We start from the raw sequence: 144,179 nt of genomic DNA on the forward strand, positions 1-144,179 counted from the left end.
TAAATGCAGCTCATGCGACCTTCAGGAGCAACTGAATTCAATGCACTTAATGTGAGTTACATACAAAGTGATTATAGTTTACTGATGAATTGTTGCACAAATCAATAGTTGCATTGTCTGTTTATTTATTTATTTATCTTACAGTTGGGACATCCCTCTTTTGGGTTCTTTACAAGTAATTAGATGGGCCAGCCTTAGAAAGCTTACAGCACAACTTTACTTAAAGTTACTTGAAAAGGTCACATTGCTGTGTTATGTGAAAATAATGATTTTTTTAAATGGCTTTCAAACATTTTAAAATGTTTTTAATTACTTTAACTTTCAAAATTTAAAATCTTTGCAGTTCTGTTTTCCTTTATTCTCAAGAAGTTCACTATTTTTTTCCTTTTAAATTTCACTTTGAAAAATGACTGTGTTTGGAATAGAGACTGCCAAGTGAGAATGAAAAAAAAAATATGGGGAGTGTGTGATTTGGTTTAATTTTCCCATTTAACCACTTATAATTCTTTTGTCTCTCAGGAAAAAAGGTTGCATTCAGCAGCTTCCATCTTCCCCCAAACCTGGGATTATTTTAATAGGAAAAGGTAATTTTTCTTGTACAAAGCTCTTCGTTCCTTTTTGGGTCTGTGAAAATGATATTATGATTGAAAAACTTTTCAGTTCAAATAACTTGGCAGAACAGTTGAAATGTATGAATGAGGAAGACATATTTTGTTGTTTTAGTAAGAAAAGACTTTTAAAGGAGCACATTTTGGAAAGTGTATAGTCTCAGTTCATTACTTCCTTTCTGCAATATTTTGTGGCTGGATTTTAGTACAAAAGTACACAAATACAGAAGCTCTCCTAAACTTATATTTTTATTCATCCATTTACTCCTACTCATTGAAAAGACATGCAACTTTCTACTCCTGAGAAGACCTTTAATGTCTTCACTACAGGTTTGCAGATGATGGCTCTCTGTGTTCATAACACTCTGCTAGTCAGAGATGCATTTGGCTCTAACTGGCAATCACAGGACCACAACATCACTCTGGCAGGAAGGGAGGTCTCAGTCCAACCTCCTGCTCAAAGCAGGGCCAGCTGTGAGCTCAGACCAGGTTACTCAGGGCTTTGTCCACTTGGGTCTTGAAAACCTCCAAGGACGGAGACTGCGCCACTTCTCTGGGCGACCTGATCCACTGCCTGACTGTCCTCAGGGTGAGAAAGCTCTCCCTTAAACCCAGCCTGACCCTCTCTTGTTCCAGCTTCTGCCCTGTGCCTCTCACCCTCCTGTGACGCACCACTGTGTGGAGCTCAGTCCCGATTTCTTGCCGAGCTCCCCACAGCGCTGGGGCTGTGGTGAGCTCCCCCCACAGCTGTCTCTGTCCCGGGCTGGACCAGCCCCACTCCCTCAGCCTCTCCTCATGGGGTGAGGGCTCTAGCCCCAACCATCTTGCTGACCCTCTGCAGAGCTCAGTCCAGTCTGTCGGTATCTTTCCTGTAGTGGGAGGCCCAAGACAGGACATGGTATTCAAGATGTGGTGCAAACCAAGAGGGTAATCACTTTCCTCAGTCTCTCGGCTATGCCTCTGTTAATACAACCCCGGATGCTGTTGGCCTTCTCACAAGCACACCAAGCTCCCAGTGTAACTGGAAAACTCAGTTTCTGTCACATGGTTAGTGGGATTTACACTGATTAAATTGTCTACATGAATACTTGTATGATGGGCAATCCATTGCAGGCTGTCTAGTAGGACAATGCATTTTGTATGTACACAGCCGCTACAGAGAGCAGTAATGTTAATACATACAGCTGGAACTGCTGAAGGCTTTTTAGGGGTGATAAAAGGAAAGCAATAGCATAAAGTTGTGCAAGCAAATGGGGATTTAGGGTTCTGTACATACGTTAAACTACTTGATTAGTATAGTACTGCAATAAAATCCACGTCTAATGTTTAACTTCATTTGGCAACCATTTGGTTTCCAGACACATAACCAACTGTTTGGTCACTTTAAAGATGTTCTGTTTTCCTTGTCTGCTAATGTATATATATATAAAGATATATATATTTATAAAGATAGCTAATACACTGCCCTCATGTGAAACACTTAATCTGGGGAACTCCAAACACTTTAGGGGTATTAATTAACAAACTTTCGTAACATTCCTCTGATGTGGATAATTACTGTGTACCTTCTTTGCAAGTGTGGAAGTAAAGCTGTAGGAAGTGGTCAGTTCAAAGTCAAGTGATGAGTCAGTGCTGGAGTCAGGACTAGAACCTCATTCCCTGCTCTGACCAAAGGAAGCCAGTCCTGTCACGTCCTTGAGGATTTTATCTTCAAAGTCTCATACAGGGATTTAGCCAAGAATCAGTGGTAAGTACACACAGCCAATTTCCCCTCCTTTGATTTTGGAAATAATACTCCTATGAGTTTGACTTCTCTCCAGGAAAAGGAAAATATAAAATTGAAGTAATATATATAAAATCCCACCATTCTCTCAGTTTTACTAGAGTATTCAAGCCCTGTTTTGTTTTCTTAGTTACAAATTTACTTCATTATGTGAAACAAAATATAAAACAAACCTCACTGAGGAACTTGAAATATCTTTGCTGCTTAATAAGAAAAACTTTATGGTAGTGGGAGTTGGTAGCTTTCAATCATAAATGTTAAGTGCCAGCAACAACTGGTTTTCATGTAACAGATGGGTATGGCAAATATGAATCATACTGGTTGACAAAGACTCATCTCATCCCACTTGCGGTCTATGCAAGCTGTGGCAAATATCACATGACCAATAGAATTTGTTGATAAGTGGTATGTAATCTGTTTTCAGTGGCTTTCCCATACCTTTTGGTTACTTAGTTGGTTGAATAATCAAATGAAAGCTAGAATGATACCTTACTTTCCTGTCTGGTTAAGAAAGAGGCTTACAGAGTATTTCTGAATAAAAAAATACACAATATCTAATGAGATTCCATTGCAAAGAATTTGTGACCTGGGTCGCTTTTTTCCGATCCCCATAGCAACCACTGTTCTGCTGAAATGCAACATCTAGAATCTTCAGACAGACAGATGTTTTCCCCAGCATAATGTCTTGATCCAATGGACTTGATACCTGCTACCTATGCACACAAACTTAAAATGGAGAAGTAGGTTTTCCACCTGCCTGCTTTCCCCAAACCTACTCTCGTGATCTCTGTGAGTTGCCTTCAGATTTCAGGTGTATAGGATTTTGATTATTCTCTTTCCAGAATCCTTTGCTTCCTGACGGGGAGCTTGCCATCTGAATAGGAATTGGGAATCCCTAAATTTTTGGTTCTTCAAATTTTCCTATCTCCTTGTAGCCAGCTTGGCAAGCTGTCAAGGACTTGGGAGTCCTGTGGTTCCCCAGATTTTCAGAAATCAGACTTTTCTCCCCACCTTGGGATGGATGTCTAGTGATTTTTATAACCTGTATTTGCACAACTGTCTGTATAATTTTTTTCAACTCTGCATCACTCATCCAACTGAAATTTTCATACATATGATGTGCAGCATCAAAAGTTAGTGAAGATCTCTTACTCTTTGTCACTACTATGGCCATGAGAGGAAGCTAGTAATAACGAGAGAATTGATTGTTTATCATGAAATTTGTCATGTATACTTCATCCTAATGTTCCTGGAAATTTATTTACTGGTCTCGCTACACAGTCAATCACCATTTGCTCTGCTTCATAGGGTAATAATTTCAATTTTGCACCAGTTTCCACACTCCTGACTTCAAGTTACTGCAGCAGTGAGCTCAAAGTATTGTGCAAAACCCAAGTTCCTTCTGCCCATTTTGTTCATCACCTTTATTTGTCCTTGTCCCCTGCCCTGAATTCTCCCCCCCCCCTTTTTTTGTATGACTGGAGAAGAGAGCTGTATTTTCCCTATATCAATCATAATTTTAAATATTTATATTGAATGCCCTATCAGTTAAGCCAATCTACAAAGCATAGCTTAAGTTTTTAAATTTATCTCCATGTAAGAACTTTTCTTCCCCTGCTAATTCTTGATCTTTCTTTTCACTCTTCACTATTTAGTTTTTCAATATGCTTTCCATTGTTTGGTGGTGACGGTTATTTTACATAATATTCAACATAAGGCTGTGACATTGATTTATATAAATGCATTCTTAAACCCATTATATTCTTTACCATTCCCTTCCTCATTCATCTGAACATTCTGTTCTGTTTCAGACCACAGCTGCATATTAAGCAGAAACTGTCACTGAACATGTCATACACCTCCTCCTTTAAGTTGATGTTTGTGTCAACGGAGCCATTAAGTTAATCAGTTGAATATTTTCCATTTCAAATGTTATTAATGGAAATTTAACACCAAAGGTACATATACTTATCCATCTTATTGTGGATCTTCAAGTGATACTTTGGAGAGAAGTCTCTTACAGACATTTCACCTTTTCCAATCCGAAGCCAAGGTAAAGTAGTTAGCAAAGAATAATTTTAAAAAAGACAAACAGAGAAAGTAGTGTACAATACATTTCATTAAAAATCAATCATATGGTTTGTTGCCCTTCTGAAGGCTATATTAGTGCTTCACAAAGTTGATGCATACTACTATATGCACACAGTGCAAATGTCCATCACTGATGTGCGACACTTAAAGAAGTGCATAGCCAATCATGTTTTATGTGCTAAAAAGTAAATTAAAAGTAAATAAGTTTTTAAAAAAAGATGTGCTGCCATAATGGAAACTTTGCTCAGATTAACCTGTTCTAGAGTGATCTCCTTTTTTTGCTTAACGTTGGTTAAGGACGTGACAGTTCTGCCCTGGCTACATTGGCACAAGCTCTAAGCTGCATGGTGTATGACTGCATTATACTGGTACATCCCCATCCCATGAAAGAGTCATCTTCATAGCAATATACCTGCCTCTGGGTGCACTGATGTACTTTAAATGATATAACTTGCTCAGTATCAACAAGGCTGTCAAGTTACTCCCTATAGACTGACATGAGTCATCCATTTTCTATGCTCTTTACTTAAGCTTCTGCCAAGACTGCTAGAAAGCTTTATAATTATAACAACTGGCATTCATGGCATCGAGGCCCAAATTAAATTTCTCCTGGATGTCCTACAGGTGGCACTATAATTTCAGGAGCATGAATAGTAAAAAATTCAAATCTCTGGAAAGTTCCTTCACCTCCTTGAGGACCCTAGAATTTACCTACCTCAAGTGGAGAGACATCTGAGGAAATAAATGAGTTCCTCGACAGCAGTATAACTCCATGCTGCTTTGAAAAAATATGTCTACAATATTCCAGTGAGTCTAAAAGGAAAAATATGCTTCAAAGCATGCAATGATAAACCTTATTTTAAGCAGTGTCTGTCACTTTGAAGAAGGATTAGATTTAACTGAGTGCATGTTCTATTTTCTCTAGACTAATGCGGTATGTGAAATAGGTAAAGAATTATATAAAGAGAGCAATGAAAAATATTTTGATGTTTGTGCTTTCTATAGTTTGATCTTGATGTGTTCTTGAAGTCCATATACCTATGACTGAAACTGTTAAATATATACAGGCCCGGAAAGTATCCAAAAATACAAGGTCTTCACTTTTTATTTCTCTTTGTCCCCTAGACTCAGTAAAAGATGTGACTTATGGAAACGTGGGTGCCATATTTTGAATACGGCTATTAATTTTGGCTTGCCATTGCATTGGGTGATCAAAAAGTAAAAGTCGTAAATGAACATTGTTGATTTGAAACTTTTAGACCCTTGTGCTTTTCCCCAGATCTTGCTGTCAACTCCAGCTCTGCTTGGATTGTGTTTCCTGGGTCATACCTTGTGGGCGATCAGGGGAAACCCAACCAGTAGTGCTTCATGCCTCCCCCCCCCCCCACCCCCCAAGGGCTTCCTGGCCTCAGTGTGGCTGAACTCTAGTATCCCAGACCTCTCCAGCACCCTTCAGTGCAGGGTGGCCTCGGAGGGCCTCTGGGAGACTGAGGCTGAAGGGGCACTCGGGGGAATGGGTTAGCAGCAAGGACACAGAACCGTGAGTTGAGGTAGGGATAATGTGCTTCATTACAGCTCACTCTCTCTACCTGTAATATGCTTTCTTCTCTCTCCCACAGTGCATTCAGAACCTTTTCTGAGAAATATTCGATAGCATAATTTTTAAACACATTTTCATTTGTGAAACAAAAATTCAAAAAATAGCTATCTATGAATATTTCTAATTTTTAGCTATTCGACCCATTTCTAGCTATCTTGGTTCTAGTGTTAACAGTTCTGTCAGGCATAGTTTTTAGCACTTGCTTTGATGCCTGGCTTGTGGTTTACATAGTCATGACTTGTAAGAGACGCACCAATTTCCTCTTGGGCAATTTCAGCTTTGCAACCAATTTCTGTAAGAGTTTCCTTTCTGTTTTGAGAGATGGGAGTTGACAGGACGAGTGTGGCTGTTCGTCAGAATTCCTAGCAGGTATGGATTTCTTTCTTTCCTCTTAAGTGACAGAGGTAGTTGTTTCTGTGTAATGACAGCTTCTTTCTCTTTTTTCTTAAAAAAACCAACCTTTTTAGCTGATGAGAAATGACACTTGCTTGGTACAATAAAGGAAGTTCACAATGGCTGTGTAAAAGACCTAATGTTTCCCTTTTTCCCCTTTTTGTTAAAAAATGCAAATATATTACTTAGAAATAATGATTTTTGTGTTTGTGGGGTGTGCACAGGTGACAGAACATATGCATGCTATTTTTTATTTTGAACAAGTTCCTGTCAGTTATCTTTAAGATCCAGCAAAGGGCAGTCTAGCCCTGACTATTTCACTTGAGTCAGATGTCTGTGAGGACAAATGCATAATACGTAAATGAGAAGCAATTCCTTTATCAATTTCAGGTTCTTAGAGAAAAATGTGCAAGTGTAGCATCGTATAAAGAGTATTTAAGGTGCAATATGAGGGGTAGAATTTAATGTGCTGTGGTGACAGTTGATTTCTGATGTTAATGTGAAAAGAATCTTGGAACATATTAATTTTAATGTTTTTCTCGTAGACATGGAATTGTGTGAGTAAAGAAGAGACAGGAAAGCACTATGTGAATGGGCTCACCCACATAAGCCATGAACAATAGGACAGCTGGAATTAAAATCATCTTTCTTTTTCCCCTAAAATGCAACACCCAAAATGCTGACTACATCTCTGGACGCAAGTTTTGCTAAACAGTATAAGCTTGTGGAAAAAGCTGAGATTAACAGCTTGTTTAATCATTCACTTACCCACTTGCTCCCAAGAAGTTCTTTCTGGTAATATCTATCTTTACTGGTATCAATTCTGTTAATTGGAGTTCTTGGAAGGTTTACTATCTGTGCTTAGGACTTGCAGTTCAGTTTAATAGGGTTTTCTAATCTGCCAGTTATACCAGTATTTAATCACTTGTGGCATTTCCTAAAGGTGAGAGAAACTGTTTGGTAACTTCCCATGAAATGTTGTCCTTTCTATACTTTCCCCAGCAGGGTAATCTTTACACTTTTTAGAGGCAAATGGTGCCTCCTTTCTCTCTGGGAAGGAAAGACTTCCACCATGCCCCTCTCTTGGTGCTGACTCTGGTGGCACAGCTGCACACAACTTAATCAAGTGGAAGTCCTGTGGTATGGCTGAGGCTGTGTGCCTCAGTTCATGGATTTGGGGCCTTCTGCTTTTAGATGCTGTCATCATTTTGACCTTGTCCAGCTTGCTACCTCACCTCTGCCTCTGAGAGAAGAGTATCCTACTCAAAGCGGAAAGACTGAGCACCTGCATGCTGCCTTCCAAAATCTACTTTCTATTTGAAAGCCATACTGGTTTCGTAGGAGGGAAAGATGAAAAGATACAGGGAAATGTATACTGTCAGCTAACTGCATGCTCCAGAACTGCATCTGCACTGGGGCTGGGAAAAGTTGGGTGAACAGAAAGCTGTTTCACTCCCTGTAGCAGGGCCCATGCCATTTATGCCAGGCTGCTAATGTTCATATGGACTTCTTGTCCAAGTGACTTGCTACTTGCCCCCATACATACTGGGAGATCTGATTTCTTGTGGGGCTGTCTGGAGGCTAGCAAGCAGCATTTGCAGCTGGTTAAGGGCTGTTTTTGAGTGTTTTGCTGAAGGCGTGCAGCAATAGGGAACTGCAGGGTCAGTGTGGCGTGCTCTCTGCCAGCTTCTGTGCAGTCACTGCTGAGGGTATATGGGAGGCTGCTGGGGGAGGTGTTGAGATGACATGGGCTGAAGGGCTTCCATGGTGGGGAAGATGCTCTGCTCTATTTTGGAATTTTACTTCCAGATGGTGAAGTATTCTACCCTTATCCCTTCCATTCCCATCATATCTAGCTAAAATAGTAGCGGCTGGTCTGGTCTGGATAAACAAGAAGTAGTAGCATGCCAAGAAACTATACAGAGAAAGGTATTGCATGCTGACCGTTAAATGGTGGGGATATGCAGTCTGTTGCTGATCACACATGCAGTGTGGAGGTCCTACTAGATTCTCAGTTGTCGGATCCCAAGGTAGGAACAGTAACAGAGAGTACTTTGCAGAGAGGGCTGTCCCCCTAAATGACAGGCTGAATAGTTTCATTATTTTGTGCATGGAACTATCTTGAAGGGATCACTCAAACATCTGCTAATGTAGCTAGTACTATTTATGAGCCTGAAGAAAGAGTCCTGCCTGCTGCATCACTTACTGCTGATGAAATCATGCTGAGTGTGGTTACACAATTGCTGAGCAGGGAGATGAGCACTGAGGTAATGTTACATGTAAAACTTTACCTATTACCCCTTTCTGCATCTCAATTTCTCTCTCTGCTGAAGCAGAACGACATTTCAGAAAAATCCTTAAAAGACAGAAAAGCAATACATTGAAAGACAGAGCTCATCTAGCTGTCACTCTTAAAGTACGTATATATGTGTACTGCGTTTATGCCTTAGTGATATGCACTTCTAAAACATTTCCCTTCTGCACCCTCCTCCGCCATCTAATTGCTCATTTCTCTTTCCTGTCATCAAGTTACAGGCTGGCTGCCCTCCAGTGTTTGCTTCTTTTGCTTTTCCTATGGGGCATCTCTGGTGTAAGTCCTATGAATAGACTGAATTCCTCTGCTACGAATGTGTCTGTCCTCCTTCAGTTCCATCCCTCACCTCCGGCTTAGCCGAGTCATCCTTGCTCTGTGCATACACTTTTGGTTTGTCCCCATGGTCTCTAACTTGCTGATTGCTTCCAAGGGGAAAAAAATCAACAAAAAGGTGGATGATGGCCTTGCCCATCTAATAGTGTCTCTTTTTTACCTGCTTCTCCTCTTGCAGATTCCTTCCTCATCTGAGTGGAGCGCATCTTCCTTCGTAGTCCTTACCTCGCTTTTCTCCAGAGCCTTCTCTGCTTTTTCTCCCTTTTACTCAACTAGTATGTTTTTGTTTCTTCCATTAAAAACAAACAAGCATCAAAAAACTCTGCTCTCCATCATTTTTATCTTGGCTTCTGTTTGATTTGGTAGATAACTTTGATCTGACAATCTCTTCTAAAAATCTTACCACATGTGATTCTGCCTGCTAATGGTTCTCCACCTACTCTTTGAGACACTTGTACAGATTGCCTTTCAGAAGTTCCTGGAAAACCCCAAAATACTCTCTATGGTCTACTAGGAGATCCTGTCCTCTGAGTCTTTTTTCCTCTACATCCTATGCCTGAGTAATCTTATTCAAAAACATCAGCTTGGCTTTTCGTTCTGAAGATCTTGTGGCAGATCTACTCCTATAACCCAATGTTGCCTCTTTCAGACCAAAAGTAGAGTTTGGCCTGTCTCTCTAATATATTGTGGCTCAGCCTTTAGCTGAACTCAGCAGGATCAACTTCTGCCTTTCCTAAATGATCCTTGCTCACTATTGACAATACAAATTATGATTTCAGTGCCTTTTTCAATTCTCTGTGCCTCATTTCCAGGCTATCTCTAAATCTTGCACAGTCTTTCAAACTTCAAGATACTCTCTTTACTACCCATACACACAATTAAACTCTCATCTGAGTTGTCAGTATTTCACGTTCTCGTCACTGGACTCTCCTATTCTCTGGCCTTGATAAAAGCAATTTCACCTCCTCATGTCAGTTCAGAAACTGACTGCAAAGATAATTTTCTCGCTCTACTTCTTTGCTAAAATCTCTCTATCTATTTACACTTCTGGGTGGCATCAAACATAAACTGAATTTTGACTCTCATTTTGCATGCCTTGGCAACCTCCCTCCCTCTCTTATAATGCTTTCAAATGTTGGTAAAACTATCTTATCATTTTTCTAAGCCACTTGTTCTGGTGCTGACACAGACTTTGACAATGTCCCATCTTGGGCATGCTGAGATCTGACATATGATGCTGAGGAATGTTGTCTCACTGTTACCTTGGACTCCTTTCTATTCCTGTCTACATTCCCCTGTTGTCTGCAGTCTTAAACTGGAAATTGTTCTTTTGTTCTGTATTCCTACAATACCTGACACATGGTCTATTATAATGAAAATAAGCCTATTGCAATCCACGTCACTAATACTTCGAAAAAGTTTCTTTAAAAATTTTTGAGATGGAAAAGCTATAAATCATTTTACATAGTTCTCCGCTTTGTTACATTGCATAGCTGCTTTGTTATTCTTTCTCAGAAGGTTTCAACAGAACTGGTGCTGTAACTCTTTGGTGCATCCAGGTCTAACTCTGAGCTTAGGCTCCAGGAATAGCTTCTTAGCTCCAGGAATAGCTTCTGGGTATGAGCACCATCAAAATACCATACCAGCTGAGTCATATTGATTATGTATTAATTATTAATCTCTATCTTAATCTCTTAACTATACTCTTAATCTATATCAAATGCAAGTCCTAGGCAATTCAGATTATCTTAAATCTCTTTCTGTGTGGCTAGAATAAGCTGAATTACCAAGCATTTGCCAAGCCCAAGAACTTCTTGCATGGCTAGTTAGTATGTCTCAGTTGACACATAGTAAGTTGCTTATGTGTCTGAGCTTTCTGTCTATCACAGTTTTAAATTATTTGTGTGGATCTCGCAAAGCTCAAGGAGAACAGACATGATGTCAAATATTCAGATTTTCTCAGAAAGCAATAGTGTGAAGATGCTTGCAGGAAATAGGAGGCTGCACTTCCCAAATTTATTGTTGAAATATCTTCCATTATTAGCAAAATGGGGAATTTGAGGCAGGGCGTGGAGAACCAGAAAGCATGTCTACATTAGCAATTTAGTGCACTGGAAGTGTTCTCTTCAGGTGTGATTTTTGTCTCACAGCGATTGAACCTGGGTCCATGGATTCCTGCAATCACGGAAGACATACCTTAGTCTTGTATGAACTGATTGCTGAGTCCACAGGGCTCTCTCCTACTTCCATGATTTTTTCTGAGACTAACTTTCTGAAAGTGGTCGAGTGCTAGCCTGTTTGTCCTCTAGTCGGGGGGACAGCTTTAGAGACGGCTACTCAGCATGTTTAACTACTTTGCTCCCACTTTGGGTCATTCATAAATGGCCCTGTATTGCTGTCTGCAGATGAGCAGGGACATGGAGTGCTCAGTTAAAATGCTTATCTTTTCCCCACTGCTTCTTTCCCTTTCTTTCACTTTTAATGAAGTGATGTAGAATGATCATATTAGTTGTGCATGCAACACTAACAAGTATGCTAAAAACTTGACTGACATCCAGTTTTAACAGCTGTTCAACCTACTGACCTGACTTACAAAGCCCTGTGGAGTTTCAGTCTTGGCTACGTTGAATTCAACCTTTCAGCATTTCTTTATATTTCTCTATATCTGTGGTCAGCTGGCTCTCTGCTGCTAAGAATTGGGGCTGAAACTTTGCAGTGGCAAATATAAAAAGTTTTGAGAGTAAGCCCTTTTTCATTTGAAGCAGTTTGTTTTTCTCGTTTGGAGTAGCTTGGGTTTTTTCTTCCTCACTGATTTCAACAAATCATGGACTGATGGTCAAAAGTACTTTTACAGTCTGTCTACTACATGGGAAGTGGGTTTCTTGTGACAAGCTTCTTATGTATTTGGCTGTATTTTAATTATTGTTCAAATATATAAAAATTATTATAATTTTAAATTAAAGACCATCATAGAATTTGAAGTAGAAATAATATTAAATCAGGACACAATGAACTTCAGCCATGATATTATGACTTGACACCACTTAATGTTTTTGTCACCCAATGTTGGGATGCAGATTTCAGCAAAGTGAAAGATTAATGCAGTGAAAAAGGAAATTATATTGTTAAACAATACGACCGAGAAACTTTATTTTTGTCTAATTTGTCTGTGTTTTTAGATAAAACAGTTCCCTGAATTTTTTTTTTCATGGTAAGAAAAGAAAACTTTTAATTCCTTCAAAGCTAAGAATTTTTAAACTAAATTTTGTTATTTTTTACATGTTTTAGGATTTCTAGGATTTGGAGGGGATTTTCTTTGAATGAAAACATTGTGTTCTCTGAAAGTCTCTGTGGAAGTGAAAAATACAAAGCACAAGTAATTATGGCTTGAAGATAAGAAGTATTTGTTGTGGGCATGATTTTGGTGCTAACTTCTTACTGTAATAAAACTCCCACTAGTATTAGTTGATGAGATTTAAGGTTGTAATTTTTGCATGTAAAAGTCACTTCAGTGTGATGCTTATCTTTTTCATGTTTATATTTTCTTCAAGGTTTCACTTCTATATTTTCTTCAAGATAAGTGTTCATAACTGAAAAAATGAGTACTTTTAGATTTTAGGGAATGTATAGTAACAGCTCACCTCCAGAAAGAGCAGTTTGCTGGTATTGGGCAGGATTTTTGCTTTCAGATGCTCCCCCAGAGCTTTGTTGTCATTTAGGTGTTTCTAGTCATGTCCATGTGCCTGAAAAGCATCATTACTCATCATGAGGTAGTAATTCAGTTGTGTTTAGTCACTGATGTGCTTAGATGAGTTGTATCCGGATCTTTCAATGACCCTGCAATTTAACAAGACATGACTACTATAACCTTGTTGTGCTCTCAATAATGCTTGCAAAACTATAATGCAAAACTATAATAGCTGGTCAGAAGATGCGAGAAGCTGTATAAATGTCAACAGAAACAGGATGCGTTGCGCCACTTATCTGAGGAAAGCAGGAGAGATCAGCTACAAGGACAAATACGTTTCGCACATTAGAAAAAGTGTGTGTTGAAAGTTGTATCATCAAGTGACTTGACTTAAATTGAGACAATTCAAATTATGGTTATTTCAAGCCCTTATATTAATTAGCCTTAGACTCTTTAATTGGTATAAATTTCAGCTGCAATGAGAAATACTGAGTATGGGGTAGCTTTTCTCCAGGCGTTTCCTGTTCATTAGTTACTTGTACCATCATATAGTTTCTGTTGTGAGAATGGCACACAACATGAGAAGGAAGATTGAAGAAACAATTAAAATGGATTCATGCTATTATATTTTAAAGATTATCAAAATAGGACTAATTATTCCAGTTGTGATTCCTATGAGCTATGCACTGCCATTAAGTAGTTGATAATATTGATTTTATTGTGTATTTGTTGATATTTGTTATCACTGGGAAATCTAAACAGTATTGAGGTTATTTATTTTTCTTACATAAAACTCAAAGATATTTGTATAAGAATCGGTTTAAAAAAAGTTGAGGTGCTCTGTATCAGAACACACTGAACTAAGAATAAAAGCACATAAACACCTGAGATCAGAGGAGAAAAAGGGGTGGGGGGGGGGGAGAAAGCGAGAAGTATGTGCTGTATTAACTGTGGTGAGTGCCATAGTATGGTGGAATTTAAGGGAAAGTTTGCTGAGGTATGGCTCATGACTTCAGAAAAGACAGGTCTTCTCAGAAAAGCTAGAAATTGTTCTTGTGAAAGAACAATTTTAGTTTGTTTACTGCAAATAGTTTCCATACGTTACCTTCTTATTTAGAAAGATGCTGCTTTACTTTCTGATTTTACTACAGTGAGGGCAACCCCACAGAAAAGGATTAAAGGAAAATGTTCATTTGCATAATAAGATTCAAGAAGCAAGTGTTTAATGTAGTTAGATCTGTATTTGCAGTCATTTTAATGATTTTTTTTTTGTGCAGATGTTCTGGCAAAGGCTATAGTGGTTTAAGGAGCAAGAATCATAGTAAATTCTGAATGTTCTGAGGTGCTTATGGCTGCAGAGATGTATTACAGTAATTTTTTTGCAATCAGTAATAATTTTTTCTAAGTTTTATTTCTGCTCCCAGGGTCTACCATCTTGTTACCCTACCCATCTTGGACATGACCCCTTTTTCATACTGATGGGAGGTTAAGGAACTTCTAACATATTTCTTACAAAACTCTTTTTGTGATTAAGAGGTGTAGATGACTTTCTTCTTCTCACTCATTGCAAACAAGTAAAAATGAAAAAGGCTAGTTGCAATTTGGACAGAGAATAGGAATTAATGACCACCTGGTAATACGGAACTGAATTTTGATTGTAAATCTCCTACTTATATGAGCACTCCTTACCATAACCATGTACCACCTGTAAGCTGTGTGCTCCCAAAATCTAAGAGTCTAAGGGAAGCACAAGCCAGCTCCTGGCCTTAAAAATTTTTAGAGCTTGTCTTCAGACTTCTTCTGGATTATAATTTTTTTTGGCAAATATGGGGCTTTGAGTCTTTTAATTTCCAGTGAAAACTGAAATCTTCATGCAAAGATGACATCAAGAAATGAGAATTTAAAAATTTCACTATAAGCACTGGTGAAAAAAATTATGACAATTTGCAATTTCAGGAGGAGGAAAAGGAAAAATTCCCTTTCTTCTTCTATTCATCCATTAACTTTACAGTTGGAAAGCTACCAACCAAAATTGTACAAGTGGCTGGTGATTTTTAGATGCTGCCTTGGAAAGGGACATGTCTCAAAAGAACCAAATTTTTAAAGGCTGTGCAGCACTTCAGATAATCTTTGACATTTTTCTCATGTTGCAACCCAATGATTCCATCTTCAGGAGCTGCACTCACTCAGTGCTCTATCAATAATAAAAACTGCTGAACAAATAGGACAAACCCTCTGATTTACTCTTCCTGGATGACACCGAAGAGATGAGGAAGCGATATGGGTTTTTTTTGCTTGTCTTTCTCTGTACCTTTCTATCAAGATTGTCATGGTCCAAGTTTCTCCCCAACTCTGTGAAACTGCAAGTTAATGTTATAAACAGACTATGTTATTTACATAGCACTCAGTGAGCACTGTGGTAGGGGAAAATATCTTTGCCACTAATGTGAAGTTGCTTAAAGCTGCTTGTGTACCAAATACTTGCCATATCTCTTTCTTCTAGTAAATCACACATACTGAAAATAAAGTGAAATTTTATTATCTCAATTATATGTGATTAAAAGAAAATGAAATCTAGCACTGAAATCAATAGTCTAGAAGTGAGGAATTAACTGCTGATTAAACTGGAATCTCAGGGCAAACCCAGGGCTTTCTAAGAGCACTTTCTCATCATATCTTAGAGGGTTTTTTTTTTTCCTCTCAGCAGTTCACATCTGATCTGATTTGTAAGTATTCAGAACAGCACTTGCCTCCCAATCTCCCAAGCAGCTTCCTTGGCTGCCTCTCATGGACCTTGGAGAAACTTTGTATGATATGCTAGCATGTGGACTTGGATATTAAACTGTGGAATGGTACCAGTTAAATTGCTCTGCAAAAGCTCTGATTTGGGGAGTCCAGTTTTCTCCACTCTCTTTTTGCTGGATAAATGCCTTTCGCCATGAAGAAAAGACGACAGCATGCAAATCTTTGTGGCTGAATGGACTTCATCGTAGCGTTGGAGTAGTTTCACTGTCCTCAACTGCAACCTGTCAAGACAGTTTGACGTTACTGTACCTCTCCTAAAAATGTTCTATTACAGACACAACATTTGAGTACTATGTATGCACTTCATGTACTGTGAAGGAAGGAAGATAATTTTTTTAATGCTTCTAGTTGTTTAATGAGGAATCAAACAACTCTCAAGCCTTCTGTTTCTCGTGAACTTTTTGAACATGGAGTGGAAGTCTTTGATGGAAGAAGAGGCAAGTCTACCAGATATTTCTTCCTTGTTTCATCCTCATAATCAGCATAATGATTTTGCTTTACTTTTTAAAAGATGTTCTCTGGACACTTCTCTGCAAGTCTGAATGCTAGCCTCCTTTGTAGAGCTGCCAGTATAATGAATATTGCCTGGGTGGAAGAAAGGAGAGTAAGATTCATATCTAAGCTACAGAGAGAAAATCATAGAGCACAAACAGTACCGAGTTTTTTGTTGCCTTTTGTTCACAAATTATGCGCCAAAAGGATGCTCCTATTAGCCTGATGTATTGCACTGACAGTTGTGACCTGCCTAATATCATGACTTAATGGAATTGAACATCCTTATGGCATCTCTTATCAGGGCAGCAGCTGAAAATACTGCTCAAGTAACGCTAGTTTTTTTGACATAGGCAAAAACTCTACCCATAGTGCTCTGGAGGGCAACTGTCAACGTAGGAGGCATTGATTGGCTTCTGCTGTGGTCTTAGCTCTTAGCTCGGCTTCCTTAAAGCAAAATCTTTCTGACCACTAGATGGCTCTGCCAATATGTAGTTACAGGTTCAGCCTCTCCTTAGGGTCCTGGCTTGAGCAAAACAGCAGTGAGCAAGAGTATATGGGAAATTGCAGTTCCATCTCACAGGGGATTTTGAGCCTCTGAAGCTGTTTTTCATTCCAAAGTGGATAGAAAAAGTGTAAAAATTCTCCAAAAGGAAAATATCAATGTGCAGGGAGGAGGAAACTGCAAAGCTGGTTTGTCCTTCAAATCCCAAGGGACAGAGCTGGAAGCCTGGGGTGTGCCAGGCCAGGTGGAGGTCCTGTGCTCGGGCGTGAAAGTGTTCATGCTTCTTTCCAGGCAGCTTCCTCAGCTGTCCCGCTTCATGCGGACACGTGAAGTTTTCAGCCTCTTGGCCTTGCAAGTGGCCTCTTGTGGAAGGATCTTGAGGGATGCCAGGTGTCTGAAGGAGCCCTGTCAGCTGGGGAGGCTCCATCTTGAGCTCCATCTCCACCTAGTAAATCAGGTTCATTCTGATGAAAATATCTCCCCGTCCCCTTCAGGCTGGTTTTCCTCTGAATGCCATCCTCCAAATGTACAAAATGTTTCATAACAGCCTATTGCTGTGATTCCTTTGATTTTTATTTTGCCTTAGGTGCCTAAACATTATGCAGTGCTTTAACAACAAATGTTGGTCAGAACTGAATTCCAGTGAGCAGGCTTCAGGTTCCTATCACTGCAATGATCCACATTTGCAGTGTTTCCAAAACAATGCCTGATTTCTGACACTGCAAAAAGCTATGAACCGTCTTCTCATATGACACTGCTAATATTTTAGTTCGAATTAGCGGAGCAGTTCTGCTACTTCCTGCTGGGGAGGAAACATTCCTCTTTTTATCTCTCCCAGTGATGGAGCTTGCAGGGTTCCCTCAAAGGTGTGTTTGCTAAAAGGCTGATCTGAAAAAATAGAAGAGGAATGCTCCCCTGCCCACACCTCTCTATCATTTTTTCAAGGGACTTGCTTTGAGAGAAACCCCTCAGACCATGGTCTCAGGAGGGGCTATGGATCCGGGCCTTCTCCTCCCTCCCTGCCTCACCTCTGTGTTTCATCTTCTGGGCTAGCAAGAACTTTGCATCTCTGGAATAGAGCAAGGCTCCTGGGTGTGCTCCCTCAGACCTGGAGCATTTCCTTACTGATTAATTTTGTTAACTGTTCATCCACTTCAGCAGCCGTTTTCTTAACACTGCCTGCTTTTGCTGTGCAGTAGTTTCAGCCACAGCCAAAGAGCCAGCTAGGAGGCGGTAGTAACTTCAGTATTACACTTACCTTTTCCACCAACTCCTGGCTTGCTGGGCTTCAGCTTTGGACTTCCAAGGGCCTCTAACAGCAGAGCAGCACTGGGAGTCACCTCAACACCATAGGAGTCTGCAAGCAAATTCACATTTGGAGCAGAAGCTCTGCAATAAGCATACCATTTTGATGTCTTTTCTTTGGTCTGGGAGACCAGAGAGGGAGCTGTCTCTCTTCTATTGAACTTACTCCTCCTTTCCAGCCTTCCTCCCCTGGAAGGCAGGATAATCTGGGCGCTTGTAACTACTTTCTCAGAGCTGTCAATGACTGTAACCTGCCACTCTCTGGGCTTCCTGGCTGGATCAACAGGACCTGGCTGTAATCCAGCCAGGGCGATGTCGCCAGGCCCTTTCTGTCTTGGAGACAGGAGCAGCGAACTTTGTTCCAGTCGTTCCTGGCCTTTTCCCAGACAGAGTCAAAAGTCTTCTTTTTGAATTGCTTGCAGGTGAGGGGATTGAATTGTTTTAAATTCATTTGAAAATAAGGTCATAGCCAATGGTATTATAATGTGACAAATACATTTTCATACTGGTAGGCCTGCTAAAAGAGTTCTTAGGGTTTTTCAAATGATATTTTGGAGGTGGGGGGGCAGTGTTCTTTTTTGGTGTTTTTGTTTTTTAATGTTCTCAAATGTATCCATTGTGGCCCCGGCTGAAGATATATGCTGACAATCATGACTTACAATTACACTTTAAGGTACTTGTTGTTTGTAAAATTAATGGTGAATCCGTAGTTTCATCTGCATTTTGGAACACAAAGTCATAGGGACCAAGATTGGTGGCATGCAACTTCATCAAGGTGGGACAGTCTTAGGTAAATGTGAATAAAAACTGGTAAATAAAAGGTAAATACTAGGTAAATAAAAACTGTCTTTGTGTCTATGTTTGTCGCTGCCTTGTGGAACAGCTGTAGCTTAATATCTGACTTTCCTGGCAAGACAGTATGTGAGAGAGAATCTGCAGATCAAGAATCTCCTTGTACAAGTAAGATAGTTGATTTGCATAGTTAATTGACCAGTTAACTAACTGACTAGATCATTAATTAGTAGCTAGTAGTAAGATTGTCAGATTAAGCTGATGTCTAGTAACCAGAAGTACAATTATGAGCTTACAATTACTGTGATTATTTTTTCCCCTCTGTTGTTACAAGAACCTCGGTTAGTGGTAATGGGATGATTTAGGACTATTACATAAGCCTCTCTCCTTGACACAGGATAGTGCTTCAGGCACTGCTATAATTTGGGGCAATGCTGTTCCTAGTGTTTGGCAAGTGAGATCTGTGATTAAGTAATCATTGATTTTTTAGGGAAATTTTTGTAGCGCTATTGCTAATTTCCTATCACCTGTCAATTCATTGCTCATTGAAGTGCAGATTGTTGCAGGCAGCCAAATAAACAGAAAGCAAACAGAAGTTAAAGCTGGTGACTGATGTAAAAGAAGTGGAAACAGGAGAAAGGTAAAAAGCTTCTTTTTCAGGTTGTTTTACAGCCCTGACTTAGTGCTTGGTAAAATGGAATTTTTTTTGCCTCGTCTATGTCAATGCCATCTGAACAGGAACTGAGCTACGCGCATTTTGGGTGCTTCGGCAATACAAATAATTTGAGTCATGTTACGTTTCTCAAATATTTTGCTCAGAAGCAGGAAGGCATATGCCTACTCTGGATGTTATCTGGGGGATGCTTGCAAGGCATGTTTGGCAGGCTTGTACCAAAAGCATTGCAGATCAACAGGCTCACTGTAGTTTGTAACTGGTAAGACACAGTGTCAGGCCTTGTAGATTTTAACTTTCACAGGAAGAATACTATTAACAAATTAGGACTGTTTTTTAAAATCAGAGTCATTAGAATTTATGTGGGTTTTTTCCTCCCCCCCCCCCCCCACTTGACACGGTCTTTGATCTTTAACAGAGATATTTCTATTTATTTCAGAAGAGATGCTGTAGTCAAATGGAAATGATTGCAAATTATTTCTGATAAGTCACTTGCTGTGTTTCCACATTTGTTGCATCAGCTATTACTCACGTACCTACTTCTTTATTGCTGTTCTTGAAAGAGGAGTGAAGTGGTACTAATAAATACAGCTATGCAAACTGGTATTTATAGTTCAGTTGTTGAAATGAAAAAACCCTTTGAAAACTTGAATTAGAAGTCTTTTAGCTGAAACCACTTTTCATGTATTCAGTCTGAAACTGAGTTTTGTTCTGATGAAAATTAAATGAGTGATGAAAATTAAATGAAATTAAATGAGTTGTCTGTCTGTTGTGAGTTCCTGTTTCAAGAAAGGCCAAAGAAATATAGGTATAGTTTACAAACCAAAACCATCCCTCTCGCTTTCATCTAATAGCTCAAGAGCTGAGAAAAGATTTTCCAGGATGTGGGAGATACAGGTTTGTTTTTCTCCTTAAACTGAAGAAATCTGAGACTGTATTGACTTTCCCGTAAGAAGGTGCTTTGGACAGTATATTTTAAAGCCATCTGAAATGGGAGAGGATTCACTTTGTCATGGTTTGTTTTCTTCCTCTCTTTGGTTTGTTCCACTTTCCAGTTTAAGTGAACTGAACACCCTTTGTACAGGCTGTGATCCTGGTGTCCTTGCCCATGTGGGTGCCTTAATCGTAGGCTGGAGGCTCATCCTCCCCTCCATTTCCCATATCCCAAACTATTGCAAACCAAGACGCTTAAGGAGAGGGCTGGAAGCCCATATTCTGGCCTCGGTGCCTATTGTACCCCTTTGGAGGTGAGACCCAGCTTCAAATTCAATGTCAACCTGAGTCAGAGCAAGGATTCACAAATGGGTGTGTATCTTTAGTATAGCTGCCTGAGTGCTATGCTCTCGGATGGTCTGGGCCAAGTCTTCTCCTGCCGCAGCTACTTTAGTTAGGAATTATAGCGAGTGTTTCCTTTTAGGATGCTCACCTTGAGGCGTGAACTGAAGTGTTCTCTTTCACTAACCTCTTGCTGACTTGCAAAACTCCCAAGTTCAGGTGTAGTTGTTGTAGCCTGGGAAGCTATCCCAGGGAAGCTATCCCAGGAGCACAACCACCAGCACTGGATGCGCACCAGCATTGCGGTGGAGTCTGTGCAGCGGTGTGACCACGTAATGTCACACACACACAAAGCGTGGGGCTTACACAGCTCAGCAGGGGATACTCACTGCAGTGTGTGGGAGAGCAATACTGGGGAGGAGGAGGACTACAGTTCCCAGAGTCAATCCCTGTATATTTGTGCTGGACCAGCTGACAGGATGGACATAACGAGCTCTACTTGAGTCGTCATGTTATTCCAGTTCCTTCTCATAATTCCCATGTCTGTTCAGAAAGGATAGATAGTTGTCCCACAGTGCACCTGCAAAGAATTGAAAGGAATCACTTCTTTCACTGTGCTGCAAAGAACAAAAGGCTATGACCTTCTGAAATGTTAACTTTGCAACAGCTGAGTACACCTGAGTAGACACAAAAACCCTAGCACTATTTCACAATGCAACTATTCTCACTGAGGTTAGATTTGCTTAGGAAAAATAAACTCGGGTTATCTATGTTAGGGTTATTACAGCAGTGAACATATAATTTCTGTGCCTTTCTTTACACAGGGAATAATACTCTTAACTGGAATGAGTCAGAAGTCGTTGCTGCTTTTGAAAATTGAGTCAGAGAGAGCCATCAAATCCTTCAAAAATACTACGAAATAAGTTTATGCTTTCCTTAAAAGCTGGCTAGTTAGGTAGAGAAAACACGTTAGGAATGTTCGTAATGTAGCTCTGCAGTGGATCAGGTAGCTACCGGCTTTGCATAGCAACACTGTGGCCAACCACATTAAATTATAAGTCCTCTGTATCCAGCATTTGTCATCCAGAGGTCTCAAAATCTTCCTAAAAATAAAAAGGTAAATGATATTGTTCCCATGCTAGAGATGGAAAGGCTGAGGTAAGGAGAGGTGAAGTATTTGGTCCACAATCACACAACCAGCCAGCCTGTCTAAGGAGAGTTTAGTCTAAAACCCAGACTTTAAATACTGGTTAGCCAGTTTTTGGAAGCTAAACAAAAGTTGGAGTTAAAGCGACTGAGAAGATTCTGCTGAAGTCCATTGCAACTACGCTGGCACAAATTACACAGGCAGAAACATTTTTTTGCCAGTTAACTAACTCTACTCCTCTCATTCCTGCTATCATGCTGATTCAAATCTGTGCAGTTCTTATGGTTACACCCCCCCACACCGCCTCCCAAACCCAAAGTGCACACAGAATGAAGAAATGACAGGGAAAAGGCCACATGTGACAATAATTACTATAATTTGGTCTGTTATTCCATGCCTTTCTGGCTCAGCATTTGAGGCTCCTGTGTTATTTGGCTGTATAACTACAGGTGTTTCCTCTGCTTGTTTACACTAGCTATGATTTCTAAACATCCTTGAAATTACTTGCTACAACATCTCTCCTCATCTTTTTATTACTTCAGTTCAAGCCACTTTTAGAAAGTGCTTCTTTCTATTTTTGAATAGAAACAGTTGGGAGCCAGAAAAATGTGTATTTGTTTGCCTTTCTATTTTTGGTTTGAAATTGTTGGAAGCAAGTAGTGGGTGGTTTTTATTTTCTGTTTCAAGATATTATTTTCAAACTAAAGCAAATATGTATTAAGAATGTTGTATCTCTTAAACTATTGGTTTTAGTAACGGGAAAAATTTCTTGTTAAAAATTCTTCTGAAGTGTGGCTGTATTTCTGGAAGTCCTTTCTTGCTTGCTTAAATAGTCTTATACACTCTCCCATTTCATTGAATGCTTCTTTTATGCACAGGATTCAGTTTTATAGCAACTTTGCTAGCACTGAAATGTTGGCATATTTTCGTTCATCTTCTAAATTGCATTTCTTTTTCTTCACATGTGCATTCTACCAAACAAAAGAAAATCACTTAGGCAGGTGGCTATTGGTTGTGTATACCAAATGAGATTGCCTGCACTTTTGCCTAAACTGATAACTTCAAACTTTGCATATATTTGGGAGGAAAAAAACCCTCCAAATCTAGAGTACGCTGCTGGAGTGTGCAGATTTTGCTCTCTAAAAAGGAAAACTGCAATTCACTGTAGAATAGGTAGTTCAGTATGAGATTCCATCTCATTTAGGAAATCAGGCAGATTAGTGAATTAGAACTAGAAATCACTGGGAGTAGCTCAGCCTAAGTGGAAATCAGTTCTCTATATTTCTTTCAAAATTAAAAAAAAACCCAAAAAACAAAAAACAAACCAGCTTTACGTATTTGTTCTTGTTTCATTGTCTGAAACAAAACATATCCGTGAGTTTTATTATGTTTATTCCATAGAAAAACTCGGTAGCTTCATATTAGAGCTCCTCATCACCAGAGGACTGGTGGTCTTCTACACTAGTATAATCAGTGCACATAATATAGTATTATCTTTGAAAAAGATTTTTTTTTGAGGGGGCGGGTTGGGAGAGCAGAGGGTAAAGTTGACAAGTCAAAGCATTTTAACAGATTTTGCTGTACTGCCAAGACTAATGTTATGAAAGCGTAATACAGATCTTTAGGAAACAAAACTTTCTTCTTTTACAGCTTTCCTACTGAATTTGAAACCATTCATGGAAGCTGATGGCTGTGCTCTCGTAAGTATATCTGAAGTTATAGCAGAAATACTGAGTCACTGGGTAATTTGAAGGGAAGGTATGTTTGGCTTTGTGTCCTTGTAATCACTGAAAACAACGTCAATATCTTAACAAGATCTTGCTTATGGGTTGGACCAAGTGTTGAGACTGTCACAGCCTGCCCCAGTTTTGCTCTCTGAGTGACATGAAATCCATTGTGTGGGCCTGACTTTAGGGGTCCCATCATTTCCAAGTCCTACCCTTCAATGGATGAGACAGCAACAACTTAGGGGACACAAGAGTTTTCTTAGGTACACATTTTTACTCTTGTGAAGCTGTAAAAAATGAACTGATGATCATTGTTGCCTTTGGTGCCTTCTCAGACTCATGAGTTGGGAGTCAAACCTTGTGAAGCATGAAGTCTGGCCTTCACTATTAGTGCAATGCCCCTGCTTTTACTTGTATAAAATATTTTTCTTTCACCTAAAACAATCCTGTACACCTTTTTTACCCCACTTGTTTCACCTGGGGAGTTTGCAGAATGCAGGCCCTTCAGTATCTGGGCAGAGCATCTCCTGCTTCTGGCAGAAGCATTCCCTAGGGGCTAGTCCTTTACTGTTTCCTGACAGCTTCCCAGGGAGACCCTGCCTGCCTGCGGTTGGTTTCCAGCTACAGGAGTACTCCGGGCCACCCACTTGGAAGGGAGGCTGGAAATAGATATCATCCATGCTACATATTTGCAATTCAGAAATGAAAAACCCTATGCTGACAGAAGCCTCTTGCTGAAGATGCCTCTTCTCCAGTATGCTCTTGCTTATCCATGGAGCCAGCCTGACACACCAGTGACTGCTAACAGTGCTAAGCTGTACAGCGCCCTTTGCAACTGGTCTGTGGATATGTTTGCAGAGTGGAGGAGCATTGGACAGCAACTGTGCAGCCTGCATTTGCATGCAGGACAACCATCCCGTCCTGCTCAACTCCCCAGACCTTAGTAAACTGATGTGTAAGCCAAAACCTTCCAAAAGAAAGATAAAAACTACCCTGCATTGCCAGTCCTGCACAAAAACTAGGACCCTAGCATCCTAAAATTGGAAGTAACTTTAATGTTTTGCATTTATTTTAGAGATTTCTGAGCATTGTTGTTCTCAGATTTTCCCTGGTAACAAGAAGAGCTAGAAATAGATCTAACTTTTTCAGTTGAAGCTGTGATAATGAAAAAAATTACTCGCCATCAGGAAATAGAGCTATATAGAAAAACATCTACCATTGTCAGAGGTTTGGTAAAACCACGACACGTGGTTTTGTTTCAGGTCACTCCAGTGATTATGTCTAATAGTTATGGTATATTAACTTATGAAACTTCTGTTACCCCCTGATCGGTACCACTGGTTTTACTGGTGATAGCTCTGCATTCCAGTCAGTATTTTCTTGTTGTTCTACACTGCTTTTAATATTTCCTATTAGGACTGAAATTTAAAAGCATCTCTTAACGAATGATCACCTTGGTTCATGAAATGAAAAATTCCTGACTTGCATAAGACAGCTTTAAGAGGGGGAAACTTTAATTTGATTTTTGAGGAAAGATTTGCCAATGGAAAGTTTCTAAAGTTGTATGTTCTTGTGGACACTTGTGTGTGGAAAGCAGACCCCAAATCCTGCTGGTGAGGCATTATATGAATTCAGTGGTAGATTCATTTAAAAATAGGTTTTCCTTTGGGTTAAGGTGAACAGAGTTTTACTGAAAATTGTTTCTTTATTTTATAAAATATCTATCTGACTACAAACACTGGTGCTTTGGGAGAAGACATTGCTTATGTTTCTTCAAAGACTGCCAAAATTTGGGAAAGCTATTTTGTCAACAGCATCAGATTTCTTGGTATATTCCATTGCTGCAGTCTGGGATTAGAGATTGCTCTTATGAAGAACAAACTGGATATTTTTTGTAAGATGAGGATGTGCTTTTTTTTTTTGATACAACTCTGAACAGCAATAAAATCATTAAAGTTTCTGAATTTCTAGTTTAGAATTATTTTTTTTAAAGAGCTCTCTAACATTAGACCTTTTGTTTTTCCCTTGATAGAGAAGCTCAAAGGTGTGTTTTTTACTTCAGCTTTCTGAAATCCTGGAAATGAAAATCAGAAATGTAGCTTCATTCATGACATCTCACTCAGCAATGAGTTTATCACATATTTGTCACTGATTTTATCCAAGCAAACTAAATGCATTGCTGGCTTGGGGTATTCCCCTATTGCTTTCCCAACTTGTCCAATGAAATATGAAGAGATGGAGATCCATCACCCCTGCCAACCTGCTGCAGGAAACAGTAATTGCTGCCGAATAATAAATTCACATTTATAATTTTCTTTTCTGCTGCTCCAATTTCTAACTGGGTAATCAGTTTCCTCTTCAGCCTATATTTAAAGCAGGCCCAAACTCATGATTTCTGTAATACGGATTTCAATTCTTCCTTAATAGATGGGCCACAGACTATACTACTTTGATCTAGGTCATCAATAAAGTTAGTGGGAAGAACTGCTTCTTCCTCAGTTGTTTAGAGAGCCACATCCTGTCCCAGTATTGCTCTTATCAATTTTGTTATGTTGGGTAAAGGTGATGAAGTGTCCCCACTGCAGTATCATGGCAAAGATGCAACATCATCCCACTATGTAGTTTCTGTGCAAGGAGAGTTGATTCATATTTGTGTTTCTTAATACCACCTTGGCAGCTCTAGAAAAAAAGTGATTAGTGACAGCATGACCCATTGATTCATGAAAGGTGTATTTTCTTTCCATGTGTCCTAAAGGAGGGGTTACTTTCATTTGAATGAAGAGAAAGAGAGGCTCATATAGGATGGGGAAATAGACTCCAGTATAGCTGATCTGTTTTATCATTGCTTTTCTTTGTCTGTTGTCATGGAGAATAGTCTGAGAGAGACAGGCCGTGACAGAATTAAAAAAAAAAAAAAAAAAAAAAAAAAAAAAAAGCGCGCGAATGAAAGAACAAATACATGATGATTAAGCAGGAGTCTGGGATTATTCATTCCTGGTAAAGCCTCCCACAAGTGTGTTGTACAGGTCATCTCAAATAAGCACCAGATAAGCACAAGTCTTTGTGATACGCAGGTCTGCACTCTGTTACATGCTACAAAGATAACTAGATAGAGAATGTTCTAGCTTTTGTAAATATTGATGATAGTGGTTTCTTTTATTATTGTTCACAGATGGCAGCTTTATTCACCTTTAATTCACCTGCAAAAACAGCCATCAAATCCTTCAAAAATACTACGAAATAAGTTTATGCTTTCCTTAAAAGCTGGCTAGTTAGGTAGAGAAAACACGTTAGGAATGTTCGTAATGTAGCTCTGCAGTGGATCAGGTAGCTACCGGCTTTGCATAGCAACACTGTGGCCAACCACATTAAATTATAAGTCCTCTGTATCCAGCATTTGTCATCCAGAGGTCTCAAAATCTTCCTAAAAATAAAAAGGTAAATGATATTGTTCCCATGCTAGAGATGGAAAGGCTGAGGTAAGGAGAGGTGAAGTCTTTGGTCCACAATCACACAACCAGCCAGCCTGTCTAAGGAGAGTTTAGTCTAAAACCCAGACTTCAGATATCTAATGCCCTCTCTTTTGGTTCCTGGTCTTCTGTTTTAGTTTCATTGTCTATGTGTTTATGTGGGATGAAATATTTTCTATGTACACTGCAAATGAATAAATATAATGCAAATATGTTATTTTTAAAGTAATTAAAATTCATATATATTGCATGGCAATCTTCTGGCATATTTATGTATTACTTTTAGGATAATCTGCCAAGTTTGTGGGTTTTTTTGGAGTACTTTTCTTTTACAAATGTTATGAAACTCTTACTCATGTGGGGGAAATACACTCTGTATTAATGTGAAAACAAGTGGAGAATGCAATTTATTTCCTTTTTTTTTTTTTAGGAGTGCTTAGAATGTGCTAAAGGACAATAAAACACCTGATGTGTGCTTTTAATCTCTCCGTGTTCGTAATTCCCCCTCATGGAGTATAATGAAAATTAAAATATTGGAGTCCTAACTTTTATTTCTTAACTTCTAAATGCAGAATACAATTCAGGCAAACATAGCGTAGAAGCTGCTCGTGGGTGTGAAACAGGAAGCACTAGTGGATAGACACATGTACAACAGAGTTCTGTTTGCTCTTGTTCAGCTACATATACATCAATTTTAATTAACACTTTTTATGCTTCAGCTACAAACGTCCTTTCAGCTGTGAGTGGGTTATGCGATTCCATCCTGCATGTACCACCATCACCACCACGTCCTTCTCTAGCTTCCCCCTCCCCTTTCTACACAAATGTTGCAACACAATCTGAAATTTCCTCTTTTCTTTCCTTCCTGCATTTCTTACAGGTTCCTGTGCGTAAGAAGGCAAAACAGAAAAGTCAAGGTAATGAGTGATTTTTTTTTTTCTTTTCTCTTCTCTTCTGGGTTCCTCTTTTGTTTTTTTCTTAGTGTATCTTGTTCTTGGGAGGGTGAGGCTTTTATACTGCTGCTTAGCTGGTGGAAGACTGCTTTTTAACTCCACTGATTTTTGCACCAATTCTGAAAAAAATGACAACGTGCTGTTCCTTTGGACTAAATCCTTGTGGTATGTTAATTGATTCAAAGCTGGAAATCAGTGAAGTAGAATCAGACAGATACATGCACATACACACACACATTAGCGGTTTTCGTGTACTTGGCATAATAGTTTTCTCTAGCTGTGACTTAAATAGATGTATTGTTTTTTTCAGTGCAGCTGTGTGAAGGGCAATGTATGCATGCTTCTCTTAAAAGGATCAGAGGATATATTTTTTAATTTACAAAAAGTCATATCTCTATGCATGGTTACCTTAGCATTAATTAGTATCTGCATTATCTATAGCTTACTTTTGTTTTTATGCATCAGAATGCCTTCTCAAATGAATTTACAGCACTATAAAACTGAATGACTTCTAAGTATATTTTAAGATATGCTTGGATGATTCTTAAGATCACTAGCTAAGGCTGATATCTTTAATTGGCAGTAAAATCTTTTCTAGTAATGTACTTTTAACAAGCAGAACACTGTATTTTAAATGGCACAGGGTTCTTTATAATGAGCCGACGGAGGATATCGTGTAAAGAGCTGGGGCAAGCCGATTGCCAAGGATGGCTCTACAAAAAGAAGGAAAAAGGAGCTTTCATTGGCAACAAATGGAAAAAGTTCTGGTGTGTGCTGAAGGAGTCATCGCTGTATTGGTACAGCAGTCAGCTGGTGAGTACAGTGTCCATCCAGCTCTGGGTGGCTGATTAAACAAGATCTGCTGGCACTGAGAAAAGAGAAGTTGGGGGCACAATTTAAATGTACTCTAGAGAAGTACAAATGTCTGGATTTATTTCTCAGCCCTGACATTTCTTATGATCTGAGAACTGTCTGTGTGAAAGCGAAACATGCAAAAAACTGTATTTTCTAGTTCACTAAGTACTTGTGAAATGTTAACTTGTCCGTTCTGCTGTTTGAAGAGCTGCTCTTTTCAGGCATTCAGAGCATTCAGTTCAGAGCGCTTCAAATGCTCTGCTGGCATTTGAATCCGGGAAAGGTTTTCCTGGGTTGGGCAGTTTACAGACACTTGCTATCAAGATTCAAAATAGGAACACTTATTCACTTCTAATTCAGTTAATTTTCAGAAGTCTCTGTCCTTCCAAGCCTTCTAGCTTCAGCTTCATCTGTTTTCTTTTTTTTTTAATTTTGATTTTAATTTTATTTATTTATTTATTTGTTTGTTGCCATTTGAACTGATAGGGTTGCGGATATGATGCAGTTTTGGCAGTTTGTGATTATTTTACTCTTGGTCTTACTGATATCTCCTCCAGAGCATTGTAATTAAAGGTTCTTGCATTCCACTGATTTTTAACTTCCTCCAGTGATTAATTGGGGCTAAAAATCAAATTTGCAGGAGGACACTGTTTTCAAATCAAGGTCCAGGTTTCTGTTCAGAATATGAACTTTCCCCGGGACAGCTGGTATACATAACCTTTCTCTTGTCAGTCCAGCCCAGATAGCCTCCTCCACTTAAGATGTGAGCGGCAAATAGTCCAAGATAAAGAGCAGCAGTCTCCAAATTTCTGTAATCAGCTGAAGAAACGAGGAATTAAGAAACAAAAAAGGGGAAAAAAACCCCGATGTGGTGAGAAAGCAGAAATGGAATCCAGGGTAACTCTTTAATCCCCTTTCCAGATGACTATTTCTGCAGCTGACAACCCTCACTCAGGCTGTCAAATAGGGCACTGCAGACGTTCTACCTGGATTTTTAGTGAAAGGTTATGGCTGAGTGCAAAGTAATAGTGGGTCCTAGGGAACAGCTGAATGTGTTCCAGGCTGTTTGCTGTGGCTCTGCTCGATGGGGCAGAGATGGTGTCTTGCACGTGCTAGGAGGATTCAGATGTAATTATTCATTTCCCTCACTTACACTGCTACATCCCAATAATCTAGCACAAAAGCTCCTATCATATTTTAATGATGGATTGACAGAGCCCAGAACTGGGGATTTCAGAGGATTAGGGGATGCTAACAACCATCAGCTTCAGTGTGGAATTGTGAATGGTTATCAGGTTTTCTAAATGCAATAGGCTGCTTTGGATATCAAAGTGTCCCAGGCCCAGCTCAGAATGAAAGATTAATGAAACCTTTCAACTCTTCCAACATTTTAACCAGTTAAATGTAATCTGGATTTTTTCCACTGGTTTATTTCTATTGCAATAATCCCCCTAAAATATCTTACTAGCCTTTTCATTCAAGATGCAAATAAAATAGTTAAAACCATAAAAAATATGAAATAAAAATTGTCATGTATGCAGTATCCCCTATCTTCCTTTCAGTTGTGGGTAGGGTTTCTTTTTAACAGGATAAAAACTTTAACTGACTTGTCTTAGATGGCATTTAAAGACAGTACTGTTCTTTTGGGGGAAAAGTGAAAATATTAACTCTGTTGGTCTTGGGCTGTTTTTTTTGTGGTGTTGTGGTAGTCTGATGAAGCTTCCTTTCAAGACCAAGTCAAGTACACACATGAAGAGAAAAAAAAAAAAAAAAGAAAAAAAAAAAAGAGACAGACAGACATATTGCTAATACCTTGCAAACTTGTATTAGCACTGGCTGTTTTAAATCTCTGCTGGCAGTCCTCCATCTGGCCAAGCAGTGTTATGAAGGGTGAGCTGGCTGGCTAATCAGGCCTTTTAGAGGTGAGAAGTGTCAGAAAGAAATTATTCTGAGGAGTAATCAGGCTGGGAAAAAATAAAATCAGGCAAGATTAGGCAAATTTTGCATTATAGGAGGAGAAAGCTGGGACAGGGAGATATGCAAAATCATCTCCTTCCTTCGCTTTTTGTGAGCTGGCTAAATTCCTCTCTTAAGATCCAGAGAAGTCCCGGTCATGGCAGGTCCCAGTGCTCCTAGACAGCATTCACCAGTCAGGTGAACTCCTCCTTTTAGTCCATACCCGCTCTCCTGTTGTCCCTGAGTACCCTAAGATAAACAGGGTTGAAGAATGGGCAGCAGCCTCATTCCAGTTTATTTCATACATTCCGCTCTAAAGAGCTCATCCAACTTCAAGACACTTGACTTGTGTCAGCCCCTGACTTTTCACCTATCGCAGCACTTCTTTTTAAACGAACTAGCTGATAGCACTTTTTTTGCTTTCAACTTCTGCAGACTCTCTCACACAGTTTTATGTAACAAAACTGAGGTTTCTTTGGACAACTTAAAGTGCAGCTTCTGCATAAACCTAGATTCACGCAGTTTGCAGAATCACAGTAACTGCGGGGTGTTGAAAGAAGGGGAGGTGTTCTCTGTTAAGATACACTTACTTAAAATGATTAGACCAGAATCATGTTTAGTACAGTAGCTCGTGGAGTTATATTTGAGATGAATTCGACTCATGTATTTTCACAAATAATTTCACCTCCAGATTTATGAAGCAGAAATAGCAGTGATATATTCACTGGCTTGCTTGATATTTGTTTTTATTTCTATATAAGCCCGGTTTTAATACTGTCTGTTGTTCCATTGCCTTCAGAGGAGGAGTCCTATGACAGGCCCTCTTAGATATTGAAGTGAAGGTTGGTGGTAGAGGACTTGGGCTGAGGTCAAATGAACATATCAAGCCAGGTTACACTCACTACTTGTAGATCTGTCTGACCAGTTTCATTATTGTAAGAAACAAGAATGTTTCGTTAATCACTGTGTAGAAACTGCAGTCAACCAGACACTGGCAACTGTAGCATAGCAACAGCAGGGTTCTGGACCTAACCTTTTTTTTCAAATGGAGCTGGAGGAAAATAAGAAGTGGGTGGAATTTGTAACTGAACATGCATTATTCCAGATTTTGGTAGGTAACCTCAAGTGACATCATGTTCTTGATCAAGTCTGTCTTAAGGCCTCCAAAGCTCTGCAAGTTTCTGTTGCTCTGATTTGCCTTCAGATTGCTCCAGTTCTGGATCTTTCACACCAGGCAGATTGGAGGAAGCAATATAGGACACTTCTGGTGGCACTTCCAGACAATAGTTCCTTCAACTTAAAGTAAAATACATTGTGAAAAAAATAATAAAATGCTGAGAAGGATCAGTAATAGCAGACAACTTGAGAGTCAAGCTTCTCATATACTGAAAGCAAACCAGGGCATGTAAGTAAATCCAGAAGAGCTTTAAACTAGCTAGATGAGATACTGAGAGTGGTGTAGCTAGGGCAGTCTCAGTGGGCTTGGATAGACTACTCTGAAACTTTTTCCATGTACACTTGCTCCTTCTGTAAAATATGGGCATGCTTGCAAATGGGATAGGGCGAGTTTTATTGAAACACAGACATATCCCCAGTCTGGGGAAGGGAAACTGGGCTAAATGGAAACAAAGAAGGGTTGTTTTTGTAATGGAAACACAAAAACTTTTAGGAAATAAATTTGAGCAGTCAGACTTTTTGGGATGCATCAGGAACACTAGACTCCTTGGAGAATTGCTCTTTGTTAGTGTCTGGTTTCCTCTTTTTAGAACTGTTCTATATAGACAGCTGTCTTGAAAACAGGCGTTTAAAGAGGAGACTGATGCTGGAGCACTCATACTGAAACCCTTGAGTGAATCAGTACTTCTGCATGTGAAGACGGGTGGAGGGGGAAGATCAGCATGCATAACATTGGACTCCTCTCTCATTTCATGTTTGTTGCAAATATGTGAATAGTGTTGGTTGGAAAGGGAGAGAGCACTAGTCTGCTGTGACTTGTGGGTCTTTTTTCTTTTGTTGGATAACTTGGCTGTGTTTTCCCAGTACGGTTGGAATCCTATAGTTTTGCAGCATATGTTAATGATGGTTGTAATAAGGATTCAGCTAAAAAGAAATATAAAATTAAAGGAATGCAGGCTGTGATCTACTGTCACTATTTATCTTTGTTTTTTTCCCCTCGTTCACTGCATTTAAACTGTGTTCCTCACTCCATCATCTTTGCCAGAAGTTGTATGATAATTGGGGACCTCTTGTCCAACATGTTACACAAATTATCCACAGTTCTATGGATTGCCTCACTGGTGTACTTGTCAGAGAGAAAAAAGACTAAATAGGTTTGAGGACTGAACTGCTCCAACATTCCTCTGACATTCACAGGGTCTTCTGGGGGCAGTGCTGAAACAATATGATGAAACTATTAGGAATACCTTGAATTGCAGATTGGAGCTGTTCCACAATATCTGGAGATTTTCACTTTGCACACTAATTTTTTTATCTTTCTGCATCATTACAGTCATGTTAAATATTGAAAAAGAATTATTAAATGGTTTAATAAAACTCCAAAAGCCACAAAATCTGTACAATGTATTGAGGCAAGTCAAAAAAAAGTCATTAAACTTTTTCATTGATTTCCTGTAATTTATTTCATAAATATCTTTGATTATTTTTTTATTTGAAAAATCTTTTATGAAAAAGTGCCTGGTTTTCTTTTGCTCCAAGTATTTGCAGAGACAGTTGTGGTTATTGAAATTATTTTCCTGCAGTTGGGTAAAGCAAAAAGTACAGATTTATATGTTAGGTTAACCTGCATAAAACCCACAAGATGTAACAGTTTATTCTTTTAAAAGAGATAGGAAGCAGTTCAAAGTTCTTTTAATCTAAATTTTTAGGGCTCTTTTACGACATTGCAACAAAATCTGAAGGAAGCTTGACCGAAATGTGTGAGTTAAATAATAGCATATTTAACATTGCATTAAAGATAACATTTCAGAGAAAGGAAAATATTTAGGACTCTTATACACTTTCAATGTCTTAAATGCCATTTTTACCTCAAGAATGACTGTGAAGATGACTTCCACATGTTCTGTTTGTAGTGTTTATTTTGGAATTCCATTTTTTGACTACAATGGCATTTGTAAGGTTTTACTGTTATGCTTTTGTTTTCCTTTTTTTCCCTCCTTCCTTTTGTCTGATACTTAGGGAACTACATAGCCATCAAAATCCTGCTTTCTGTTATATAGATAGCACATCTGGGTTGCGTACCAACGACACACTTTTTTAAGTAAAGGAGGTGTGGTTCCTACAATTCACACCACTAACCTCCCTCCTTTCATTCATATATAAAAAGAAACATTAAACTTTACTTATAAATGAACAAATGGGAGGGGGAAATCACTGACAGAATTAATATAAAGCCTGAGAGCGATGCTTTCAGCAACACCTTTTGAACATGCCAGGTACTGCATAAAAAATCTGGAGAGTTCTCCACAGTAAAACATTTTCAAATGGTAAACCTAAATTACTGAAATCAAAGCTTATAGATCTATTTCCATAAGCAAATTAGAGAGTAGTCCTCAAATTTAGATACACTTTGGAGATGTCAGTGATTCAGGTCCAAGTTCCCACCTCTGCATTGGTGGTAGTATCCCAGGTGAGTGTCCCTACACTGGGTTATAGGGTCCTGATGATTCAGGAGCCCAATGAATATTCAGGTAGTTGTATAAAGTAAAACTGCATTGACAGCATAGACAGACTTATGGCATTTCATGGACTTATCTCCTTGTAAATGTCTGTGCAGCATCCTAAACAATGTACAGGGTGCAGTCGAGATCAATGGCTAGCGCACCAATAGATGAAACTGTCTATCTGAGCTGTTACTGTAATTGTAACATGTAAGGTCCCCCCCCACCCATCCAGATTAAAAAAATTGTTATGCACATGATGGCATACATATCTCAAGCCATGTGTTCACTGGTGTGTGGGTGAGAAGGTACCCATATTCATTTTCAAGAGGTCTTCTGAGTCTCCGTTTTTTTTTTTTTTTTTTTTTTTTTTTTTTTTTTTTTAAGTTGGACATATTGATATTGTAGAGAAACAACTGGCATTGTATATGTTTCTCATCCAGTGGTGTGTGTAATAATGGCTTTGATACCACATGAAATGCTTTTTTTAAGGTTGGTCTCTGGTGTTTGTAGACTGGTCTTGGGAACCAAACAATAATTCCAGTGTGCTTACTGCACTTGGTCCAGGACCACCCTTTTTGGGATAGAAATCTACAATAGTACATTCTCTATCTTTAGTACAATAAGCAGTCCATGAACAGAACTTCTTATTTACTTCCCCCTACTCATTTATTCACACCTATATATTTGTTGTACTATGAATCTGGGATGGAAATTTTAGCTTAAGGTCTAATTGATTGAAATATCTTATATATGTAAGAGTTTTTGAAATTTTAGCTTGTCACTTTTCTCTTTTCTTTAGACAATTGGTATGTTGTCTCTGTTTAGTCTTACTAAATTCTAATTTGTAGAATGGAAACAAAAGTGCACTCAAGCCAGTCTCAAAAAATGTTTGACAGGTACAAATATAATCAGAGAATGTTAAAATCCACAATACCAAATAGGCAGTTTTCTGTACAAATGAAGACAGGTTGTAAAATCAAAGTTTTTTCAGCTCAGATGCTGGTGAACATCATTATTTCTTCTGTATTGAAAGAAAAAACAAACAAAAAAAAATTCCGCTGCTTCTTTTGTTCCAGAGCTACCAAAACCATTTGCTGGTGAAGATGCAAAATATAAACCACTCATATGAATATTTAATACATGTAAACTGGAGGAATGATGGTTACACTGTGATTTACTGTATACCAAAGAATAGATATGCAGAGATGCTGGGAAGCCACCCATAGAAATAACCATCCTCTATCCATATTTGAGTTCTCCAAGCTTTAATGTTTGAAAGTATAAATCTCTAAGACTTGACTTGATGAGCATCTTTTTATAGTCTGTTCATATTCATGCATAATGTGACTTGAGATGCTGTCAGTCATCTTCATGTAGCCTCACTCTTTGTAATTGTTTTGTATATTTTACCTGCTTTAACCGAGTGTACGTCTTCAGAATTTTAATGTAGCTAGGGGTAGGGTCTGGGAGCAATAAGGAAGCAATTCAGGAATGAATATTTTCCATATTTTGGAAAGCGCAGTTTTTCATCATATTATATGCTACATTATTGCTCCTCTTAGGAGTCTGTTGTGTCTGAACAGGAGGTCCAGGTGAATGAAAATAGAGATAGTATGGAAAAGGTTTCAGCTACAGACAGCAGGGATTTGAGGCTAACTAGTAACTTTAGTATTTCTGGTACCACTTTCTATCAGAGTCCAGCTAACACGGAATAGTGATATAATGAGTCATAGTAGTGATTTAATGAGTCAATACTCATTAAACTCTCTCTCCTCCAAAAAAGGAGCTAAATCTCCATTTAATCTTACATCTAAACAGTCCACTTGAAATGTCCTGCTAGCTTTTTTTATCTACTGAACCATACCTGCAGATTTTGAGGGGGAATGATAATTTGGGTGGCCAAAGCCGCTGGGGCAGGTTGGTACTGTTTAACAATGGAGCTCAGCTGCCCAGGACTGTCACTTGGCAGTGGCAACTTTTCAAGTAGTGGCATGGAGGCAGCCTTTGCTTCCTCAGCCTCACTTACATATAGACATATATAAGCGAGCCTATGAGGTGTTCCATGTTAGTCGTTATTCAGGGGAGACCCTTCTCCACCTCTGTCTTGGATTTAGTTCACTTTTGAATTCCCTTTGCTGTAGAAGGCACTGAGGGTGTGTATCGCTCACCAGACTCTTGACAAGCAAACTGATAGAGCTTCCTGCCATAAAATCTCATTTTTTTCCTATGTGTCTGGGTTCTGACTACAGAAAGCAAACTCCTTTGCCTTTCTGTTCTCAAATGCTGTATTTGTTAAATGGAATAGCATAGGATAGCTGCTAGTCCAGCGCAGAAGTCTGCTTGCTATTACTCTACCAATTCACTTGTCCAGCCTCTCTCAAAAGATGAATTTATGAATTCCATTTGGGTAACACAGGGCTCTTACACGACCTTTTTCCTTGATCTAATTCTGCCCACAACAGGTACCTACAGTTGTCAGCACTAACAGCTTGGGAAACCAGACGTGTATTTTACAAATATACATAGAACATAATTTTCTGTGTTGTTGTTATTCATTTTTATAAGACGTATGCATGGTATATAATGTCTTAGATCAAATACTTGCTCCTCTGGGCTTGTGTATGAAAGCCAGACCTGAAAGGCCTTATTGTTTCTGATCTTATATCATTTATCTCTTTCAGGAGGCTTCTGTTTTCAGAGAGTTTAATAGTTTCATTTTCCATGGTATGCACACAAAGCCTTGCTGATCTCTTTGTTGAAGTATGTTGTGTGATCAGTGATTGCTACACAGGAACTGGTTTCCTCCACCTCCTTGCTGCTTTTAGTCCTGATTTGACCCAATTTAAATTTTGCCCTTGACAATTTCAGACTCTGGACTAGACTTTTGACTAATCATGAATCCTAGATAAGTGTACTCTGATGCACATGCTTTGGGGTGGGATAGCTACCTCAACACTATATATAAGGTGAGGATCCTTACTCTTCCAAGCTCTTTGATATTTGAAGGTGTACAGCAAATCCTGTCCTTACACTCCACCATTTGCACAGACAGAAGCAGTGGCTTTCTGGCATCCAGTACCTGCACAAATAGTAGCTGGTGTAGGAATATTTCTTGTTCCTCAATATCAGCCAAAAAATTGTCTGTTAATCTGTCTCCATGGTGCTGAGAATATATTTACACAGTATACAAAGCTGTCAAAAACAAACACTTGCATGTTAAACACTGGTAAACTAGAAGACTCCAGTGCTTAACAATTGGTTGATCTGGTGCCTTTTTTTTTTTAATTGCAGGCTGAAAAGGCAGAAGGATTTATCAGACTTCCAGACTTCTGCGTGGACCGAGCAACTGAATGCAAAAAAAAGCAGTAAGTTTGTCACTTGGCCCTAGTTTTGCATGAATAAAGATTTCTACAAGGTTGCGAAGACTTGAGTCTCAGTAGTGCCTGACAATGAGGCTGTGGGGAGCTTTTCTATTGTATGAATAATGAGATATTAATTGAGCTACTGAAGGAAAAACCTATTGCAAAAATATTTTTGAAAATTCTTTGCCAGATTTGTTCTATATATTTGTCCTATAGTCTGCTAAAATGACAATTCAAAAAAAAAATCCTTAAGTCAAACACTTTTTTTCTTTGTTCACTGTTGACAAATAGGAAATAGTCTATCTTCGATGCCTTCTCTTAGTAGGAGGTCAAGTGAGGCAAGTGATGCTGCTTCCCCGTGAGCTGGGATTATTCTTTAGACTGCTGTGGTGCAACTGACTTTGGGCAGTACTTGAAACCTCTGGTTGCGCTGGGAATGACAACTTTGTTTAGCAGCGTAAACATTTCAAAATATTCTCTCCAAACTCCATATGTATCATTGGCTTCCAGCTGCTGCTGAGTACACTTCAAGGGTTTGGAGGGGTATTGCTGCTGTTCCAAGTTATAAAGCTCAGTGTGGTTTTTATTCTGGCCTTAAGAGAAAGCCTTCTTTCTTCTGCTTTGTCCTCATGCTGAGGTTAGCTGTAGGCATTCTTGAGATTAACTGTGGGCTTGAGTTCTCAAAGAAAAGGGCCCAGATGCTTTGAATATGGGGAGGTCTATCTGGTTTTTCTCAGAGCAAAGGCTGTTGAGTCACAAAGCACAAAACCAGGAGCAAATGTTGCCACTGACTTCTGTAGCTGTTGGCTGTCTGTGATTGGGAAGAAAACAAATGCTCATCACTTACTTGGGGTGGAGTAAGTCAGGAGACTTACAAAGACCGATCTGGGCTTCTTTAGCTGGGCCCCAGTCAAATACCGTATGCTTCCACAGGACAAATGTAAATTCATACAAAGAACAAAAAAGAGAAGCCACACAATCTCAGGACTGGAGACTACATTTTAAAGACTCTGAAAAGTCTTACTGATAGATATTCAAGCATAGTGTGATGCCGAGACCAACAGGTTAATGTATGGCTATAAATCACCAGAAATGTGATTATTATCATAATAAAATATTGGGTTTTAGGGTCTGCAGTTCAAGATAGATGTTGATAAACTGGAAAGGGTATTTTTCTGGTTATAATCATTATAGATTGAGGATCATTTTTTACTTTATTTTTAATATGAAGAAAACTCATATCAATGCAGGGAAAACATTTAATTCAAAAGCAGTGTATGCTGTCTTATTATTGAAGTAACACACCTACCATCAGAACTGATCAGGCATCATGGGAAATCTGCCAGTCAGCACAGGAAAACTTGAAAACTTTTCTTTTGTTATGAATTGCCAGAGTGTTTCATTTGGTTAGTTTCAGTTTCCATCATTCATTATTTGTTGCTGATGACTTTTCAAAATGTGGAAACAGTAGGGAGTCAGAGATCAATTAATTTTACATACTCTGATGAATAGTCAATTGATAGTATTAACTTTGCTGCTGCTTACAACAGCCTTCATCTCTGTGGACTCTATTGTCTTTCACTCAAGAGAGCCTCTGCTGTGCTTTGGTAGAAGGCTGGGTATTGTGGCACAAGGATTCAAGGACCAAGGGTGGATCCCTGGGATGTGAGAAGTTTAGTTCCTAAAGGAACTCAACCTGCCTTTTTTTCCTGACATGTCTCCTATGACCGTTCATGTGCGCTTCCAAGCACGATCAGTTGCTGGCAAGCTAGAAAGCAGTTGATATCATTTGGAGAGCATAAGTAAATTTCCCTTTTCTTTTCCCCTTTGCCACTGGAAGGAGCAGCTTAAAAACACTGTTAGTATGGCAGAACTGCTTATAAGAAATGTGGTTTCTTATGTCGGTTGATATTTAAGCTGAAAATGTTCTTTCAAAGTAGGTGCTCCCCTCTCAAGGCAGTGTTAAGAACAAGCACATGGGATCAGACCAGGTCCATCTTGCCCAGTATCCTTCCTTCCAAAGTGGCCAAAAACAGATGTCTAGTGAAGAGTAAAAGAGTAGATAAACAATATTTGGTTGTTTCCTTAAACTACGCCTCTAAGCTCTGAACAATTTACTGATCAGAAGCTTCCTGAGCCATAAGTAGGCCTGTGTATTTATTAACTTTTGGTGGATTTCTTTTCCACCAATTTCAGTTGATTAGGTGTCTTTAACAGCATCCATAATGTCATGAGTTGGAGCTGCAGGACATAACTACTGGTGTGTGAAGCAGTATCTCAGTTCTGTTTTTTTCAAACCTGCCACTTAATTGCCTCTTTGCCTCCTAAAACTTACACTGGAAAAGACACGGAAGAGGCAGTCCCTATTCACCTTCTGCATGCCATTCATGATTTTATATCTCCCTTCCCTCAACAGTCAGTTTTTCATGCTGTAGGGTCTTAATCTGATTAATCACTCATAGAGCTGTTCCATATCTTGGACCATCCCTGTTGCTTTCTCTGAACCTTTTTCAGATTTACTTTATCCTTTCTGAGATGAGGGAGCCAAAGCTGCATGCAGTCTTCAAGATGTAGGTACACAGTAGATCTATATAATGACATAACAAAGGTCTTTGTTTTATTCTTTATTCCTTCCTTTTTTGTTTCTGTACTTTATACCCTTTGTATAATGTTTGCCCTATGAAATGAGTTAAAAATAGACTTGAGTTTTAAGAAAAAAGCTATTTGGATGGATAAGCTGATCCAGATTAATATAGTGGAGTGAATAAATATTTTAAATAATTTATTTAGTTATTTTTTTCTTATGTAAACTAGTTTTCTTCATACGTCTTTCATTTTTCTTTTCTTACAGTGCTATTAAGATCAGCCACCCACAGATCAAGACGTTTTATTTTGCAGCAGAAAATGTTCTGGAAATGAACACGTAAGTAAAAGTGAATGACCATGTTTCATCCTGTCTCACATCTTAGAACACTCACTCTTTGAAAGTTCATTCTCTCACTGTCAAGCAGTTGTTGACAAAGTTATTCTGGGAGTTACTAAATCTTTTTTTGTTTTCTGGTTATTATATAGAGGGTAACTACTTCTAATTCAAGTTGAACGTCTTATTCTAGTGCTGGATATTCTGGTAACTTGAATATTTTTCTGTAAGATATTAGAAATGGAATATCTGTTCACTAACTAAAGTTGAAATCAGAATCTTGTTATTAGCCTAATTTTGATATTAGTCTTCCCCACATTTGCAGATATAAATCTCTTTCCAGTAAAGAGGTGTCAAGACTTGATAGCAAGTTCATCACCTTGGGAGGTGTAAGGGAAGAAAGGAAAGAGGGAAAAGTATAATACACCTTTATTCCAGAAATGACCTAGGACTATGTCAGTTAACAAGGTAGTTAGAGAGATATAAAGAGCTGTTTCTTTAATGTAAATAAGCATATACTTCTCTGCCAAACTGTGTTGCAGTTAAATGATCCTTGTGTCAGAATCATTCTTTTTGCAAATGACCACAGGAACAACAATTTTTTCATGTGGTTGTTAATGAAAGAACGTAAAATTGGGTATGAGTTTTGCCATTTTAGAAACCACTGAGTTATCAGAAACAGATTTTACCTGCTATTTTACTTGTTAGTTTTGGCTGATTTATATGCATCTAATATCTTCTTTGCCTTTACTACTTCAAATTGTAGGCTGTTCACAATGCATTAAATGGCCAAAACTCAAATACAAAGCAGCATAATTTAAAAGGGAAGAGAGCTCCTATGTTAGTACAGTCAGGATTTTAATCATGACTCAACTGGTCACCTCTATGAGATCCTTCATAGACCTTTTACTGTTCTTTCCATCTAAAAATACGAGACTTGACACACATTTACTACAAAGGAAAAGGAGAGAGGTGAGGAGAATGTGTGTGCCCTGCTGAAGTAGCTATGGATATAGAAATATTATAGATATATCTACAATACTGCACAAATATAGGCATATATTTATAAATCTATATTCTATAGATACATATATGTAGCAATATGTTGCCTTTTGCAACTTGAAGAAGTGTAGAGCTTGTTGGTGGGGAAATAACCATCCTTTTCTGTACAGATATGTTTCTTGCCAGGGCTCCTGACTGGAGTGGGAAGTTCTTAAAGCAGATGGGCTGAGGAGCACTTAGAACAATGGGCCACTGGGCAGAAATATTTCTGCAGAGAAAGCAACCATTGTTGAGGCATGAAGGGGAAGGATGTAAGGAGAAGGAAAAGGAAAAAGTAGAGCTAATGGAGGACATGCGAGTGTTAATAGCCAGTTTGGAGGCCAGCTGGAGATCCTCAGAGTCTTAATGACACTTTTGAAATGTTTAGTCTCATGTGAATGAGTGAGTGAAATCTATGCAGGTGTCCCAGCCCTTACACCTTGATAATGATTTTCTTTAAACGCCACTTTTCAAGTAAATTTCATTTTGGCTTAAAGCTAGGGAGCCTAGTGTTAGAGCAGCTTGCATTATACTGCACTAGTACTAATTCCTCAGCATTGTAACCGATGATGTTTTACTTGGCAAAATATAAAATAGGTACATTTAATACATAAAGTACACACATACTCATGCATATGTCAAAACAGACTAAAAGACATCTGTTCTCTTGGCTCCAGTCCTGCAAATACTTATGCCTGTGAGTGGTTCCACTGAACTCACCGGGGCATTCATGTGTGGCAAGTTACTTGTGTGCGTAAATGTTCGATAGATCATGACCTTTTGTAACTCTTCATGCATATATCTATTAAATCAACAGTGGGCCTATTAATACAGTCATTTGCTTCATTAATTTAGTATGTATTTGCCATAGTCATGCATACATGGAAAGCAAATGTGTGCTGGCTGGCTGCATGCATTTACCTGGCCAGTTGCATGCCTTTACTAGTGAGCTGTCTGATCTTGTGCTTAAAGAAGTCCTGGATTTCTTAGCAACCCTTTTCTTTTGTTTAATTATTTTGATTAAAAATATCTTCTGTTAAAATTCTATTTAAAAAAGTCAATAATAAACCCACTCTTACAGGAATGATGCTTTGATTTCTTGAATTATTATGTGCTTCTATTGTTCATATTGCAGACTAAAAATCTAGTTATATTGCCACTGATCTAACTGGCAAATTTCCTATTGCTTCAACAGGAACAAGATCAGAGGCAATAGTTTCTCAGAGCTATGAATCTTAATTCCTGGCTTTTTTCCTATGTTCCCTATTTAGGCCTTGAGTTTTAATTTGAAAGTCTAGAGCTTTTTTAGTTGTTAGTTTCTTAAAACCTGGATAGATCTGAATGACCTATAAACAAACACAATATACAAAAAGTATATCCAGGGATTGTTTCAAGCATTAGAAAAATGTAGCCACCTAGGAAGAGAAATGAAAAACTGTTAATAGCTCAAAAGCAACACAGGAAGTAAGACCTACTAAAAACAAAAGTGCACAGGGATTTGAAGAAAGCTGTGCATAATTGTCAGAAAGTTGGGTTTATATGGCTTTTCTTATATTGTCCTATAATGGCTCTGGCCAAGGACAACTGACATAATCTTTAATGGCTCTTACTGCTTTTGCTTCATCTCATCTGAGAGATGACACCTAAACAGTAGGACTAAGCCAGTGACATTTTGTTATAGCACAAATACTTTTCCTTTAGCTTCCACAAACGGTTCCTTTAGCTTTCACAAATGGCTTCCTTGGTTATCAGTACTGCTTTTCTAAGGATTAGGAAAAGATGACGTCCCAGCCAGCTAGTCCTAGCTTACCACATGGAGTCTGAGAAGAACACAAAGGCTGTATAACTGAGAAGTATGAATAGTTTGCTGTAGTACTTGGTTATGTCACTGGTTCAGAATCAATGTGTAGAACGAGTTTAGAAAAAGAAAATTCTAGGTAGTCTTACAGACTGTCTATCACCTATTACAAGATGGGACATGTGAGCTGCTTAGTGCATTTCTACTTCGAAGGGCAACTGTGCCAACCACAGTTTTTACAAGGAATGGGAATATTAGCATTCAGGTAACTGGTGTCTTTTTAAAAGGTGCCCTAAGAAATACAAAGAAACTCTGACATTTAGACTTCAGGTTAACCAAAACAGATATGGTGATATAGAACACATCCGAAAGGAGCAATACTGTTTCGCGACAGAATGTAAGTATCTCTAACAATATATTCCCTCCGTTTCTAACATAGGTGGCTAAGTAAGCTGGGGATGGCTGTAGACCCTCAGGCATGCAATGGGAAGAATGAAGAAGGTATGTTTCTAACCATGGTTTTAGTATGTATCTACGTAACGTTTTTCGCATGGCGAGGTTTGTTCTGGGCTGATTTTTGTCACCCATTTTCTTTGTTTTAAATAGTAACCTTGGGCCTGTCTACCTGCTGAGCTCAGAAGCACCACACTCACTCAGTACAGGCTAACCATAGTTAAAGAAACACTGCTGAGCTGCTTATAGAGATGCTCAGTGATCCTTCTGATGGATGTTTAACTACCATCTGGCAGTTTGCTGGCTGGCTAAGCCCACAAAGTACAAAGAGAAACAGCTGTGCTACTTGGGTTTTGAGTTTGTAAGTTATATTACAGGAGTTGTGTTATGAGCTGGGAGCTTGCTAGCTTGGGAACATGTGCAATGTAGATGTGTCCCTAATTTCTCCTCTGATTTGGGGGGTTCCAAGAGCAGCAGTGTCTGTCGGGGTACTGAAGTGTACAATTTCCTTTCCAGCCAAGCCCAAGAGTTAATTGTGGAATGACTAATTTTAAAAGCCTAGTCTCCTAAGAGAGATTTCCTAATTTGCACACTGACATAATAGAACTTTTTTGGAGGTTGATACCTGCACCCAAATCACAAATATGGGTTGAGGACAATGAAACAGTCATTTGTCACAGTGGTCAGTATCACCATCAGCTTCAGCTGGTGAAGATGTGTGTGTTTAGAACTAGTTTAGAGCTCAAAGCGTTATGGGCAGTTTTATGAAATGCCCCTTAGCAAACCTGGGATGAACTTTGACCTGAGGAACATGTATTTTTTTATGGGCTTTTGAGTCTCCATTTCTGGAGTATTAGTTCAGTGCCTTTTTTAGAACTGCTCAGATTCTGAAGAAACAAGCGCTATGAAGAAGAAACTGGTGTTTAGACTGATATGAATACTTAAGTGATGCAGCCTGTGTTGTCTAAGCACTGGAAGGCTCTTCTCCATATCTCTTCTGCAACTTTGCAGAGTAAGAATGTGGTTCATGTCCAACTTTGGACATGTGATGTCATTATTGATTTGTCTGATCTGGCTCCAATATATACTCTGCCATTAAAAACAGCTTTCACTGATAAATATAGATATCACTGATTTCTGGAGATTCAGCAGGTCTCACTTTTTCTTTTTTTTGTCTTCATTTCATCATTCCTCTTCATTTCTTGTCAGGAAACCTGTTAATTCCCATTTCCCTAAATTCCTTCAAAATGTCTGTGTCCTCTTGTAACCCAATTGTATCAGAGCAATCTGAGATAATTAGTGTGGAGGGCTTTACAGAATACTAGGCTGTGTGTAGCAAGAACTGCATGATAATTACACTTGGGGAAGAAGTGTCCAAACATGTTTTCTATGTTTACGCAAAGGAGGAGATTGATTGAAGGTAATGATTGTCAAAATACTATACATAGAAACAAATTATTTTTTAAAAAACCTTGGAAAATGTAGCACATTGGTTGGCTCGGCTGAGTCAAGAGCTCAAAAATTTGATTAAAAATAAGAGCCAACTAAGCATCATAAAAAAGAGAGAGAGACAGACAGACAAAGACAGAGAGACAAAATAATCCACTCAAGCAACCTTTGCAGCAGGTTATCTAATTACCCAGGAATAAACATAACACAGCCAAGATTTCTTCAACTTTTGAAGCTGGCTGCCTGTTGCTCTTTTCAGGAAAAAGCCCTCCAATTCTGGTGCCAAACACCTACTCATCTTTCCACTGCTGTTTTGTCACAGGTGCTCCAGCAGCTCTCTTGAGCATGGGTTCAGTACCCTATTAGCATGCCCACACGGACATGCCTTATAGAGGCATCGTTACACTTCAGAGAAATGTCACCATTACCCATAGTCACTTCTGTTTCTAGTGACCCAATTTGCCCCTCTGTATCACACATCGTAACTCTCCAGGAAGGTCTTGGTTCTCGCTGTGGCAATTCTTGTATATTCATTTGCTTTCTCGGCCTTCAGCCCTCCTGTTAGCCTATTTAGAGTATCAAAACAGCTGTTGATTCTTTTGCAGTTCTTTGGTTTGAAAAAAAGGGGAGCTATAGAAACAGTAAGTTCTTTACTCAGAGTTATTCAAGAATGTATTCTTGGAGCCCTAAAATTTGATACAGGCCTTACTGCAGCCAGTGTCGGTCCTTTATGCTAAGATGTGCCAGCACATATTTTCACTAAACCGAATAGCAGTTATGCTATTAAAAGCTATGCAAACAATAGTACTGTGAGGAAACATGTATACATTATTCAAAAAGTAACGAATCTCCTTAAGTTTCACTTTGCTAACATCTTAGAAACCTCTCTCTCTTCTATGAAATTGTTATCTTCTAAAACTTTTTTACCCTCACAGTGTGGTTATTAGAACCCCAGCACAAAAAGAAAGCGTGCAGGTATTAATTTAGCTAAAAGATGTGATAAGCATAAGTGTTTACCCACAGACCATGCTAACATTACTTTCTGCTGATTCAAGCCCATGAAGTCCAGCTCTTACAAAATGCTTTCTTCATATAAACAGCCCTTACTACCTCGGAGAGAGAGGGCTGGGGAAGCATTTCCACCAGAGAGATGCAGTTGCTCTTTAAGAGCACAAACTGACGTCATGCAACTCGCACTGAGGGAGAGGAAGTGAAGAGTGCTGGCTCCCGTGCAAACCGCAGGGCCAGTCTTTGCACGTCTGACACTTAGCACTTGCTGATGTTGTCCTGATTAAACTCTTAACTGCTTGTTACCACACAGGTCCCCAGCTCACCGGGGTAGGTGTGAGCTCTGTCACACTTGACACGTGGTACAGCAAAGCGTGCAAACACCTGCTCCCATAAAGGTTTGAGCCGAAGGGGCGATGCATGTTGGGAGTTTTAGTGGCGGGGAAGTCGTTCTGCTCCGTGGTTAGAGCCAAGCTCTGGAAATAGGAACCATCAGTTTACTGCCTCTCGTTTTTGTCTGTGTCTCATTTTATCAAATGTCTGGTTATCACTTTATTTAATCCTGTGTTTAAAAGCACTTAGGAAGTGCTGGAAAATACCTCCGTGTGCTTCACAGGTAGTTCAATAACAACATGACTGCCTCTCTGCCACGGGTAAAACCACTATTCCACATGGTGTGCCTATGTGAGTTACCGTGTGGTGGCAGAAATTTCTGATGAGGGGGCTTTATTGCTCTCCTAAGTACCATGCAAGCAGTCTGCTTTCCGAACTCTCAGTCAAAATACCAGTGCCTGTTGCCTGTTCAGGACAGTTTACTGGATACAGGTACAGAACCTGCCACTTGCAGCAGGTCTCCCTAAATTATGCAACAAACCGTGCAGCCTTTCTTTTAAAGGCTAAAAAGAAAAAAACCTCCACCGACTCCCCCCAGCAAAATACCTTCCCCAGCAAAACACCCCCTTTAAAGCTATCTATAGCAGTGCTACCTAGTGTTTCCTGCCATAGCAATTATGTGTGCGTAAAAAGGGGGGGGGAAAAAAAGTTGCCATGAAGTAGTGGAGCATTACCACAGGTGGGTTAATTTTCACCATAGGAGACACTGATATGTTAGTGTGGTTCTCAGAGCAGAAAGTGCTATTTAGTAATATTTGGTTACCATAGTGCTGTGGGGAATACATGAGTGTCAGTCTAACTGTTTTTGTTCATTTTTCCATGTCTGCCCCAGAATGTTACAGTGAAAGCGAACACGATGATCCAGAAATAACAGACACACCACCTCCCCCCTACACAGCCCAGCCACCACCTCCGCATTTGGTAAGTCTCACAGTAATTAGCTTGTTTCTAGTTGCTAACCAGTTGGAACAAATCTCTCTTCAGAAGGTATATATATGTTCACCTAATAACCTAAAGCAGGGGCTGTAAATGTTCACTTTTTGCCTGTGAAATGTGGATGCGCTAACTCACCACCCACCTTATGACAGAGCTTGCAGTTATTCTCGCCTCCTCCGCTGAGAGCCTCATACTTGAAAGAACAAGCTCCTTCAAATGGAGACTTACCTGTTTTAGAAAGGAAGGTGTCTCTCTACCTCGCGTACACAGCATGTCTTTCCTTTACAAGGTTTTTAACATGCTACCATAACCTAGTATTTCATACTATTCTTTTCCATTCCAATCCCAAATCTTTTTTTTTTTTCTGGCCATCTCTGACGGCATCATCCAACAGATCTGTATTTATTTGAGTGAGCTACTCTTAAAACTGCTGAATTTGAAGCTGCACTTGCAGCAGGAAAGTAAAGGGAAGTGAAAGGAAAGTGGTCTCTGCTCACAGTGAAAAAAATCTGTACTTTTCCTCTACCTCTGAAAAAGAGACTATAAACAAAGCAAGTAGGCATCCTCCCCAAATCTGTGTTGTTTTTCTCTCTTTCTGTGGAGCATTTGTCCAGAATATTCCTTTCTGCTTAGCTTTATTTCATGAATTAAAATAAGCAGTAGACACCCTCATGTGTCTAATCAAATTGACTTACCTAGTTATTAGCCAGTTACTGACCTATTAATCTTGTTTCTATATTGTTGCTTTCCCCAATGTTCTCATCTTGCTTTATATACCTTTTAATATATGAACTTTACTTATTTTGTGTTTAGAAATGACTAATCCAGCTGGGGACGGTAGTGCACCTGAAATAAGGATCCTTAGTTCAAGCCTTTCCATCCCCTGTTGAAAGTTAACACCGAGGGGTAGACAGTAATATACTTGATACAAAATTGTATATACTTGATATAAAATTGTATTACTGGGAAGGGGAAGTACCCACTACCTCATCGATCTGGTACAGGTTCCTCTACTGGCACACTGAAACAACGGTAGCTGAGGTGCTCACAGAGACAGATCAGCTGTAGAAGCTTGCATGGTCATAGTCGATAATAAAAGGAGATGTGATGGCACAGAGCTGCCTGTCTGCTATTCTTTAATTAGCTCTCATAAAGCTGGGAGTATATGTCACACCGTCACCTATTTGCCCCCTTCTGTTTCAGTCAGATAAGTCAGTGTTCACTTCCCCTCCGAGAACAGTTGTTTAATGTTAATTGCTGTAAAATGATCCACCTGGCACTCGGGGGATGTGTGGTGTTCACTGCTGTATAAAATATGATTCTTTACTGGCTGTATTAACTGAAAGTTAAATGTGGCTGAGTGGCTATAAATATCGGAGAAAATAGGAACCTTGGCAATGTGACTCCAAGAGTTATTTTGGGCCAAAGGCTGATAATGAAGCATCTTGAATTTCATACCTCAGTGGCTTGCCTTTAAGTGTCTGTAGATGTCTTTCCCTTCTGCTCACCCCTAAGCGAATGCCTGCATTTTTCAAGATGATGAGTTTAAACAGGTGCTATTTTGTAGTTTTCTGTTTTTCTGGCTTACTGCTGCGTGTCAGTCTGTTGTTGCAGATACAATCTCCGGTTGTCTCCTTCCCATATGATCTTCTGGGAGGGTATGGTAGGAGACAAGGCTGGCTTCAAGATTTTAGTAGGGGAGGCAGGTGCTGAGGGATCCTGCTTCCTCAGTCTTTCCTCATAAGGCTTATCTTCCCTCCAGCCTTTTCCTTTCTGAGCTGCTTTCCCTTCTCCTCATCCTCATCTTAAAGTCAATTCCGCTATGGACAAAAGTTAGTGTCTGCTAAGCAGATTAGTCTTCTCCTCCTCCCAGAAGAGGCAACTGAGGTAAAGCTCCAGCTGCCAGATGCTCAGATTGCTAATGTGGTGGGTAGGGAACACTTAGGTACCAACAGAGCCACATTTGACTACAAATCAGAGTCCTCTTTTAAATTATGGATATTACCCCCCTTACTCCTGGCAGCTACTGCAGCAAGAAAACCACTGAAAAGATTGGGAAAGCACAGCTTTTACTGGGAAGTCAGTTCTAGGGATGGAGCTCTTGGTTTTGGGAGGGCTGATTAGACCCTGCTTGCTGCCTGTTCATTCACTACAGTATTTTTGTATCAAGCCACAAGCTCCTGAACATTTGATAGATTTGGGATGCCATTATGTGGGTACACATCATTTGGGATGCCTGCTTGTATCTTTTCAGATTGCTACTAGAAGAGACACTTATCCTGGAAACTCAGAACAGCATCAGGAATGTTATAGGCTCTTGACTGGGGCTTATTTCACCTTTTCTTTTTGTGTGTGTGTGTGTGTGTGTGTGTGTGTGTGTGTGTGTGTGTGTGTGTGTGTGTGTGTGTGTGTGTGTGTTGTACTTTTGCCTCCCAAGTGCCAAGGGCATTTTGCAAAACAGGAATTAGAAGCTATGGACACTTTTGAAAATTAACCCCCTGTTGTCTCAATTAGAAAAGCCTCCAAACTTCTTGAGATCAACTCCAGACTGCCAGACTGGAAACTATTAATCTGGAAATTAATAGTCATCCAGGTGCAGGCTCTGCTATCTATTAGAGCAACAAACATTTTGCTGTACTTATACCACGATGTTTTAGTTGCTGTTCTGTTCTCTGCTAATTCAAAACATTCTGACCATTGAAAAACAAATAGCAGTGAGCATGAACCTTTTATGTTTATGAGTGCTTCTGGGTACTGTTGAAGAAAAAAGCAAGTGAAAACTGGATACATGTTAGCATCTGTAGGACAAAAGTTTTACTGACCATTTGCATTAATTTTGCTGTACGTGAATGGATTTAATGGATTTAAAAACCAGCAGCCATGTTGAGCCAATAGATTGCAACAATTCTGAAAGAGTCGTTGACATGTTTCATGGAGATAATTTTTCTCTAAAAAATGCCTAGAGAGTCCTTTATCTCCAGTGGAATCCTTACAGTCTGCTCGCTTGAACATCTGCTTTTTAAAATGTCCCCAAATGGAGATTTATTTTTACATGGATGATTGCAAGTCTTCCGAAGGAACCACTTTAGTAGCTTAGGTAAACATTGGTCATGCCAAGAAAAATAAAATACAGTTATATATATTCACATATGTAGAGAAAGAGAAACATGTTCTGGCAATCTTCTTTACTCTCACCCAAATCTTTTCTTTAACACAAAATGAAAATGAAAACAAAAATACATTCCATTCAGTGAGACGTCATTTTCATTTCAATGGCACTTTCTATTGCATGGAAAAATGCCGGAAAAATGTAGGTGAGATCTAACATATTCCTTTTCTGCCTTTGAACAATTGAAATTAGACCATAAACACCATGTGTGCATGAGCTTTTACTTTTCAGTTGTTCGTCTTGGCTGTACAAACAGTTCAACAGTTTGTCTTCTCAATAGGAGTTCTGAGACAGATGAAATGCTCCAGGTCACCCATGCTCCCAAGGGGACTTTTGTCCCTGGTAGATGTAGTTTATGACAGCACCTCCTTCTCCTTGCCTTTATGGTGCATTTGTAAAGGTTTTCTTTTTAAAAGCAAATAGCTACCTGAAACAAAGTTTTGTACTTTTCATAAATAAGGTTTGTTCCCATAGCATTTGGGATAGTCTTGGAGGAATGGCTTTGAAAATTTACAAAAATAAAGAAAGTGGTGCAGACAAGTGGTGACCACAATCTGATATCGGTCCTCCTCATTTTCTGAATTGATTAGTAGCTACATGAAGTAACGAGATCAAAACTATAGAAAGACAATCCCGTATGCATTGTTTAATGTAAAAAGGAAGTAGTATATGCTATAGGAACACTGAGTTGCAGAAGTTTACATAGCATAATCCAAAAATGTGGTCACACTTCGTTTATATGAATAGTTCTTGTTTCTAGTTTACCAGGTGATTATTAATAGATATTCCAGGCTAGTCCCTTTATTGTGTTTTCATCTTGTCCAGGTTTCCCTAGCAACACCATTTCAGTAATTTTCAGTACTACTAGCTTAGTTATCATCTATTTTAATCCCTAGAGAGCTATTCTACATACATCCATAAACTTTCCAGACTTGTGGTCTGTCAGGTCTGGTATTCTGATTTTGACAGTGGTCAGTAGCAGCTGATTTGCAAGTACTAAAATTTTTGCAGTAGCAGATATGAGAAATCTGGCTTTCATATTAGGTCTCATTGTGATTTCTAGTAGTTGTTGCTAATGGCTGCAATATGAGGCTTTGTCTCCCTTCCACTGCTTTATTATTGTTAATTAATCTGCTTCTGTGTCTTTGCATGTGTATCTGTGTGTTGTTGTGTACCTATGTAGTAACTTTTTGGCCTTTGAAGCTTTGCTAAATTCTTAAGCTTTGCTTAATTCGACTTTGATTTGGCAATGCCACAATTAACTGTGTAGAAATGTCCTCTCCACACAATTATATTATGCGTTGAGTTGTTCTTGTTAACAGTTTTGAATGTGTGCCTCTCAGTTTAGTGGAGTGTCCTTTGACTCTTTTCCTTGGCTCATCTTTTCAGTCGTGGTTGGTCATTAAGAAGCAGACTAGTGCCAGTTCTCTTGTGAGAAAAGTTGCTTCTGGTGACTAGACAGTAGTATAGGTCAGCCAGTGTAAATGACTCCTGTAGAAAAAGACCTAAGCATCTATCTGCCTGTCTGGGTAGCTACATACCTTTCAGAACTTTCTTCTTTTCCTAAACCTTTCTTTATGTGGTATTATGCGCCTATTAAACCCTCTGTCATTCATCTCCTAGCTCCTAATGAGGGCTTGTAGATGTCTGTGATCCCCTTCTGGTTGTATGAACTCTTGCTGAGACCAGTATGGCATAGAGGGGCCCTAGGATGTGCTGGCTATTTTTGATGTGTCTGTAGTGAAGCTCGAGTCTGTTCCCCGACTCGTGCTCAAGGAAGAATTTTGGCAAGTGAATGAGCAGCACAAATCTTGTACCATTCCCCATTTGCATGCCCTTTGCCTCTTGGTTGCCTGCCTTTCCTTTTCGCCATTGGCTTGCCAGTATATTACCAAGCCTTCTTGGCTTGATGGATAATTAGTCCCTTGAATGGACCAGGTGAAATAGCTTTGTGTGCTGAGAAAGTCAAGGTAGTTCACTGCTCAGGCTCATTCCTCGCTGTCTCTGGTTATGGCATCGATGGATTTACTGAATGCTTCAAGACAACTCCATGGTTAAAGACTAATTTAAGGCTTCTCTTCTGCACCCTTGATTAGATCAACGGAGTGAATAGACAGTAATGAGTGAAAGTGAATGTGCAACCTAACATGGAATGTTGCATTCAAAACTTGACATTTTTTTTCTTGCTCTGTTGTTTCTAGGCCTTGCCAGGTTTTGATCTGTTTTACCCCTCACCTCATCACTTAGTTTTTGAAAGTACTACTATGTGAGAGACTGGCTTTCATACCTCAGGCTTGTTTGGATGCATATTTGATCAGATTATATCTGGTTTGGTCAGTTAGCATTTCTGCTGCATATCTACAATGTGTAGAGCCTAGGGACAGAAATGACTTGGAATAACTTTTTGTTTTGTTTTGGGGTTTTTTTTTGTTTCTGGAAAACAGGATCAGCAGAAGTCCTCCTTGACCTCAACTCTGTCAAGTGAAGCATCTTGTTCTGTCTTCTCTCCTGAAAGCACTTTCAACTCCCAAGAGTCATCTTCTTCCTTGATGTCCAAAGTGGTTTATCCTGAGAGGCAGTCCTGGCTTGACCTAGTTAACAGCTCTGCTGTAGAAGAGGGTGATCAGCCTTTAACCTTCTGTGTCCAGATTCACTCTGAGGAGCAGCCAAAAGTGGACTGTGGAAAAGTGGCAGAAAACCAGGAGGTTCAGCCCAGTGGTGGATCCCAAAATTCTTTGTTAACTCCAGATATGCATTGCCTAGCCATGCTAGATGCAACAGGACAGAAATTGCTAGCCAAAGGTGAGTGAAGAAATTTTGTCTGTGCTTCAAATATATAACCTAGTATCTAAATGAGAAGTACCTTTAGACTTTTTCTCAAATTTTACCTAGATGTTAAAATCATAACCTCTGTATAAAATCCTAATATAGACGTATTTTTATTGGCTTTCTATATTTTAATATGTCTGTCTTTATTGATTAGAACTGAATCTAAATTTTAAGAGAGTCTCACAAATGGGAGTGGAACCAGACATATCTGGACTGTCACAGAACTGACATCCTAAGCAAAATGGAAGGTAGTGTAGGAAGTGGTAAATATGGAGTAATGTCAATCCACCTTCAAAAATGAAAGGAGTTGCCTTGCCTTCTACCACATATTCCTTATTGATTTCACTGAACTTCATCATAATCAAGGGAAAACATGTGCAATCCTGAATCAGAAAGTCATTTAAGACTGGACTTTGTTTAAGCATATGGGTATCTGCATTGGTATCATAATACTGAAACATACTGCTAAATTAAAAACATGATACATTTTCCAGAATTTGGCCATTCTTACTTTAATAACCCTAGAGCCATAGTAAGGCCACGTGCCTTGTCTTTTGAGCTTTGTGGCATTGCAAGTAGTGAAATGGCTGGGCCTGGCAGAAATGGTGCCCCTAAAGAAACACATAGTAAATGCATTGTCTTCTATAATCTGACTTTCTGGATTAAATTTAAACATGTAATGTCTTTGGGAAACATTCTTTGGGTGAACTGAGGGATTGTCAGGTTTCATATGAGCCCATATTTCGGTACATTCAGGTGGACTGTTGGAGCGTACTCTATATATGACATAGTGGCCTAAAGATCCCGTTAAGCAAGGTTCAATGGTTACTCTTCAGAAGTGTAAACTTCACCTTTTGCGTAGAGTGTGTTACTGTGACATTCTCAGAAATCCTGCAGTAATGCTCAGGTTGATGCTTACCATAGTAACTGTAAGGGTACTGACAAGTACTTTTATGGATGGTTATAGATTTAGCATGACACATTTGTAATCATTTAAAGTACATTTTATATGCTGAAATCATACAATGATACAGTAATCCTTACCAATACAATCAGGATTAAAATGTAAATCCAGGCACATTTTGGTATATTCCCACTATTTGGAAGGTGATTTAATTGTCTGAAAAATATTTTGGGGGAAATGAATATTTCCATCTGCTCACCCCTTAGCAGGCAGCTTTCCCTGATTGCGGAACGCTTCCATTCTAACCACTCTGTTGATCTGTGATGGAATTCCAGAAATAGATCATTGCAGTGAGATAGTCACTATGGAAACTGTATAACCTCACTAGTTACTGTCTGCATCATAACCTGTTGTTGAGCCAGTAAGAGGTGCGCTGCACATGCGTTTTTCTTTCCTTTATCAAGTCTGCATGGTATGGGGAGGGGATGGAGAGTGTTTGTAACTTTTTCTTGCAATGGCCCCTGGAAAAATAAATGAAAAAATTTGCAAGGAGATTAACTAAGCTACCTCAATTTGAGAATATGAGGTGGAAAAAAGGACAAATGTAAAGTAGTGATTCAGTTCAAAAGGAAAGTTATTGGAAAGGACGTAATTCTAGTTCTGTGGCTTATCCCCCAAGAGTTTTGCCTCCAGCTAGTTGATAAGGATATGCATGAATCCTGTGAAATGAATTTCAAGTATGGGGTAAATGCTAGCTGCCAAACCATATTATTTACCATAAGCAATAAGAACGCCATAGACTGACCTGCTGTGAAACAAGAAGGATGCATACCTCAATGATTTACTAGTGCAATCAGGATTATGTGTTTTATGATTTTCTCAATAGTGCATTTCTCATAACTCTTCCCGTTTTAGAGTAGTTGGACTGTGTCCAAAAGTAGATGGAACCATCTAACGTTGGTGTGTGTTCTGAAAGCACGCGTCCTGTGTTGCGTAAAGCCTGTACTGTTGTTCTCACAACAGGTATGCATTCTTTGAACACTTTCACCCCAGAATGTTCAAGCGTGCGCATACTCTCTCCTTCTCCTTATGAGAGAACCTGTCACACAGTCTACTTGGTGGCCACGTTCTGCTTAGCAAATGCCCCATATGAACTTAGGTGCAGCTAATAGCAGCTGGGAACTGAGGTGGAAGTTTTCAAGAACTGAAGAGCATTTTTATTGGCAAAAGGCAGAAATGGAGACCAACACAAGAAAAGTTGTGAGCTAGGAGGAAGAGCAGCTGTGACTTTGTGGGAAAAGCTTGTCATAAAAATACAACAAGAGTACAGAAACGTTAGCTATGAATTAAACAATGAAAGAAAAGTTTCAGGAAGAATTTCAAATGGTCCAAATCTCTGTGAGAAAAATGAAAGATTCAACTAAAGGATCATGGATTATTTTTTTGAATGAAAACTATAAAATGAAATCTGCTAAGCAACTGTGTCACGTGCAAGGAGATGTACCAGATGATATTTTGAAGGTCTTTCCAGCCTTACTTTTCCTGGTTTTATGAATATTTTCAGCCTTATTCACTGCTCCGATTTTTGAGGGAAGTTTATATACCAGAGAGTAACACAGAGTACGAGAAAAGACAGAATTTAACAGTATTTTCTTTTGAAAGGAAATCAGCATTATATTTCCATTTACTTTGTGAGAAAAATAATATTTCAGTATTGTGGCCTGCTTCATGTGCAGAGACAAAGGATTCAAAACTCCCTGTGACGCAAAGAAACTGAAAGGCAAACAAGCAACAGTTAAGAATATAAACAAGCATCTGACTACGTGCGCTATATCCAGAAGCTGGCTTTGCCCCATCCAGGATGGCTAGACACTCTCTGCAGCCAAACTTCATCTTTTATATTTCTTCTGGCAACTGCTGGAAGAAAAACTAATCTGATTATGACCCACCACCACCATCATCAGAAAAAACAATAACAAAAGGAAGCTGCAGAAATTGAAAGGTTACTACAAGAGAACAGGAATACGTGTTTGCTTGTATTTAAGGATCTTCTACTATAGCAAAAACATCCTTCTTCCTTGCATTTTCTTAAGATTTTATGTTCATGATCATGTGAAGTTAATGCATCTTGGCAAGAAATTCTTACGGTACCATATTTTAGCTCACAGTAGCTTGTAGAAGAGCTGGCATGTGCTGATATTCTGGGAAACCTCAAAAAATTTTCACAAACCATTTGAAATTTATCTGGGTTGATTTTGTGGGAAGCAACTGGTTAAATAGGAGCTGGATGCAATCAATTCCTTCTTTTTTCAGAACTGACATCCTCTTCCCCTCTTGAGTTTGCTTGTGCCAATAATAGCCAGAACAGATCTTCTGGTGTACTCTGGCCCCTTTGTTCCTGCTGCAAAAACTTCAAAAAGACAGCTAGATTGTGGCTGTATAAACCAACAGATTTGCCTATAGTGAAGATAATTGTATGGACAAACAATGGTATTTGAATGATTATTTTGCTTCTCATCAAAAAGGCTTTAGAAATCACAGTGAAAATTATGATGTTGCAGTTTTCAGAACCTGGAAGAAGATACTTAATTGTGTTATTTTCAGGTAGGTCACGGTTTATTAAAAATGGTATCCCTCATTGCAGAGGAATGCAGTATACAAAAGTATTAGTGTAGCTAGAAGCATCTTACTGTTGGTGGTAACATATTTCTCCTGTTCTTCTCTCCCACCTTCTCCTACCTCGTAGTTTAGTAGTTCTGCATTTGCCAGTGAGGGATTCGCCTAAGCTATGCTCTCTTAAATGGAATATTTCCTGTCTTTTCTGTTCTGTAGTTCTATGGGAAATGTGATTTCCCCACAATTTCATCATATTCCCATTGGAAAGTCCACTACTACTGTGGAGAGTAGATGCTGTGTGCATGTGTGTATGTGTGAGGTGAGGGAGGAAGGGAGTTACATTTTTCTCCTCTCTTCTCCCCAGTCTGGGTCTGTATGCTGTTGCATTGGCATCAAAAGGTTTGGCAGAATCAGAAATAGCAGTGTTACCACAACCACAAGAAGCTCATACAAGTAGCAAAGACAGGGAGAAGCAGCAAATTTTTTCTTAGAATTAATCCACAGTTGGAGAGCTGTGAGATCTCAGTGTTAGAGGGTGGGAAAACAAGTATTTAAATTTCTTGGGTTCAGTTTAGAGTTAGTAAGACATGTTCTGTTGGAGGTAATTTTCAATGCAAAATGCTTTTTCTGCAAAACACTGCCAATTTCTATTTCTTTTCCGCTGGGAAGCAATAAGCTTGATTTTTCACAGCTGCTTCTTGGAAAGCATTTAAGTTATGAATTTGCAGGCAGACTCCTGTATTGCTGCTGCAAAGTGGGGAGTCTGAATACCTTAATGTCTCCCACTTGCGGCAAGTGGGCTGAAGGGAAGGTGGAAGCTGAAAACTGAGGAGATGAAAAACTGGTGCGCTCGGTCTCTGGCAGCTTGCTCTTGTCTGTGATATCTCCTGTTTAGTAAGAGGGAAATTCCTGATAAGTGGCACTAAGCCTCAAAATTCTGTTTCACCTCTCCTTAAACAGAACTAGTCAGAGGATCTCACCAGCCTAAAATAACTTTTTCCTTACCCCACACTGGAATATCTCTTTCTCTGGAATGTTGAAATATCTTAGGGAAAGACTTTCCTTTTGTTGGCACAGCTCTGGTTCTGTTCCACTTTCCCCACCGTGGAGTCTGACAAAGTTCAAAGAGCCATGCTGTGTAATTTTTCAAGGAGTACTATGAGGCTTAGCAGGCTGGGAGACTCGTAGATGAAGGGCACTGTGCAAGAGCCCGGTGAGGCTGATCCTTCCAGTGGCATTACTCAACAGAATTGCTGATAGTTAATATTGCCGAGGGTGTGGAAAAGCATACAATAGATGGCCATGCATGTGTTTGCTTGTGTGCAGCTACACACTCATAAATACACACCATATGTTGTATCCTTCCACTGTTGCTGTTTGTTTCCTACCCCTAATCTTTCTGCAGGTCCTGAAAGGAAAATGTACATATTTTATCTTTAAAATAGGATGAGATAAAGTACTGTTAAGTTTCTTAACTTGCATGTCTGAGGCAGAAAGTGTTTAGCTTGATGAGTCCATCTGGAAGAGATAACTTGCAATATTATATTTCAAAATGATTCTGAATATGCCTGATGTTAGATGCGTGACCAGGCTGGGAAGACTCACGTCGAAGTGCTAGTGGGGCCTGACCTGTCTGTGCTCTTTAGAATTTTTGCCAGCAGAATATATCCCTTGTATAAGTCTTCTGAGCTTAACAAAGCTCAGAGAAACGGTGATTCATTTATGTTTGGGGGTCCAGCACAGATAACCTCTTCATTTTTATACTGATCTTGAGTGTTATGTGTTTTCTGCATACTTTTTTTTTTTTTTTAACTTTGTGATGCAAAGCAAATATTTTGTGATGATTCAATTGTGTGGCCTACATGGGGTGGGTTTCATAGCAGGAATCTAAGTCATTGAAACCTCAACATACAGAATTGGTCACTATTTATGCTTCTGTTATACTGAAAATTGCTCATGTGCTAGGTCAGTGCTTTGTTTCCAAGCTCAAAGCGAACTGAGCAGTACAAAGTCTGTGCAAATGTGCTATAAATGTTTGAATCTGGAGAAAACGTCCAGTCTGTGATTACAACTTGAATCATGTTAGTTTATCCCCATCACCCAGCCTTAATTTTCTTTGGATGTTTTTGTGGGGAAAAAGGCACAAAACACACTGCAGGTAGTACTTTCTTCATTTACTTTCCTGGCATTAGAAGGCTTGTGAAATACTGTAATAGACCATTAAAGAATGTGTGAGTTATGAGAAGTGTTTTCTTATCACAGATCATTTTACTGAGCTTGTTAACTGATTTGCTGACATAATGCCTCTCCACTGTTTCCATGACCTCTCCCATTTATAGATTTATACCACTGAATCTAGTATTTTTAGTGACAGTTTCAAGCCTGCAAAGCACTGGGTTTTGCTTTTTGAGCTTGGCTCAGGGGAACTCAGGATATTTAGGGTAAAAGTCCAGAGGAGTATCAAATATTCTGACCTCATTTTAAGGAGGTTTATTGGCAGATTTACTCTCTGTCAGTAGCAGCATTTGTTTATATACAAAATAATAGCAGCATTTGCTTATATACAAAACCGCAGTATTAAGATACTATTTTTTTTTGAACTGTTGTGAGAGAAGCTCAGTGCTTATCAGTGTAAGCAAACAGGTAGACAAAAGTACTCGTGTCTGGGTCTACATAGCCTGTAGGTTTCCCTCACCCTTTGTTTCCTGAAATCCCGTTCAGCCTCTTCAGTGTCACGCTCTTGATGCACCTGATTGCCAGAATCTTGTGTGTTCCTGTCCCTGTGAAGTTAACTGACCTGATCCATCCTTTCAGTGGTCAGAGTGGGGAAAGAAGAAGATACAGAGGGGGAGTTTTTCAAGGTTGCAAGCTTGAGAGAACTCAGAAGCTGAGTTCAGATTGCTGATCATGTGGAGGGAGCCTTGTGCCGGGGTTTTCTGGCCTGAACTACTGCTTCTCTTTATGTGCCAAGTACTTCTGTCCTGCCTACCTTCATCCACAAGTATGTGAGAGATATCAGAATATGTAGAATGGAAGAAGCATGTTCAGAGAGGGTGTTTTATCATGCTTGCTATTTTCTTACACTTTTAGGACACTGAGAAGCATGATGAGTTAGCTTCAAAAAATGTCCAGAGCAGGCATTATAGTCCTTTTGGCCCCCCACCCCCTTTTTCTTTAAGTTGCTGGACAGAGTCAATGCGTTTTTTTTCTTTTTATATACTTTTTCTTGGATATCTGTTAAGTGGATCTGATATAGCTCAGTTTATCTCTGAAAGTGATACTGTGTACAGTTCTGATGTGTGATGTCTGCAGCACAGCTGAGCCAGTCCTGTGCAGGAGCTGGTTAATGAAACAAACAGCTGCTTAAGCAGGCAGGAAGCTAATTATAATTACAAGCCTCATGGCATGAGCTGACAGTTTTCAGGAAATACTACTGCCGTGTATTATGCCTTACATGTGCATTTTTTTCTATTTCCCGCAGCCTGTTAAATATACAACAGTTCTCCTTCTCCTCCCCCAGCACTGTACCAGCAATGGAAGCTATATTTAGTTCTTGTCAAGTTACAGCAGCCTTTTTATAATCACAAAGTAATGAAAGATGGCCAGCAAGGGACTGAAGACAAATATTTGTAACATATCATAAACCTTTCCTGTAACCTAAATATTTAAAAGAATGGTGGTGTAGGAGGATGCCATACTTCTTAAAACATGAAAGAGATAAGAAGCAGACTCCTGAGTGTGCTAACATGCTGGTCAGCTATTCAGCTACAGCATTTCAGGCCTGATCCCAGCTCACACAGGCGAAGCAAAGCTTTCTTGTTTGCTTTAGCTGGTGCAGGGTCATGATCTTAAATGCTGTGGTGAGAGTAATGTAGAAAGGATCAAATTTTTGCTTTTGGCCTACTGCTTAGTATTTCCCCCCTCCTCCTTCTAATGTATCAATTTTCAATTGCAGCCTTCCTTGGACATAGCTTGGCATGGGCAAAGTGATGGTAGCACAGCAGTGGTTTGCAGTCCTGAAGGCATTTACTGACCCTGGATAGCTCTGGGGGATGCTCTTGGAATCCTTCTCCAGAGGGACTATTTGCTGCAGCATGAGAGAGCAAGGAACTTCTTCCTTTTGTTCAGAAGTTGTTTGCTGAATGAAGATAATTTAGAAAAAAAAAAAAGCACAGACGATTCTGTTGGCACGTGGAGGACGGCAGTTAAGAAGAACCACCACCACTATCCCCAGTGAAATAAAACTGAATGTTATCCCAGTGGGGAACTAAGAGACTCATTAGCACCCTGACAACACAAATAATTTTAAGATTTTTCCTTTAGTAAATATTGAAATAGAAAAGCTTGCAGTGTGGACTGAGGGATAACAGTATCTGGTCCTATCATCTAAATGAATTGCAGTCTGTCACAGAAAATGGCCTTGTATCCATATGTGCCCATCTATGCCTGGTACTTTTTCAGCTCTGGCCTGTTCATTTCTAAGCTGTTCTTTTCTAAAAAATGACTTTGCTTCAGTTTTTATCATATTTTGTCCTACTTAATTCTCAACTGCTTGCTAGCTTTTCCTGTTCTTTCTGTCATGGAAGATGGTGCCACAGCTTGGGAGCCATCAGATTGAAAAGAATAATTAAAATGAAGGTAATGAAGGCTTCATTGTGAGGGACCACACAGAAATTATGACCCTAAAAATTTCACTAAAAATTGCCCTTGTTTTTGACTCTAATACCGTTACTTTTTAACTTGGTTAAGATCCTTCCTGATGTCTGAACTTAATGATTCTGCTATGTGCTGCCATATTCACATTCTCATGTTAAATTTATTCTTTTCTTTGCAGATCAGGGAAAATGCCCCGATGATGAGATGGAACGACTTTATAAGTCATTAGAACAAGCAAGCTTGTCTCCCATTGGTGATCGTCGGCCTTCAACCAAGAAAGAGCTTAGGAAGTCATTTATCAAACGCAGCAAAAATCCTTCTATTAATGAGAAACTCCACAAAATTCGAATGCTGAATAGCACATTAAAGGTGAGGTCACAGAGTGGGGCCAAGGTTTCTTTCCTGAGAGTAAGAAACACTGGCTGGAAAAAGAAGCAAGCCTAGACTTCAGCCAAACTCTAATTACATATTTGTTTAAAGCTCCAGAGAATTTGATTTAGTTTTTGAAATTGTTTTCTACTTTATTCTGAACACCAATCTGTGTTTTGCTCTTAAATTTGAACCTGGAAGCAGAGGCAATAGTTCAGAAGGGACTCTTTTTGCAGACGTTTCAGCCATTTGGAAAATTTAATAAAGAAAGCTCCTTTTATTTAGCTGGAAAATTTGCAAGCTTAGCTGAATGCACTAAATAGTGTAATGTTAAAAAAGGAAAAGCAGAAAAAGTACATTAATGATAAAGGACAAGAAAACGACCCTGAGCCAAAGAAGTTTTCCTTATGTGATTATTGGAGAATGCACAGGATGTGCCAAAGCTATTGTAAAGATCTCCTGTAACTAAAATATTTTTAATAACAAAAGCATCCTGCTTTTATGTTGGAACTGTATCATGAACTGGAGGGGAGGAGGGAAGGGCTCATGGAACGTTTCATGAAAGGGCCAATAAATCTATCCGGAATATGGGGATTAACGTGGCTGTTTACTTGCTAGCATCATTTTGCTGTCATGGGATTTCAAATCCTGCTTCTGAATAGTACTGAGGGAAACAGAAAACTTAACCATAGCATTTAAATTGTAAATAGAAGAAAGAATAAATGCACAGTTGGGACTTCACTTATTTCTTTTTTTGTTCACTAGAAGCAGGAATTGAGTAACTTATTTCAAAAGAGTACATTTGGCTTCAGGCATTCTACTCTGGAGAAATACATGTAAAAACTTTTCATATCAGCACAATCATTGATTTGATTATTAGTTGCAATGGAAGGCTTGGCTTTGTCACTCAGGCCTGTGTTAAACTTGCTGAAGATGCACCTGAAAAACCAAGTTGGACCATAAGAATTTGGCCTATTGTAGGGCTTCCAGGCTCAGTATGAGAACTGGGTGAAATGGCTCATAAAATTCCTCAATGTGAATGAGTCTGAAGTGAAACATTACCGACTGTAGCGTTACTCTTCTATATCAGCAATAAAGTAAGCCCGTCATATAGTAGAAAGCTAGTTAAGTAATATTCCTATTTTATGGGATAGGAAACTAAATGTAGAAGCGTACTGCAAGGTTTTCCCCAATAGGAGCCTCCCTAATAAATCTAAGAGCCAGTTAGTACAAAACAGAGGAGGATCTTGTGGGATAATCAGTTTTGTCAGTATAATGCTGAATGGAAGCCTAAAAGCCTTACTGCTGCACGTGAGCAAGGAGGAGAGCTTTGCATTGATTTAACACAGGAGTATTGTATGAATTGTGATTAGCAGTGTTTATAAGCTTAGGCTTGTCTAATGCTGGTATTTAATATGGAAAAATCATTTTTGGAGTGTTCATAATACAGAAAATGTGGGTTTTTTTGCTCTTTTCAAACTAAGAAATTGGAGTATTGACAAGACAAATATAGCACAGACATTTTCTCACAGACACAAACAGAATTCTGTGCACAGCAGTGTTTAGTTAGCCTGTCTGAAAGGCAAATGCTTGGAGTAGGGAAGCTGTATATTCTTTGCATTAGTGGGATTATATGTTTTTAACATATAACATGAGACAGGAGATAAATGAAAATCATCTTTTGGAAATTTTTAAATCAAAAGTTTTTCCACCTGATCCGTATTTACTTTGCTTTGATTAAAGCTCTCTTAGTCTAAGAGATCTGATTTATTCAAGATTCCGTGCAATTCTTAGTTTGGACTTTTGACTCCATAGCTTTAATAACGGATTAATGTTGCTGCCACAATATATCATTAACAAAACATACTTTGAATGGTTTGGAAGAGAGGGAGGCTGTGCACAAATGCAACACAGGTTTAGTGAATGTGGGAAATAGGTTTAGTGCTACAGAAAAATTCATAGCCTGGCTTTTTGCCACCAAGTTTGCCTATTTCACATACTCTTCCCTTCCCTTTCCTCCCCAGCTTCTCCTCCCCTCTTAGGCTAACAGCAGATATCTCTGCACCTATGCCAGAAGCCCTCTTACCAAGGCTGGGAGTAAGGTCTATGTAAACCAACATTTCCTGTTTCAGAAGTAGCTCAGACATCACAGGGATTAGGGTAGTTGAAATAATGGGCGAAGGGAACGGCTGACTTTGCAGATTCTATTGTCTACTAATCTTTATTTACTATTTCTCCTCTTTCTCGCTTTCTTTTCTTCAATTTCCCTGATGTGGATTGGGATATGGATGTGAGAGCATCCCCACTGCTACTATCAGGAATTGTCTTGGATTTGTGGGACTGTTTTCAAGGTGTTTTCAAGGCAGCCACTAGCACAGAGTGTCCTTGGGCTCAGTGAATCTATCCCGTGATCTGCTGTGTGGACAGGCAATAATGCCTGGAAAAGCAGAATGGTGCATTGTGACAGAGAATGTGAGGAGATCAGAGTTCTCAGTCTCTCTCAGTGACTGTCCATGATCTGAGCTGCTCCTCTCTGAGAGTTGAGGCTGGATTTGTTAATAGAAGCTAGTGGTAGATTTATTAACATCCACATAAGCTCTGACAACCAGTAAGCTATTCTGCCAGGGCATGGATTATGTCCAAAATTATTTTCTGTCCAACTCCTGGAAAAGAGACATTTATAATGTGCCTAGGGAATAGGTACTTTTTGAGAAAGTCAGGAGTGGGCTGAATTACAATAATAGATGCTTTTATGTCCAGTTTCATGTGAGTGCTTTTTGTGAGATAGCATAACAATATCTAATTTTCACATGACTTTTCTTTCACAAAGTTTTGAAAGAATCTTAAAAAAAAAATCTGTGTGAAATCATAATCTTGCCTTCAATTGGGAGAAATTTCTGCCATGGACTTAATTTTGATAATGCCTGTTATAAAAAGGGAATGAGTTGCCAGGATGGATAACTGGCCATCTCCACGTGGCATGGTTCTGTAATGTTCATGAAACGTTTTCAATACAGACAATGAGCCTGGCAGTTTTCTGTGAGAAGTAACCACTTGTTCTCTTCCTAGTGTAAAGAACATGACCTGGCAACAATTAACCAGTTGCTAGAGGACCCAAAATTGACGGCAATGAAGTATAGAGAGTGGAAGAACACAAACATCATGCTGGTTCAAGATATCTATCACCAGCAGGACACCCAGGATGTGTCCACAGAGAACAGCGAGGAGCAAGAGATGACTGCACTGTCTGTTGCTGAAAGTGCTATCTGAGGCTGTGGATCTCTGGTACACAGCGAGATTTTCCTCCACCAGTCTTCACATACAGGCACTTTAAACTGCTGCATTCTGAGGTTTGTTTTGCCAAGTGTTCTTCATGAGGAAAACAACCCCTTCTCCAAAGCTTTAGTTCATTTTGCACAACTTACTTCATACCGAAAGAGTGATTTCCCCAAATTAAAAAAAGCATGTCTGTATCTGAGCGGTATATTTAAGAAGAATATTATCTGAAGCAGAAAAGAAATGTTTTTCCATTTTGAGAGAAGTAAATTGAATGTGCGCAGCTCCTGGAATTCACAGAACTGTCTAAGAACTGCACAGATGTCAGATCCTTGGGGTCATTTTAACCATGTGACTTACTGATAAAGGAAGCTACAATAATGCCAGAAGGATGTAATCTACTCTCTACTTTTTGACCCTGCCTGCAAGGATCAAACTTATTTCAGTAAACTGAAATAAGTATTTTCATCCCTACATTCATTCACTTTGACTGATTTACTAGTTTAAACTGAGACAAAAAGAATAGTAATTATGCATGAGTCTATACTACAGACAACTGTCAGGCACCCGGTCTGTGCCCTGCCTGACGTCTTAAAAGTTTCACATCTATTTATGGACCAGACCAAAGTACTGTCTTTCTACATCAAGAGGAGAATGTCTCTCAGTATGTTTGGTGACATACAGATTACTCTTTAATGAGGCAAATGATGTTTCAACAAGTTTCAACTCTTCTTATGGACATGACAGAACTTCCCTGAGGACTATTTGCTTCTTACATATTTTTTACAGTACTGAATACATAAGGTACAAGTTCATCCCAAATTCCTAATTAGCAAAGTGATGAAGTCCCCTAAGCAGAAACTAAATCCTTAGATTCCTGCTGCAGAACTGAAAGTGTAAAACATAGCTGCAAATATTTTTGTACATATATGTCATTTTATGGCTTATATGAATGTGACCATGTACTATATATATGTTCTATTTATATATTTATATATGTTGAATTTCCTAATGTAGATAGGAACACATGGACCACACCCACCCAGATGAGAGTGCTTACATGTTGACTTGAAGTGAAATGTCTCCTTGTTCTTTGTACTATTACTCTTTTAAGTATGAATCACAGTAATGGCTCTATAACTGAGACTGCACTGGGACTTCTGCTGTAACTTTTTCTTACTTCTTTCACTGTAGCTTTGAGATTTGAGGAATATTTGCATAATTTCAGGTAGGAAAATATGTTTTCTAGAAAATGTCATAGTCCCACATTGGACAAACAAAAATGAGTACATTAAGAAATTGTGCTACAGGCTTATAATTTTTTGGCCTCACTGTCCTCAGCACAAGGTGTGTTTTTGCCTTCCCATCTTGAGTTCAAGTATAAGGAACTTTGCAGAGTGCTGAATTTTGAAAAACAAGAATTAGCCCACCATTCTCAAATTAATGCCATTACTGGAACTGTGGGAATTTGCACATCTGTTGGCTATTTTGAAAAGATATGCTTTGTCGTTAGTTTTTAATACATCTTACCTTTTAAAGCAAAATACACAATACAGACACAACCATATTCACTTGCCTTTAAGCATGGTATGTTTTATTATAATTTTAATTAAGAAGGTAAATGTTAATAGTCTTTTTAGGAACAGATGACTCTTTTCCTCCTGCTTCGCAAAAAGTCTGATTTGGATATTGCATTTTTAACACTCAGCAGCTTGCCCTTTTGAACAGAGACATTGAATTCTTTCCTGATGCATCCAGAAATGCCAGTTAGGGCTGGGTTGAGTGTAGGAACTGGGATGTAGGTGGTAAGCTATAAAGAAGGGGAAATAGAAGGAAGAACATAGGCTTTGATACAAGCTTTAATGGGGAAGGGGGAATGGACACACAAGATTGGGGTTGGTTGAATGCAGAAGGATGGCTGCGCTAGGGATGTCATCACTGCCTCAGGTATAAAAGGCTTTAGGAGTGTCATGGTCAGGAATAATACTGGGTTATGGGGCTAGTCTGCTGGTGGGGAACAAAAGCTGGCTGAGACTTTAAAGTGGGTGACAATGACTAAATGGAGAAGGAGACAAACTACCCAAGTTGGTTAAAAAGCTTATGTTTCCAGGAAATTGTCATATGTGGTGAATTCATAATTTCACTAATTGTAACTAGAAGTTGATGAAAATTAAGGAAGCTCAAGAGCTGGTGGACTTTGATTTTCAGTAATGCCTTGTTACAAAAATTGAACTTTTTTGAAGGTCTTTTATCTTCCACCATTCCCAGAAGCCCCACTGGACAGCAGGCGTCTGTGAGCGTTCAGCTCCTGCATTGAATTCTTCAAAGCAGCTGTGGGGGTGAAGAGGGATCAACCGTGAGTTTGGCATGTTGATTAACTGCTCGGCACACATTAAAAGATATGACTGTAGGGATGAATCTGCTTTGTCCATCTCAGTTTTAAGTAGGTGGTGCTAAATAAATGATAAATAATGGAGGTCCAATTGTATGCACACTTTGTTTTTTCTCTTACAAGTGCAGGCCATTCTGTTTCTCATGAAACAAAGCATATATACACAATTCTTTTTAAAAAGCATCTTCTCCACTTAGATCTTAAAAACCAAGCACATGCTTAAATGCTCTGTTGAATAGGGCCAGACTAGTCAGTGCCTTGCAGTTCTGAGCAAATCCTTGTTGACTCGCTTTGTTGAAGTAAATGTGCATTGTACAAAGGAGCGCACTGTGTTGCCTGTACACACTGTGTAGGCTCTTGTACACACCGTGCTTATATTAGCATATACAACTGTGGGAGCAGTTTTGCCAGATACAGAGAGAGACAAATGTCCTTGCGTTGTCCAAACTCTACTATTGTTTTTGTTGACATTGTAGCCTGAAATAGTTTTTGAATTGCTCTCTTTCAGCTGGTCAATAGGTTATTACTGTTGAACTACTGACTCTCGGTAAACCTGATGATGATGGGTCGTATCACCCCTCTCAGGAAAAAACAGAGAATTCTTGAACAGGGTTGCTTGAAGGCAGCTATCTCAGCAAATTCATGCATGTTTGAGAAAACAAATGTATGCTTTTTCTGTGAGTGCAGTACTGGCCATCTATCTCCTTTTTCTTCAGCTGCTTTTTAGACCCAAAACAAATGGAAAGCCTGGGTGATATGAACCGAAAATGACATTAAAATAGAATTTTCATTTTCCCCCAACATTGCTAATTAATATGGCAGCTTTGACCTGATGCTGGATTCATCGCAAGGGGCTACACAGCAATGAAGGCAGTTGAAGACACAATCAGAGAATGGACCTTGTGTAAGCAGACAGCTGCAGCTAGTGGATGCAGCGGTGAACCACATCAGCTGGAGAAACTTTGACAACTGTGTGCTTTACTTTGAGATATTTAGGGTAAATGGTATTTGTGTAAAGATTTGATTGGTCTGAATTTGGAAGGCCAGAATTATTGAAACAAGGAATAGGGAAGCCGTGTGTCCCTCATGAATGTCCAAAAATATTTAGCCATCTGTTAAACTCTCAACAATCAGGGGACTTATTTCATGCATTTTTCAGGAGAAAGTGTGTGTGTGCATGCCCATGCACACACACACACAATTATTCCTTCATCTGTAAGTCAAGCCTATTTGCATTAGTGCAGTAAGTCCAGCTATGCAGATTTTGGAGTAATTAATTTACAATATCTAATTTCAGCTGTTTTTGCAGCCTGTCTCTGGTGCCTTTTCTGGAAATCAAATCTCTCTCTATTTTGGTGATGTAGATCTCATGAACTTTTATTACATGGGATCACGTTTCCTTTCCTAAGATGAGAGAGGTTTCATGCTGGGTTAGTGTATTGTTTCTTCATCTAGCTCTGATGATTTTCTCAATACTGGGTTTCATTTGAAATGGGAATAAATGATGTGCTACAACCCTTTTTTTTGCACATGATTTTTTTTTGGGGGGGAAAATTTCATACTGAGAGAAAAATCTGTTTTGGGACAGCAAGTGAGGAAGGGGGAGAAAAGAGGTGGTATTTGATTTAAAACTATGTAAAATTTTGAAACTTAGAATGAGTTCTAACTAGAAGAGATTATGGGCATACTGAGTCTGTTGTGTGAGTGCATGAGCTTACATGTCTATAGTAGATTTAATATAAAAACTTATTTTTTTAATCTCTTAAGGTAGTAAGGAAGTCCATGTAAAATAACTTCTTTGCGAGGAACCCTATAGTATGATGGAAATTTGGGTTTGTTTGTTTGTTTATTTGTTTGGTGGAACAGGAGTGACCAATTGCAATGAAAGTCTGGGTTTACTTCATTTAGGTGAGAAATGTCATTCTGTTAACAGGAAGCCCGAGTGGTTTTCTAATAGGAGTAGAGCTAAAGTGGTATTTCCTGTTTTATGTGGAGCATTTAGAAACAGCAGACATTTTAAGATGCCAATCAGAGGTTCCCAGAGTGCTTAAAGACCTATCCCAATTTGGTGTCCTCCAAGTTGCCTCATGTAGAATTCTGGCATTTTTAAGAACTGGCTTTTCTATTAACAAAAGCAAAAATTGGGGGGGGGGAGGGGAGGGGAGAGAGAGAGAGAGTGTGTTGTGAAGCAAAAGCAGAACAGAAAGCTCTGTACTATGATTGGGCTGGAATTTTGGTCTCCCTGCATATGGATAGTGGGAGCGAAGCTTGCAAAAGCAAGGCATTTCTGCACTCTGAAAAACATTATAATTTAGGTTTGAGGAGAGAACTAAATTTCTTGAAATTTGCCATGGAAGAAGAAGTTCTAAAACCTGTCTGCTCTGGAAAAATGAAAGTGTTGCTATTTGATTTCCTTGCAGTAAAAATCTAAAGAGAGTTGCTTGTAAGCTGGCAGAAAGTTAAAAATGAAACATACATGTAATTCTTTGATAGTTCATCAGTCTTGATGCATTACCATGAAATGATTGACTTTGGATGAGTCTGCCTTCAGCACTGAAAATCCATTTCTTTGGGATGCCATTCCAGCTAGCACAATGTTTGAGGCTTCTGCACACCCTCTGGCCCATACGAGGTCCATTTTGAGGATGCAGCTAGGTGTATTGCCCTCATTTCTGTAGGGTTTAATAGCATACATCATTAGACCATGGTTTAGGACCCCCTTCAGTCCTAATGCTCCCTATGTCCTAGATGTCTTTGAACCTACATGGATTATTCTGACTCTTGAACTTAAGTATGACTGTCTTACCTTCTCCCACCTAAAAATAAAGAGGATATGAAAACATATGTCTCCCACATTGATATGAAGATAAATTAGCACTGATTTTGCAGAGACTCAGGTAAGTCACTTTACTCATGAGCATTTAGCAGAATAACTCACCTGATGAAATGTCGTATGTGCATAATAATCACACAGTGATCTTGTGCAAAACTTCCAAAGATGAAGACTGGCCAAAAAAGAGGAATGGGTTGTCTATACCGTTATCCTCTGTGTAGACAGGGAAAGCCATGCAAAGAGGAATAGTTGCAAGTATATCAATCAGGCAGAAGCTGCAAGCAGCATGTAGGTACCTGGAGTCTGTGTTTGGTGTTCTAGTTGTTCTAGTTCTAAGTCTATTTTATTCACTGATTTCAAACTCAAAGCACAATGTTTGCATTCAGCTCTGCCTTTTTGCGCCTTGTTGCCCACATGTATGACTCTTGATTTTAATGGAATGATGCACACATCTTGGAGAACGAGAGCCTTATGTTTGCACTTGTCAGTTAAACACTGAAATGAGAGAATATTTTGCTCAGCCTTTCTGTTTTTATTTTTGGCTGCAGATTTTTCAGTTTGCTGCTATGTAATAAAATAATGAGAAGCTGGTTCTTAAGAACAAGCAAGTTTGCTTTGGATCTATTATTATTAAGAAGAATGATCTGGAATGAGGAAAAGTCAATGAATTGTTTGACAGAGGAATGTCTTCCACTCACTGGCCATGTAATTTTGGAAAAACTGCAGGTGAATTAGTTGATTCTCTTCAATAGTTTCTTTGGTTTCTTTAGTAGTTTCTTTAGTAGTCTGTTTAATAGTTAATAGTTCTCTTTAATAGTTAATTGTCTTTAATTCTCTACCCTTAAAGAAGGATATCCTGTGCCTAGTGATCTCTTCTGAGAGTTGTGGGACATTCCTGGATTTTTTTTTTTTTAACTCTTATGTTAGCCTGTTTCAAATAAAAGAGAATTGGGATCTCTGTCAAAGGCAGGAGCAGAAGGAAGAAAGAGTTGGATAAGCAGGAGGAAAGAGGGAGGACCTCTTCATTTTCAGAGCAGGGCATTAAATTGTCTCAGCTTCCCAAAAAGCTATAGCTTCACTTTCACCAAGCAATGCTTTTTTTCACTTTTTTTTTTTTTTTTAATCTCTGCAACAAGTGGTTGCAAAGACAGCCTGAGGGAGCAGTTTCCACATGATGATCTCAACCTGTGCTGTTGTGTTCCCTGTTTCATGCATGGCCAAATGTTCCTGCCGCCTCTTTCATTTCTGGGCCTGAAAGCCAAACCCTGAAAAAACCCTACAGAAAACAATGGTTGTTTCTCTCTATTTTGGTGATGTAGATCTCATGGTTTTATTACATGGGATCACGTTTCCTTTCCTAAGATGAGAGATCCTTTCTGGCACAGCTTGGTGCAGGGATGCTGGTGTGGGCCTGAGAGAGACAGTGGTCAGAGCTGGAGCACAGGCCTGATCCAGTGCAGGCTACTGCTGCACCAGCTTGCACTAGCCATGAAACCCCATCTTACCAGCTTGCATTGCCTCTTGTTTTCCTCTGCCACCTCCTTTCTTTTTGAGTTACACTCTCCTGTTGTGGTATAAAATAGATCCAGCTCCAATGTTTTATAAGAGTAGGAATGAGTTTCTCATTGCAATTTTAACATTTGTCTTTTATCTGCTTAAAGAAGTGTAAATATACCAGGGACCGTTATAATAGAGATACAGTGCTTCATTGTCCCCCAGGGAGATGGAGCCAAACTTAAGGCACTTCGGGTCCCTTTCCAAACGCCAGGCTCCCCTGTGCTCCCAGGCAGCCTTGGGAGCTTGGCACGGATACGTTCGCTGGTGCCACAGAGCAGAAAGGTGCCATCCAGCCCCATTCCTCCCATCTGACCTACCTTATTTCATCATTTCAGATTTTGAAAAGGGGCTCACAGTCGTCATATTGCTGGCATTACAGTGGGCTGCTGCTTATTACTGAGAAGGGAGAGCCTTGTTCAGTGTTAGGCACGTTGTTAGTGTTGTCAGGAAGAAAATGTCTGTTTTATCTTCCTGTGCTCAAGAAATGACCTCATTGTCACTTGTGGGGGATGCTTAGCTTTAAAATCATCTGACATGATCTTTGGTAGTACACGGGATACTGTGCAGCATGAGAAACTGCTCTGTATTTTGATACAGAAATATATATCTTTCCTGCTTCCACTTCTGGGCAGAGCTGGTGTCAGTCTCTGGGAGATGTATAGATTCTCCTCGTATTGCTTTTGGAAAATGCCGTTTTCTTCAAAACGGTTCTCAAGTAAGTTTTTCTGACCGAGAAAACTGATGCGTTAGCGCAGCCTGCTGGATGTTAGTGAGACAGCAAGCAACATATAAAATTCCAAGTTACTCTATAAGGGAAGTAGCAGTAACTACTACTGTTTTAGGCATGATGGTCTTGGTTTACAAGCGAGGCAAGGTTTAGAGTGAGGTGACAGCTTTTGCTAGAATAACTAATGCAGGTGGAAAAAATGGAGCAGCAGTCTGGCACACCAGCCCTCTTTAGGTCTGCAACAGAAGCACTAAAATTCAAGCGAAGTACAGGCTGAGGCAAAACTGCGAGGAAAGTTAATGCCTGTGAAGCCAAGGCGGGTGTCAGTAAGAGAGAGGTAGTAAATCTGTGGGGGGAAAGAGGTAATTATTTTCTGTGAAAGAATGAGGGACGTGAAATCTGCAGTAAAACTCATGTCTCGGAGTAGATGATTTTTAGCATCTGGTTATCTAACATCCACGAATTTCAGTCAGTAAATTGTTAAAGCTGTTTTGTGGATCACTCTAGAAGATCAGGGTTGAGAAGTCAGAGGTTATTTTGCGGAAAATGCTCTCATGCTGTCATTAAGGATGATGGGTCTGTCCCTCGAGGGGACAATGGGATATACCTCATAAAATGTCTGCATGAGTCTGGTAAAAAACAGAAGCCACAATCACGGTGTGGCACAGGTCGAGAGCTGGAAGTTCAGTGGCATCTCCAACATCCTCAGCCCTTGCAATGGCAAAAATATCCCAGTAATCTCCAGGCCTATCTAGGCTCTCACAAATTTGTTGAGGAAGTAGAAGGTATATATCTAAGGTGCATTTACTTTAATCTTATTTTTCATTAAAGACAGTAAATTTAGTTCACCTTGGCTTGCACTTAAGGCTATGGTTAGCCCTTGCACTGACATTTGCTTGTTACTCTCTGCCAGCCCTAATCCCAAACCTCTTCTTCTTATGCCCTAATCGTAACTTTTGTCTGTAACTTGGTACCTTAAATGTAATGTGGTGTCTCTTTCTAGACGCAGCACTATTGCAGGCTCATCAGTCTCTGATTACTCAAGTGTTATCCCTCATTAGACAAAGACCGAATGCTGCTTCAAAGGCTATAAATGTCCTCCTAAACTTTCATCTCAATCCTAGAGGGCAACTTTGTGCATTGGTACAGCTAGAGGCAGAGAGCAGAAATCCTGGATAGACAGTGGCAGAGAAAGACAGGGGAAGAAACACTGGGAAAGTGAGGTTACGTGAACGATTTCTGTTGAAAGAAGGCAATTCTGGCTGTACATTCTGCTCCTCTTCCTCGTGTGCATTCACGCAGATGCACTGTGAGTCATTTAAACTTGCTGATTTGACCAAAAGCTACAAAAAAGAAACAGACTTGCTGTGCAGCTGCATGGAGGAAAGTGTTGGCACAGGGAGGCAGCAGGACCTGGAATCTGGGAGAAGGCAGGGGAGAAGGTGGTGGGCAGGAGTTCCCCTTTGACAGCCCTGCTATGTGAGATGAGTTTAACCAGGTGTCGTGCACACAGCAGGCTGTGCTTCTTCAACAGTCTGAAAGGAGCCAACCTGAGCACTGCTGTAGTTTCTCCTTAATCTTCCCACAGTCTCACCCTCTGTCCTGAATGGGCATTAATGTTCATCTGATCTTTCTGTGAGCTGCTGTAGTGAGCTAAACTGGCAGAAAAATAGCCCCAAATAGGAAATATTTCCAGGTGGTTAAAATTCTTGAAATGACTCCCTGAGAGGAGTGCAGGGCTAGCACAGAGAGGGAGAGGAGACATGCAGATCTGCATGGGAAAGGGTAGGATGACAGCTACATCAGCTTTATCTGCTTAAACTCTTGTGGAGTTGAACCCCTATTGTTGCTATCGATGAGCTTGGCTATGAAAGAAAAGATTGCATAATTGTTCTTTTTAATGTAATAGGTGAGTGGCAAAATCAACGTAGACACTGTCTCATGTACAACCAAACTTGTGAGGTCTTAAAGAAAAATGTCTGGCTTGCCAAATAGCTTTAGTGGCATCGTGTATGTCTTCAGCTGATATCAACTGCTTCCTGGTAGATAAAGAGACTTTAATATCTTTCTAAGGATACATGGAAGACCAGACTTCATCTGCAGTTATGGATATACGGATATTGCTGTGTTTGATACATTCACATCATCCGAATTAATCTTAGTGTTTCTAGTTTTTGTTTTCTTAAATGTTCTGAGAGAGAAGGTGGGACTGCGTATGGCTGTACTGCTAGCAAAGGGGTAGAGAGGCCCGGCAGATACTCGAGCAATCTGGAGCTTGTGGAGCCACCAGGAGGTATTCACAGGTGGGGGTCTTAATGAAAGGGCTACAGCCCCCTTTGAATCTCCCTTTCTACTTAGAAACTCTCCTGTAGCTTATTTTGGGTGTGGGAGATGGCAAAAAATGATATATTTGGATATTTTGGAACCACAAATGAGACAATGGTGCAGCCTTTCTACTCTTCGTGCTGCACTGCCATTCCATGCTCTGAGTTCAGCCCTCCTTCTTGGCTCCCTAAATGATGCACATCACAAATGGTGTGTTTCTTGGGCTGCAAAGGTAGCACTGCATGAAAACAAGCAATGTGCGAAATGGCTCTGGGTGGTTGGGCAAGTTAGATGTAGCAGTGTAACATAATATGTTGATTTCATCCCAGAAGACTGCATCTGATATACTCTGAATAGTAAATTCCTTGTTCGTAATACTGTTGTGCAGATGAAATACATGTGGAAGAAAAGACCGGGTAAGGTATAGGATGTTGAATGTAGATTTGAGGGACTAAAATTCAGTTTCCAGTCACAGATAACACATGCGAATTTCATTAAATCTCTGCTAACTAGTGACTCAGTCCCCTATTTGTAACATGGTGATCAGAAGTGTCTACTGCACAGGGCAGTTGTGTGTGTGAGATCCAGCAGTACCATTACACTAATTAAGCAGAGGATGGCATAGAGTTGCCAGTATAGGCTGTGATAGTCAACAGTAACATGGTGACTCTGTCAGATCTTGATGGCTGACAATATGCGAGTCGATGCTGGCAATATACTTTCAGGAGGGTCTGTGTAAGGGAAGAGGGAGAAAAAGTTAGAGATTTCCTGCTTGACCATCCCTTCTGACAAGAGGTGTTGCATTCGGGACTTGACTTGTCCATCACACGATAACCCTTATCCAGCTACAGGGTTAGACCCTAAGAGCTTGTGTGTCTTTGTCTCCCTTGAAAGCAGAATATGGCTATGTTGCAATTGGAGATGTATTTGCAGAGAAGGGACCTGAAAGCAGCTAACCTGGCTTTAAGCTGGCTTTTGCTGTTTCACTTAGGCAACAAAAGCAGTGAGGGCTCAGCTGGGACCCTGCGTAGCTGGGACTCGGTAGCTGAAGTCCATGTCGTTTTGGCTTTATTCATATTAAAGCTGAAGCGCTGTGAGATTTGCCTGTGCTACAATCATTTGGCTCTCATGTAGAATAATGGGAGTTTATACTAATGAGAAATCCAAACCAGGCACTTTCTCCCCTCCAATTTAACAGGAAAAACAGGGAGCTGGTGGCAGGTCCTATCGCAGGCAAAATAGTCTCTACTAAGGGAATTTTTACTTAATTTAATTTATTGCCAATTGACACACACATCTGACCATTGATTCAGGTGCTGAGGAAAAAAAAGAGAAAATAATTAAACAAAGAGTTAATTAAATACCTTTCCTCCCCCTCCCCCCAGCACAGCTTCAGGCAAACCCCACTCATCCCCACTTGCTTGTCTCACCTTCCCCTACATTTGCTGCGGTTATGCTCAGTCCCTCCCAGTTCCTCCAGCGAGGCGACGCGCAGTGCTGGCGGTTGCGTTGTGTGTAACCGTTTCCGACGGCCACTCCGCGCATATGGGTTTCCTCATGCTGCTCTTTGCTTCTTAGTTCCCCGGCATGGGTTGCCTGTGGGCCGCCGTCCCTTGGGAGTATCCCTGTCCTTGCTGCTGCTTATTCACTATTTTTCAACAAAGAGGGTTTTAATATCTGGTCAGTCTTTTGTTGAATTAATGTGGAAGAAGATTAGCTGTAATTTTCAAAAGAAAATTTAATAATTTTCCCAGTGACTCACTGCTAAGTTATTTGCTTTTCTCAAAATTATGTTAATGTTCTGCTGCATTCTCTTGACAGCCTTTTGTACAGACAAACTGAAAAGCTCCCTTTCAATCTTCAGTTTGTGGTAAATTTTTACCTGCATCATCTAGGATCAAATTATTTATCCTGTGACAGAGCTGATAATTGGTTGCAAAACATATTATATAAGGGTTGTCACTAGTGAAATCTCTAAACAAGGCAAGAAAATCAATGCTTTATCTCCATTTGGTGACCAGTTTCTAATTTGAGCCTCTGCTGTTTCTCTTCAACTTTTTATATTTCTCCCCTCTGGATTTGCACTCAGTTTCTTACATGTTAGCAAACAGAATGAAGGAGAAACTACTTGTACTTTCATATGTTTTGGCTGAATTTTAACCAGGCATTGAATCATATTTTTTCCCCCTTTTTCCTGAGATTTCTAAAAATTATTGTTTTCTTTTGAATTCTTGGAGGAAATGATACATTTGTTAATACTGTTTTTCAACAGCCAGTGGAATCTTGAAACCATATAGGCCTTTCTCCATTGCAGTTACACTGGCCATTTCTGAAGGTCAGAAGGTGGATTCAATAAATTTAATACCTCTCCTGGAATATCCTGCTTTGTTTAAAATGATGTTTGGTTGTTGATTTTAATGTTTGGGAAGTAATTGTCTTGCTTTTTTATTTATTTTTTTTTCTACAGCTAGGTATTTACTGATGACTGTGATCCTCACATTTGAGTAAAGTCACTTTTCTTGCATTTTAGCATACTACATAGTATACAGTATGCGTGCTTATCTTGACACTAAGAATTATTCCTCTGGAAACCAACTACAGTGTGCCAACTGCAGTAGTCCAGCTACTGCTTTGAGGTACTCAGATGGCATGCAAGTAAGGCCTAGGATAATGTGGATTTAATAATTGGGATAACCCAAACTTTCTCTCATTGTTTAATGGTTCTGTGAATGTACATATTTCTCAGCTTCTTTTACTGAATATTTGCTTTGTTTAGTCAATGGTGCAGAGGTGACAAAAGTTCAAATTTAATTACTTTTCTGTATTCTTTAATTGGAATATTTAGCTGTATCTGATATTCAAGAGAATTAGAAGACAAAAGAACATAGAACGGTAGGGCTCAAGGCATGCACTGTTTATATAAAAATGATGTATCCCTTGGGTGTTTTTGCATTTCTGTTTACTGTCACAATCTCTCTCTCTGTAAATCTCTGTTTTAGTTTTCTCTTGTAGTGCAGTTGTTACGCAAGCACCAGAAAAAAGCATTCCTCCCAGTTTCCTGCAAGTTGAGTCAGAGGGATAAAAAGGACTTGGTGCATCAGAATCTGTTAAGTGGTTGATAGCTAAGAGGATTTGTTAATCTTTCTGAGCAAGAGAGTCTGAACAGGATTTGCTTCAATATGCCATAATGGGATGAGATAAAAGGAGAGAAAGGTGGCATTATAACTCTGATTAACACAAAATGTCTACGATGTCTACACAGTGTCTAAGAGACTTTTTTTTCTAAGAGAGGATGAGACCAAATATAAGCATCAGCCCGTGATAGATCAGAACATCATGCATTGACATTAATTCTTGGCGATGCAGAAGATAATGAGTGTTAGCACTAGAAGAACTCTGAATGGGAGGCCGCCTATTGGTGATGCTAATTAACTGTAGCCTCCCTCTGTGCTGATGGTCTCTGGCTTAATGAGGTTCATTACAGAGCAACACTTGACTTATTTTTTAAAGTATGTGATAGAGCATTTACATTGCCTTTTTAAATTGCCATCATTATCTCTGTCATTTGGAATTCAGATATGAGATAATTGTGGGGAAAAAAAAGGTTTTCTTTTCTTCTCTCCTAAGAAAACTATGCCTTAAAGGTGGTATAAAAGTTCTGTGTTAATTGCATAAAAATACCAAATATTCTTAGGAGGAGGAGTAGCAGATTTATATATTCACAGTCAACCATCTGTATTTCAGTCTATTGGATGCACTACAGTAAAAGTTTTAATTTTAAAGTGAACAGATAACATTTTTTGCATAGACTTTTTTTTAAAAAAATATTTTATCCCTCTCTAATTTTCTCAAGTTAGTTTTTGAGAGATTGAAGAATTTGCCTCAACTTTATTAAGTTTGGATGGTCATTAATATTTTGGCTTTTGCTGATTTAGCTTATTAGAGTAAGTTAAGTCCCCCCTTAACACATGTCAGATTATTTGGCTGGTGCCCCTTATTAGTGGAAAGGACCTGAACATTTTATTGTATTTAGCTTTGCTTAAAATAGATATATATTGCCTGCTTATCATATAGCCAAGCTTACAGATTGCTTGGGATTGCTTGGTGAGGTACTCATTTGAACCTTATATCTCTTAATACATGCAGATAGAAAATCATGGATCTGGGAATGAAAAGATGTTGAAATAAAGCAAGTGCAAAGCATTTGTAGATAATGGCAAACAATTAAATGAGTAGGAGCTCCTGCTGTGGTGCTGATAAGATGAATAAAGCCCTTGGAGAATACAACCCTTGGATGAGCATGATCCCACAGAAACATGTATCTTCCAGTAAGGACAGTGAGTGCTTATATATGAGTACAACATTAGTGAAATGACAAGCACATATCTGAAACTTCAGACCCCGTTCTCATTTGCACACCAATGACGTTGAAAAGCTAGGTGGTTGGCAGTAAGTGATATAGCATGCTTGGAGATGGACAACAGGCAATGGGCACAAACTGAAACAGAGGAAATTCCACTTAACATGAGAAAACACTTCTTTACTCTGAGGGTGACTGGACATGGGTACAGGTTGCCCAGAGAGGTAGTGGAGTCTCATTTGCAGGAAGTCAGAAGAGAAGATTATAGCATTTGGTTTTAACCTTCAAATCTATGGATGTGTGAATATACCTGAAATGACAGAGCTGAAGAATCCCTCAGGTTGTTTCTCGTTTAAAAATAACAAAGCTGGTTACTGCTGGCAGTAGAGTTTAGGTATCCAGTATAAAACCTCAGCAAATCTCTTACAGAGCCTCAACAAACATGCATTGTCAATAACAAAATCTAATTTAGAAGTGACTGAGGAAAAGAAAACAAAAAATAGTTAAAGTGAATTTATTATGCAGGAGAATTTAGTGAAATTGGGATTACCTACGCTGGAGTAAATGGTAAGTTTCAAATGTCACGTAAGTGGTTATTACCACAGGTTGTTTTTATAAAGTCATTTTTATTGTTATTGTTTTATAAAGTTGTTTTAAATCTCTCTTTCCCTTTAGCATTACTATCATTTTTTTGTAGTTGCTATATTACTTCTTGTCTGGAGTAAGCGCAGTGAGCCTACTGCTGCATCTGGCCCAACATAGCAGCAATCTTCTACTCATTGTTTTTCTTTCTGTTCCTATTCCTCTCTAGAAATGATTGCTTATTTTAAGTGCTTAGTTTCTATTAGCATATATTTAATAGCTGTTACTGGGCTTTTTGTAGAGAAGTGAATGAGAGTGTAAAGAGATGCACCATTTTTTCCTCTATGTTTATGATGAAAAGAATAGCAAAAGAAAACATGTTATTTTAGAAGTGTTATCAAGTTGAAAATACTGTGATTATCTAATAATTTTACAGGTGGTAACGTACCTTTCTTCAAGGTCAAGGTGTTTTGTTCTATCACAATCAATGTCAGCAATGTGTGATACTGATCTAGAGTTCCAGCCACTAGACTAAAAATCCTATCTCATTTTCAGAAAGTTTTCATTCTAAAACTGTGAGGCTGAAACTTTCCAAAAGATTGGATAGCACCGATTTCACATGAAATGCAAATATTTTATGTTTCCTTTAAAAAAAAAAAAGCATGGATTTTTGCTCTAGGCAGATGAACAAGATCATGTCATAAATTAAAACCAGAAAAGAGGTGCTAGAGAAGAAAAATGCATCCCTGTTTTTTTTTTTTTTTATTAGTGAGGAAGGAACTTTGTTTAAATATAGAACACAGCAGTGAGGTATCCATCTTGCTGCTGTGTCTCAGTTGCTATCTTAAGAAATAGAACAAAAGGCAAATTTCATAAAATTAAATTTAAAATGTTTAAGGCCTTTTTAAGACCTTGTAAAGTTCTTATATTAACACATTGCACAAAACATGTCACCTGCCCCTTACTTGCATAGGAAATATGTTTCCTAGAGTTTTGAGCTAAGAATCTTGACCTATATGTGGGAAATATAAGACCTCCTGCCTCTAGACACTTAGCTTCTTTAAAGCTAAATTTATTCCCAACACTGATCACCATCTTGAGAAATGATACAAAACTGTAGAGAATTATGTTTAAAAATAGTTTAACACACTTCCTATAAAGTAGTTATGTATCTTAAAAAATGCTATGTATCTAATTTCTAATTCTATGCTGTTATCTCTGTAGGAGGTTCTTCAGGCTGGTCTTTGCATATGTGCTAGCCCACCTAGATACAGGAGTGGACATAGGAGTACTGGCTCCACACACCTTGTTCTCCCCTCAGTTTCACCAGGCAAACATTTTTTACCATCTTCTTCTGTCTGCAGGCTGTCCATGGAGCACAACATACAGACCAGCAGGAACTAAATATTTCAGGTGCTTTCCCTAAAACATGAGCTTTGCCTAATCACAGGTTAAGCAAGTGGGAATGCTGCTGGTTGGCCAGGAAATCAGGACCAGCCACAAGGAAATAAAAGATAATATGTAGGAGGAGGTTTGTGTCTGTCCCTCAGAGGAAATGAAGAATTAGGAGGCCAAGTATGGGTAATAATGGAGATAAGTGGAGTGCAATTAAAAAAAAAAAACCAACTGCCCCCCACGTTTTCAAGCTTTTTCTGTCACTACCGCAACAAAGTAAGGTCATAGGGATATAGCCATATACATACAACATATTCCATGTCTCCATATAGCGGGCCATCCCAACACTTCTAGTCCAACAGGTTCTAACACTACATTTAGAAATATGTGTTGCAAACCTCCAGTACAGATAGACCCACTGTCCAAAAACTAGGTGGCCATATCTGAAGTACTTAGGCAAGTGTCCATGTTATCTCCTCAAATATGCCTGGGAATTGTTCGGGACATTGCCAGCTGGCAAGAATTTAACATCATGTTAAGAACTGAACGTTGTGGGCAATTGCGGTCAAGTGTCCAAAAATGCTCCCTGGCATTGTTTAGTTGATAAGTGCAGACACAGCCTATGAGTTCAGATGTCCTGTGCTATAGTGTAAGCATGATGGCTAACAGGAAACTGTAAATCCCTATACTAGGACCAGCTCTAGAGCTCAGATAGGAGGAGGCAGCTGAGTTTAGCCTGTGATCTGTGCACAACAGCCAGACTCAACTCTTTACTCTCCCTGTTTGTGTTTCTAGATCAAGAGGGCCAGAAATCGCGCCCCCCCCCCCCCCCCCCCCCCAGATTTGCCCACAACACATAAAAATCATATTAGTGTTAGCTGGGTTAGAGCTTGCTAAATTTGAGTGATATAACTGCAGGCTTATGACTAAAATAACTATATTTAAAAGGCTGTTTTTGTCATGCAAAGGCTCTGTACTAGACTGGGAACTTTGAGCCCTTCGCCCTTCAGGCAGGCCTGAGTATAAGGCTGGTTCTGCCTCCCCAGGGATTTCCATGGAGACCAGCATGGTATGCGTCAGGGCTGGGGTGGTGATTGGCAGGTCTGAATGTGAGGGAGAATCAGTAAAACTGAAGAGAAACTGAGAGGGAAGAAGTACTTAAGCCCTTTTAATGTTTGTTGATATTAAAATTCTCCCATTTCCAAAATTTTATTTCTGCGTTTGCTGAGAAATGCATCAGTCTTGACAGGCTGAGAATCTGGGCTTCTGGTTCATGTTTAGACCCATCTTTACATCACCAAATTAACATTTCTCTTTCTCATTCAAAGGCTTTATTGGTTATGTATTTTTAGGTTTTCAGAGCATAAGAATTCAGTTGGGGGTCACCATGGCAAAATGCACGCCAGGGAAAGTCCTCTCCTCAGCACGAAAGAAAAATTGCCTGTTTTCCCTCTTGCAGAATGCAGCCTTTAACTGAAGGGATAGTCTCAGTCCCTCAGCTTTGCATGGGAGGAGATTTGTGAAGCCATGCAGAGGGGTTAGGAGGAGGCCTGACTCCATAACCTGATGTGAGGGCATTTGTGCTGCTATGGCTGAGGCCCATGCCTAGTCCGTTGTGCTCTTTCTTGGACCTAGTAAATCTTGAATTCATTGCCCTATGGGGGTTGTGTTTGCCAGGGAATAATCTTTTCCCAAAAAAGGAAGCTTCTGTCAGAGGAAAAACTTGGTTCCCTGTGCTCTGAGGATGCCCTCCAAGCACTGGGGTATGAAGTGGAACAGGGGCAGCACTTCATGTCATCCTTTCCTTTACCTTATTTTGGAAGATCAGACCTAGCCTGGTCTTGCATGAGTTTAGGCATCTGAATTCCATGATGTGAAGGAATAGGATCTTCCCCCACCCTTATGCTTTAATCTGCTCATACTTTAGTGCAGGTGCTCTACAGGCAGATGTTAATGTGCAAAGAGTGATTTAACATAATAAAGTTAAGTTTAACATAATACAGCTAAGCATTATTTTATATAAAAAACTTTACTATTTTCAATTAATGAGAGGCTTGTGAAAGTATAGAAAAGCCAGAAACCTAAGCTATACTAACTTTGACATAGCCTATTTGTGCATGTAGTCTGCCATAAAAGCCTATCATTGCATGACCCGGTGTTTCCATGCTGCAGTAGCACTTTGAAATCAGGTATCACTATTGTGTCATCGCTTATGTTGTATCTGAGTGTATCTGTGGGTATGTGCAAATTTATGTATACTCCAGACAAGGTGAAGCTGCATTAAAAGTGGTTGGAGCAATACACACTAAATGCCTTTCGTTCATCCTTAACCATACAACCTGTACATTTCTTACTAAAGCAGCGCTTAGGAACTTAGCCTGACATTACATAACGCTTCAAAACTTCCACTGAATTGTCCACAAAAAATATTCCCCATTCCTTTGATTCCTAAAATCATATTTTAGGGTGCTAATGCCGAAGGTGAATTTGGTGCAGTGGAATTAATCTGATGCTTCATTAAAGGCTGAATAGAGGGTTGAGTATAATTATTGTGCTGATTTTATCATGAACTTTAACAGAGAGAGTAAGAATATGAAATGGCTGCACAGATCTCTGTCCAAAGAAAAACACCATACCCAGCTCTTCATCTGATGAGTTGTTTTAGTGTGGGTCTTTTGGGGGCTGCAGATGGCTCTACGTTGCAGAGGTCAGCAGTGTCTTACTGGGGAGCCTACTGGCGTGGATTGTCTATGCCACTTGTGTTGGATCAGAAGCAGCATTTATCGCTGCTGCCTATCCAGGCAGTAGATAATGTATCAGGGTAACTGTAAGCTCATATAATGGATTTTCATCTCTTCAAAGATGACCGAATCCTTGCAAGATTGAAAGCCGGAGAAACTAGTCAGTGCTGCCCAAACTAGCATCATGGTTCAGGCCCACAAAGAAATGTTGTTCCGCTCCACAGCCCAGGTCCAGTGAGCTGAGTTCCTGTGGCTGTCTGTTACATATTGACCAGTCTTTGGGAACCAAACCTGCAACGGTTTCTCTATCGTTACCTCCCAACCCCTTCTTGAAACCAGCACATGCTTTGCTATGTCTGAAAAGCTCACTTAGTTTCTGGCCAGGTGGGGTCTATCAAGCAAATGGGACTTGAGGGTTGATGTGGTTTCGCATCATCTTTTTTCTCTCTCTGGCATCCTCTTGCCTTGTGTCATTAGGCCAGTTCGTTCTTGGGACCACTGGTGTCAGCTGTTGTGCTTCTAGAGGCCAGCAATAAACTGGGAGCTGCTGAGAGCAGTGTTTAGCAGCTGCTAACTTGTTTCTGCTCACTTCTAATAACAGACCCTTATACGTACAGAACAGATACAAAGTAAGGCCTTCTATATTGAAGATATATTATGCTTCCTTCTATATCCCAAACTTCACTGAGGCCCTGTGTGCCATACTGTGCAATCACAGAATGATGGAAATGGGCTTGTATTTCTGGATATAAGAAGTCACTTATCTGGTGTTCATTATATGTCTCTAAATGAAGTAGTGTCTGACTTTCATAGTGACGATAGATCAATTAGCTTTTTTGTTATAACCTTGTCTTTCTTGACTACTGTTATATCTTGGTAATCTGAAAAAATATTAAGGCCTAGAGAAGACATAGTATGACAAACTGGAAGGCTGCCAAGGGTCCAATAAATAGCTAGGAAATGAAAGAACCACACAAGCAAGACATGGCAAAAAAAAAGAAAAGATGTGTGAATTCTTGACATCAGAGTTCTTTACAGAGAAACTGAGGAAGGTTTCTGCATTGCATTCTGTGCAGTGGAGAAGCCTGAAGAAGTGTCTCAAAATGAAGTGTCAGCTGAAGAGGTTTAGAATAAATCATTTTTTTCCAAGAGGAGCACATAGCAAGGACCAGATGTTATTCACTCAACAGTTCTACAAGAACTCAGATATGAAATTGTTGAACTACTAAATGCGCTGTATTATGCATTTTAAAACTGACTTTAGAACTTAAATAATAAGCAGCAATTGAGACACTTATTTTTTTTTAAATGAGCCTGAGGAAAGGGAGAACTAGAGACCATTAATTCTGATTTTTGCAGTAGGCCAATTAGGTGAAAGAGCAGAATGTGTAGATAGGTAGTGGAATATGAAAGAACAAAGAGCTGACCCAGCATTTCAGAGGCCATTGGAGGAGCTGGTGTGGAGGAAAGTGATCCAGCTGTGATATAGTGTGCTTCAATTCTGAAAAACCAGTTGGACACGGTTCCTCACTAAAGACTTTTAAACAAACCAAAGTGCCATGGAATAAGAGAAAAATTCATTCATGGATTAATAACTGAATAAAAGATAGGAAACAAGTAGTAGGAATAAATAGTAAGTAGAAGGGATGTTTCCAGTGACATCCTAGAAGGGTGCTTGTCCTATTTCATTGTATGTTGTATATAAGAGAGGCATACGGTGAAGTAACAGTGTTTCTAGAGATATTCAGTTATTCAAAATAGTCAAAGGTAGGCCAGATGCAAGGAAGATTTCATGGTATTGGGCAACTGGGTGATAAAATGATAGGTGGCATGCAAAGTTGATACATACAAAGTCACACGTATAACAGTGGACTCTCAATTAGCTGCTACTGATCAGGAAAGAGATCTTATGAGTCATTGTGGGAAATCCTCTGAAAACATGCATGCAGTGCTTGTGAGTGTTCAAAAGGGCAATGAGAGTGCTAGGAAGGAGACAATTAAGAAATTACACAATAGTATCTGAAATCGTGGCCAGCATGAAGAAGTTACTAAAAAATAGTCATTATTCCTTATTGAATAGTCATATTCGTATCATCTTGTTCAAATGTCATACTCAATAGTCATTATGAACATTTTTTTTTCATGATGCATGAAATAGTTATGCCCAAATAAAATCTTCTACCAGATGTGTCTGGGAACACCTTTGGGACACTGAGCTTTGCTGGCACAGAACAGCTTGCATTTAAGCTAATTAGTTCTTTTAGCCTCCAAGACAGGGTAATCTCTTTGCAAACTGCCAATGGGGCATGACCTCTGGCTGAAATGTTTTGGCCCCCAGACCCTACCTGGGATCACTCAGGCTCAGGCTGGTTAGCATGGGCCACCCAGCCAGTCAATAATGCTGGACCCTCCACTGCCGGATGGTTTAATAGTATGGACAAACTCCTTCCAAAGCCTGGGAGTGCTCCTGGGCTGTTGTTTAACTTACTATGAAAGAGCTTGGGAAGCTGCCTCATCTTATACTGCCAGAAGTGGTAAAGGAAAGCTTCCCTCAGCTCACTCTGTCGTTTGCACATGTCCAGTGCGGGAGACAGGCTCCTGCACTGATTGGCTCTGGGTCTGAAGCAGCACAGTTAGTTCTTGGCACAGAAGGGATGCATGTGCTTCATATCAAAACACAATTCTGTCCATGTATATGTTTTTTTAAATAATGAACTATCAGGATTTTCCTTTTTTAATTAAAAACAGCGTGTATTTTTAAAAGAGGTCAGATAATTAATCTGAGAGCCTTCAAGGTGATTTTTTTGGTATCTGTTGATTGCACAGCATTTTTTAAAGCTGAGCTGCAAATATAACACATACCATGTTAATGAACATGCACTATGATTTGAATACAGTGTTTCAAATAGACAAGACACAATTATTTTTATTAAATAATTACAATAAATATACAGAGGTTATGTAATAATAATGCTACTTACTGCCAAGCACTATCAATGAATATTCATATCTTCTGGAAAAAACAAGGCATTGTACTTATTTTTGCTAATGCTCTACTAATAAGATTTGCTTCCTTATATCCTTAGACCATCATGGCTACAATAACATGACTACTGCTAAAAATATTTACAGTCAGGTTTGCTCATTTAATTCTCGGGCTGTAAAAACCTAAAATACCTTTAAAAACATTAGGCTAATTGTTGGCAAGTTATAATACTCTATTTGTGAACTTCATTCTGATCTAAGTGCAAAAGAAATAATGGTTTTAATTCACTAAGTAAATTCTCTGAAAGCTAATGAATTCATGACTGAAGTCATGCAACTATGGCTTTAGGTTTAATTGCATGTATTTCTGATTGACCATTTGGGACTTTTTGAATGTTTTTACTCAATATTATTATTTATTTCAAGTTTGTGAGGCTGTCAGGGCAGACTGCAGACTACTTACAACCTGTCAGACAGTAATGATGATATTGTATTGTATGATGATAATTCATTTCCTTTTGTGGTGTGTATTCTATGTTAGATTCTGCCATTTTTTTCTTGGTAGCTAAACAATACTGCTACATAGTGCAAAACAGTACTTCTGAGTTTGACCTGTGTGTCATGCTATTCAAAATTTATATGAAAAGCCTTTGTCTTAGGATGTTGAAGACTCTGGTTTAAACTTTACTGCTGACCATGAGGACATCCTGCTAAGTTAATATACAATTAAATATTAAATCTCTATGACAGCATAGTGTGGTTTTCAACAGAAAAGGAAAAAAAATAAGGCACTTCTACTATGTCTAGTTACATATTCTGCAGAAATAAATGACTGGATATTAGGCTGCAACACATTGATGAAACTCAAGTAACACTACGTCAATTTACAACTCACAAGGATTTGGCCTTCAATCTTTATTACACAGACCATGGCAGAAACAAACAATTTCACACGGAAAGCATATTTTGTCACACACGTTTTAACAATGAGAATAAGAAATATAGTGTGGTTTCAGAAAAAGAAAACTGTTCCATACAGTTGTGTTTTAGAATACACATAAATTCATCAAAGCACTTTTCCCCCCTGGTAACTACTGATGTTTTATTTACAAAGCAAATAACAAACAATGGCTAGAAAATAGCATTGCAACACGAATTATCTACATGGATATTTCCATTTTTCATACTAGAAAACAGCTAAGATGGAATTTACTTCAGTTCAATGTTTCTTTCATAAATTTTTATGTGTTTTAGTAGCTAATACAAAATAGAGATGCAGACTGTATTACGTTAGTAAGAAAAGCAAACACATTATGGACTTGGTTAAGAAAAATATTTCCTAGCAAAATGTAACTTTTCTTTAAAAGGTCTAATGTGTTATCTGCTCCAAGCACTTCACATAGGGACTGTTGATGACTTACATTTCATATAGTTCCTTACATTTCATATAGTTCCTTTCATCTTGAAGGATCCCAAAGTGCTTTACCAAAAAAAAAAAAAAAAAAAAAAAAGGTTGCACAACTTTGAAATGTTGCTGATTGTGCAGTTGGAACTTGAGAAACTAAGTTATAGAGAATTCATCAACAGCCTATGCTAGGTCTGAGAAGCTTATAGCTCTGTTTCTATTCACACTGGAATTTACAGTAATAGAATCAATCTTGTTTTGGAGTTCATTCTCCGGTCGATAGCAACGTGCCCTAGATCAAACCTTTGTATCTTTTATTTATTCTTATCTCCTTTAGAAGTGGCAGCTCACTGTTTTGATTGTAAAAGTCTTGCTTCTATGCAAGAACTAGAAGAGTAAGGTGCAGCTTGGAGTTTTTTTTTTTTTTGAATGAGCATCAGAAGAATTATTCTCCTCTGAAACTGTAGAACAAACAACTCTTGTAAGAGACCACAACTTGAGTTGCAAAGGTATCGTTCTAGCTGATCTCATGAAAATTTTCCACATAAGTAACCTGCACAGAAAACACCTTTACAAAGACATTTTAAAGTGTAAATCTAGACCCCAACAGTATTACAATTTCATCATCAAAAGCTCACATTTCTTTTTCAAAGTGTAATTGTCTATCCTTTGAATTTTTATTTCCAACCTGTTTAACACTACTGTAACTGCTCAGATCATGTCAGATAGCTACAAGTAGAACAGCTTTGTGTTAGACTAATGCGTTCCTGGAAAACATGTAAGTTTTGAACACTGGTGCTTAGAAAGCCCTTGAATCTCTTGGCTCTGCTTGCTACTAAATTTCACACTTGTGTTACGTGCAATGCAGAGGTGCTGCAGAAGCAGTTTTTGACAGATCGGAAAAGCAGGCACTTTCCTCTGTTTTTTGAGGGAAAGTGTATGCTCCACATTCCCACAGCATACTGCACAGACACACTGTGGCACTGGTTTGCAATTGCTTTGAGCTATGCGGCAGGAGGCCCTGTCACGGCAGTGGAGTAGTTTCAGCTTCTTGAAGTTCCAACTGAAAGGAAAGAAATTGCAAATACAATGAACAATTACTTGATTTCTTCCCTCCCGCAAGGTTCTCTGTATGTGTGTGCGTGTATCTGTGTGAGTGTTTAAGAGGAATTTACTTCTCATTTGCAGCTACTGTGCTGCTGTACAAAGCCGAATGAACAACTAGCCCAGGCGCTAGGGCAAGACTATTCTTCTGTTATAAAACAGCAACAGCAGAGGGAATGATTACAGGAAAAAGTTCATGCCTGATTTTTAAAGGCAAAGGCACATTAGTGTATATGAAATGCTGTCTTATTTGAATGAGAATTTTTTTCTTTCTAGAGGGGAATCCACTATCAGTTTCATTAACGTGGAATGATTTTGCTCTCTTATAGCAATTGCAGCAAAGTTAGCATTTTAGATGATACATTAACAGCTTTTCTGTATTCAAATCAGTAAATCAGCTAATGCTTTATTCCAAATTTGGACTTGCATTTAAAATCTAGTTTAAATTCTGAGATGGAATTAAATCAGACCCCCAACAAATCCTCCACCCTGTGTGCCCGTGGTACCTACGCTAAGTAATCTTCTTACTTCGGCACAATAGCACTATAAATATTTTCATCTGCATATTACGCCCCACATCCTGAAAGTCTCCAACCTTTTTTGCCATCTAACAAATGCAGCCCTGCAGCGCTAGAACTTGTTGGATGCAGGGTGGGAGACTCCGTGGGTAAAGTATTTGTGGCATGGGAAGCAGAGTCACAGATGAACCTTCACTGACACAAGAGAGAGGATGTGTTAGTACAGCAGAAACGGCACGTGGCTGAGGGTTTCGGGGGAGGAAGGAAGGCATGTTTTCTAACTGCATTGTTTTCCAAGGACTTCCAGCAGAGTGGAGTATGTGAGGATGGGTTTAAAGAAAGATTTCTCCAAGGCCAAAACATAACTCACATGTGTGTTCATTTTAAGATGCTATTCTCAGGGAGTTTTTTTAAAATTCTCTATTGGGGATGTTCCTCCTTAGCTCTTTTTGGCCAGAAACTGAGCTGATCCTAAATCTGAATGTCCCTTTCTTTTGGAGAAGTCTGATTCAGAAATGAATTTCAAAGTTCATATTCACTTACCTTCATGAATTGTATAAAGTGGAAGTATTTCTATTTGCTTCTTTTTGTTTGTTTGTTTGCTTTTAAACCATTAAACTTTCTAATCTATTAAGGAAAGAATGAGATGTTCTGTCCCCCATTTATTCACGATTTGAGAATGCCACAAATGCATGCAGCCTTGGAAGATTACTTAGTTTTAGTCCTCATAGCATAGTTTACTCTTGTTTTCTTTATAAAATAGTCTGACAAACACATTGGCTTTTCATTGATACCTAAAAGATTGACAAAGTGCCATGTCAGTGCAAATCAGCTGTAAAAGAAAGCTTTGTTTTAAGGATATCCTGAATTTAGCAATAGACAACGATCTATCATTATTACTCAAATACCGTATTATTTACAAAGGAGATGTGCCCATTTTCTAATAGTACCTAGAAAAGCCGTTCTCTAATAATGTAGGCAGAAGCAAATTTGCCAAGGCTTGAGGTTACAGAATCTGCCCTACTTTTGCCATGTTTCTACATAGGACCCTCCAACATTCCCCAACATTCTTTGTGATCTGCCACATAGCACTGGGAAAATTAAAATGTAAGAAAGTACCTTCTTCAGTTAACTTATCAGAGTGAAGCTGGCTTTCAAATTTTGCTCAAATTTTGCTTGTTTCAGCTCAAAAATAATTTTCCTATAATCCAGTGTCCTTTTTATTTCTACATCTTTGATGCCAAGCCAAGTAATGAGGGCAAAGCTTTCAGGACTGAACACAAATACCAGAACATCCGGTTACTGCAGATAACTTACAGTAACTCAGGCCTTATTTTCAGAATGTGAGGAGGACTTGCAGCTTCCCTTAAGACATTTAGAAAATTCAGTGGTTAAGCAGAAAGCATTAGAAGCTGAAAATACAAAAAATGGCTACAGAAAATGACTAAATATGCCTGTAAATGTGCCTGTACATAATTTGTTAGTTGCTTGGATACTTTTGGGTGAGGCTCTTGTGAAAACTTAAATCACTCACAAAGAAACTAATTCATTTATATGAACTCAATTTCTCAGATTTCTATTATTATTACTAACCCATTTTTTTCTGAGTGGGATTTTCTGTGTTATTAACATCAACAAAAATAAAAGGTATTTGGAAAAGATACATTAATAGCTTTTTTCCTAAAAAGTATCTTAAATTCAAAAAAAAAGTTCAAGCATTTTTTAATTTAGGAGATAAATTAACGCAGACAGCTTCTGTGCACCTGAAGTACACAGCTATTTCAAAATACTTGTCACAGGTCTTTGCTATGAATCAGGTTAGTATCAATGACATCAAAACAATTTATTCATTTGCAAAGGCTGCTATCTGGTCCTTCACTAGAATTCCCTACCAATATTGGGACACACAGAGAAAAGTTCACAGTAAGCAGTTGTATTTTGCAAGCAGATTTTTCCAAGATTCTGTCATTCCCATTCTGTTTTTCCTCTTCATGCAAATGTACTTATAAGATTGCATATGCTTTCCTGAAAATTAAAGTGAGCCAAGCTCTTAAGCTAGTAAGTTGACACAAAGCTGACTGTAGAAGAAATGTAATCCATGCATTTTGCCACAACAAGCTAGTTGATTGTCACACAGGATATATCCCCCACAGATGTGAAACGCGCCAGTCTTACAGCACTTCCAGGTTTTGCATGCCTGATTAGCCACTGCCTTTTCTCCCTTAGAAAAATTTTGCTTCATGGGCCATGTGCTACTTTCATAAATGCTCACACCATCAGTGTTATGGCTGAGATGCTTCTTGGTGTGTCTTTGTGTATCTCCTTCATGTCTGTAGGAGGTCAGAACTTGTTTTGCTCTTCCAGTTTTCATAAAAGCTGATAAAACAATAATCAAACTCTTAATCCAGAGGAATCTTAACCTTTGCATAAAGATCTTTACAGTAAAGCCCTGAGGCCATTAAATAGGGTCAAAAGTCATTATCTTAAAGCAGAATAATATGAATCATTGGTGACTTTTCCTCTTACTGCTTTTGCACTGATAGAAACATAGTTGTTACTTCCACCAGTGAATGCTTATCTGAAGTGCTTCAAGAGTGCGTGGCCTAAAGCTGTTGAGCTCCTGAGTGCTTGCAGTTCTCATTAACTCCAGCAAGAGTAAACAACTCTCACTTGGCAAAAAAGGAACTTGTTGAACATCTGTTTCTTTGAAAATAACTTGATCTGTGCTGAGTAGCCCTACACCCTTGCAATTAGAATTCATACCAAATTGTCTCCAAGGCCTTGTCTGTACAAGAAAGCACTTGTCAGTATACTGAGATCAATACAGAAACACTGGCTAGGCTTTCTTGTACAGAAACCACTTACCTGCGAAAAGACTGCTCTGTCAACAGAATTTACTGTAGCTGTTTGAGCAAGCAGAAAAAGTGTTTTTTGTTTTTTTTTTTTTTTTGTTCTTTCCCTGGGGGCAAAAGCTGCAATCACAGTAGGACTTTCACTGTTTAAAAAAATAAAATTAGGTGTCATATTTGTGAGTACTATTACAGAAACCCTTTTCAGTGTAGATTAGTCTTACAGCCTTTGTGGTCAGGCTGATAGTAAGAAAAAATGTTATCTCTTGTAGAAAAGTTTGCTGAAGAAACAAGTTAAATGAGGTTTTTAACATTCAGGTTTGAACATGGTGTGATGTGAATGTATTCCAAAGACTTTGCAGAAGGTGAGACAGCCTGCCTCCGCCAGCTGCTGTGCTAGTCCAGGGAGCACAGCCGTGCAAATGTGCAGGTCAGCCTTCAGACAGCAGAGCTGGCACAAGGAAACCAGTGGTAGCAGCAGCCAAGGCAAGGAAGGACTGCTGCCACAGTGGTGAAGGAAATGAAACTGGGCTCGCTTATGGCTACTTCAAATTCTGTCAAAGGCCAAACCACGCAAAAAGACCCATTCACCCAGCTATGGGGACATAAGTTTCCAAGTACTGTCTTCTCCTTCATGGCCTTGGGGAAAACAACTAAATAGTTTTTAGGAACAGCTGCAAAAATAGTCAAAGCTGGGCAGTAAAGCAATTTCTTACAGTTCTGACTATGCTTTTTTTGTTCCCTGAATATTGGCTTTTTCCTTCAATTTTCTCCCTTACTGCCTCACTCTGACCTCATGCTTAATTTTCCTCTTTCTCCTCTTGCACGCTCCCTTTCCCATCGGTACCTTGCCCTTCAATTCTCTTCACATGCTTTTTCTCTTTTCTTAACTACTTCCGTAACTGTTCCCTGAGCGCCCCCCCCCCCCCCCGCCCATTCCTTGCCGCACAGCTGTGTGCCTAGCTTGCTCCCTGTTGCCACCATAAAGCTCACTTCACTTGTTTGGTCTACCCCTGCCTTGACTAGCTGTCTCCCTTGTCAGCATGGGTCGAAAGATCTCTGGGGGCAGTATCATCATCTAGTCTCCATTTGTTCAGTGCCCAGGAAAATAGGACCTTATCTCAGGCAGCCCCTGAGCACAACCACATTAAACTTTTCTAAGGATAGCAGTTTGGAAGGCTATGGCTTACTAGAAAGAGTGTTGAGAAGCATAACTAAACGTAGCAAATGTGTGCATACACACTACACTGTAAAACCTGGAACTGCACTAAATACAGCTATAGAGATAATCCTATTGTAAGACATATGCACAAAATTGACTACACTGAGGGTTACAGATGCATTCCAGAGAATTGAATCTGTCCACCAAACATTTACTACACATAGTAAATACTATATGTTTATACATATATATATATATGTATGTGTGTGTGCCTATGGCAAGACTGGGAGTTCTTCTCCACCACCAAAGTGTGCGTAAGACTGAGCAGGTTCTAAACCATTTCACAGGCCAGTTTGGCTTGTATAAATCAGATGCTGGTGAAGGACAACACCAAATGCAGATGTTTATTAAACTTTCCCATTCTGTTTTTAGACTGATCCTTCCTCTTTTCTGGTGCAATCACAATTTTGTCTGTTTGGTTATGGTAACGTCCTGATTTTGGTTTCCCGGCATCAGCCCTTGGTCTCAATGGGTGATAGGTATGTTATTTTTTTCATGAGGATCCATTCACTTCTGCACCTTGAGAAGGCAGCTAGCTTGTGGCTGAAGTGGCAGCAGTGAGAAACTCATACAAGAGCAACCTAACCATATTGCTGATGCTCAAATGAAACTTCTTAAAGGTGATGTGGCAAGGAATGAACTAAGCTTGTGCCTTTTGTTCTTCTTTATAATAAATTGTGGAGAAGACTCAGATGCTTTTTCTGGTGCTTGTTTTGTGCATGAGTTACTTAATTTCAGGAATGTTAAGATTCACCTTCGTGTTTTGCTTGATGTTTGCTGAGGGATGTGGATTGGAAACTCTCAGGACTAATGACAGGAACATGAATGTTGAATATATAACAAAAGAGTTTCTTTCCTAAAAGCTAGGCAAAAAACAGTCTGGATAAAAAAATCTATTTCCCTTGGTATCTGCTGTGTCACAAAACTCCTACTTCTCAGACAGTTTTTTTCTCCAGGGAAATATTCTCTATATACGCTAAATGGCACAATGCTCCTTAATGTAAGTGTATGTGTGAGCATGTGTGTGTGTGTGTGTGTGTGTGTGTGTATTTATATACACACATATCTGTAGAAAGGTGTTCAGACTAGGGGTAGGTATTCTTATCTGGAATTGAAATGAAAGGTGTCAGGTGAAAGCATGTTTATAATGTTTTAAGTAGTTGTGCTGGTTTAATTACATATGCAAATGTTAGTTTTTTACATATGTTCAAAAATGAAAAAACCAAAAATGAATCCTAGCCAACACAGATAAGTATCTGGTAGAAGAACTGCACGTAGACAAGCCTTTGTCTACTTCTTGAATGTCTTCCAGGAAAACAGGGCCTTCCATGCCTTTTTTATAAATCATAATAAATCAAGAAGTGTACAAGCACAGTTTCTTCTCTTTTCAATTCACTGTTGAAATGGGAGAAGAAAAAAGATATACATCTTGTCCCACCACTGTCTCCCTTAGCAGACCAGGAGTATGAATAGAGAAATCTGTGATTTTTCTCCAAACGGTTCTAAAAGTCACCTGTTGCAAACGTCCCGTAATGAAACACTGCCTCTGGTTTGTGCACTGTGTACGCAAGCACGCTGGACCTGACCATGCAAGATACCTTTAAAAGCCCTCAGTTTCTGGGCATCTACTAGAGCTGAGATCAACCAGCACCATGAAGGACTGGGGTCTCTGTGTATGACAGCTACAGAGATAACCCTGAAGGTGCTTATGCCTTCAAATAGCTACAAATCAGTATAAACTGTAACTTCAGAATACATGTCATCTCCAAGCGGGAGGCCTGGATCCAGAGATGACATCTCCATTGCTAGTCATACCTGATGGTTAGTTCTGTCCACAGTGTTGGCAGTGGAAGCATGGTCACGAGTGTTTTGTCGGACTCGAGTGGAGTTTTGCTGCTCAATGGTGGAGGAAGTGGGGATGCAGAACTCTCTGAAACATCTTTTGAAATTCTCATCTAGAAATGCGTACAGGACTGGATTAAGGCAGCTATTTGTATACCCTAGAGCAATACAGAAGTGCCAGGAGACAGTCTGGAAAGTAGTGTCTGGAATGTTGATCAGGGCTTTAATTATGACATAAATGTGGATGGGAGTCCAGCACACGATAAACACTGCCACCACCACCAGAACCATTCTTGTGATTCTCCGCAGGTTCCTGTCCTTCTCTTTGGAGCCAGATAACATGCGAACACTCTTTAGGCGTAAAATCATCAGCCCATAGCACACGGTAATGATCAGGACTGGCATGATGAAGGCAAAGATGAACACGCAGATTTTCAGGAGGTTCTCCCAATACCAAGCAGGGTGGGAGAATGTAAGTGTGCAGTCAATAGAGCCTAGAGAAAAAAGAAAACAACAGAGAAGACGAGCAGTTTTTCATTTGCTTTTCTTTAGTCTTCTTGATCAGTTATACGCAAATGAACACAAATTTACTAAGTAAACAGCTTAAATGAAGCAATTGATCTGTCTTTTGCACAAACACTGATAGAACATAGCGTTGCAAAACACGTGTGATGCTTTAGTAAGAACACCAAAAATAAAGTAACTTGTCTTTTGCATTTTATTGCTTGGAAATTGGTGTATATTTGACAAAAAATGAACTGAATTGTCATAAATGCTCAAACTTTGATTCACTTTCAATATAAAACCTCGTGAAAAAAAAATGGTTTAACGATCATGTCTACTGTCAGTTGGGCATTTCAGGGCATTGGGGAAGGTGACATGACACTTTGGTAACTCCGCACAGTTTAGGGATTTTCACTTAAGTTGATGCTGTTACTTCATGGAAGGTCTTTGAGCACCAGCAATCCAAAATGTGCTATTACTTTTGTTTCATGTCACGCCAGCAGCCATGACTACCAACTTCAGTGGAAATATCTTGGGTAAAGCACAGGCTTCTGTCTACTTTAGTAGAGGAGTGGATAACCCCACATAGGCAAAGGCAGGCTGGCGGGCAGGCGCTGACGCTGGCTTTCCCAAACACTACGCTAACTGTAGGGAGCAGTGGGACTCACGCCCACCTAGAGTCGAAAGTAAGGACCTCCCTCATATAAAAGAGATCTTGTCTAGTGCCATGTTTAGTCAACTAGAACCAGCTGATCTAAGTGAAGAGAAAACGACTTTGATTCAGGGGATAAGCCATGTGAAGGTAAGGAGGCGCTCCAAGCTTCCAGACAGAGATGAAAAAGCAGGCAAAAATCATACAGGGTTTTTACTGTGCCTAGACAAAAAGAATAATTTGCTGACCGGTCTAGAACACCAAAGGCACCTTGTATAGGAAGATGACTATAACATTACTGAGCTTCTGAGGACTTGCTGTAAAATTGTTAAAGAAGGGGCCTATTTTCATTGACGGGTTGGAAGCCAGAAGTTAGTTCAAAGCCTCTATAATAAAGAGAAACAATACAGAAAGGAGTTTAAACATTGAAATATTCAATTCATAAATGAAAGCTAGACTTACCATGCCTGTATTTAGTAGTTGCCATGAACATAACTGGTAGGCCAATGGCAGAAGAAATAATCCAATTGCAGACATTGACAATTTTGGCATTTCTGGGAGTACGGAAATCAAGGGCCTTGACTGGGTGGCAAACAGCTATGTAGCGATCCACGCTCATGGTGCAGAGTGTAAAGATACTGGTGAACATATTGTAGTAGTCTATGGATATAACAATCTTACACAGGATTGTACCAAATGGCCATGTTCCCATCAAGTAATTCACACTCTGGAATGGCAGAGTACTTGTTGCTAGAGCATCTGCCAATGCAAGATTGAAAATATAGATATTGGTGGCAGTCTTCATTTTCGTGTACCTAGAAAAATCAGCAAAGCATGTGAATGACCACAACTAACAATATTAAACAAAATCAAGACCAATGCAACATCGATTAAAAAAAAAAAAAACTCTGAAAAATAATGTGCCAGATGCTATCTCAGATCGTCTTTTTTGCTCTTCTTCTTTTAACCAAACAAATGATCTTGATATGGTTTAGCTGCAATAATGTTTACAATTCTGTGATGAGCTAAAGGTTATAAGCTAAAGGTTAGAAGGAGGAAAGAAAGTATTCATTTAACTTGTGCAGAAAGACAAGATACATGTAGAAGAAGCAATATTATGGATGCTAAAGGACTGAGAAATAAACTGAACCAACTTGTATTTGTAAATGTCTGACACTGTATTAACTGGATAGATTTTCTGTATCTGCTGATGTCATGTCAATTATCAGAACTGTGGTTTGTGGAAATGGAGAACTCATTAACAGGTTGTGGAGTAGTAATGATGTAGTTTCTAAGAGAGTAAGTACTTGAAAGATTAGTGTAATTATCACATCCACTATGTCTAAAAATTCAAGCTTTTATTTTAAGGGTTTTTTCATTTGGTTATAATTACAAAAAGTTCAAAATTATCTTTTTGAAATGATTTGTAAAGACTGTTATTACATGGCTTTATTGATCTATGTCTTATACAAGTTAGACAAATATTCTTTCAACTGAACAAGAGGACAGATGCTATTAATCATATACATTGAATGTAACAACAGAACCACCACCTCGGGGTGGATGCGGCAGCCACGTCATTTGAGGTAGGAATGCATGCTCCACACTGCCTATTACAGCAGGAGGGTCTTCAAACTCCTTTGTACCTCCTCCTTACTAAATCTGTGCCACTAACTACACAAAAACAATATCTGAATTTTTATTATGTCACATCTCATTCACAGCTGAGCAGGGAGAGCTTTATGTTTTAATTTGTGTTCATATTGCTAAAGGTAAAATACCAATTTCTCCTTAGTTTCATTAACTTTTTTGAACAGCCCTTTACAGTCCTTGTGCCATCTGCACAGCACTTGAGATCCACCGTTTATGAGGATGCTATACTTCTGCAGTGGTAGAATGAATGTTTCAGTCTTTAAGTAATGGTCCTGGCTATTCTGCTCTGCCATCCTGATTGCCTCCTAGGCACTGTGGCTGTCTGGCTTTCAGGGGGTCAGATGACTTGCTCTTTTGATGAAACTCCCTTGTGTTTCTTCAAAGCAGCAAGTACAGTATTTGGCTGAATGTTTTCCAATTTATAGACTGATTTGCAAGGGAAACAATCCATTTAAAAAGGTCTTCCAGGTAATCTGCAAGGCAAGATAAAAAAAGTGTAAAATAAAATATTTCATGTGTCTTCTGCCTTTAAATGTTTGATAACTCTGACCTTGATCTCTTCAGAACATGAGTCAGCTGCAAGGAACTGATGACAGGGCTATGTAGAGCACATGCTTGGGACCATTTAGGTAGGGCCTGGAGAAATGCAGACTTATTGCTGAACACACCTGGGTAACTTTTATGATGAACATTTGAAGACGTACTGTCTTTGTTCTCTCATTTCATAGCACTGCACATGAGGAGCCATAAGTAACCATAATTTTAATTTAGGGTTTTTTTCTAACAATTTCCAAGTAGATCCAAGCTCTTGCTTTACTGCAGTCTACAGAAAGTATGATCTAAGTATGATATTTTGAAGTTTAAAATCAGATCTGAAATTACAGTATTTTAGAAACATTTTTAGGGGAGCACCTCATTTATCCAACAGATTGTAATGCTAATTTAGGAAGAAGCAGATTCTGTAGGCATTCATGTCTCCCTCCACTGGGAATCTTTTAGAAAAAAATGTAGAGGATTGCAATGTGGGAGAGAGACACAACAAGTTGCAGCTCTAAAAGCAATGGATTGGAAGGAGGGAGAAAATATTTTCCGGGCAATTTGCTGGAGAATCTTGCAGAGGAGAATGAACATAGCAACATTTTATTAATGACTTTATTATCATCCAGAACGAAAATGCTGAGCTACGTCCTCTCTCTATTACATCTCTTCTTGTTCTATAGCATAAATGAATAGCTTCTCCACAGACAGGACAACAGATCCAGGATTAGCTAAAGTTGTGTCAAGAAAGCAAACTGGAGGCATGATTGCCTTGTGAGCAGATATAACCAGCTTGCTCCAAGACCAATTTAATCAGCTCACGTAGCAGCAGCAGCAGGGGCTGTGCCACGGGAGTCTGTGCTGATGAGAAAAGCCGGTGCAGATCCTGGGTCCTCACCCAGGCTGCTAATCTGTACTGCACTCCGAGGCAATTACTGAATTCTTACGGCTGGACTGGACAACGAGCTTAAGTATGCTGCTCTCTGCTGCTGCCATCCTGCCTGATTCTAGTGCAGTACTATCCTAAGAGCATATCACTAGGTGATAATGATTTTTAACAGTAATTAAAGCCATCCAGATGCTTTAGAGGAAATGCTTGATACAGAAAAAAAATCAAAAAACCAAAAAGAAAAATCAACCATTAGCAAGTGACTCTGAGTTTAGCATGTCAGAGAAAGGGGAGAGAAAAGCTCTGAATAACTGGAAATGGAAGAAAATTTCTTCACTGGGACTGCCATGGTCCTCATCCCACCTAAATGCTAGGCATTTTTCAGTTTTGATATCTTGCTTTCATTCCCAGTTTAAGCTAAAAAGTTCTTGGGCTTTCAATTATTCCATTTAATGGGCTCTACAGACTATTAACGAAGGATTTTGCTTGATGTACTCTGTAATCCTTATATTTCTAATCACCCTGTTCTTATAAAGAGGAGAAGCAGAGCTTTTGTGGTGGTAGAAATTATTTTACCTCCATAACTGTCTGATCAACAAAAGCCTATTGAAACTCACAATATTCTTTTCAGTGACTTCTTTGGGATTGGGTTTTTCTCTGCACTGAATACTTAAAAATTTATAAAAGACTTTTCTAAAAGGTACATTCTGTTAAACCTGAGTATTTGTCAAAACAAGTAGACTATCAGAGTCTCCAGGATCAGTTCTTTGTATGAACAAATAAATTGCTGAAGCAATTGATTAAAATAATTTTAACAGCACGAAAAAATAACAGTACCTCAAAACAGAGCTCTTTGAAGCCTTTGTCTTAGCTGTTACTATATCTTCTGTTAAGGTATCAGGTTGCCCATGTAAATAGGTGCACAAGCATTTCTGTCATACAGACATAGATGTGTATGTGATTAGATTTCTATACCTCAGAAGGACTAGTTTTTATATGGAAGGAGAGAAAGTCTGTATGCCTTGTAATAGCAGAAGTATTACACTGATAAATGCAGTCTTTTAAACTATACTCATTTTCACACGTTCATTCAAGGGCACTGAAGAATCTATTTGGAAAAAAAAAATAAGTAAAGAAAATGTCTTAAATGAAAACCTCAAAAAATCTGAATGCTGGTATGTATATTATATTGGAATTTCAGCATCTGAAATGCCAAGTATATTGAATTTCACAGGACAATGAGTAAGGCTGCAGGTGAGGACAGAAATTGGCTTTGGGCAACATTACTTCTATTTTCTCAGCTCTAAAATGAAAGACTAATACAGCAACATGGTAATTCAATTTTTTGGTGAATATTTAGATCAAGATTGCTCTTGATACACGTTCATATTAATTATGCTAATTATAATGCTGACATCCACTAGTACACTCTTTCTATCTCCTCAGTGCAGGCTTGTATCATAAAATATCTATTTTTATGAAGTATCCTTTGTGGTTTGTAGGAGATGATGGATCAGATTTACAACAGTAAGAAAACTCTTTACATGTGTCTAAGGTTCTGTAAGGCAAACTCAGCCCTGCCTTTATCTTCAAGCCAGCAAAGCCAATCTGCTGAAAATATGCTTGAAATCTGGATATTTGGGTTGTAGAGCTCCACTAATTAGGAATTGCTTGGAGTAAGAAAAAGCAGTAAGGAAATGCATGAGAATCCTACTGAAATATTCACTAAGCTCCTAGCACTCAAGGGTAAATAGAAAGGGTACTCAAGGGTAAATAGAAAGCCTTGAAATGAGCTCTTCCACTGGCAGCCCATGGGCCAGTCATAGTCTGCAAAACAAACAAAAAGGTTCACCACACTCTCTAGCCTAGAGAGACCCTTGGCTTCATTGCATAAAGCATAATGGGGTCTCGAATGGGATCCACAAGCACTGTCCCTCACTCACGTGCATCAAGTGATGTGAGTGTGCCTGCGCAGCTCGCTCTTTCCACAAGTCATGGTGTACAGCTCTGCTTCTGGCCTGTCCTCACTAAGGGCTTTTTCTCCACCTGATCACCCCCCCCCCCCCCCCTCATTTTTTCTGAAGAGTCTTTTCTGTCAAGTCTCAATGGCTCAAAGGTAGAGGGCAAATAACATGAATGAGCAATATGTTTTCTTAAAACATTATGGCGCTTTTAGTTCAGACCATGGTTTTTCTAAGCCTGATTGATGCAGTTTGGATACTGCCACCTGAGTCTTGCCCTTGGCACTTCTTGTACCAGCTGCAAAAAAGCCGTGGTGGTGGTGGGGAATATTTAGCCCAGTGAATACAGTGATACAAACCATTACAAATTAATCTGGAAACTACTCCTATCTCAATGGCAACAGTCAGAAGAGCTGAAGAGTCTTTTGCACTTAGGAAATGGGCTGGTCTATGACAGATTGGTAATAACTACTTTCAGCAGCGCACACACCAGCTTTTCTCCATAGAACGCTAATTTGGAGACAAAGACTGCTTCAACTAATCTGTGTTTAGGTTCAATGCAAAATACATTAAAAAACTGGCTTTATTACAGGAGTTTCTTTGCAGAAGCAGCCATTCATGAAGCTGGTTTAGCTGCTCAAAGAAACAAGAGCCAGCAATTAGGAAACGCACAGAAGTCCTGTATACAGACAACCCTACATAACTCTAGTTGATGCTGGAGGAGATTAGGTTAGAGTTTCAAATTCACATTCTTCTTGCATAAATGACTTGTTAAACAAATGAAGAATGATTATGTGCATGCATTAAATTTGTTTGGGTCTCCTTGGGTGGAAAGATTAGAACATGTGAAGTATGCCTACTTGAAAAATTTAAATCAGCACTTATTTCCATGGCTGTTCTGGTACATCTTGTATGTGCAACCCAAATATCAGTAAGAAAGGATTTAAGCGAAGGTCCCTCTTTTTCTTTCTTAATGCAATTCATTTCTAGGAACTGAGATGAACTATAATGCAGATATTTTCTTTATAATTATTGCAAAGCATGGTCTCCTGAGAAATTTAGAAAATGTTCTAATATCATCAAAGCAGTAGTCTATACCATTTGATTTCAAAAACCAGTATTAAGAAACTCAGATCTCCAAACCACTAGGCTGGAACTGCCATACATCCACAGACGTAGTTTTCTATCTGATCGTGAGAAATCCTGCATTGCAATTCCCTGAAATATGTCATACCATACTTAATACTGAAGATACCGCCGGATCATAACTCGGTCAGGTACTTAGTGCTTTCCTGAGGATCAGGTACTTTCAGTTTTCATTGAGCCTTTAAAGCTTTGGGCAAAAGTCACTTCATATTCAGGCTAGTCTGGACATACCCTTAAAAATTTCCTCTGTCTGCCCATCTAATTAGCAGGTCTGACATTGGTATGTCTCAGGCCACATCCTGGAAAGTACCTGAAGGGTCTCAAATGATACACTTCACTGATGGTCATTCCGTCTACATGCCTTTTTTTATTCTTTGCATGATAATGGGTCTCTGTGGAGTGAAAGCATATGACTTCACCTGTTTGGGGATTTAGTCTTTGATTTTTCTATTCAGGGATATTCCAGAAAGTTTATGCCTTAAGCCATTAAACTTAAGCTTTGGGAACAAGCACCACAAATTTGTGTACAAACCTTATACATTATTATGCAGTCAGGCCACTCACCTTGGATGGAACATACACTGGTTAAAAATCTACTCATCCTTTTATGTATTTCTTCTGAAGAGATCATATATAAGAGTATGTAATTTGGAATAACAGGCCCTCAGGGAAAATAAATGAACAGCAAATAGAAAAAAAGACTCCAGGAGGTACAATACTGTAACAGAAAGTGTTCACGCTTAGTTATAACGGAATTATGCTATTTGCAGCCACACTCATGTCTTCCACTGATCCTGAGTTTGGGGGTAAGAGTGGAACTGGGGAGAGGAACAAGTTTTACTGTCTTTAAGTAAGAGTGGGGCAGTGATTTCCCCCCCCCCCCCCCCAATTAAAGCCACACATCCTGACTCCCATCACCGTGCTAGAAAGTGACCACTGTGAATGAGATCCTACCATTGTGCTCAAGCTCAGGGAGCAGAAAAGCTGGATTCAATTGGTGAACACCAACAGCATCACTGCAGAGCAAGGGAAAGTTTATTTGTGTGCTTAAAGACAGAATTCATTTGGCTTTTCTCTCAGATCCTACATGTTTTTGCAAGAGAAAACTAACAAAACTCTGGAGTCGTGAAGACTGCGTTGGTAGTTTAGTTAGAGGGATGGAAAAATATATGAGCGTCATGCATCATTTGAGGTGCCAAGGTATAACATACAACAGGGAAATGGGCTGGACTGAAAATCACAAGGCACATTCGGTTTTGAATGCAGCAAAGCCTCTAACTACATTAGGCTGCAGCAGCCTTCCTCTTTCTTCCTCACACACTGCTAGATGATAGGCATTTTCTGAAGGAGTCTGAATGTATGTGCTCCATGGAGCTGAATGGAGGACAGAAAACTGCTGGACTGGGAGTTGCTTCAGTTGTTACCTCTTCTCCCCCTCATCTTCTTTTTCCCTGCTTCCTTTTCCAAGTTTCTTTTTTACTTCATTCTCCTCCATGGCACAAATGAAATGAATCCAAAGATTCATCAAAGTTTTCTTCCCTTAAGTTATCTTCCTTGCATCCTTTGACTTCCCAGCTCTCATTTCCTTGTGTTGGGGGCGGTGTGAGGAATATGCAGATCCACCAGGTCTCGCTTGCATGTGCCAGGTCAGGGAGGGAAGCAGACCACGCCACAGTCTTTGGTGGAGCATCAGCACAGGTCCCCTTCTCCTGGACTGGAAACGAACCAGCGACTTCATGATGAACTCAGCTTTTGGGAGAGGGACAGCTAAAAGAAAGCCTTTTTGGCAGAGGTATGTTTTTTCAGTCTCCAGTCCTGGTCTTTTGGAGAATGATGTGGCGCCAACATACAGACCCTCAGAGAGTCGTGAAGGCATCTGACTCATTCTGGTTTGAATCAATTACAATAACATGCCAGGCTTTGGGCTAAAAATTCACTTGTCGCTTCTTTAATGGCGTTTCTTCTTCTGCTTTTTTGCTACTGAGAGACATTAAATAGTGGTCCTCTTTCTGCTATTTATTTTGAATTAGTGGGTTTAGTCCTTTCCCAGAGAAAACAAAACAAAGCAACATCTTTCTTTGGGAAAAATGGCTATTTAGGGGAGGAAGACTGGTCCTTTCCCTTGAAGGAAAAAAATTTCTGACTGAAAGCATTAACTAGCAAGGGTTTTTTCCCAGACAGAAGACATACACTCTGCAATAGTTATAACAGCTAATTATTTTATTATCTTTCTCCCTTATTATTTTCATTCCTCTTTTCTTATTACATGTGTATGGCAAATACCCTGGCAGAAATCCGTACAAAATACAGCTGACTTGATTCATTCTTTTTTATTTCCAGAAAGGGGAGAGGAACGAGCCAAGAATAGATATTTATAGGTATACTGATATCAGCTTGCCATGCAAACTTTTAAGAAGTTGCAATGCATTATAACTCCTATTACCTTAATTTCTTCTTTTTCCCCTAGACTTACCATAAAGAGCTATTTAATTATAAAACAGAAATGACAGTAACATGTATGCTCCAACCCACAACCAGTCAATTACTGGAACACTGAACCCTTCCTGCTCCCCCAGCCTAGCTTAAGAAGGGAAAATTTATCTGCAGGTTATTCTAGGATTTAATCTGGCCTGCTTGTTAAACCACCTTTAGCTCAGTTTCTGTGTGCCTGGTGGTGAGGCACATATGGGTCTGCAGTATCACAGATACTGTGTAACATGCCTTAGAGGTAAAAAAAAAAAAAAAAGGTACTAAAAGGGATAACTCCAATATATTGTCATTATCCAGCAGTGTATGCTTATTGTTAAAATGTTTGCTTTTCTAGGAAGCCATGGAAAGGAAAATTGCCAGTATCCTTAAGTTCTTAACTTTCTCCCGTATGCCTTCAGGGAAGTGTGACTGTGCGAAGAATCACTGACTGCATCTATGATAACCTATGACGTGACATTTTGCTAAGAGGGACAAGTTAACAGCTATTTTCTCTGTTCTTAAAACAGAAAAAAGATCTTATAGGTTTTTGCCTCCTTCTGGTTTGTGGATTGATCACCTCAGATGAGGACTGCACATGAAACACCTGCAGCTTGGTGGGGAAGCCTGGCAGGAAGCTTTCTGAAGATGGTGTCACCACTAGGAGATGTGAGACCCTCAAGGGGGTGAGGGGGAATGGCAGCAGTCATCCCCTGTTAGGAAGCTATCTGAGCAGACCGTGAGGCTCATGGGAATGTCATAGAATATACAGGTAAAAGTAACAGTAAATATACCAGGGACTGTCTCTGATATACAAGATATCAGGATCTTCTCAGCTTCACAGCTGGCAAATGTGATCTGGGAAGGAATGATGGAGGTGAGATGAGGGAACTGGCAAGAGAATTGGGGAAAGCAGATGTTGGAGGAATGGATGATAGAAAGAGGGAGCACGATTGCATCTTGAAAAGACTAGATGAAAAGTACCAGGAAACATGGATGTATGTAGTCACCATGTGACAAGTATGAGATTGCATCTGAAAGTGCGGGGCAAAGGGAGCTTTGAGACCATGAAGGAGATTTGGCAGACTGGCTTCTTGGCTGGCATTTCTGCGGAAGCAGTATGTCCCAGGACTGGTGGTCAGCACTGAGCAAGTGGAGAACACGAAAGGATAACCTAATTGCTGTTCCTTGCCCTGTCCCCCTTCTCCTCCCCCCAAAAAAGAAAGAGGCTTTTCTCATGCTGGGATTGCTCCAAACACCACAATGAGGAGGAGACACTCCTCTGCAGACAAATGTTTTTGTTTTGAAGATCTGTTCCTTTTCTAATTCCTGAGATACAAGATCTTATAGCTGATAATTGAACACATTTCAGCGAGAAGGTGGAAAAACTGTGCTATTTCATGTCTTTCACAGTTACTTGGCTAGTTATATTCTCTGTCATCTTTATCTTTTTTCATCGTGCAAATTCAAAGGGAAATTTAAATAAAATAAAAAAGTGTTTAACATTAAACAGATGAATGAGGATGCTTCTTAACTGTTAGGCTAAGCTATGGAAATCCTTGCTACTGAATATCATTACAACCTAGCTTCCAAAAGAAAGCAGAGTCTTTGAAAGATAATGATAGCATCCTCACTTACATGACAACAAACCCAAACTTCATGCTGTAAACCAAACGAGGCACAGACAGTTATAAAAAGAACTTCTTTGGTGATCACAATAATCATAGGAATTCACAAAATAGTTGCTTTCAGTGTGTTCTAAAATATAGTTGCAAGGAGTGGATTTGTATTTTAAAGTGAGACATCAAGGACTGAAAAGTAATTTCCACTTAGAATCCTAATGAAAATAAATCCTTTTTTTGACAATGCCCATTAATCAGGATATCCAGAACTTCCATCTCAGAACACTTAAATTTATAAATAACTAATTTAGAATCTGCAAAAATGCTTCAGAATTCTGAAATTTTACTTTAGAAAATGTTTACTTCAAAATGTCTTTGTTTAGAAGTAGTAATATTTGTCTCATTTTATTTCCAAACTTATTTTTGATTCTGATTTTTTTGGAACTGCTGCATGGAAGAAATGTCTATAAAAAGCTATTGAATAAAATGCTGATGCAAACTACAGCTCAGAAAGCCCTTCTGCTACAGACTTTTAGAAGGAGTCCCACTCATTATACTCTTATTTTGTGTGCTCCTTGACTAAACACCAGCTATTGGCTGTGGTTGGAAAAGAGGTTAATAAGCTAGATGGACTGTGATTCTGAGCCATTTTGGCTTACATTGCGTTATATTTGACGTCTTTGTAAATATGTCACCTTTTCCTCTAGAAAAATTATAAAAGCTTATCAACAGTGTTCAGTGAAAGCTATGCTTAATTATTTGAAAAAAAAATACTGCAAATTAAACTGCAATAAAATAGAGTATTTCAGGACCACATGGGCTCATACATTTGCTCATTAATCATTACTTGCTAGTCATTACATCATATAAACATGTGCTTACAGTATTCTCTAGGTTTATCGATGTCATGAAAAGTCAGTACAATTTGACTAATTTTTATGAGTAAATTCAAAAAATTCTGCAAGTATTTAACTGGTTTTTTGCATGGGGACCATTATCACAATGACATCCCAGGAAAGATACGGCGGGATCAGAACAGCATTTTCAACAGAAATCGTGTGAAAGGGAGTGTTTTCTGGCCATTCCCACCCCGAAATGCTGGGCAGCAGGAGCCAGCAGAGCGCAGGGGACCTGCCCTGCTGCAGTGGGCGCATTGCCCTGCTGGCGATGGCGTGCTGTGACCGCGGGGGCCAGGCACCGCTCCGCGGCACAAGATCTGGAAAGGGGCGCGTGGCTGCACCACCTCTGCCCTCTCTGCGAAAGTGGGGTTATCCTGGCGTTGCAGGCTGATGTACTCTGGGCCAAATTTTGACTGTCACCATATCAGTGTAATTTAAATAGAAAGGGAATACAGGAAATAGAAAGGGAATTCTTGGGGGAGGGAAGGGAGCAGCTCGCTAGTCAAACATTTGCCAACTAGCAGAGACTACACAGGGCAAATTTCTATCACAAAGCGTGTGCAAACAGAGACACCTGCCTCATTGTAACGCAGGACGGTGTGGGTCACTTTCTATGTTGTTCATTTAATTTAGCTTCTTTGCTGTTCCTGCCCATTCAGATTTTCTCCCCGTTCTGCCTGCAGATCTTCTCTGCCTTGTATTGGTAAGCAGTATAAATTAATAATTGGCATTACAGGTTAAGGTTGCTGTGGCTTTAGTTAACTTTTTTTATCAAGAATATGGAACTTCTTCCTTGCAGCCTGCTCAATAGAAAGGCCACGCATTAGCTCATGCAATGCCATCTAGAGGCAAAGAGGGTCTGTGGAGAGGAAAGAAAGGAATACATTTTGTTCATTTCTTGGTCTCTAGATTTCCTGGTCCATGGTGTTACAAAGCATGTTGTGGGCCTTCTTTCACACTGCATCCATAACTCCATGTTGCCCTGTAAAGAAGAGCTCCTGAAGAAACTTCCTTCACTTAAGCCCCTTTCAATATTTGGATCATTTTCAGCTTATTTCCCTAAACGGACTGTCTCTACTTTGTATGTTATAGCCTCTTTCCAAACCCCTTGCTTTTCCCTTTGTTTGCATGTGTGTGAGACTATTCCTCTGGAGATATCAATTCTTTTTATAATTGAAATTTCATCCCAAATTCCCTTCTCCTTAGTAAAACACTATTTTCCTAAGGTGCATGAGAACAGGGCTGAAGTAATCAGAGCTTTATTGTATTGTACAGTCTTTCCAGATGAGAGTGTATTTTCGTCAGAGCTCTTTGTCCCTTCAAAACATTATTCAGAGGCTGTTCTGAGAAATGTAAAAAGACAGCTTTTAGTTTCAGAGAAAACTTCTTTTAATTTTGGTGGCTCTTTTTTTTTTTTAAACCAGAGTAATGATTGACTAATGAAACAAGACATTTCTTTCCCTATTGTGAAGGATCACAGAGTACCTCAGGCACCTTTGTTTATCATATGTGACAAAATTAATAGCAAAGCAATTAAGGAATCATTCTTGACTTGAGTGACTTTAACGGCTATTGACTGAAATCAGGTCATCTCAGGTCATCTCATCAATTAGCACTGTGGAGGACTGGGACCTTGGAGAGTGATTCCACTCTTCCAGACACGTGATGCTAAAGATGTTCAGCTATAATTCTATTATAGCTTTCTAGCATTGTGCAAACCGCCTTAATCACAGGGCATGCTCTTCTTCCCACTCTGATCTGTGACTAATACCCCACTGACTTGACTAGAAAGCAGGAAAAACCTATAGATTATTGCGTAAATTAATTCATACCACATGGTACTAATTGTACTCGTCTTGTACTCTGCAGGAGCTAGAAGTAGCATTTGCTGTTGACATAGGCACAACAACACTATGTTTGTATTAGTAATTAACACTTATATGAAACATGTGAGGAAAACAGATAATAAAAATTATCTACAGATTATTCAGATGGCAGGAAATTCATGGATGGCAATAAAATCTGACTACTACTGCTGTCACTCAGCAGACTATTTTTACTCTTGCCAAAGGAAACAGCTCCGTGTTAGTAACATGGGGTTCAGCCTCATACACTGCAGATACAACATGCTGTAAATATTCATTCAAGGAGGAAAGGCACCATTTGGGGAAGAAAGAGAAGGGTGGTTGGGACTGCTTTAATCATATAATAATATGTATATAAAGTCATTGCTCCTTACACTGGAAATGTGGCCAAGGGAAAAAGTGGCAAACGACCTGCTTTGCATGGAAGGCCTGATTTTCATATAGATAATGACACTAAATTTCTATCATCTCCTTTATGGACATGTTCCCTTTTTGACTTCTGTTTCCTACAGCAAGGATAAAACGGCGGCACTGTGGATTGGTAACTAGGGCTCCATGTCGGGCAAGGACTTACACAGTTCTGGCTCCAAACCCATGGATCTGATTCATGTGGAAAAGCTGAAATGACTCGATGGAGTTTCAAGTTTATTTGTTTATAGGAATAATATAGTAGCTATTCTCCCCAATATATTTCTAAAGAAGCTGAGATTATCGTGCAGCATGCAGCACTGAGTAAGAAGTCACTGTTGCTTTCACTGGGGCTAGATTCACAGCGCTGAGTAGGGGTAGTGTTTCAAATAATTAAGCACCTGCCTCCCAACTCCTACCATTTTCAGAGTAAATTAGGTATCAGTACTGCCTTTAAAATCTGATTTCTAGTACTCTCAATGCATCTCAAATTTAATACGAACTTCAAGACTTACCTCTTCCTGAGCAAGTGTGATGTGAGAAATTAAAAGAAAAGGAGCCTTATATGATGTCAAATTCAGTCCAGTGAAAGGTTTGCTCCTATCTTTAGCTGGATCCAAGGAGCACATATGCTCCTTGTTCGATATATGCATATAATGTGATTAGGAATACTGTCATGTTAGTATAGCTTGCAGCAGGAAATAAATCAAAAAGTTCCCCACTGCAGTGCAGGTATACCAAACCTACAGAGCAGCACAGAAAGGAAATGCATTTTCGTATTGCTTAAACCACAAATCCTATTCAATCGTAACATGCATGTTCTTCATTCCAAATTGGTAAATAGCCCCATGATATTAATTGGGAAGGAACTCTGTCATATGGAAAGCTGCTCCTGCTGTTAAAGCATGGGAGACCTACGTTCAGCCCCTGTCTTTGCCACAGAATTCCTGGCTGGTGTTTGAGAAGCCATTTAATGTTCTTGTGTTTTCATCTGTAAAAGGAGAATATATTTTTTGTTTTCTCCTGTTGCTTCTGACTTCTGTTTTCAGACTGTAATCTCTGGGAAAGACACCCTCTTTGAAGAGGCATCTAAATCTAGGTGCCTTGTTCAATTTGACTTTGTGGTGCTAGTGTAATTCAGTTAATAAAAGTAAGATATATGAACATAGCACAGGTTATGCCTGGTATAAATACATAATCTCAGCAACAACCTGTGGCATTATTTCTCTGCTGACAGCCATCCTGGTTCTGTTATACTGCGCATCTGCTTTTTCTCCCAGAAGAGTGCATTCAACATTTGCTCAGACAATTGTAATCATGCCCCTGTTCAGAAGCATTTCTACAGCTGTATCTTTACATGGAAACAGCTTGTGTCTCGGGCTGACCAAAACCACACAGCAGTACAGATCTTCCCAGTGCTGTATATTTAAAACACAGCCTCTGAAGTGTAGTTAACCACTAGGTTTGTGGATTACTATGGTCTGAACCACTGATGCACGTGATTTAATCTCTGTTCCCATTAGGTCTACGAGCCATGCTGGCTTTGACCTCCCCAACCTGCTGCTACACGCTGAAGGAACTGACTTCTCCTGTGCCGCAGCATCTTACCTCGAGCGTTTTCCTTTTCTCTAGCTAGTGCTCCCAGCGCTGAGTGCGCCACAAAGTCTCCCCAGTGCTGCTGGCCTGTGAGTGATGCCCAGCGCCAACCTCAGCTCCCGCTTGCAAGCTCCCTGCAGCCACTGCCCCTACTGCAGTGAACGTCAGCCTAGCCCCAGTGCGTTTTCAGTTCCCTCTTACCTCAACTCCTGTGGAAACGTACAGTTTGAAAGGAAAAAGTGAGGGATGCTTTGAAGACTTGGGGAAACTGGGTGGCCTGGGGCTGCCCCGGTGGGGAGGGGGTGCACCCCGGGGCACCCCGTCCAGCAGTGCCCCGCTGGGCTCCGCACGGCTCCCTGGCTGCTTTTCTCCGCGCCCCTCCGGATTTTGAAACCACGAGGAGCCACGAAGGAAAGAGGTGCTGCGTGAGCCCCCGCGCCGGGCCGGACCAGGCCCCCGGGAGGTGGCGGTGTTCCCCCGCGGAAGCGGCCCGCCTCCATCCCGGCCGGGTAAAGGAGCCCGTTCAACCTCGCTGCCACCCGCCTTCCGCGAGAGGAACCCGATTTACCGCTGTGGGATCTCTCGTGCGTGAAAGGCACCAGCTGCGAGCGGCCTGCGCGGCGGCCGCCGTGGGGAGGCTGCGAAATGCTGCAGCGCTGCCGGGACGCGCGATTCACTTGCAGGGAGCGCGATCCTTAGAATCTATATGCATACATACATATATATCTACACACATGTATACACACATATATATTTACATCTCAACACCTTAGGCGGAGGACCGATAAATCCAGAAGACGGAGGCACTCAGCCGTGACGCTATCTGCATTTTGCTTGAGCGTCTCGGAGAGGTGGAGGGAAAGACGCGGGGAAGTGCGCGCGTGTCTCCTGTGCGTGTCCGTACACGCACGCACGCTCACAGGTAGTGCTTAAAGTCACTTCTCTCCTTCTCCTGCCTCGGCCGCCGGCGGTGACACTGGCGCCGCGGTTCGCGCGAGCCGCTCGCAGCGGTTCCAGCCGCAGCCGCGTCCCCCCGGGGGCCGGGGCAGCACATCCCCGGCTGCCGAGCGGCGCGGAGGGGCGGCGGGCCCCGTCCGAGGAGCTGCGCTCCCCGCCCCGGAGCTTCCTCGCGAGCCTCCTTGCCCCGCGCCGCGGCAGGAGCCCCCCCCCGCCCCGCCCCGCCAGCACGGCCCCTTGCGCACGCCCCCCGCGGCGAAGAGGCGACGGGGGCGCGGCAGCTCCGCGCCCGCCCGACTCACCGGATGATGACATACATGACCAAGAAGTTGCCGAAGAGCCCCACCACGCAGACGACGGAGTAGAGGGCCATGATGGCGACGGCCGTGACCACGGAGGGGCCGCCCGCCGCGGGCGCGCAGGGCCCGCCGCCGCCCACGCTGCCGTTGCCGCCGCCGCAGGGCTCGGGGCGCTCCCAGCCCGCCGCCGCCGAGCCGTTGTCCCAGGCGCCCGGCGGCGCGGCCGCGCAGGGCGGCGCGGCGGGGCGGCAGGCGGAGGCGTTGGCGGCGAAGGGCGCCTCCAGGGCGCCGGCGAGGAGCGGCGCGGAGCCGTTGCCCAGCAGGTAAGCGACGGCCATGGCGCGGCGGGGCCGCCAGCCTCGCGGCCGGCGCGGCGAGCCCGAGTGGCGGCGGCGCGGGCGGTGCCGGGGAGGCGGCGGCGCCCGCCCCGACGGCGCGCCCCGCCGCCGGGCGCCGGCACGTGTGTGCGGCGGGCGGGCCCGGGAGGAGGAGCCCGCGGCCGCGGGAGGCCCGGCTCCCCACGCCCCTGCCCTCTCGCGCGGTGGCTGGTCGTGGCTCGGCCCCCCGAGGGCGCCGGAAGAGCGGGGCCGGCTCTGCCCGAGGTGAGCGCCGCCGCCCCCGGCAGCTGGTGCGGAGCCCGGCCCGCCCTGCCGGCGCCGCTGGGGGCCGGGAGGAGCGGGGACGCCCCGGGAGCTCTCCCCGTGCAGCACTTACTGTGTTCCCTTCCCGACCCCCGAAAGCACCGGTGACCGGCCCCAGTGAGACCGCACCTGCTGAGAGTGACTTAAGGGGCCGCGCACTGGGGAAGGGAGGCGATCAGTATGCAACTATTAGCATCATGAGTCAGGGACCTTGACGAAACGCTGCCCTCCCTGATTATACAGCTTGGGGGAGAGAGTGCCGAGCCTAGTAATACAACATGGTGAACTGTACAGCACCATGCCGGGAGGGAACTGTGAAGAGAACTGTGCTTTAGAAATAACCCAGGTTTCACCGATCCTCAGGATTTTCAGAGGAGCTTCCGCTCCACTGCTCCAAGGATCCTCTCCCCTAGACATTGGTGTGGTTGTTCTTGGATACCATAACATGGAAAAGGAAGACACCAAAAAAATTCTCTGAACTGGAAGCCTGGGGGCATATATTGTACCGTATGTTTGCCTTGCACACTACGTATTTGCATCAGCACATTTCTGTGCTCAGTTTGTTGCAGATGAGCACAGAGATACATCTCCTAGAGTGTCTGCCAGTTCATCATTAATTAGTAGAACCAAGCTCTTCTACTGTCTCATCAATGAAATCAAAGGAAGAAAAGAAAGGTAAGGGAGAAAAAAAATACCTCCTACTGGGGAAGGAGGAGACAGAGTGGCAGTGATTGCTCCTCCTGCCCCATGGTGGACTCATGCTTAGTGCATCTGCTCGCCCTGTGCATAGGACCTCCAGTTACTTCAAAATTGGTAATGGCAAAAATGGAGAAGAGGAAGCGAGTTGCACCATGCCAGAGAGATGCAAAAGGACAGGCATTTTAGTCTGAGGAATTCCTGTGGCTCCATGTCACAAGCAATGGCAGCTAGTGTCGATTAGAGCAGGTAATGGTAGTAGGGGTAGACCACATGCTCTTCCAAAGTGTCTCTGGTCATTAGCAGTGGGGAGGAAGGACAGGAAAAGGGAAATTGGAGTTGGAGAGGGCCACAGATCTAGGTAATGCGTATTCCTTTTTTAAAGTTATGTATTGTCAGGTGTTATCAGAGATACAGTGGAATAGAGGAGGAAGATCAAATTAAGCTGTTAATGGGCACATTTTGTAGATAACATGTATTATTACTTCATGACCAGAAAGAGTATTTTCAGCATCCTTTATTGATGAGAGAGAGCCATTTAACGTCATATTAAAAAAAAAAAGGAGCTTTAGAATAGGACTTATATTGTCTCTGGAAAAATCTGTGGGAGAGGGGAAATGAAAGCAAGAACTCAGAGATTTCACGTGCTCAAAGTCACTGCCTCTTTATCGCCTTATGACATGTAGCATGTTTAGTCATACATGGGGCAGGAGGCTTTAAAACTGGGCCATTTTCAAAGACTTGTATTTTTGAGTAGGTGCGTAGTGCAGGAGCCTCTCTCTGCACTTCCCCTTTGTTCCACCAAAGCCACCAGAAGATTTTAATGTCAGCCTGGACACAATTGGTAGTAGTGGTATCCTTGGATACATACACCTGTGCCAGGCTGTGTGAGGGATAGAAGGTGGGGAACAAAATTCAAGGCTGCTAAGAGGTCCTGTCTATATCTAGTATCATAGCCCATATTTGTATTATGTTTCAATCATCCTGGTTATCAGAAGGGCCTTTAATGTATTAAAATGCATGTCTTAAAAAAGTCTTAAAAACAGATGCCCAGGTGTTCTAGTCTAGTGTTATATTCAAGCCTATATTATTTAAAACTGAAGAATTAATACATCTGGTTAAATCAACCTTTTGGCAGGTGCAGATGAAAACTTGGACCACAAAGAGGATTGGCAGCAAGCCCTGGGAGCTAAGCCTGTTTAAGACAGGCCTCATTAGACAAAATTTCAAAGGTAAGGGAAAGAAAGTTAAATGCATCTCTTCACAAAGCTATTCCAAGTGTTATTTCTCAAGGACATAGGCAATATGAAATAAATCTTAACAATAATGGTTTCAGATGGGGAAGGGCATTTTAAATATAATAATGCATGAGACCCTTTCTTCAAATAAGGGCTGGGTAGTCAAGACTCTGCTGAAATGGTACTTGTAAAGTTGCAGACCTGTAATTCCTTCCTGTGAATAGTAGCACAGTGCACATAGAAAGGGGAAAGACATGGCTTTGAGACTGTACATGACCTATGAGAGAGCCCAGAGATTACCAGTATGCTCCCGGCAAGACTGAAGTCTGTGCTGAGACCTCCACTAAACACAGGGTATTAAGTGAGCTCTGGTTTAACCCTGGTGTGGATATGACTATGAAGATATGCTTGCTGCAGTGGTGTGGTTTGCTTGTTTCTTAAAGGGATGCTCCAACATCAGGTTGGTGTCAGAATCACACCCTCCATGTCAAATCAGATTTTTGCTTGTCTCTTTTCTGCCAAAGCACTGGGAATAGGTAAGCTCCTGTTTAGCTGTCACTAGAAATGGATGGGGCAGAAAAAGAGTCAAGATTTGAACAAAATTTTACAGTGAAAATGGTATATCAAAGACTGTACTAGGAGTACTGCTCAGTGAGGTCACTCTGGTACAGTTATATAGATCCACACTGAGATCAGAGTTTCATGGAGCAGGTTCACTTCCACAGTCTCTTTGCAAGTCCTAAGCAAAATAGAAACCATGTGCCTCACTTACAGTCAGGTTAATAGAGCTGAGAGACAGGTGTAGCATCTTGGCACTCTGTAAAGATGATCTCTGTCGTATGGTGGTGAGCCCCATTTCTCTCGGGAGCAGGGAAGGAGGGGGGCTGGGAGCGGGCTGTGCACTCTGTCAGCCTTGCTGGTGGAAGTTTTCCTTCTTCGAGCAAAGCGTTAGAGCAGAAGCCATGCAGGGTCCATCTGTCCTGAGCAGAAGGGGGAGTGGGAGATGTTACACAACAGTGGGCAAGGAGGACAGGATCTCAGTAATCCCACAGCTATTGTCCATCGTAGCCTTCAGCTGGCTGTGAACTCCATCAAAGACAGATCCTCCTTTTTTTGTTCTGAAGGACATCCTCAAGGTGATATAGTGATAGTGTTTTGGTAGCAGCATTGCAAAGGATACACACTTTAAGTCATATATGCCATATGAACAGGCTGCATGACTCTTGTTTTGATTGGGTTTGGGCAGAGCAAACTTGTGTACGTGTAGAACGGACTAAATGTGTCCTTATCTCTCAGTTGCTTGGTAACTTTTAACTTGCACCTGTGCAAGATGAGTGTAGAATTCTACCCCCTTAAAAAAATATTTTCATAAGGTCCGGGGCAATAGGAAAATGAGATCTTACATCTCCTTACTATGTCAGGCTTGTCTGTGGTATTCATCGTGCAATGTAACGAATGTGTGGTGAGGAAAATGTTATTTAAGAATTTTCAGGTAAAGCTCTTAATTAATTTATAATTTCAGTGGCCAGAAAACCATTCTGGCCATGCTGGCTGATATTTTATGTTACATGGGTCATAATCTCTCTGTGTTGTGTTTCTTCATTTAATCATTTACCCAAAGTGATGCCAATTGAGATTAGCATTTCTCAGTCTCCTTAGTTTCAGTTAAGTGTTTTAAGCAAACAATGCCTTTCTTCCCAGAAATAATTAAAATCTCCACTGTTCAAACTATGGAAACTTTAAGTATGATTTTTATATAATGATGCTACACAGTCCTGGGACCTGGATGCATAATTTAGGCTACAGAATTCATATGATGAGAAATATGCATAATCTAGAATGTAGATTTCAATGCTTTTTTTTAAATAACATCAGGATTTATAAAAATGTTTAGCATTGTCCTGTGTTCTTTTGAAAATTCTGCTCCTTTTCTTTAGAGATGATGAAAATGAATTTTTCCATTTTGTCAGCAGAAGCCAGAGAGCTAGCTGCAGAAGAAGAGGTAGCTAACAAGAAGGAATGCAGAGGGCAGGGTGTTGCACCGTTGCTGGGAGGGAGGTAGCACTGAGGGGGAATATCCAGGACGTGAGGGGCTAGGGTAGGACAACGGTGGAGAGATGGACATATGCTCATGGAGTGAAATATAAAGCCAGCTCAGTTAAATGTCTAGTACCAGCCAGTGTCAGAGACAAGATATTAGATGCAAGGTAGATCACTGGTTTGATGTAGCAAGGCGTTTCCTTCCTTCTTACAGGTGTTTGGCTGTGAGGGAACCAGGTGCTGACTTGGAAAGGTGAGGATTATCCTGACCTCTGCCATAAAATTTGTGTGTACATCACATACAGCAGTATGTTTAGAGTTGTTGACTAATTTGTGCTCTACACTAGCCAGGCAGGGACAGATTTGCTGAAGGAAGGGACTCTAGTGCCAGCAGCAGGTATGTCCTGGAATGCCACTGTGAATTCTGGAGCACTAGGAGTATGTACAAGCCCGTTACAGTTTGGGTCCCTAACATTAACTGCACACTTCAAGAATTTTGCTATTGAAATTCTTGCCTAATTTTTTTGCATACGGATAATAATATTAATAGCTCATCCGGGATGTTGGCCTCCAGTCAGTTATATTTGTGGAAAGTAGAAGTTTCTGTTTTCATCTTTTTCTTCCATCACATCAAAGAAGCAGTCTCAGTCATTTTCATGTCTTCTGTCTTAGTGATCCAGGTCACCTATGTCTCCTTGGTAAATTGGGACAGTGAATCTTTTCAGGTAAGAGTAAAGTGCATGATGCCACATACTGAATCCATTAAGTGAACAGAAGTACTTTAGATTCCAGGGCCTCTGAGTTCTGCACTTGTGAAAAATAAAATATATCTTTGAGGTTTTTTGTCACAGTAGCTATGAATGGTTGCTTTTGTGTTTGTCTAAGAAGTCTGAAGTGTATCATGCATTATGTTTTGAGAATATAGACTTGAACCTCCTAGAAGGCTACAGGTAAATTAATTAGTGTCTGTGATGGACTGTAATAAGATGGCGAGCCCCACAGAAGTATCCTTGAGGGAAGTGGTAGTTTTGCATGTCCTGAGTTGGAGCTGTACATAGAATGAGACAAATAAAAGGTGTTCTGAAAAACTACCACTGTACTGAATGAGGTAAGGCTCTGAAGGAAAAGTTTGTATGTAGTGATATAATTAAACAGTATATCAAGGGGAATATTTAAGTTCATACAGTCTTAGATTTTCTAACTCTTGAATCCTTTGACTTTGCAAGTTTAATTTATGGTCATTTTCTGCTCTCTAAATTCAAAATACTGATTTTTCTGATCTGCCAGAAAGACAACATTGCACGTGTGCAAAAGGATGCTCCTGTTGGAAAAATGCTGTCAGCAAAGAGGCTGAGTCCTCTGCTGAGTTGCAAATGGCAGTATAGAGAAAAAAGATTTCTATGATGATACAACTATCTTTTGCTGAAGGGAGGAAATTCAAACAAGTAATTTTAAAAAAAATCCTATGCTTTTAGGAAATCCTCAAAGTGGACTAGTAAAGTACTCATTATGGGCCTTGCAAGCTCCACTAGGCATTTTGAAATAACAGGAAGACTCTTTGAAGAACTGTAATAAATTGTTCAGAAACAAATATCACTTCCAAATCACAGTTTAGGGCTATTTTGTTAGCATCAAAAGTAGAGCATTATGTAACACTTAGCAATTGACACACATTATTTATTTAATGAAATTAAATAATACTGTGTTTCAAAATAAGTAGATGAATTTGATTCTTGGGGTGAAAGAACATCAATGAAATTGCTACAGAGTTGGAATAGTAGTGCCGAGCGTGTTTGATTTCTCCATGTGATTTTATTTTTGGAAATAAATCCATTTCAGAATTAAAAGGAGAGGGAAAATATTGATTATACTTTTGAGCACTTTTGTGTGTTTGGATATTTTTAGAAATAGTTGAATGTTACAATATTTAAAATTTTGCAATATCTACTTATTTTCAAATGAGGAAGGGCTTTGAATTTGTTCCTATGTGAAGTGTGAGCTTATGAAAACCCGCCTCTGGGATCTTGTTGCCTGAAATGGCAGTTTTATTGATCTTAACACTTCATTGCCTCTATCTACTTCCAGTTCTGAAACCTTTTCCTGGGCATCCTATACGAATCTTTTTTAGGGCTACATTGCCTATACTATCCTTCAAACTCTTCTCCAGTTGCCTTTCAAATCCTTTCTTGTTTCTCATTTCCTCTACTGTACTTACAAAAAGTGATAAGAGGTACATTTTAGCCACAGTGGGGAAATCTTCTGTCCAGTATAACTACACTGATGTAATTGCAATCATTCATCTTCCCATATGAATGCTCTTTATTTGAAATAATGGGGAGTTTAAAATTTTATACCCAATTATACTTTCACATAAAAAATTAAATATATCCAAGAGAGTATGTACCCTGGGCAAGAATAGCTGTCCAAACACAGTTTGATCTCCACATTGTGGGTATATAGGGTCATTCTGACACATCATGGACCTCATTGCACCAGTGGACCTGACCTGAAGGCATCATCTGTCATAGTGTGCATGTTCACCTCTATTATTTTCCTATATTATTTTCATCTTCTGTATTCTTAGCTGCCTTAGAAGGGAGAATATTACAAATCTATTACAAAGAAAAAGCTACCTGTGTCTCAGTACTTATACAAATGCTCAGGCTGGTGCCAGTGTCCTAAATCATATCACAGAATGACTGAGGATGGAAGGCACCTTGAAGGATTGTCTTGTCCACCCCCCCTGCTCTGACCAGGGTCAGCTAGCGCAGGTTTCTCAGGGCTGTATCCATTTGGGTTTTGATTATCTCCAAGGATGGAGATTCCACAGCCTCTCTGGGCAACTTGTGCCAGAGTGTCTCACAATAAAAAAGTTTTTTCTTATGTTTAAGTGGAATTTCCTGTATTTAAATTTATGCCCATTGCACTCTTTCCCATTATCCAGGTCATTCATGAAGACATTAAACAATACCGGACCCAGTATTGATCCCTGGGGGACACCACTAGTGACTGGCCTCCAGCTGGACTTTGTGCTGCTGATCACAGCCCTTTGAGCTCAGCAGCTCAGCCAGTCTTCAGTCCACCTATCTAGCCCATATTTCATCAGCTTGTCTATGAGGATGTTATGGGAGACAGTGTCAAAAGCCTTGCTAAAGTCAAGGTAAACAACACCCACTGCTGTCCCCTGGTCATTTCACTGTAGAAGGCTATCAGGTTGGTCAGGCATGATTTCCCCTTCATAATTCCACTCTGACTACTCCCATTCTCCTTCTTGTCTTTAATATGTTTGGAAATGGTTTCCAGAATTATTTGCTCCATCACCTTTGCAGGGATCAAGGTGAGTTTGACCAGCCTGTAGTTTCCCAGATCCTCCTCCTTGTTCTTCTTGAAGTCAGGAGAGACATTTGCTTTTTCCCAATCCTCAGGAACCTCCCCCAGTTGCCATGACCTTTCAAAGATAATCAAGAGTGGCCTCCAAATGACGCTGGCCAACTCCCTCCGCACTTGTGGGTGCAGCCTGTCAGGTCTCAAGGACTTGTGCATGTCCAGGTTGTTGCTTGACCTGATCTTTCTCTACCAAGGTTAAGTCTTCCTTGCTCCAGACTTCCCCTCTGATCTCAGGGCCTGGGATTGCTGAAGGCTGGTCTTACCAGTGAAGGCTGAGGTGAAGAATGCATTCAGTACCTCAGTCTTTTCCATGTCTTTTGTCTCTCCTGTCCACATCACCCTGCACCCTTTGCTTGCTAATCTGGTCCACCACTTTCCTCATCTGATTATGAATCGTCATCTCTTCCCCATCGTTCCTAGTTTAAAGCTCTCCTCATCAAGTTGGCCAGCCTGTTGGCAAAGATGCTTTTGTCCCACTTAGTAAAGTGGATCCCATCTTTTCCTAGCAGTCCTAGATCCTCAAAGAGGATCCCATGATCCTAAAAGGCAAATCTCTGTTGATGACACCAGCTGCACGACCAGTTGGTGACCTCAGGATCTGTCTATTCCTCTTCAAGGCCTTCTTTCTTACTGGCAGGATTGAGGAGAAGACCACCTGGGTCCCAGTGCCCTTCACCATCGCACCCTAGAGCCATGTAGCCACACCTCACAGGCTCCAGCTCTCCCTGGAAGTATCATTGTTGCACACGTGGAAGAGCTTGTCCAAGGACCAGATAAGCCTCAGCAGTCCCTCCACAATGTCCTGGATCCAAGTCCCTGGCAAGCAGCAAACCTCCCCAGACAGCAGGCTAGGTTGGCAGATGGGGCCCTTCTTACCCTGAAGTAGGGACTCTCCCACAATAATGGTACAAATGTGCATGCATTTATTCAGAAAGGTGTATCAAGGTCAGTTCTCAGAAAGCTAAGGATAGGAAGAGACTGATGAATCACTGTTTATAGCATCAGTGTTATTAGATTAAGTTTCCTTCATTTGTTAGTGATTGTTCCAAAGAGGCACGCAGTTTCTGTTTACAACAAAAGCATTTGGAACACAAAGTAAGTGCAGAAGAGAATATTCATCTGTGACTCCAAATGAATAAAGGATGTGTTTTCCTCCATTCTTTTTTTATGTTTACAGGCATGATTTTTTTTTTTTAACTAAAATGTCATTGTTTAGGAAAATTTGCCTCCACGGAAGGATTTAAAATGAGCTATTACAAGGAACAATGAGGAAAGTTCAGAAAGTGTCTTAATTTGATTTGAATCCAACAAGTATGATTTTTAAATTGCAGTCAGTATAATAAGTTCTCTGTATTTACCTACAATAGTCTCAGCAAACGGGTGGGATTCAACTCTGTATTCAAATGCTAAAATTCACACATCTACATGGAAGTGAGGTTTCTAAGACCCATTACGGTCAAAAGATATGTAATCAATAAAGAGCTATTCAGCTGACCAAATGTAGGTATGTGGGGTGAACTGAATTGCTCTCTAGGCTCCACTGACTAGATTTCTTTGACCGCAATGGGAGCTCAGACACATAGATGTAAGGCTCTTTATCTGGAGCTAAATCCCTCTTAGAGAGGGAGGGGTCTCAAGACCTTGCAGAACTGCTGGGCATCTGTAAAAAGAGGATGGGGTAAATGCACGTAGGAGTAGTCATGGTAGATTGCAATCCATGTTATTCTGTTACTTTATAATTTATGTTAGCTGGTGCAGTCCTAAAGTCTTATGCCATACAGGATCTTCTTTTTTCTCCTTTTCTGTAAGAGTTGTGCTATGGCTATTGTTTACCTTGAACAAAGCTGTCTTGTTTGGTGAACCTCAGCTTTGTATCCCTAAAGCTCAGCGTATCCCAATTTCAGTGGATGTTTTACTGTGTATTCTCAGAGGATCTGTGGTACATAGACATTACCACTGATCCTGCCTCTTCTGCAGAAAGCAATGTTCATTTTCCTTCCCTTATAGAGCTCCTTTGTGGTTTGAGTGCTGGGGTGCAGGGAACAAAACAGTAGAGAACTAAGCAAAATATCAAATGAACTCTGCCTTCCTGTCTTAAAGTTCACAGCTTAGAGGAAGAAATATAGGATTATTTTACAATCAAATGAATAATCTTTCCTATATGCTTATCCAGGGATATGTCTCCTAGTTTTTTGAAGATTAAGTAGACCACATATGGCAGCATGCTCTCAGTACAAAATCATGACCGTCAGCCCTTAGGAAATCCAGCTGTAACTGGGTTTCTAAGGTTGGAGAATTGAAAATGTTTGCATCCTGGCTACTGGAAATATGCACAGAGAGGAGGAGATGGGATTTGATCGAAACAGCCAATTAACTTACCCCTGGGACAGCCCTCATGTATCACAAAGCATGTTTATCTCTGCTGACACCTCTTTTAGTCAGATTGATCCAGATTATCAGCCTTGCCTTTTGGCATGCCATAATGAAGTTGTTATTTTTTTTGAAGGAGAAGAAGAGTCCAAAAAGCACCAGCGGTAAGCAATAGTGACTTCATCTACAGTTATTCATACATCTTTTCATAGAGAATTTTCAGTGTCTCACACTTGCTTGAGTTTACATGAATTTGAGTTTATGCAACTCAAGATCATAGATATGCTGGGTTACTTTAAAAAGCTCCTATGTGAAAACATCCTAAACAAACCAGCTGAAACATCATCTTAAAATCAAATCTGTGAGTTCCCCCTGGTTATCAAAGACAGTTTTAGTTTTTGATGGGTGGACCTGTTGCGCCCTGAAGTTGTAAGAGCAGTATTTTGTTAAATTTCAAGAAGAAAACTTAAAATCTAATGATTTGGCAAGGCTTTGGCAAAGTTTCTTTCTCCTTTTGATACAGACATCTTGGTGCAAAAGTCATGCTACACTAAAAACGTTGCTGCTTCTTGTGTTACCATGTTCCTTCTTTGTTGTTTGACCTTTTGCTGCTGTTTGCTCACAAGGGATGAATACAGTGAGACAAGATGAAAGTACTGAGGCAAGTGTGCAGTTGAAGCTGAGACATGACTGCAGGGTCAACTTCTTGCCTGATTCAGAGATGGACACTCTTCTTTTGGGGTGGAGTTGTTTTCAGTTGAGGTGTACTTTAAGGGCTGGGTATATTTAAACATTAGATATTCTTACCTTTTAGTTGGTTCAGCATCCTAATGGATGACCCTGGTAATATTTTCCATAAATGGATATGTATATTTATATGACTATCCAATGGGAGTTTAATTCTCCATGTTCTTCTGGAAGGAACTCTAATAGTTTTTAGTGATTTTAGTTTAGGTTAGTGATTTTGCTCTTTCTTGTATTCAGTCCTGTTAGATACTCCTTTAGTTTCAATATAGTTTACTTGGGAGTTGTAATTGTGCTTTAAATGAACCCAAACAGCATCATGTCACGTGCAAAAATATTTTGGGAAATAATCAAAAAAAGGTTGTGGTTAGCGGGATGTAAGCAAAATTTAGACTCTAAAGTCCAAAACTATGAAAACTTTCAGGTGCTGCTTAACTTAGTTCCACAGACACTTAGGTTTTCAACTTAAAAATTACTTGGAAGCTTCTTGCTCATGCTTAGACACAACTCATCACTTAAAGTACAGATATCCTTTTTCAGGGAGAAGGGTGTTCACTGTGATCTAATCACCAGGTTATAGACTTAAGTACTTGCTTTCTGTCCTCTTCATCCACTGAATTTTGAATTTTCTGCTATGAATCAGACAAACTTAATAGGAATAGCAGACTGTTTTCTTGTCCTTTCCAGAGGTTTTCACATACTTAAATGATGTTTGGGGATTAATCCCTCAGAGTAAAGGAAATATTTGAACTTGTGTCTGTCATCATCCTGAATGACTAACTGTAGCCTAAAATCAGAGGGGAGGGGTAGTATATTCTCTTCCTGCTTTATTTTCCAGGACATAACTGAGCTCTTTTAAAAGTATTTGAGTAGCTGCTTTCATCAGATGGGTCAGGAGAAGGATCAGGTGGAGGGTGATAGCTTTTGTTATCTCTGAGTCACCAAGAAGTGCAGCATGCCACACTCACCTCTGTCCTCACCTTTTCATATTGGCTAACCTGTCAGGGCACATCCTACGCAGCCAGAGTTCGGTGCATCTCATTCAGAAATGCCTAAATCTGCTTGTTTGGTGTACAGAAAACTGAGAACCCCAGATTCTGCATTCTGGATTTTACTGTTGGACTGGGTGATCAACTAAGAACACAGTGATAAGTATGGTAGTTAGGTCTGTGTTTTAGAGTTTTATGTATGTGTAAATCTTACTTCTGAAAAAATCTTTATGAATTTAATAATTCTTAAAGACGCCAGTAGTTTAAAGTTAAATCTTAATCAAAGAGTTATGATGCCTTTTTCTTAGCATTGCTGGAAGAGTTAAGAACATGTTTTCCAGAGTTCTGTAGGGAGGTATTACTTAAATGTTTCAGATAATTGTTGTTTTTTAAAATCTACAGTGATACTTTGCACTCAAGTAGCTTCTAATATAAGAAGCCAGTGATAATGACAAATGATCTTTAGATAATTGTTTGCACGTTACCTTTTTATTTTGCTATCAATAGAGTTATGCTTGCTGTTATATGTAAAACATAAAAATATACTTCCTAAAAGAAGCTTTTGTCATTCAGAAAAATCTAAAAGAATAATAATGTTTCACTGTGTTTCTCTGGGGAACTATTTACACATGAATATGAATTATATGTATATGAATTTGTCAGAAGACTTCAAGGACTAATAGAAAAAAAAACAATATTAGGTAGATGGTAAGTTTCAGTGAAGAAGAGCAAGAAGAGAAGAGATTCTTCCTTCAGCATAAGGGCCTTAAATCCTAGAAAAAGATATTTTATAAAAATGTGATGCTTCCTCACAAAGAGGAGATGTTATATTTTAGGGATTTTTTGACAGTATTTTCATTATTTTTCAGGCTCATTAAATAAAATATGTGAAATGGGCATTAAGACAGAAAACTGTTGATGTAGCCTTCAAGTACCCTGCTTGCTGCCTCATGAAACTGTAAAAAAGAGCTGAGAGAACATTGGAATGAACCAAAATAAAAATTCAGTGCACCTCCTCTCAGCTTTTTATCTATATTCTTCTACATGCAGAGGAAGCACACTTCACCACAGTATCCAGACTAATTTATGGAAAGCAATTTTAGAGGCCTGTATAAACAGTGAAAGCCTGTCTTCACCACAATTCTTGCAAAAAGGACCAGTAAAGAAACTGAGAGTAATTACCTATGGACATTCCATATGCTTTTGTTTGTAAACCTTTCCATAGAAACCAGTATTGTTAAGGTGAATTAACCCCTCCTTTATCTTCCAGTAAGTGTCAATTAGTGTAAAAGAAGGTCCACTATTTGCCAGCTGATGATAGTTATTGTTGTTTCCTGCTCAATTTGTCTGCTGTCGCAATGAGTACTCAAAATACTCCTTGTTGAAGCATTTGCGTGTGCTCTTACTGCAGGCAGTGTGCTTTGCTTCTTTCAAAATGGGTTTGGAAGACTGCCTGTTTTCTGTACCAGAGCACTGCACTTTAAAGCTTGCACTTTACAGAAGTACACCAGAAGATGGAAGCAGGGCTAAACACTAAGGAAAAAAAAAAAAAAAAAAAAAAGGAAGAAATTCACTGGAAAAACTTGAATTTCAGAAAAACTCCAATTTCAAGCTCTGACTTCTCATATACACCAGATGTGATCATAGAAACCCCTGTGAATAATGAAGGATGCTGAAACTCATTTTGTGACAGTGGGTGATGGGCCCTGGGAACAATCGCTTTAAAACTCAACACAGCTCAACCTGAGTAGATAAAGGTCAGGCCACCAGTTCTACTAAAGGGCCAGTTTGACAAAAAGATTTAGAAATTTGACCACCAAGTCACAGACCCCAGTCTAAAATGTAAGGTCTAACACTTCTGCTTAGCTGTCATTTACCACTAAATGTTAAATATTTTATCCTTATAGTGTTCACTGGAATAAGAAGTTCTCTTTGACTTTACTTGCATTTATTCTTGTTATTCCTTTGTCAAATGTTCAAGTTTGAAGAGTAACCTTTTATAAATATTGTGTGTCTCTACATAATGCACTGAAGAAATGCACTTAGACTTCTCCACTTTTCTATTTGTTGCTTTAGAAAGCAGAATGATGCTGGGATGAGCCTTCCTTTTTCTATGGCTTGCCAGCTCTTGGGCTGAGGAAGGAGGTGAGCTAGTGCAGCCTTGTTCCTGCACTAATAATTTTTGAATGATTTGAACTTGATAAAAGGATACATTGCAGGAGGACAAAGACTTTTCCTGGCTTTTCTGAAAGGGCCGTCTACCTGTTTCGCTTATTTCTTTGAAGCCAGTACTAATGTTACAAGACAACCCTGGGAAGCTCAGAAAGAATGTTTGAACTAGGTAGATTAGGATAACTTCTATCTCTATTTTCTAAAAAAGAAGCATTCTTTAATCAAGGGCATCCTAGAACTGCTAATCCTTAACTGAAGACTTGAACTGTAGATTGTTGAGCTGAAGCTGTCTAGAGGTAGTCACTTAGATAAAACTTGCTTAGCATGAGTAGCTAAATTTGCTGAAGCCTTAGGCTGCACTCCTAGTTCAGCAAGAAAGGGCCCCAGAGCTGGTGCAGGCTGGAAAGATAAGGGAGTTACAAGCAGTCTGCATTCCTGTGCCCCACACTCCCAAAGGGAGGATATCAAGGCTTTGAAATAAGGCCTGCTTGGGCACCAGGACCTTGGGAAACAAAGCCTCCTCTCGCTGCTGAAACAATGTTAATTAAGGGGTCTGGACTCTCTCCCCCTCGTCAGGACCTTGGGAGATAACACCTACTGTCCCTGCTGGGGCAGTGTTAATTGCTGGAATTACTATCTCCTCCTCCTCAGGACCTTGAGAGACAGGGGTGGGACCTGGGGAATGAAGAAAATCACTAACCAATCAGTGTAAAAGGGAAAATTGCAAACCTGGCAATTTGTTTGTATAAATGCTACTTGAAAAGTTGGAGGGGTGTGCTTGATTTGTGGGAAGCCACTGAGCACCCAGGCTTGCGCAACTCTGAAATAAATAAGCAAATGTCTCTCCTGAGTGTGTAATTATTGGCTTATTGCACACCAGGCAACGAATCCGCTTTTCAGACAACACTAGGGACAACATGTAATAATCTTTCTTGGTGACACATGGCAAAGTATTTCAGTGGACTGTGAAGTGTATTATGTGCATTCAGACTGCCATTAGATATTTGTGTTTTGAATGACTACAAACATACATAGATTCTGTTCCATGAATTATTAAGTCTCTTTATCAAATGCATCACAGAATCAGCCAACTACACATCCTCTCTGACTCATAGTTTTCATATTTGTATAGGAGGGATAGTGGCATTGCTTATAACAGAATGAAAAGTGGTAAGTATATCTTATATTTGTTATTTACATATTTTAAGCAACATAAAAACTAAAATTTGAAAGAAACATCTTCTTCTGATTTTTCTGGGTTTTGTTCTATCTTCCTTCTTTTCCATTTCCTGTTCATTTATAAATAACTTGCAGTTGCTGAGAAAGAGCATAGGAGATGACAAAGACTCCCAAACACCATGGATTTATACAAAAAAATATTATTTTTATATGAGAAAAAGGGAAAATTTAAACAAATACATTCCCCAACGATGTTTCATTTACAAAAAACCCCACAAATAGTAGGAAGAAAATGACTTCAAGTGAAGCCTTAAGACTTGACTGTGTAATAAACATTTGTAAGTTCTAATCAATTAATGATTGCAACAGATAGTCAAAGAAAGAGACAACATATAGGAAGCTGACATTTAATTTGTCACTAAGATTCTGGATACTAGCAGCCACGGGTGATAGGAAGGTGTCCTGTTGGGGTACATTGACATTTAGAGTGAAAGAAAAAAATTGTCTTTTTTTCTTCCCTTTTGACTGTAGAAATGATTGTTCATGAGAAAGTATTTCAACTGTTTTAGAAAACCTTTTCTTACTTTGATTTCTTTCTCCTGTGAAATATCTGTAGTCTATTAAGCCGAGATCTCTTATCATGTCTGAACTGTGAGTTTGATGTTGCCTTTTCTTGGACGACTTAAGAGAATGAAGAAGCACATGCACTTCTGCCTGAGGTAAATGGTAGCAAGTATGCAATGGAAAGTGATGATTAAGAAGATGGATAGGGTCATACCTGCATGTGTCTTTTGTGTTTTTCTTTTTTCCCAATCTTTTTGTAAGATTTCAGGTGCTTGAAATGATGTAACAGTAGTATCTGTAGTAGCCTTATTTTTGCATGTTCTGGGTATGCTATCGTTTGTGTCATATTTAGATAACAGAACTCTTCCTTTCATGGGTGCCATTGTCTTTATGTACCATAAACTATTTAATCAGAAAGCAAGCTATGAGACCAATTTGGCTTTGATATTACTGGAGTAAGTAAGTGTAATTCCACTGAAATCAGTGGAGTTGCACTGGGCAACAAAGAATTGAGGAAAGATGTGTCAGTTATCTTAACCTGAGGGGACAGATTCTGTCTAGGATTTTGATTTACTTAAACTGCAAGTTCTGAGGAATAAAGATCTTCATTTTGCTATAACTGTGGAGCACCAGGACAAAGAGCCATAGTCCCACTGAATGGGGCTGCCAGTGAGAAAGGAAAATAGCATCAGGAAGCCCTTTCCCTACCCTGTGATGCCTGTGGCCACACCACCTTGTGCTGTAGCTGTATTAGAGCCCACAGATTTGGGAAGTTTTGCAGGACCCATGCTTGAATGTGTACTAGCACACAGCAATAGCAAATGCTGCAGGATATGGAGGAGAGATGCAATGGATGGCCTGTTTTTTGGCAGGATTGGCACTGCATCAGTACTTCAGAAGGAGCTTGGGGGCACTTGCATTACTAAGGGTGCAGCTGCCCTAATAGGACAGAAAAAATGAGTTCCTGACTCGTTAATGATTCAGTGGATCCAGATGCAAAACAAAGTCAGACTTCTAGAATAAACTGTTACTAAATTCCCATCATTTTATTTCAATGCAGCGTGCTGTTGTTCTTCACTTCCTGTCTAAGTGTTTATATACTACCAGATAATGTCTTAGTTCTTTCTTGGAAGCTAGTACATTTTACTGAGGAGCTAAAGCATCCATTCTATCTTTTATGTGCCTCAGACGGGTATTATGAAGTTCAATTAACATTTGAGAAGTGTTCTGCAATCCTCAGATGACATATACTGTGGAAACACACAAAATGGTTATTACCTATTGCATACACAATTTTTCATGCCTATATATCTTTCATCAAGTTACTCTTGGATAAAAGTTTCCTTTTTTGGTTAGAAGGCCACTTGAACTTGTGCAGTGGTACTAATCGAATATAGTATAAGGGAATGTGAGAATTTTTGCTCATTGAAATCTCTCATAGTTGAAGGTCGAGTGACAAATCATTGTTCAAGAATTCATTCATATGAAGATCTGAAGAATTCTCAGTCCTGCAACTTGAAAGAACCTACAAAGTCAGTGTGAAAATGAGCATAAAAGCAATGAAGTCTAAAAGGCAGGAACCATGATCCTGCCAGTGTGAAGATTTCGCCTGCCAGACATGACCATCTCTCCAGGCTTTGCACCACTTCTGAGGTCAAGTAGAGTAAGCACAGTAATTAGAGAATGAATCTGAGAGTTCAGATCATCACTCTGAGTTTGCCCTTCGGTATGGCGAATTGTGGGAGGATGGATTGCCAAAACCTTGAAGTTTCATTAGTGCTGGAATGAATCATTTGCACAGAAGAAAGGCTGAAGTCAGGCTGCCCTCTTCGAATGAGTAAAGGCCTTTTCTATATGAGTATGGTGAAACTGGTTTCAGAGCACCCAGTGATTCATTTTTTCCAATAGCCCACTTGATCAGTCAGGTGGCCTTTCTGATGGAGCTCTCGAAATGCAAGCACCCAGGAGAACATTGTAGCATCAAATACAATTCGAGGCTACAGCACAGGTGCAAAATAAAATCTAAGCAAATGCATAAGAAGGGCTATAATACAGAAGAGTTAACAGCAGCTGAGGATCTGATTCTAATAAATAACTCAGGACACTGAGGTTATTTCTTCCCTTCCAGGTCCTGCTAAGAGAGTTTTACTTTGTACTGGCATATCATAAGAGTGCATCAACTTACAGTATCATTTTTCTTTTTGCACTTGTTGTTATCCCAGCCCAGCTGCAATAAGATTTGCATTCTGCCAGGCATTGAAAAAAGTGTCCCAGTTTTGCAGAGTGTACAAGAGGGACAGAAAACAGAGCTACAGTGGGGAGAAATATCAGTTAGTGGTAGAGCTGGAAGTACATTGAATTTTGTGTGAGAGGGATTTCTCCCACCTAAGGAAATGCCTGTCTCTCCATTGACTGTGTCCACAGTACGTTGTGCTGGACATTGAAGTCCCTAACACAGGTGCCCCTGTTGAGTGTCCAGGTATAAGTAAAATGAATGGACACTTCAGTTTCATTAAACCCCATGTGACAGCTTGCCCGTGAGACCATGCCATGTCCCATATTGCCCTGGGAGAAGCTGAAATCATTTTGGCCATTCTGTATTACCTTAATCATGTCCCTTAGCTCCAGGTTGCTTGTCTTTTTACATGAGGTTTTCAGGGCTGAGGTGGCAAAGTTTAGACTTATGTTTATCCATCTCTTTCGATGGCATTGTAAGGACCAGATCTTTTTGCACTACCGTGTGTACACAGGTATATTGGTAGAAACAAATGGATTTGTACCTTTTCAAGACAGCTGATCCTGTATGCTCTAGAATTCATTTTATATTTAGCTTAGATTTTCCTGTAAGTTTGTGGTATAATAGGGTAACAACTTCTTTCTTTGTGATACTCTGGTGCTTGTTGTCAGAAGCTTAGGGGGAGGGAAAGGGATGCAGATAAGGTAAAACAACTGAGGAAGTGGTTTCAGTCTCTTTGTGTGGGGCTGAGAAAGGAGCGAGGGAGAAAAGAGCAGTTAACTTGGTGTCCCTTGTGAAGTTGTGCTGAAGAAAGGAGTTATTTGCTGCTCCTCGCTTCTGCTTCCAGATCGCAGCACATGTACAAAGGTGTTGGACCCTGACCTGGGGATGGTCACGCTCCCAATCTAGTGAGGAGCTGCTGGGTATAGCAACGTGCACTCAGATACCCTCACTGCTTAACCCTCACTGGAGGCTGGGGTGCCCACTATATCACCTACCTCTTCTCACAGGTACACCTGGGATGTGCCAGGGCTGATTCCTAGGTTGGTACATGTTGCCCTACATTTTCCTCAGGCTTTCTTTTCTGTAAGTGGCACTAAAAAGTAAACCTAAATGTATTAAACACCTTAGCTGCCATCAGATTTAGTGGATTTCATTTTCAGTACCTTCTCATTATAAATACCTTGATTTTTTTTCTTACTGATTTGAGCTTCTGTTTGGGGATTGACAAATATTGGAGTAGCTTTATGCAGCACTAGAGACTTCAATTTCTATAAGCCAGAAGGGTGCTATTAAAACAACCTGGTACCGTCCTTTTTAAAGGATCTGCTCATTCCACATAGTGGATATTTGTGTGGCAGAGGGTTTGAGGCATCGTTCCCAAAAACTTGCAGAATTCCATGTGTCCTAGGAAACAGATCTGTGCCCTGCAGCTGGAAGCCATCCATTTTTTAAAAGGAGTAGCGTTTTTCTTTAAAATAGTCCCAAAACGTTGTTTAAAGATGCATAGACATGGGTATCAGCAACAATCACTTTTTAAGATGTTCTTTGATATAAAGATGGACTTATATTTCTTTTTTCCCCTTAACTTCCAACTCCAGTAAAGTCCAGCAAATTTGTGAGGTTTATTTCTAGCACTAGGAGTAGTGCTAGAGAGGGGGAAGGAGGAAGAGGAGAAAGGCCTACCTTTGGAAAGACATATCATGTATGCAACATGTGACTTTCCTTATATGGTCTTCCAGAGGGAAAAAAAAAAGATCAACTCTTTCGCCTTCCATTGAAATCTGTGTCTGGGAGGACACTGTAAAGGAAGTCGGGGTCAATATTACCAGCTGAAACTGGGGACATGAGAAAACAAGTGGCCTATTCCGATATAGCTAAGGTATGTCCTGAACAACTCCACAAGAAGAGAGCAGAAGCTGCCTCCTCTGTCTGGCCTTCTGGGTTAGCTTTGGCCATAATATTTACTTTTGTTTACACTACCTTTTCTACTTATGTCCAAGCAAAACTGGTTAGGATGTAATTTACATGTCCAACAGCTAAAAGGCAGTTCAATTTTAAATCGCCTCATAGTTCAAATAGCATTAATTTACTTTCACTTGCATCGTATTCTGTCTCCTAATGTTACCTAGTTCCATGTAGATTTCCCAAGTCCGTGAAGAATTCCTTTCTGAGACAAACAGAGTAAAAATTCTTTCTTTTACGGTTTTTGAAATCTGCCTTCATTCCAATTATCTATGAAATCTGATATTTTTAAATTTGCTGAGAAAGGATTTCTAGACAAAAGTAATTTCACAGAGTGAATGGTTTTATTTTCAAAAGACGTTCCTTTTTTTGTTCTATGTTTTATTATTAGTAAATTATCTCATGTAATTTTAAAATGAAAAGTTGAAACCAGTTTGCCCCAAGGTAATGGGACACCGTGGAAAGTTTTAGTATTTTCAGAACTGCTAGTTTAGTTACTAAGGTCTTTTGACTCTCTCCCTCCATCTCTGTGACATTCACCATGTTGATTCTGTGCGTGGAGTGGTCTCACTCTGCATAATTGTATTTCTCAGTGTTCAACAGTCTCTGTTGCTTTTCCCATAACATTCAAAGGACTGGAACAACATTAATTAACCAAGTGAACAAAATCTCCAAGTTTATGCCCTTCTCTAGAGCAGATCGAGAAGGTCCCTTCTCCTCTGGCTTTTAGGAATACATTAGGACAGAGGATACCTTCTCTGTGTCCCAAGGCAGCAGAATTTAGCATACATTTAACTATAAAGAGTTATCTGCTTAAAAGATTTGTGAAGTGTGGGCTGCTGAACTTGAGTTAGAGGGCTCACTCCTGAAATATTCTAGCCTTTCTCCGTGGCGAGTCTAGACAGGGAGAAATTCAGTTGCCTAATCATTGGCATTTATTGCAGTTTAAGATACCCTATATAGTGTCCCCCTAGCCTCCTGTTGTGTCTTCAGGAAGACTTGTGTCGTTGCAGCCACATGCAGGATACTCTAGAGCGCTTTCAGTATCGGAGTGCTGTCCTTAAATATATATTTAAAGTAAATCATATCTGTAGGGGCAGACAGTGAGGGATTGGACAAGATAGAGTTAAGGAGCCAAAAGCCTTGGGAGGAATAAATAGCAGTATGTGTATAAGGTAGTAGCCGCACGGGATGAAAAGGAGTGATGATGGGAACTTGACCTTCGGGAAAGTACCGATCCGGGCTAGAGCTTATATAAAGGGCTTGCTTGCTTGAATAAAGTTGATTCTGATCCAGCACATCGGAGTCCGTGAATCAGACCACCACAATATCAGTAGTTTCACTGAATGCAATGTTAAGCAGATGCTGAATTTAATCACATGCTAATATCTTTCTGCAGAACTCAGTACTTTGAAGGATCAAGACTGTATGTGCTTAATTGGGAAAGCCAGAATAGCATTTATGGTTAACTAAATTACATATAGGATAAGAATATCAAAAACTTAGCCTGAACCCTGACTCTGATATTGATAGCAGTGCTGGCTCAGATTCTTTTCTGGCTTCGTCTGTTTTTCTCTTCAGGGACTCCCTGAGAGAGAAAGGTTATCTTTGCATTTAATATTGATTTTCTTCTCGGAATTCATCCAATCCCCTTTGAACCTATGTAGCCTCTTAGCATTCATGGCATTCAGTAGTAAGTGATTTAACAATCCATTATATGAGAAATACATCCATTTGTTTATTTTGAACCTGGTACACGCTAGTTTCTACTAATGTTCTACTTTTTGTATTAAAAGAAATTGTGAAGAATCATTCTCTAGTCTCTGTTTCAGTGCCAGTTATGAATATTTAGATTACTTATTCCTCAACCACCTTTTTTTCTAGGTGGAAGTATTATTATTGTAAATGTTGTAATAATGAGCTATAAAAATCCAGGAGCAGCTGTCGGTGAGCCTTCCCTGGCTCCTGTTTATATCCTTGCATTTTTTTTTCATAGAAAATTGGTATAGTATGTGGTAGTGCTATTTTATGCTGTCTGAAAACAGTTTTCACCTATCTTTAGTCTTCAATATTCATCAGAAATCCACTGTCACCTGTAAATAACAACAGAATTGAATTATAGGCATTTTGGATTTAGTCCTCTTTTCTCTGAAATACATTAACCCTTGTCTGTGTATAATTCAATATTCCCAAATGTCATTCTTTCTTCCTCTACCAATGCATCATGATTGCAAGTAGCCAATATAATTAAAGATAGCATTCAATGATTTTCAAAGATATAACGCAAAAATATGCAGACTTTTTTACAGCAGTTCATCTTTCTTCTTATATGATATTCTGGCTTTTTGCCATTGTTTGCCATATGCTGCATACACATTCTTGACAGTAACTTGCTGATGTCTAATTGGCTTTCTGATTAATCTGATGTCAAACTTAATGCCACTGTCAAATCTGAACTTAAATAGTTGCTACTGGAATGATGCCAGCGCTTGGCTTTTCTGCTGTGGCTCTGGTTTGCATGAGACTAGCGTCATCTTTGGTCAGGTCTACAGCAGTTGGGAAAAGCTTTTCCCAGTGCTGCAGGACAGCACTATAGGGTGTTCTTCTTGAAACGGATGAATCTGTAAAGAATCATTCTCTATTCAGGGTTTCAGTGTCAGCGAGTATAAATGGGCAGCACTGCAGATGCAGATAAAGTGTATTCGCTTGCACAGTTTTGGCTTTAAAAGTGCTCAGACTAGAATGTAGAGGCTGGGAGGATACTCACACCTTTCAAACTGATTCCCACATCTCAGACTTGAGTACCGCTGGGTGAGGGCTGCAGGATGGAGGAGTTTCCTGAGTGCTGGCATGCAAACGAACACCCCAGCCATCTAATTTGCCTCAGAATACTTTGTGCATACATCTTATACTACATCATAATACTTCCTGAAGTGGAAATGCATTTTTCCTGTTCATAATTTATGCAGTCAGGGAAATAGTTATGTTTGTTTTCTAAAGCTGCACCTACTCTTTGCTCAGCTCTGTGGCATTGTCCTTTGCTGTGTCAAAACTGGATGAATTTCCTAGGGATGTCCCCATCTACTGTTCCACTGAGAAAACTGGAGGGAGTAAGGCATGGGAAGGAGCAGGGTCTTGACATTTAAAAAAAAATATTTTAGGAAGAGAAAATAATTGCAAAAAAGGTGAAGACAAGCTTTTTTAGGAACAAAATTAATGACTTCTCCCCCTCCCCTGCCCCTTGCCTCCATGTCATAGCTTGAGAGATGCTTGCTTAGAACTGCTCGTTTTACCTCATTGGGTTTCTCCTCAGGAGAAGAGTGCTGTTTACTACATGAGCAAAAACCCAGTAGTGGATTAATTTTTGGTGTTATCTGAATCACACCCGTGTTTGGATGAGCAAATCAGATCTGTAGATATGCTGAATGAATGCTAAGAAAGCTGTGACCTTAGTAAACAAATACTTTATTTGCAGTTCAGCCAGAGAAGTATCATACATTCACCTCCTGTTTTAATTACATGCTTTAGGTCAGTTAAAATTCAGGACTGGTTCTAAAAACCAATAAAATAGGCACTTTCTTTAGGTAGTTGTATTAGGCTTTTAAACCAATTCTTTTAATAGGCCTAACTGTAGTATTTACTGTCAGATAATATAGGAAATAATACATGACAACCACTAGAGAAAGAATAGGTTATGAATAGCAATTTAGCATGTATGAATAACTGTTTCAAGCTGCTTAAGTCAGTGAAGCTTTAGTTAAGCTAGTTGAAAATTAGATGACTGGAAAACACTGAGGTGTGAGAAAGAGATGAGTTAGGGATTTCCACAGACACAAAAAATGAAAGAACTAGCTTGACTGGAAAGGATACTCTCTCTATATATGTATATATATGTATATATGTATGAAACCTTATTTAGCTAAAATGGTATCCAGTCACTTTATATAGATTAAAATGATTTTATATTAGTGATTAAGATAATAAAAGAATGGTACCTTGCCAAGGTGGTGTTCCTCTGGCACTGAGTTTGTGTACACGCTGAATTTCCCATCTACAGATGCTCCAGAAACTCCTTATAACTTGTCCTCTGATTTTAGGCAAAATTTTCTGCCCTAACAAGATTAGTGTTCTTTAATGAAGTCTTTACTTCTGACTTTAAATAGTTATTTTTTTTCTTCTCGCATTTATTTCTGTTTTCACTTAGTATCCACATAACCACAAATGACATGCATTTCAAATGCTATTCAGTGCATTTTCAAGTAGCTAGAAACAACTGTAGTGGAGTGACTCCTTTCAGGGTTATAATTACATCAAGCCCTTCTTTTTCTCAAGTCTCACAGCTATAGATTGTGTCTATATGTTCCTCAGTCCCTGAAGTTTATCCAGGTAGGCTTCCAGCTGTTAGAGGAAAGGAACATTTTTCAATTCACCTCTATCACTCAGTCATTTTAGTAGCCTGAACCTTTGGACTAACTGATGTCAGATAAGTTCTTTGCCTCAATATGATGAGACTCTTGTTTCAACCTTCCCTGATCTGTAAGCTTCAGTCAAACACAAGGGTCAAAAGGCTAAAGGAGGAGGTTTGGTTTTGTCCTAAAAATGCTATGTCATATTTGATGGATTTGTTTTATACTATAATAGCTGAGCTCTTTTTTAAGTGCAGAACCTGTCAGAAGCTTAGCAATCCAAGTGTAAACCTAATCTTTGAGGTTTAACTTGAAGCTGAGGTGATACAATGGGCCATTGCCCTGGCTAATGCTTTGGGGACCGCTGTGTCACAGGCAAGACATTGCTCCCAGGAATGCACCCTGCCTGGGCTGCTTCTCCTGCCCTCCTATGGAGGATCTTCCTTTGGGACAGCTACACCTTGCCTAGGGAGCTAATGGGATCTTTAGCACTGGAGGGTTTTAAAAAAGTTAGAGAGGGGCCCATCCATCACTCATCAGCAACTAATCCTGATTAGGGAGGCATGGATTAGATGACCCTGCATTTGTAGGGTCATTTTTTCCTAAATCATTTTTTGCTTTATTCAGCCATTTTGATCCCTGTTTTCTATAATTTCTAGTTTATTCTTGTTCATAACCAAGTCTGAATGAGAAACAAGTTTATTTTGTATCACCCTTCCAGGTATCAAACTTCATCAGCTAAATATCTGTTGTCTGTTTCTTATAATTTTGTTCATAAGTGCACATAGTTATCTGAAAGGGATATTTTACTGACCTAATATAAAGTAGTAAATACTTTCTACTTTGCTTTCACAGAGCTATTTATCTTGAGTTTTTACATTTTAATATCATAAACAGTGGTTAAGATTACTTTAGGGTATGGACTTTGCTAAGTGACAGCATTGTAAGAAAGAAGATACAATTGAGAGCTTCCCCAAAAAGGGACATATGCTCAGCTCTGATGATGACTGCCTGTTTACATGGGCTATCAATGCAAAAATGAACATTTGTGACTGTAAAGTCTTGATTTATGTTTGCAAAACAGATGTGTCCCAAATATCATTGGAATAATTAGGGAGGCCTACTGAAATCTGGCTGTTGGGGTTTAAACAAACAGTAGAAATGAATCAATAAGAAGATCCAGTTTTGCATTTCTTCTGTGCAAGTAATTCCCTCTGAGGTCAAACTTCTGTCTGCTTACTGATTGAACTGTAAGTAAGTATTGACTACTAATACACTCTTCGATGGCTAGTTAGAAATGTAATCAGCTTTCCATGGGCTTTATATGTTTGCAATTTTTTTGGAAAAAAAGAATGTAGATTGAAGGAAATCAATCTGAATTTTTGGCAAGTGCAGAGAAAGCTGATGTTTGTGACAAGTGGAAAGTCAGTGTTCAGCATTTGCTTAATCTAGCAGAAATTAAATAAGGAAAGAAATTAAAGAAGGTTATTCCATGTGTAATTTCTGTGAAACATTTGTAAGTTCAATTTTCTTCAATGGCTGTGACATACTGAAAATGGGAAAGGGAGGCTTGCAAGCCACTGTGGCCAGCTGCTGTGCATTCAGAGATGAAATTCCATGGTGGTATATATATTGTAGAAATGCTAGGTTATGGCAAGATATGTGAACAGATTATAGGCACCTAAATTAAGGCTTACATTGGACTTTAGCATTGACTAGAAGTTCATTTCAGCTACCTCCTCTGACAGCTACCTGAGCTTTTCCCTCAGCTGATGTGCTGTCACTGACAGTGTGACATCTTCATTTTACTGCAAAGTAAAGGGAGCCCATGTGAGATATCATGGAAGTGTTCCTCTACTTATCCAGATTGAGGGTTTTGGTCTTGTGGGCAATTTCGGAGCATGCTTACCAGATGGCAGGCGACATTGCAGAGACTATTACTTTTTTTCTGAGCAGACGTCCCCTTACTAAACCATAACTCGCTGGTTACAACATGTATGCAGAGTCCTGGGAACTCTACCCACTTCTCCCAGAAAATGGGAGTACTTATTTTCCTTCTCCAAGGATCCTGCTCTTGTCTTATGAAAATGTGCTCAGGCTCTGCTGTTACAGTCATAACATTGTTCACAAAAGATTTGAGGGTAGTTGTGAGAGAAGGTAAAAGAAAAGGTCTGATTCTTTAGCCACATGTTTAGGATGTTCATCTGGGAGATAAAAATCTTGGGGCTCCTGTCTCAATAATCACTTGGGTATTTTACATCAAGCAGTCATTGAATAAAATACATAAATGGTCTGTAAACCAGGGATGGGAACCCAGGACTCTGTACTTTAATATGAACGCTCAAAGCCTGCTAAGCTAATCTACCAAGCCACAATCTTTGCAATATTCTGTCTTGGCTCCCAATTCATCTTTAATATTCTCTTCCCAGAGGTTACATTCACTAAGCAATTTGCAAACAATAACAAATCAGATAAAAAGGCAAGAGCTGCCTCCCACAATAATAACCAAACATACAATAAAAAAGACCCAGACTTACCAATACTATCTAGACAAGATCTCTTTCAAAGTGAGAACTTGCACCATACAAAGAGGTTTTTTCATTGAACTGCTATGAGAGAAACATAATTACTACCCAAGTAACTGTAGATAAGCCAATACCTATGATTGATTAAGTGAATCGAAACTTCAAACTCTCTGAAATGTTACAGTATTGTATATAGTATTATACTGTAGTCCATGGAAATACCTGTTTGCTGACCTTACACTATATTAACTGTATGTTAACTGTAGAAACTACGTTAACTTTACTAGAGCTGGTGAAAAACTTTCTCTTAACTGTAGGGCCTAAAAGCCTCGTTTAAGTCTCTATGGGAGACACTGTACCAACACAGGGTAAGCAATAGTTGCTGATCCATTAAAATTTATAGGTAGATAGAGTGATTAAGACCTGGGTGGAATGAAAAGTGAATATGAAGCAAAGTAGATTTGCTTTACAGAATCATAAGGCTGGAAGGAACCTTATGAACATATTTCGTTCATCCCTAGCCCTGAGGCAGAATTAAATATGCAAAATTCACTCCTGACCAATGTGTGTCTGTGCTTTTCTTAAATCTCCAGTGATTGAACTCCTTGCCTGAGGTCACATGGAAGGTCAACAGCAGAGCAGAGGGTAGACTTAGGTATATCTGTATTCCAGTCATTGAACAGATCCACTGTCTTATTTCCCCAGATAAAGAGTATTGCATTTTAAATAGCTCTACAGAATAGCAGAACCAGTGAAATTCCCCATAATCAACCATTTTGTACTAGTGAGTATAAATAATTCAAAGGGAAGAGGAGAACAAGATATGGATTAAGATTAATTCCAACCTTTACTTGTTTCAGAGAAAACAAAGTCTGAATCATTCCCATTGATATATCTTATGGAACGACATTTCCGAAAAGGGCAAATGATGCATATGAAGTGGAAAACTATTGAAATTTACTGAAGATACAGAATGGAGCACAGCACAAAGAAGAAACAGAATATCATACAGAGAATTTTGGATGACCCTAAAGACTAGAGTACTCGAAATAAGATGCAATTTAATTATACTGAATACAGTGTCATGAATTTGGGGACTAATAAAAAGGCTTCTATGATAAGCTTGGAATTCATCACTTGGAAATTACAGAACAAGATAAAGACCCAGCTGTACTGCTTGGTCATAGGGCGAATATGAACTGAAAATGTGCTGCATTAGCAAAACCCATTTGCTGTTCTGTGAGGTCTCAGATTAAAAGTTACCAGGACAGATGGGAAATGTTCAGTCATGAAAGGCACTGTGGAATTCCTTGGGAATTCTGCATTCAGATTGGCTCCACGATGTTCAGAAAAGACCTCAGGCCAGTGCTGAGAAGGGCTACTGGGATGAGGAGGACAGTAAGAGAAGCCACTTTATGAGAAGGCATTAGAAGAGCCTGGCACATTGAGACTGACAAAATGAGAGCTGAGAGAGGGCATGGTTGCAGCCTTAGAATGCATGGTGTGAGGCAAACTGCTGTAGGAAAAATAACTAAGTTAAAGCAGATGGTTAGCAGAGCTAGTGAGTGTGAATTAACCATTAATTGGCTCAATAGTAGGAGAAGGTTTCTACTTAGAATAATAAGGTTCTGGAAACATTTTCCAAGAGCAGTAAAAGGATCAAAACTCTAGGCAGTGTTACGATTGGCAGTCCATCAGGTTATGAGAGGCATTCTGTGATATAACTGCAGGTGCTAGCAGGGAAATGATGTCTGGGAAAAGTCTGTATCTGCTCTACATTCTTACGAGAATGTAAGTATTTTGCCAGGAATAATACTCCATTCTGAAGAGTTTGGACCAAAACACTCGGTTAGTGTAAGTTTGTTTGCAGAGCAGATGTAGGCAAGATACTGCAGCCCAAGTGGGTAGGGAGCACACCCAGGCTTAGGTTTAGCAGCTCCTCTCCTGAGACAGGGATGTAGGGAGGAAAAAAGGGCATGGCAACGCAGAAGAGAAGAGGGGAAGGAAGGCAAAGCCTTAGGCAGCCAAGGGAGGCGAGGGGAACGGAAGGACACGTGGTGCCCACTCTGTCCTTCCCCTTCATCTCTGTTCGTCTCCCTCACCAGCAGCCAGCCTGGCTTTCCAGGGCTCTAGCATGGGTAGCGCAGGTATTCGAGCTATGGCCATTGCTGGGCTATGGCCGTGTTGCTTTGGAGAACTCCTAATGTTGCCTATGCCTAGCCAGTCCTCCTGCTTATCAGGGATCTCTGTCAGCATTGGGCCACCCGGCCAGCCTTGCTGGCTCGGAGGGAATTCGTCATGACAGCTGGGGGCCCCCAGCAAGCGTCCGTCTCCATTTTCTGTTGACTCTGTGGGTAATACAAAGTCCTGATGGCATGTGATCACCTTTGTAGTGCTGCCAAAGTAATACGAGAAGGTGGTACTGGGTCCCCTAGAAATTAACTCCTCCTTTCATCCCTGATAATATGGTTTTCAAATGTGAGCAAGAGCCAAGTGGCTCTGACAGGGCTGAGATCTGTTTCTTTTAGCAGATGTTTAATCAGGGTAGATGCTGGTTCTTGTTCAACTTAAACTGCAATCCAGATGCCCTGATATGCCACATTTCCAAATTAGATATTGCCTTACATTTCTTGCAGGGGAAATAAAGATGCTTTGAGAAGAAAACTGTCAAAGAAAGCAAGCTCTATTAGTAGGAACAGAAATAAAAAGTGAGCTGTCTTGAGTGTATGCAAGGCATAAAACTCCCTGAATGTAGATAAAAGGACGATATTTATGCCATGACAGCCCTATATCAAGAAACTGAAACAGATAAGTGGTAAACATCTAGAAGGCAAATAAATGCACATCAGGCTGCTTGGTAATAAGAGAATATTAGTTTCATCTTGAGTAAACCAGCTTGATTGAAGCAAGTAAAATATGTGAGAAGAGCAAATAAATGCTGAAAATAATGTAGGATATAAAGATGTTTTGTGTAGATTTATGTAGTAGTATTCCATTTTTTTACACAAGCTTGTCTCAGTTCATTTCAATGGCATTATTTCACCACCAAATAAGAGTACTGTGAATGCTTTTCTGATCTATCCACAGACAAAAACTTCATTTAAATGGAGTT

General features: G+C 39.8%; 2 protein-coding genes and 1 long non-coding RNA gene across 5 annotated transcripts; 2 read left to right on the forward strand and 1 right to left on the reverse strand.

Annotated features, from left to right (window-relative positions):
- The first annotated feature begins 6,395 nt into the window (after positions 1 to 6,395).
- IPCEF1 (interaction protein for cytohesin exchange factors 1) lies at positions 6,396 to 68,657 on the forward strand. Of its 2 annotated transcripts, XM_026122199.2 has the most exons (11): positions 6,396 to 6,451; positions 23,455 to 23,504; positions 27,882 to 27,918; positions 28,598 to 28,767; positions 37,737 to 37,810; positions 40,659 to 40,730; positions 44,006 to 44,067; positions 47,702 to 47,790; positions 53,419 to 53,776; positions 62,158 to 62,348; positions 65,418 to 68,657. In XM_026122199.2, exons 2-11 carry the CDS (start codon positions 23,481 to 23,483, stop codon positions 65,616 to 65,618), a joined length of 1,278 nt encoding a protein of 425 aa, XP_025977984.2. In that variant the 5' UTR covers positions 6,396 to 6,451; positions 23,455 to 23,480; the 3' UTR covers positions 65,619 to 68,657. The 2 variants fall into 2 exon arrangements, with proteins under 2 accessions (XP_025977984.2, XP_025977986.2); XM_026122201.2 differs by lacking the exons at positions 6,396 to 6,451; positions 23,455 to 23,504; positions 27,882 to 27,918 and adding an exon at positions 27,989 to 28,119.
- Positions 68,658 to 88,421: 19,764 nt separating this feature from the next.
- OPRM1 (opioid receptor mu 1) lies at positions 88,422 to 114,427 on the reverse strand. Of its 2 annotated transcripts, none has more exons than XM_064509133.1 (4): positions 113,919 to 114,427; positions 98,080 to 98,432; positions 96,435 to 96,955; positions 88,422 to 89,989 (listed from the first exon to the last, which is right to left on the reverse strand). In XM_064509133.1, exons 1-4 carry the CDS (start codon positions 114,251 to 114,253, stop codon positions 89,951 to 89,953), a joined length of 1,248 nt encoding a protein of 415 aa, XP_064365203.1. In that variant the 5' UTR covers positions 114,254 to 114,427; the 3' UTR covers positions 88,422 to 89,950. The 2 variants fall into 2 exon arrangements, with proteins under 2 accessions (XP_064365203.1, XP_064365204.1); XM_064509134.1 differs by having other exon boundaries at positions 88,422 to 92,924.
- LOC135327882 (uncharacterized) lies at positions 114,142 to 142,115 on the forward strand. The gene is made up of 4 exons (XR_010388408.1): positions 114,142 to 114,238; positions 115,116 to 115,231; positions 116,391 to 116,484; positions 141,928 to 142,115. It is a non-coding gene; the product is annotated as an uncharacterized LOC135327882 (long non-coding RNA).
- Positions 142,116 to 144,179: the final 2,064 nt, after the last annotated feature.

The sequence above is a fragment of the Dromaius novaehollandiae genome, chromosome 3 (assembly GCF_036370855.1).
Source record: "Dromaius novaehollandiae isolate bDroNov1 chromosome 3, bDroNov1.hap1, whole genome shotgun sequence".
NCBI lineage: Eukaryota > Metazoa > Chordata > Aves > Casuariiformes > Dromaiidae > Dromaius > Dromaius novaehollandiae.

Bases quoted from the DNA above. Each gene is read 5' to 3' on its own strand.
- OPRM1 (XM_064509133.1), bottom strand. From the start codon at position 114,253: ATGGCCGTCGCTTACCTGCTGGGCAACGGCTCCGCGCCGCTCCTCGCC. The intron at 98,433-113,918 runs GTGAGTCGGGCG...TGATTTTTCTAG, and splicing joins GTCATGTATGTCATCATCCG to GTACACGAAAATGAAGACTG. The intron at 96,956-98,079 runs GTAAGTCTAGCT...TTTTTTCTCTAG, and splicing joins AACTACTAAATACAGGCATG to GCTCTATTGACTGCACACTT.
- IPCEF1 (XM_026122199.2), top strand. From the start codon at position 23,481: ATGGAAGCTGATGGCTGTGCTCTC. The intron at 37,811-40,658 runs GTAAGTTTGTCA...CTTTTCTTACAG, and splicing joins ACTGAATGCAAAAAAAAGCA to TGCTATTAAGATCAGCCACC. The intron at 47,791-53,418 runs GTAAGTCTCACA...TCTGGAAAACAG, and splicing joins AGCCACCACCTCCGCATTTG to GATCAGCAGAAGTCCTCCTT.